The following is a 138533-nucleotide window of genomic DNA, read 5'->3' as shown; positions in this document are numbered from 1 at the left end:
CCAACGCAGGACTTGGTCTCAGGACCCTGGGATCCCGACCTGAGCCAAAGGCAAACACTTAACTGACGGAGCCACCCAGGCGTCACCGCTCAATGAACTTCATGTCATCTTTACTTAGGCTCCCCTACCCATTGTTAACATTTTGCCACATTTGCTTTATCTTTGTCTATTTCTTTATGTACATCTGTCCCAATCCTGCAAGTTCCAAACAAAACTGCCCCTTTATTCCTTAATACTTCCTCATGCGTTCCCCAAGATCAAGGGCAGTCTTTTACGTTACCCTAATATAATCATCAGTCAAGAAGTTAAAACCGTTACAACACTGTTGTCTAATCCCTGGTGCACACTCCAGCTTCACCAGTCATCCTATTACTGTTCCTCATGGCATTTCTTCCCAAGCTGGGACCCAAGTCAGGATTGTGCATTGCATTTCGTCATTCTGTGTTTCGCATCTCTATCACAGAGAGCTAGACTTCGCAGTAGCAAGATGATTCTTAGACCCTAGGATTCTCCTCTCAGTCCAGGGGTGTGCACTATACATCGTGTCTGGCCCCCTTTTACAACAAGAGGTTTTTTTTTTAAGATTTTATTTATTTATTTGACAGAGAGAGAAATCACAAGTAGGCAGAGAGGCAGGCAGAGAGAGAGGAGGAAGCAGGCTCCCTGCTGAGCAGAGAGTCCGATGATGTGGGGCTCGATACCAGGACCCTGAGATCATGACCTTAGCTGAAGGCAGAGGCTTAACCCACTGAGCCACCCAGGCACCCCTCAACAAGAGTTTTTTAAAAGAGGATTTCTTTTTTTTTTTAAGATTTTATTTATTTGACAGACAGAGATCACAAGTAGGCAGAGAGGCAGGTGGCGGGGAGGGTGGGGGGGAAGCAGGCTCCCTGCGGAGCAGAGAGCCCGACTTGGGGCTCAATTCCAGGACCCTGGGATCATGACCTGAGCCGAAGGCAGAGGCCTTAACCCACTGAGCTACCCAGGCGCCCCTAAAGAGGATTTCTTAAGTCTCTTTCTCCCCCAAGTCTAGAAAGACATAGACAGATATATGCACCCCTGAGCCTACTTTATGAATTCATTCACTCCATAAAAAATGTTTTTGAATGCATGCTATGTGCTATGTGAGAATACACAGCAGGGAACCCAGCAGATGTGATTTTTGTCCTCCATTTAGCGCAGAAGACAGACAATAAGCAAGTAAACAAGTGAAGGAACAGGATAACTTCACACAGCAATGGCTGCTATGAAGATAATAGATCAGGGGTTAGAGAAGGAATTTCTATCAAGGGCCAGAAAGTAAACATTTCCAGCTTTCCAGGACAGCCATTCTCTTGTGGCCACTCCTCTCTGCTGTTGTAGCTCAAAGGCAGCCTTGGAGAACACATAAATGAATGGGTGTGACTGTGTGCCAATAAAACTTTATTTACAAAAATAACAGCAGCTTATTTGAATCAAGGGCTGTAGTTTGCTGGGCCCATGGTAGCCCGTGAGTGGCTGGTAAGAGGGACACGGTATAGTTGGGAAAAGTCTCTCTGGGATGGGGCAACTTGGACTGAGTCCTGAATGGACAGAAGGACATGGCCAGGAGGAGAGGAAAACGGCAAGTGTCAGGCTGCAGGATGATTGACCGCAAAAGTCCTGGGTGGCGGTGTAGGGACTGAGGAGGCACAGGTCCCAATGGGTATGTGGGAGATGATCAAAGGCAGAGGGGACTGGTAGGAGATACAACCGGAGGGAGTTCTGGTCATTCATGCTGGGAGCAGACCACACAGGTAAACCTTTCTTCCTTTCTCTCTTTCTCCTTGAGCTTTTTCCTTTGTGCCAGGCTCCATTTTAAACCACCTACATGCCACGAATTCCTTGGAGCAACCCTGTAAAGTAGCTACAATTGTCCCCATTAAAAAAAAATCTTTACTTATTTATTTGAGAGAGAGAGAGAGCATGAGCAGGGGGAGAGGCAGAGGGGGAAGCAGGCTCTCCGTTGAGCAGGGAGCCCAATGCGGGGCTCGATCCCAGAACCCTGGGACCATGACCTGAGCCAAAGGCAGAGGCTTAACCGACTGAACCACCCAGGCACCCCTGTTGTCCTCATTTTACAGATTGGGAAACTGAGGCTCAGAGAGACTAAGTAGCCCAAGGCCACCGGAAAGCAAGCAGCAGAACCGGAATTTGAACACAGCTCTGTCTCTTGGCTCATTCCCCACTCTATCGTTGTCTTTTTTGGGGTACCTGCAGGAGAGCAGAGAATGCCTTCTCACCTGGGATTCCAAGATTCTCTTGCCGATTCCTCTAGGCTCCGGAGCAAATGTGAGAGGTACTGGTTTTAGAGACGTGGCAAGAGGCTGAAAGAGGGGGAGGGGCCTGCCCAGAAAGTGCACTGAGAAAGGGCTGGGATGGGGGCTCTGGCCCATGAACTCCAAGATCAAAGCTCTTGTCAACTGTCCACTTTCTTCTCTTTCCCTTTCCAGAGTTCCTTCATGAGTATACAAGTTTGTCCATCATTCTCCCCTACCACACACACCCCTTTCTAAAATCTTTTTAAGAGTTGTTTTTTTTTTAAGCCAAGGATGTTGAGGTTAACTGATGCGCAGTAACAGTCATATTTTCCGATGTACAGTTCTATAAATTTGGACAAAGGCACAGTCATGGATCCAATGCCGTAATCAAGATACAGAACAGTTCCATCACCCCCAAAAGTCCTCTCGTGCCCCCTGTATCATCTATCCCCTTCCCACTCCCCTAGTCCCTGGTCTCCATCATTACAGTTTCGCCTTTTCCAGAATGGCATTCACATGGCATTACACGGTGTGCCGCTTTCTGCGTCTGGCTTCTTTCATTCGGCATAATGCTTCAGACAGTCATCTGTGTTGTTGTGTGTATCAGGAATTAGCTCCTTTTTATTACTGAGTAGCATTCCATTATGTGAATGGACTACACTTTGTTTATCCACTCACGGTGCGGGGACATTGGGTTCAGGAACATCTCTTGGAGATTACAAATAAAGCTGCTATAAACATTCACGCATGGGTGTTTGTGCAGAGAGTACATTCTCATTTCTCTGGGGTAGAGACTGAGGAGTGGGTTGGCTGGGTCACATAGTGAGGGGTATATTTGACTTTAGAAGAAGCCCCCGGACTTATTTTCCAGAGGGGCCTTGTGACTGCATTCCCGGGAGGGGTGGATGAGATGTTCGGGTCGGTCGGTGTCTTCACCAGCACGGGGCATTGTCAGCTTGCGTTCCAGGCGCCCACTAAGTGCGTTGTGTCTTCTCCCCGTTTTAATACAGAAAATGGCATTCTAGACACATTTTATAAAATGTGTTATTCTTCATTTATTAGTATATGTCGGAGAACAAGACATAATCCTCAACAAAAAGTCTAGTTGGATGGGGCGCCTGGGTGGCTCAGTGGATTAAGCCTCTGCCTTCGGCTCAGGTCATGATCTCAGGGTCCTGGGATCGAGTCCTGCATCGGGCTCTCTGCTCTGCAGGGAGCCTTCTTCCCCCTCTCTCTCTGCCTGCTTCTCTGCCTACTTGAGATCTGTGTCAAAGAAATAAATAAAATCTAAAAAAAAAACAAAAAACAAAAAACCAAAAGTCTAGTTGGAGAGACAGTCCCTGTCTATTATAACTCAGATTGAACAAAGTTGTAAGGGAGGAGCTTCTGGGCCCTGGGGGAGCCCAGGGATATCACCTGCTCCAGTCCGGGTTGAGGAAGGAGGGGGTAAATCAAGGATGGCTCCCTGGAGGAGGTGCCGCTGTCTAAGCTGGACCACGGCTGAGGAGGCGTGAGCTGGGTGCAGTTGCAGGGAGTGTATTCCTGACAGGAGGAACGGCACCGGCAAAGGCCAGGAGCAGACTCTGGACTTAGTACTTTTGGACCCAGGACGACGGAGCTGCCGAGTCCTTCATCCTGCCTCTCCTGCCTGCCCTTGGGCCCGACTGATCCATTTAAACAGGGGTGGTGACCTTCCCTAAACACTGCCACCTCAGGAGGCTCCATTCTGCGTTCCAGAATAATCATAGCTGCCATTTTTTTCATCACTTGCTGCGTCCGCACTAATTTGGGCTCTGCCCTCGCCATCTCGCTGGGAATCTCAGCTTCACAGAGGGTCCCCTTTGTTCCATTTTCTCCCCTCTGGGTCCCCGGGGATCTGCAGCGTTTGCCTATGTCCTAGGAGAAAGGCAGGTGCAGGGGGGGTGGGGGCAGAAATGAATGAATCTCTTTAGAAAATGTCCCCCCTGAGACTCCCGTTGGGAACAGTAGCTAATTATCTCCTGGGATAATAAACCAGCAGTGAGCACTAATTAATAGCTCATCATGGTAGAAAAAAATGTTTAAGAAGAAGGGTCTGGGATGATTCTTCCTCTCTGTCCTCTGCCTTACACACACACACACACACACACACACACACACATGCACACAGCCCCTTCCTCAGCCGTTACTATAGAGACCTCTCTCATGAGCATTTACAAATCGAGACTGCACAGATGGCGGCCTCAGCAGGCCTGTTGTTCTCTCATCTAAGGACAATTTCTGGAGCCCTGAGGATTAAGGAAACAGGGCTACTCTGGACAACATCTGCCTGGGGCCCCGAAACCTGACCCTCCAGCCCAGGCAGGGGGAGATTAATGGAGGCATTTACCCAGAAGGAGCAGAACACACAAACAGGACCACACACACACACACACACACACACACACACACACACGCGTGCGCACGGATCGCCCCCCCCCAACCTGGGCTTCCAGGGAATCCCTAATGAAGGTCTCAGTCCCCAACCCCCTGAATGAGCACCGCGGGCACTTTTAGCACTTCTGACTCTGTGAGAGGAAAGAGTCTTGCAGTGTGCGTCCTGTCACTATTACAACGTATTAACTGGTGTTTCCTGAGCATCTATTTTGTGCCAAGCCCCACACATTTTATATGTCGTGAGTGCATTCCGAAGCTGTCCGTGTATAATCATCAGGACGATGCGGGGGCTCTTTTATTTGCGCTGTATGCTAAGCATTTTATATATCATGTAAGGGCAAGAATTTGGCCCATTTTAATGCCCTTGGACTTCCCAATGTGTAGAATGGTTGGTCACTGAGCTTTTGAAAACACTGAATGAGTGATCTTCGTTGCTTTTCACGCCCACCCTGGAGTATGTTAGCTGAATCCCATTTTTCGGATGTGGAAGCTGAGGCTCAGAGAGGGGGAGAAACTCCCACCAAGGACGCCCAGCAAGGAGGGGCAGAGAAGGGGTCTGAAAGGAGGTCTTCCTGCTACAGAGCCCCCATCCCTCCTGTTGATGAGGCCCAGAGAGGGAAAGCAACTTTGTCCAGCTCACAAAGCATGTCAGGGATCCAGCCAGGACTAGAATCCTGGCCGACCCCTGTCCTGTGTTTCTCTTTGGTCCTCTCTCTCTCTCTCTTTTTAAAGATTTTATTTATTTATTTGGCAGAGAGATCATGAGTGGGCAGAGAGGTAGGCAGAGGGAGAAGGGGGAGAAGGGAAGAGGGGGAGAAGGGAAGAAGGGAGAAGGGAAGAGGGGCAGAGGGTTAGGGGGAGAGGGGGAAGCAGGCTTCCCTGTGGAGCAGAGAGCCCGATGTGGGAGATGTGGGACTCGAACCCAGGACCCTGAGATCATGACCTGAGCCAAAGGCAGAGGCTTAACCCACTGAGCCACCCAGGCGGCCCCTCTGGTCCTCTCTTATTCCCTTGCAGCTTTACCACCAAGAACAATGGCCAGCAAAAATCTGGGTCCCCATAGATATTTGCGGATGATGCTGTGAATGTTAGGTTCAGGCCTTCCAGAATCTTCCAAAACCCTTCTCAGGTTGTGATCTGTTTCACTGTCACATCCCTCCAGGACACGGAGGGCAAAGAAGTGGGGAGAGCTGCCATTTGACACTAAAGTCCTCACTTATAGTCACATTCTGTGGTTAGTGTCTGTGCCCTGGGTGAGCCCAGCCCCCAGACTCTGAAACGTGGCTCTCAAGTGCAGAGTCAAGGAGGAAAGCCAACTCCCTACGGCCCTTGTTTCTGCTCCAGCACTAAGTCCTGGAAGCATCTGGAAAGAACAGCAGAACAGTGGGTTCTCCTTTCTCAGTTTTCAGAGGTGCTTCAGAAACTGATATTGACAAAATTTTCGGTACAACCGTCCCCGCAACCGTCCTTCCTCTGACTCTCCATCCTGGGGGGGGGGCGGGGGGAATGGGAACAGAATTCCCGGCAGCCACAGTGAAGAGGGGAGCACGTCCGTAGGTGAGGCAGAGAATAAGATGTGTGTGTCAGGAAAGTCCCTCCCAGGCTGTGCCATTTGTGCAGAGACAGGAAAGGTGAGAAAGAGCCAAGCAGCAGGAACAGACTTTCAGGCCAAGGGAACAGCAGGTGCAAAGGCCCAGAGGTACAAAGCAGCCCTGGAGAAACTGAAAGCAGGCCAGATGTACCCTCCTCTCCACTGAGATCCTGGGCCACTTCCTGGGGCCAATGATACAGCTGGTCCTTGGAGCCTGCATTCTCCATAATGAGGATGAGGACACAGGAGGTTCAGCCCACAGTAGGTGCTCAATTAATGCTTATTGCTGAAAGGAAAATGGACAGAGCAAGGAACCAGAGGGGATTTAAGGGATCTGTCAGTCCAGGAATCAAAAACTCAAATGCCTGCCGAAGCCTTTTACATGACTCCCAAAACAAAAACATTGCATCAGGAAACAGACTCCAGTGGAGGCCAATTCAGCGTGAGGTCTCTTACCCAATCCCTTTATATTATCTATGGGGAAAAAACATAAAACCTGAATTCAGAGCCATTAAACGACCCTTGGAAGTTCTCAGAGCTCCTAACTGAGAGCTGGACTGTGATCAGGATTAGCTTCTGTTTCCTGAATGCCTGGCATATGCTTCACATGCATTCTGTCAGTAAATACTGCAGCACTCCCTCCCCAATTTTCTTTTTTTTTTTAACTGATGAGAAATCAGAGACTCGGAGCGGTTATGGGACTCAGTCTAGAGCCACAGTGGTAAGTGGCAGAGACAGGATTCGAACCCCGGCTGCTCAGACCTAAGTCTTTATACAGTCCCTTCAAAAGCTGAACTTCCCGTATTTTTGTACCAGAGGAAACCGACACTCAAAGGAATGGGTCTGTGTGTGTGTGTGTGTGTGTGTGTGTGTGTGTAGTTCAATAGGAGCAACAATTTTGAGACCCCAAATCTTAGGAGTCAAAGCCACTGATCTGACTCGCGTCCCCAAACCCAGATTTATCCAAACTGGACGACAGGGTTCCCCACCCCCACAGCAAGCGCTCCACCCCTCCTCCCCTGGACGACGTGTACACAGTAGGCGCTTAATAAGCGCTTTGACGGCGGTCACCCACGCAGCCGGCGAGAAGGCTGGGTGGAGAGAGGGTCCTGCTTCCCCGCCCTCTGTGCTCGGCAAGTCGGGGCCGCCCAGCCCCCAGCCCCAGCCCCCAGCCCCAACCCCCGCGCACCGCGGAGTTCTCCCTCCGCAATTACGGTAATTAGCTCCGCGCAGCCAGCCGGGGAGGGAGGCGGGAGGGAGGCGGACTTTGGCCCGGGCTGACCTGCTTCCGCTCGGGCTCCCGGATTGGTCCGTGCCGGGCACGTGACGCGCGGCGAGAACTAGTTGCCGGGCATCCCGGTGTTGCCGGGGCAACGCCGGCCGCCTGTGCTCTCCGCCGAGTGCCGCGGAGAAGTGGCTGCGGCGAGGGTCTCGAGCCTCGGCGGGAGGCGAGGGAGGGGGGGATCGGGGAGCGAGGCTGGCTGCCTCCCTCCCCCAGCTCCTCTCAGCCCAGGCGCCCTAGACTCCCACGGACGTGACATCCACGTGGGTGGTCACAGCCGGAATGGGGCGGGGAGGGGGCAAGCACGCAGCCAACAGGGACAGGACCCCGGCCAGCGACCCCCCTCCCCCCGCCCCAACCCCACGGTGAGCAGACAGGGTGTGCAGACAGAACCCAGACGCCCAGAGCTGGCATTTAACAAACAGTTACTGCAAACCCACCAGGCTCACAGCCTGTGTTCGCGGGGGGGGGGGACCCCGGGGGGGACCCCCACCCCCAGACAAGAAATGAGACAGTTCCCGTTCCCAGTCATCATCCTCATCACAGAAGCCCTCGCACCTGACCGCCCCCACGAGCAGGGGCTCTGCTCAGCCCCTTACCGGCATGTCCCGCTCTTGACCCTCCTGTACTGACCCCATTTTACAGGTGAGGAAACCAAGCTCACGCATGGGCCCAGAAACTGAGGTATGGCTCAGCTGGGTCCCTGTCTCACAGCTCTGGGCTGTGGGGAAGATGTTAGCCAGGGCTGAGGTTCGACTGGGGAAGGCACCGCTTCCAAACACCCACGGTTGTTAGCAGGACTCAGGTTTTGGAGGACCCTTGGCAAGAGGCTGCCCTCAGCTCTTTGCCACGTGGATCTCCCCAACACGCTGGGTTGCTTCATTAGAGCAAGCAACCCTGGGGGACAATAGGGTGTGAGCGAGACGGAAGTCACCATCTTCCGTGTTTCAGTGTAAGTCAGAACTTCTCTCCTTCCTAAGGCTGGTGATGTCGCTTTACAAGTATATCCTGCCTTCGGTTTGTTCACCATTCGTGGGCACTTGTGACGTTTCCACCTTTTGGGTATTGTGCGCTGGGCTCTGTGAACAAGGAAGGGCAGCCGTTGGCTCTGTTCCATTTGCCAGAAACAAGTCACTCCTAATGCACAAGACAGTGGCTCGGGGGCGAGGGCCTACTCTAGGTCTGGGAGTATCAAGGAAGGATTTTTCTGAAGAAGGGAGTAACATTTAGGCCCAGCTGATGAAGGATGAGAACGAGCCAGCGATCTGATGACAATTTGTGGAAGGTAACCCTGGGGCAGAGAGCAAACGCCTGACAGTAGGAGTGAGCTTGTGTTTGGGGTCCCGGGATTCCCAATGTGGCCACGTGGGAGGAGGAAGCAAACTGGAGAGGGAGTGGGGGCTCCCTGGCTGATGGCCGTGGCTGGTGGAGGCTGCCATCTGTCCAGAAGTGTGACCGTTTTCCAACTGTTCCAGAAGATGTTACAGGTGCAGAGTTGTTTATGGTGGGAGAAACATAACACAAGGTTTGCGGTCTTGATCATCCTAAGTGTATAGTTCAGTAATGTGGACTGTACTCACATTGTTGGGAAACAGATCTCCAGAACTCTCCATACCCCCAAACTGAGACTCTGTCCCCATGAAGCATGGACTCCCTCCACCCCAATCTGACTCCCACCGTCTACTTCCTGCCTCTGTAGATGGGACCCTAGCAAGGTCCCAAGTGCGATCCTACAGAATTTGTCCTTGCGTGTCTGGCTATGCTCACTGATCGCAGTGTCCCCCAGGTTCATCCATACCGTAGCAGGTGTCAGGATGTCCTTCCTTCTTAAGGTGGGACACTAGCTTTGCCTGCTGAGTTTGGAAGTCTGGATGGACAAGGAGCGGTTGCAGACTCGGGACAGTGTCATGGAATGAGAATTGTAGGTTCACAACAAAGTTTCAGGGTCATGGGGAAGGATAGCAAGAGGATGATGGGGTGAAAATTCAGAGGAAAGCTGGTAGGAAGGCTCGCTGGGGTGGTAGGATATTGTGATTCCAATAAGATGGATAAAAACAAAGATTTAGATACGGGTGTATTTGGTCTACCTCCTGGTTCCTGGCACCTAGCTCCTAAAACCCTTGGAATTTCCTAAGTGATAAGAGCAAGAAAGGTTATCCAATGGCCGGTAATTTAGTCAATCGTGCCTACATGATGCAGTCTCCATAAAAATTCCCTAAAGCGTGGGGCTTGGAGAAGTGTGTTAGTGAGCACACAGAGGCACTGGGAGGGCGTGGAATGCCCGGACCCTTCCCCAGATCCCGCTCTGTGCGTCTCTTCCATCTGACTCTTGCTGGGTGTATCCTTTTGTAATAAATGGTAGTCTAGTAAGTTCACTGTTTTTCCTGAACTCTGTGAGTCTTTCTGGCAAATTACCTAACCTGTAGCAGGTCTGTCAGGAGCGCCAGTGACAACCTGCACTTTGGAGGGGAGTCTGAAAGGGGGCAGTCTTGTGGGACGGAGCCCCTAGTTGTGGGATGTGACACCGTCTCCAGGTAAATGGTGTTTGAATCTAGTTAAATTGCAGGACAACCAGCTGGTGTCTGAGACTTTCTTCATGTAGGGAAAAAACCCCACGGCTTGGTGTCAGTGAAGTTGACCACGTTCCTTTCCTGCTCAGCCTTCTAAGGCTCCCTATTAGCGCTCAGGTTAAAGTCTGTGCCTTAGTTTGCTCATCTGCAGAATGGGGCGACTAATAGCATCAGCCTCCTTGGGACACAGTGGGAATAAAACAGGGCAGGGAAGGCGCTCACGCAGTGCCCGGCACAGAGTTTGCGCTCAAGAAATGATAGTGACCATGACTGTAATTATCTTTACGACAATTATCATCTTAAGCACGCTTTTGTAAGCCTTTACATATCCTCGTTACATGCTCCCCAAAGATTCGGGTGTGCTCTTCCTCTGGTCAAAAACTCCCCTTTGTGCCTCGGATACTTAATTTCTTCTTCTGTACCTGGCGCCTGGTGACAGGACCCACCTGACAGCTTTATGTTAAAAACAAACAAACAAACCAAACCCCAAACCCATGTGTGAAATGTTTAACCAATGCTGGGGACACAGAAAGTGTCCAGAAAAATCTTGGTTAATATTATATCCTTCTTTTTAAACTTTTAATTTTGAGCTAATTATAGATGTCATATGCACTGTTAAGAAATAACCCACGACCCAGGTTCCCCCAATGATAACACCTTGCGAAACCACAGGGTAATGGCAGGTCCAGAATACCAACCTTGAACGTTTCTGTCAAGTTCCTCCCTGCCCGCCCCCTCAGCCCCTGGCAACCACGAGTCCTTCCTCCATTTCCACAACGTCCCAATCTGGGGTCTGAGCAGAATCATACATTGTGTTGGGTGTTCCCGTCTGGACCTGCTGTCTTTACTTTCCATTATATTCGAAAAGAGCAGAGAAGTTGTTTTGTGGATGGTTTTGGTTTGGATTTGTCCAATGGTCTCTCCAATTCCTTTTATTCTTTCAGTAAGCATTTATTGAACACCTGCTGTATGCCAGGCACTGATGTCACGCAGCACACAGGACCTCCTCGCTGTGTAATAAAACCATCGAGTGGATGAGTAGTAGTGACGCTTGAAATTTCCAGCCCTTCCTGCCCAAACATCTGGTTCTACCATTCCCCTGCTCTGTGACCTTGCGTTGGACATTTTCCATTTCTGGGCTTCCTTTTCCTCCCATGGAAGTGCGGCCGATGCTTGTCTTCATCCCTCATGGGGGTTCTGAGAAGCCAGTGGGCTAGCATCATGGCGAGACTGGTAAATGCTGAATGCACACTAACCAAAGTCAACTCTTGGGATTTTTATTACTCTGTGTGTCAAGTTCAGGGTCTCTCCATCTTGGAAGGGCTGATATTCAGGACCTGATTGTTCTCTAGGAGGGGGTCTCCCTATGCATTGTAAGATGTTGAACAGCATCTCCAACCCCCATCCACTCGATCCCAGGAGCTCCTTCTCCTAAGTTATGAGAACTGCAAGTGTCTGGAGACCACCGAGTGTCCCCTGGGTGGGGTGGGGGGAGAGAATCACCCATGGGTGAGGATCACTGATCCATGATACGTGATTAAAGAATGCCGAAGATTTGAGCAATGCACAGTTACATAAAACCCTCCACATTGGCACAGCTAAGGGCTGAGGGGGGCTGATGAGTCTAACGTCACTTTCTGAGCATCTTGGATCTTAGTGTCTCTGATTGCCCAGGGTAAGATTTCCCAAGCTGTGGTCAGACACTTCCCTGGCTGCCCAGCCTGCCTGGGCCCCCAGAGCACCAGCCCATCCCCCAGCTCATCTGCTGGATGTCTGCGGGTCTGGGTCTGCCATGAGAACAGGGGCTCAGGTTTCCGCTCCAGGCAGCTGCCGGGAGGCCCAAGGCAGGTGAAGGGCTTAGGCGTGAGGTTCTGCTGTTGAAGATGGAGCCCGATAATCCTCGGCTGCCCTTGTCTCTTGCAGAGTGTCCCAGCTCAACTGTGACAGCCGGCTCAGGGACCCGAGAGACAGGGAGAGTCTGTGTAGGTGTGAGGTCACGTAAGGTTGTGTCCCTTGTGTCTGGAGACATTTTGGTGGGGGGAGGGTGAAGGCCAGAGATGCCGCTAAACATCTTACATTGCACAGGGTGGGGGGTGGGGGGGTGGCCCACAAGCAGGACTCCTCTGGCCACAAACGCCAATAGGGTGAAGTTGGAGGGGGGCCTTGGTCTGTGTCCATGGAAAGGGGTCAGAGCCAGGTCTGCACGCACATCCCGCCTTCAGCCAAGACAAGGACACACAACCACTGGCCACAGCATTCTCTTCATCGTTTCAAAAATAATTTTATGGGTCGTCATTTCCCTCATGCAATGAGTGCACGTTCTCTGCAGAGAATTTAAAAACTAGGGAAAAACAACAAAGAAAATAAAAGTCACCCACGACCACCCCACGAGAGGGAGTTGCTGCCAGCAATTTCTAACATCCTCCCCTCCTTGTCCGTGATATATCCGTTCTCCTTCGTGTGCTTACAAGAACGGAATCATCCAGCACATTATCGCCCTTCATAGAGGGAAAACGTCTTTTCATGACTTGAAATCCTCTCCTCGGCTCTGTTTCCCGATTCAGCTCTCTCACGGTTTGAGCAACGAGTGCCGGTTGCTGGACATCTAGGTCGTTCAGTTCGGGGGCAAAGCAACTTTGTCACCGAGTTCTTTCTACAAGTTCACTTTGCGTTCTTTAACGGTGAGTTGTCAGAGGTAAAAATGCCGTATCAGCAGACATGATCATTTTATTTTTTATCTTTTGTCCAATCTATTCAATATTTATTTGAGTGAAAGAGTGAGCCAGAGAGAGCACAAGCTGGGGGAGGGGCAAAGGGAGAGGATGCAGGAGGCTCCCCGCTGAGCAGGGACCCCCCACCCTCCCATGCAGGACTTGATGCCAGGAGCCTGGGATCATGACCTGAGCTTTAACCCAATGAGCCACCCAGGCGTCCAAATATGCTCATTTTAAAATATTATTTAAATGACAGCTTATCTATCACTGACAGCTGCAAGGCAGTCGATAACCTCATTATTAAGCTCAGTGATATTTGTGAATAAAGGTAAAGAGAGACATGAGGAGGAAAAGTAAATATTTCAGTTAGTCCCACCACCCAGTGGAATCTCTCTTGACAGTTTGGAGCACACCCTGTCAGAGCCTTTTCTTTATGGATGCAGACCCATGTTCATGAGCTTCACTTCTGCAAAAGATGAGCTCACTCTGTTCTTAACCATAAACCTCCCCCCTTTAAAATGAGTAAGACCATCTCCGCCCCTTCTTTTTTTCCTGTTCTAATCACACCAGAAGCCTGGCCCACACTGACTCATTTTTCTGTTGGTGGCATGACCTGATGGTTAGAAATATCTTTATTCATTTGCTCCTTCAGCAAACATTTATTGAGCACCTGTTGTGTGCCAGACATTGTTCCAAATGAGCAATGAACAAGATAGACAAACATCCCTGTCCTCACGGGGTTCATGGTCTGTAAAGGGAGATATAAGCACTAAACAAGGAAGCATCTTAACACAGGGAGTTGGAAAAAAGTATAGGGGGACACGAGTGAGCACTTAACAGGTGAAGAGGGCAGGTGTCCCCAACGAGGTGATGTCTGAGCTGAGGCTGAAGAATACACTGGCACATCCAAGAGAAACAGTGAGGAGATTAGCACCAGAGGTGCACACAGCATGTGCAAAGGCCCTGGGGTGCAAGGAATGTGGCCCATACCGGGTGCAACCAGGCCTGTGTGGAGCAAAGTGAGTGAGAAGGATCCTGGCTGGAAATGTCACTGGGAGAATCCTGATTTGGTCCACAGCTGAGACTCAGCTAGGCGTGGGGAAGTGGGACTTGGGATGGAAACAGAAGAAGCATTAAGGGGACTCCCAGGATTCTGGCCTGTGAGGCAGGACAGATAGTGGTGAGATTTCAGGAGGGCTGGGTTTATAGGGGATGGAGAGTGAGGTCAGGTTTGGATACATGGAGCCATCTCTTAGTGGAGAGGGTGCTGAGGAGGGATCAAGAGACCAGGTGGGAAGTGGCTGAGAGGCTGGGCTAAAGGAAAAACACGAGAGTATCAGAAGTACCGCAGAGCGCAGAGCGACAGGCAGGGTGAGGGGCAGGGGCAGCCTGACAACCTGCTTTGGGGCCTGCGAAAGCAGCCCCAAGTCCAACCCCCCACCCCCACCCCAGGCACCGGATCCCTTCCTCCAACACCAGAATAAGAGTACAGCATGAATAGGACCCTGTAAGGGTGACCCTTTTGGGCCGCAGTACAGCTTTATTTCTCTTCCCTTCCAGAACTTTCACTGTATTTCTATACCTATTCAATTCAAAGCCAAAAAACTTATAGCAAGGCAGCAAAAGTTTTCTTCAAACACTGAGAGAGAGACAGAGAGACAGAGAGAAAGGGAGGGGAGGGAAGGGGAGGGAAGGACAGTGGAGGGGAGAGTCAGAGAGAGAGAAAGGCCAGGGGAGGGACAGAGCAACTGGCAAATGAAAGCAACGTCCTCCTGAAACCATGGTGACCAGTAGGATGGGGGGGCACCGATGATATTAATCATAACTCACTGTGTGGATTTTTCCAGCACGGGTTAGTGTACGCGCGAGGCTGCGTGCGTGTGTGCGTGTGTGCATGGTATGGCCGTGCGTGTGCATATACGTGGGGGTGTCTGAATGTGTGTGTAAGTGACTGCATGCATGGACTGCAGGCCTGTGTGTGTGTGTGTGTGTGCGATGCACGGATATCAGCACCTGCGTGTGACTTGTATGGACGTGTTCAAAGCTGGGTGTGGACACACGATGAGTCCCATGTATGTTTAAGGGCCCCTTTCCAGACACGTGTGTGAGTAGCGGTGTGCACCCGTTCATCCGCCTCACAGGATATGACTGTGCACGCTTGTGTGTGCCTTTGAACCTGCTCGTACATACGGGCACGCAATGCTGAGTGGGAGTGACTCATGGGCTCGGACGCAAGGGTATCTTCATGGGTGCGTGAGTGGGTCACGTGTGTGCAACTCCAGAAGCGTATATACAACGCACTTAGGTGTGTGCGCATGAGGGGAGCATAAAGTAAAAATGGGAAGATGAAAGCCCGTAGTGTGGTTGACGGTTGTTGTAGCGATGTGAATCTCCTGATTTTGAGAATGTGCTACAGTTATGCAATGACGCTGCCAGGGGGGAAGCTGGGGGGAGGGCACAAGGGACAGCTGTGCTATTTTTGCAACTTCCTGTGGAGCCGATAATTATTTAAAAAGTGAAAGGTAAAAAAAAATCTGGGGATGAGAAGCACGAATTTCACATGTTTGTGTCTCCTCCAAACAAGTAGGAGCAAAAGGGACAAAATGTAAGCAGACAACCTATGATTTTTTTTAAAGTGTGATTTTAACTGAGAAAATGTGGAGGACCCAAGTCTCCCAGGTGGAGAAGGGAGGTCCAGGTGCTGTGTGTGTGTGTGTGTGTGTGTGTGTGTGTGTGTGTGTGTTCCGGAGTGGGGGGTGGGGGGGTGAGAAGTTCAGATCCTGAGACCCAGGCAGGTGCAGCGGTGTTATGAGGCATGTGGCTGTCTGGTGACCCAGGAGGACCTGGAGGGGACTGGGAACGTGTACAGAGTAAGCCCAGGACCAGCTGCGGTGAACGGTGAATGCGTGGGACTTCACAGGTGAAGACGAGGAAATTTAATCAAGGTGGAGTGAAAAAGTCAGAGGCATCAAATCCCTTTGGGGTATGGGAGAGTGAGGGGCAGAGCAGCTAATCCCCCTGGGTATCAGGTTGTCTGACCACCTGCCTCGGTGGGGGTTCTCTCCAAACCCTAGGGTCCCAAGCTTACAGGGGGCAGAGGGAGGGAGGGAGGCAGAGACGCAGAGGTGCGGAGGGAAGAGGCAGGGAGGGAGAGAGACAGAGCCAGGCAGAACAGAGAGAGACAAAGAGACAGAGACAGAAGGAAAGAGAAAGAGAGATGGAGAGAGATAGAGAGGGAGACAGAGACAGAAGGAAAGAGAATGAGCGACAGAGAAAGAGAGAAACAGTTTAAGCATCTTCAGCCTCTATGAAGCCTGTGTCTGCTTGCTTAAAAGGACTGGTCAATTGGTCCATTCAAAGGCATTCTTTCAATAAGCCAGTAATGTATCAGTTACCTACTGCTGTGTAACAAGCCACCTCCAAAACTTAAGGACTTAAACAACAACTTATTATTTGTCATGATTCTGTGGTTTGGGTGGGTGATTCGTGCCTGGGCTCATTCATGCATGGGCATTCGAAGGGCAGCTGAGCTGGGCTGGAAGGTCTAAGCTGTTCACACCCACTTGTCTGGGGTCTTGTGTGGAGGCTGATGGGCTGGGACCTCCTTCGGTCCTTCTACTTGCTGCCCTGCTGTGGCCAGAAGGCTAGAAACTACAGTTCCCAGAATCCCTTGCAGCTGAGCTCTGGACACAGTCAAGTTCTGTTGATGGAATATAGTCATGCAATATTCTCTGCAGAGGCTGTGTTTCTGCCACGTCCATAATATATTTCTTGCTGAGCGTAGTGATACGGTAAGAACAGAGGTGTGAGGGCCCAGGTACCATTTTTTTTTTGGGCAACAAAAGGAAGGGCAGAGGAATCATTTTTGCTGCTTTTGTGGTAGGCCGTGGTTGACCAGTGAAACCTGTGTGAGATGGGTTTTCTGTCACTTGCAACCCACAGAATCTTAGCCAGTGTGGTGGTGTGGTAAGGAAGGTGAGGTCTGTGTGGATGGCTGCTTTACACAGAATGAAGCAAAGAGTTTAGTTTAAAGAAAATGATGCCCATAACATCAGGTTCCCAGCTTGACCAAAGCAAAACACAGTAATTCTGGAGCCACATGAGACAGATGAGCTGGAATGGGCCTCAACAAACAAACAAACAAACAACAAAACAAAACAACAAAAAAATTACTTTTGAATCACAGTGAGGTAAACGGAGTCCATCAGGGACAGAGGGCTTGCCCACACAAGGATGCCAGATGATACTCTTTTCCTGCTAGTGCCTGGGGGGAGGGGAAAGGTGTGGGAGGGAAAGGGAGAACATTTCTCTATGTGCAGGATTGCTACTAGAATAGGAATAAAAAATGAGTCATCGGCAAAAATGGTTGAGAGGCAGAGCTTTAAAATATCTCTGGTCTGGGAAGAGCCAGCTCTGAGAAAGGACGGAGAGATGGACAGACATCAGGGAGATTGTGTCACGGACAATGCTTTTTTCCAGCCCTCAACTCGGTCTCTGAATTCCTGAATGAAGAGCACACAGGGGCTGGTGTTGTCAAGGTCATGGGGCACACAAATTAACTCTACTGTTCTAGTTGTAGACATATGAATAGTTTTGCTGTGTCATACTGGATCAGGTTGTGTGAAATCTCTGGTTATGTCTCTGGTGGAAACAATGAGATCTCAGAAACCGAGGGCTCTATCCGTTAGGGGAGGCTAAGGTTGCATGCAGTAACAAACATCCCCCAAATTTTAGTGGCTCAAAACCCCAAGATGCATCTCTTGCTTGTGCTGGTCCCTTGTTGGGGTTTGGCTGAGGACTATAGGTGTATCTCTCCTACATGTACAGGTTGATGGAGTCAGCAGGATCTCCAATTTACTTGCTGGTCACTGTAGCTAAGGAAAGAGACAATGTGACAAGTTGTCTCTTGGCTGTGAAAGTTTCCACCTGCAGGAGTACATGTCACTTCAGCTCACATTTGATTGGTCAGAGCAAATCTCAGGGCCCCTGTCTGTCTTCATGGGGAGCAGGAAAGTGTTAAGTCAGCCAGGAGAAGAACTGGAATCTTCGGTGGTTAACTTAGGGGATGGGGGAAGGGGGAGGTTCTCTAGAAATGAGACTCACACCGAAGGAAAACAAAATACTAGAACATTAGTCAAGGCAAACTATACCTACTGCTAGTGGGCATAGAGAATGTCTCCCATTAGATCCAACAGGAAAGTCCCAGGGAAGTATCTGATTGGTTCAGCCTGGATCACCTGCCCATCCCTGAGTCCATCCCTGTGGCCGACTGGATGGAATGCTATGATTGGCCAGACTGGATCACATGTCCCACCCTGTGGTCCTGAGAAGGAGGAGCATCGTAAATAACAGCCCCCCAACCTGAAACCAGATGCCCCTAAAAAAAATAATAATAACATTCCAGTGAAGCCTTGACATGCTACTGATTATAGAGCAGACCTTGCTCTCATTGATGTTCAAAAAAATGCGTGACTCAGAATCAATGCAATGTGGTATTATCCTCCCCATTTTACAGGTGAGAAAACTGAGGCACAGAAAGGGTAAGTTGCTCTCCTAGAGTCACGTAGCCAGGAGGCAGATGAGCCAAGATTTGAGTCCAGGCAGCGCAGTCTGGAGCCCCTGAGTCAGCCCCGTGCTCAAAGTTCTCTTGGCCCATGGCCTATACACCAGTGTCTTCCACATCTCAGAACACAGGTATCTTTTTACAGCTTTCCTGTGGCTGCATGGCTCGGAAAGTTTTCAATATTCCCAGAGCTTGTTTTAACATTATCAAGTGTGCTTCCCTTGACATTGAAGTGGTTTTCATTTGGAGAGTCCTTAGGGGCTCCGGCATGGTCCAACAACCACAGACATTTCTTGGTCCTTTTTTTTTTTTTTTTTTTTTTTCCTGGAGGCTTCTCTGAGTTTGAGGCATTATGGTATAGTGTTTAAATGCACTCGATTTAGGGCCACATTGCCTAGGATCAAATCTCTCCCTCTGCTGCTTCAGGGTTGTGGGTTCTTGGAAAATATACATACCTAAGTTTCTGTGTTTGGTTTTGTCACATATCCAATGGCACTGTTGTGAGGATTCAATTAATTAAATCACATCAGATCTTAGAATAGATAGCGATGATCATATTTGAGCCCCTGGATCCAGCCATGTCTGAAGCTCATGAGATTAAACCTGCACTTCCCACTTCCACAAACCAGCAAGGCCCCTTTATTACATATCTTTTTCAAGGCAGCTTGAGTTGAGTTCCTTTCCCCTGTAACCAAAAAATCCCTAAAGAATGCAAGTATCCATCTGCGGACCCCTGGAGAGCTGGCTCAAAATGAAGAGGGGCGGGGGGCCCTGGGTGGCGCAGTCTTTTAAGTGTGCTCGGCTCAGGTCATGATCTCAGGGTCCTAAGATCGTGCCCTGCATTGGACTCCACGCTCAGCCGGGAGCCTGCTGATTATTTCTGTCTCCTCCTCTGCTCTCTCCCAGCTCACATGTTCTCTCTCTCTCTCAAATAAATAAATAGATAAATATTTTTTTTTAAATGAGGGGACCCTGGAAAATGAGCATGTCTTTGCTGTGTTGTGGATGCTGGTGAGCCCATGCCTCAGAGGAGGGAGCGCAAATCCAGCTCAGTGGGTGTGGAGCTGACCTCCAACATGAGCACAATGACCCCCACCTCTTGGTGTTTACACCTCAGGTAGGCTTCTCCCTCCCAGTTTCAGGGTCGGTCTGTGTGACCCGTAGATGTGGTGACATGGTGGTGGTAATTGTCATTTTCGAGACTGGGTTATAAAAGCCAGAGTCTTGGGGGCCCCGGCTGGCTCAGTCGGCAGAGCACACAACTCTTGATCTCGGGGTTGTAGGTTTGAGCCCCATGTTGGGTGTAGAGATCACTGAAAAATAAGATCTTGGGGGCGCCTGGGTGGCTCAGTGGGTTAAAGCTTCTGCCTTCAGCTCAGGTCGTGATCCCAGGGTCCTGGATGGAGCCCCCCGCATCGGGCTCTCTGCTCAGCGGGGAGCCTGCTTCCTCCTCTCTCTCTGCCTGCCTCTCTGCCTGCTTGTGATCTCTGGCTGTCAAATCAATCAATAAAATCTTAAAAAAAAATCTTGGAAAAACATATGAAAGATAGTGTCTTCCACCTTGTTTGGGGTGTGTGTGTGTGTGTGTGTGTGTGCGCGCGCGCGCGCACATGCTGTTGTCTCCATGTCTCTCCATTTCTCCCTTTCTCTGTCTTATCTCTTTATCTCTCTTGGTCCTCCCTGGCTCTGTGCCTGTCCCACTTATGGTCTCTTCTTCGTCTACCATATTCTCCTTTCTGTCTCATTCCCCTTCCCCTCCTTGCTGGACTTCCGGTCTGTCTCAGTCTCTCCATCTTTGTCTTTCTGTGTCTCTATCTTTCTGTGTCTCTCAGTCTCTCTTCCCCCAGCTGACCCTGTGTGCATCTCTGCAGCTCTCCCTCCTGGCTCCCTGCCCCCCCCCCCAAGTTTAAGTGCAGAAGGAAGGGAAGCAGCCCAGTGGGCTTGGGACACCCCCTCCTTGGTTGCCAGGCACTGGGGCTGGGAGGGGCTGAGAGCTCATTACCCTAATGGTGTCTTCGGAGGGTGCCAGGCAGCCCAGGAAATGGGCCACTTAAGCCTATTGGAGCTGATGGCAGCCTGCGACCACTTCTCCCCACTGCTTTCCTTGCAGAGCTGGGAGTGGGAAGAGAGGAGGGAGAAGGAGAGAGGGGAGTGGAGGAGGATGGGAGAAAGGGGAGGGAGTGAGGAGGAGCAGGAGGAGGAGGAGGGGGCGGGTAAAGTGGGAGGGGGATCCGTCTCCCTTGCAGGCCTGGAATGTCCTGGGAAAATGCACTGGGTTGTTTGGGAGGGGCCAGGAGACTGGACTGGACCCCGCGAGTGGGGCCCCCTTGCACACACACTTGCACACCTCAGAGAGCACCACCCCCACATTCCCACTCAGAGTCACCCCAGAGCTACACGTACCCGTGGGCACAGGCACCCTTCTGCTGCTCAGGTGGTTCCTGGGACGTCCCCCCAGGTTCCTGGGACACGGGTGAGCCCTCAGAGCCACAAAAGGCCGGCAGAAGGCCTCAGACACAGTCACAGCAGGAAGAGTGCCCAAGGCCAAGTATCAAGGTCTTCGCACAGGATTGCCCAGCGATGCAGCGGCACAAGCTCAGCCAAGCACACACCTGCAGTCACAGAGTCCACACTCACGTCCACACAGACGTGCATACACGGACAGCCACAGACGCGCACACACACACTAGCTCACAGACGCATATGCACACGTACTCACACCCAAGCCCAGAAGGAGACACGTGTGCGGGCGTATGTCCGCACACACACTCCCTCGGTCACAGGCATGTGCACACGCAGACACACGTATTTACACAGACACGGGTTTATGCACTTACGGCCCCATGCACGCTCACAGGACACGCGCACACAGACAACAGCGCTGGCACACGTGTCCACACACGTGCTCAGACACACCGCAAGTGCACATGGGGGTGCACTCCAGGGCACAGGCTCACAGATCCACATGTCCACACTCATGCACACGTGGGCACACCTAGTCACGTGCACACGCACATCATCACAAATCTCTCCAACACGGCCTCGCACCAGGAGATAGGCACAGAGTCTTCACACACTCTCACACACACACACACACACACTGCGCGGGCACAAGTGATCCCGCCACACCATGGTGCAAGCAAACTGTATTTTCCCCTGCACAACACCGGGACACAGGGGGAACTACCAGGGCAAGCTCCCCCCAAATGAATCAACCGTCCCCTGCACCCTCACAGACTGCAAAAATGCCCCCCGGATGGGGCCACCACGTACTGACAAGTGTGGGTTGTGAGTTCACGCTCACACACACTCACACCCACAGTCGGGGGCCACCTGTCACGGGGACGCACACAGACTCACAGTCACAAACACGCAGGCACGTGCAGAAACGGATGCGACCACCTCCAACGACACACACAGCAACACCGGGCCACAGAGCCGGCCCCTGGCGGGAAAGCAAACCCCGCCCGGCCTCGTCTGCCGAATTGTCCCTGGAGAAGCTGGCGACCTGGCTTTTTAACGTGAGACCCTGTAAATGAAAGCAAGACGAAGGTGTGCAGTCCATCCCAGCGGAGCTACTGGTCTAGACCACAGCCTCCGACTTGCAGTGGGAGCCCGGTCATGCCACTAATAGTTGGACGTGGCTTCTCCAAGCCTCCACCTTCTTTTCTGGAAAATTCAGTCAAAACAGTCCTCATCTCAAGGGCCTATTTTGAGGACTGCTGTAGGAGGCCCGCTCAGCCAGGGAACAGTGGGAGGGCGTCCTGTTCTCTCCATCTCCCCCTGTCTGCCTGCTGCTGTCTGTCTCTGTCCCTGGATTTCTCTGTCCTCTGCTGTGGTCTTACACCATCTCCACGTTTCTGTCTCTGTCTGTCTCTCTCTCTCTCTCACACACACACACACACACACACACACACACTAGTGCCCTGGGGGCCCAGCCAGAAGGAGACAGGGAGGCCACTTGCCTGAGCTAGAATCTGACCAAAGCTTTGATTTTTAGAAGACTCGGTAGCAGAGTGTGTACGCTTGCATGTGGCTAGGCGTGTTTGCGTGTGCACGTGGGGGCCTGCGTGTGCCTGACTTTGCTTGTGCACCCTTGCCCGTGTCCAGTGTGGCCCATGAGCTAACATGTGGGGGCGTGTCTGTGTGTGTGCACGAGGTGGATGTTTAGGGGATCGGTGGGGTTGAGGCTGGTCTGGGGGAGGGGTCTGCCCTCTAGACCAGTCTCTGCCTCCCCAGAGACATTCCCCATCTCCCTGTTTTTCTCCAAGGCCCCGGGGGACTTCCTTCTGCACTGAGCTGGGATACAAGCCCCTCCATCCACCCACCCAGGAGCCTTGCCACCTCCGTCCTGTCACCAGGGTGACACCAACCTGGTTATGACTTGTCTTGTTCTGTGACTCTGGCTAAGATGCTGAGCCTGCTTCCTCGTCTGGGAAGTGGGGATAACGGCTCCTGGCCAGGCAGGGTGATTGGGAGCTCTACAAGAGTGAACAAAAAGAATAACTCAAAGAAGAAAGAGTTTAAAAATCCAATGATTGGAATAGACGTATCCCCAAGGAAAGGCACGGACCGTCAATACACGGTCGGCACCTGCTCCGGAGAATGGAAACGCACACATGCGGGTTCACGGCGGCATGATCTGGTCACCTGGGGACACTTGCTGGGGACCCTAGAATCCCTGTAAACACAGTCACAGAAGCAATGCATGTTCATTAGCAAAGATTTGGAACACAGAGGGGAGAGATTAGCCATAAGGTCATCGTATTCTCTTCCTTGTTTAAAGCGCTTATTAAGGAGCACGAGCCCCTCCGTCCATCCTTGCCAGGAACTTTCTAGACATCCGGTCTCAGCGAACAGTGTGGGGGACACTTTCTGAGAATTCAGCCTGGACCTCCCTCTCTGTCTCTCCCTCCTTCCTGCCCGTCCCTCCTCCAGACTTGCTTTACTAAGTTTACAAAGCTGTACTAAAAGTCATTTCATTGATTTTTCAACAACCTATCTCCCACATCGCTCCAGATCTGAGCCTGTAAATCTACCACTCTTTCTTTTTATCTTTTTATTTTTATTTTTTTTAAGATTTTATTTATTTATTTGACAGACAGAGATCACAAGTAGGCAGAGAGGCAGGCAGAGAGAGAGAGAGGAGGAAGCAGGTTCCCCGCTGAGCAGAGAGCCCAATGGGGGGCTGGATCTCAGGACTCTGGGATCATGACCTGAGCCAAGGCAGAGGCTTTAACCCACTGAGCCACCCAGGCACCCCCCACTCTTTCTTTTTAAAAATAGGATCTATTTTTGCATAAGTCATTCAGGCATATGGAGCCAAATTCCAAAGAGACAAAAGAGTTTATGTTGAAAAGTCTCTCCCTGGTCATCCAGATGCCTCTCCCAGTGGGACCACTGTTACTAGTTTCTTTTATTTTCTGAGATGTTAGTCTTACTGGGGGCAAATATACATATGCAAATATATACTTTGGCGTGCGCGTGTGTGTGTTATGTGATACTTACAGATGCCACTTACTATGTATTATACTATATATACTACATATATACATATATACTGTATATATATATAACTATATAGTTATATATTATATATAAAAATTCCTTGTTACAGATTATATACTATATATGTATATAGTATATATACAAATAATGTATATAACATAATATATATGTATATAGTATATAATCTGTAACAAAGAATTTTCTATAAAATGTATAACGCACCTACACATAGAAAAATGTACGGAGACGTACCATGTGTGACAAGGCTTAAAGCTCTGTCCCCTGTTTGCCCAAGTTCACAGACTAGCGCTTTTTCTTTTCTCTTAGAAAAAAAAAACATTTAAAAAAAAGTTACTTATTTATTTGAGAGAGAGAGAGACAGTGCAGGGAGGGCCAGAGGGAGAGAGCAGACTCTGCTAAGCTCTATGCCCAACATGGGGCTCGAACTCACGACCCCAAGACCACAAGTCACATGCTCTGCTGACAGAGACCCCCAGGCACCCCTAGAAAGATATATTCCTACTCCTCATATCCTTTTTGGACGTATGTGTTTGTGTAATACCCTTTTCTTCCCCCACTTTTATTGAGATATAATTAACACATAACATTGTATTAATATAAATATATATTTCATAAATATATTTTATAAATAAATAGAAATATATTTTATAAATAGAAATATATTTTATAAAATATTATATATAGCATCATATTAATAGAAAGTGTACAATCTAAGACTCTGTATATATTGCAACATGATAACCACAGTAACTGTAGCTAACAGCCTCCCCTCACATAGTTACAAAGTTTCCCCCTTTGTGATGAGAACTTTTAATGTCGACCCTCTTAGCTGGTTTCAAAACATGATACAGTATCGCCATCCTTTTACAGAAAAGGTAACATGCTCTGTGCCTGCTCTATGCCTCTGTGAGGTCTGTGCCCTTCTTTTTCTTTGTTTCTTTGTTTGTTTAAGCATTTTATTTATTTATGTGACACAGAGAGAGGGCACAAGGGGGAGCTGCAGGCAGAGAGAGAGGGAGAAGCAGGCTCCCCGCTGAGTAGGGAGCCTGATGGATGCGGGGCTCTATCCCATGACCTGAGCAAAGGCAGATGCCTAACCAACTGAGCCATCTAAGTGTCCTGCTTTTTTTTTTTTTTTTTAACTTAGCATTCCATCTTGGAGATTTTTTCCAGACCCATTCAGTAAGAACCTCCAGCTCCCTATTTCAGAGATCCTACATTTCTTTCCCCTGGCATTCTAGAATACAGATGTGTCATTGATTGAGCCAGTTTCCTATTAGGGAACATTTTGGTGGCTTTTGAATGATGCCCTAAGGACATCCTGGGTACCACAGCTGCACACGAGCGTGGGAGAATTCTGCAGCGCGCGTGTTTCAAAACACACTGTATTGGCCAGAGGGAGGGTGGGAATGGAGAGTTCGAGTTTCATGGGGACAGAGTTTTGTTTGGGAGGATGAAGAAGATCCGGTGATGGGTTCTGGGGATGGTTACCTGACTGCGCGAAGTTTATGGCTATGGCGAGAAATACATTTTACATGTATTTTACCAAAATTTTATAAAAAGTAAATGGGTGTTGCGTGGGTGGCTCAGTGGGTTAAGCCTTTGCCTTCAGCTCAGGTCATGATCTCGGGGTCCTGGGATCGAGCCCCGCATCGGGCTCTCTGCTCGGTGGGGATCCTGCTTTCCCCTGCCTCTCTGCCTACTTGTGACCTCTGTCTGTCAAATAAATAAAATCTTTAAAAAAAAAGCAAATGTGTTTTTAAATATAGTATATTAAAACAAAATCCAAGGCATATGACAGCCAACAGACTAGGAGAGGACTGCCCTTGGAGAGAAAGTCTGTTAGGGTTTCTGAAAGGCGGGGGCTCGCCATACCACACAGGGCCACCCAACTGGGAAGCAGCAGGACAGTCAGGGGATGTGGGGGTCTGTCCTAGACTGTCCTCAATTCAGACATGTCTGAGATGTGGCATCAAGAGGAGCAGAGGCTTGATGTTGGTTTCCACAGTAAGAAGAGGGTAAGGCAGGGTTAGCATGTTTAGGACGGGCTAGTTGGGATAACTTCAGCAGGTTCCAGGACAGAACAGCTGTTCCTAGTGGTCTGGTACCTGGTCCAAGGGGACTGGGCAAGAGACAGTGACCCTGGGTGTGAGAGCCCCGCAGAGGAGGTGCTGGGAGCGTGGGCTCTGGATTGGCTGTTTTTTTTTTTTAATTTAATTTATTTATTTGACAGAGAGAGACACAGCGAGAGAAGGAACACAAGCAGGGGCAGTGGGAGAGGGAGAAGCAGGCTTCCTGCTGAGCAGGGAGCCCAAAGCCGGGTTTGATTCCAGGACTCTGGGATCGCGACCTGAGCCAAGGGCAGACGCTTAAGGAATGAGCCCCCCAGGCACCGTGGGTTTGTCTTTGAAAAGCCTACTCAGGGCAGGTCGTTTACTGTCTCTGGGAACAGGCTGGCCCTGGAACAAGAAGGGGCCGATCTCCAGGGTCAGCAAGGCTCCAGATGTCGGAGCATCGGAAGTTAAAAGGCATGGTTAATACAGTGTTCCTGTATACTGTACAGTGTTCCTGTATTCCCCTGTATACCCCCCCTACAGGGGACCTCTGGGTCTAATCCTTCTTTGGCCACTCCAAGGTCTTTCTCAAGTGCTAATCAAGTCACTGGAGGTTGCATGTCAGGCCTGGAGAACATCTTTTAAGAACCAACTGTTTCTAGGCAGAATTTAAAACCAGCCACTGCCTTGACCTCAAGGGCCTCTAGGGGAGTCAGGCCTTTTGCTGAGAGGAGACCAGCAACTACTATTGTATCTCCCGTTCAGGTTCTGAAACTTAACCACGAAGAAAAAGGCCAACTGCTTTGGGTGCAATATTTCTGGTGACTCCTTACAGCCAGGCCAGTCTTTGCCGTGGCTGTTTTTTTGGTCTATCTATTTAAAATCATCGCTTTTCTTTTCCATTTTATTTTTTTTAAAGATTTTATTTATTTATTTGACAGAAATCACAAGTAGGCAGAGAGCAGGAGAAGCAGGCTCCCCGCTGAGCAGAGAGCCCAATGCGGAGCTCAATCCCAGGACCCTGAGACCATGACCTGAGCTGAAGGCAGAGGCTTAGCTTAAACTTCTGAGCCACCCAGGTGCTCCTTCTTTTCCATTTTAAAAACTTGTGGCAAGGGTGCTTGGGTGGCTCAGTTGATTAAGTGACTACGTTAGCTCAGGTCATGATCCCAGAGTCCTGGGATGGAGTCCCACATCGGGCTCCCAGCTCAGAGGCAGAGTCTGCTTCTCCCTCTGACCTTACCCCTCTCATTCTCCCTCTCTCAAATAAATAAACAAAATCTTAAAAAGAAAAAAAGTGTGGCAAAATACATATAACAAAAAATTAACTATTTTAATCATTTTTTAAAAAGATTTTATTTTTTTATTTGACAGAGAGAGACACAGAGAGAGAGGGAGCACAAGCAGGGGGAGTCGGAGAGGGAGAAGCAGGCTTCCTGCTGAGCAGGAATTCCGATGTAGGCTCGATCCCAGGACTTTGGGATGATGACCCCAGCCAAAGGCAGCAGCTTAACCAACTGAGCCACCCAGGCGTCCCCATTTTGATCATTTTTAAGTGCACAGCTCAGCGGCACGAAGCACACTCACACCATCCTGCATCCACCCCCACCCGCCGTCTCCAGAACTTTCCATCTCCCCACACCCTAGGAAGCACCGAATCCTCACCCCTGCCCCAGTCCTGGCTCCCACCATCTCCTCTCTGCCTGTGTGGACGGGACTCCTCTGGGGACCTCCTGGGAGTGGGGTTCTGCGGGATTCTCTACAAATGGAATTTTATTGTATGCACTTTTTTGTCTGTCTTAGAGGCTCAGCGTAACTATGAGAGTCAGCCACGCCATCGCGTGGCTGTACAGTGGGTTCCTTTCTACCGGTTAGTAGTACTCTGTTGTGTGGACATACCACAGCTGATCCAGTCACCTGGGGTAACAGCTGGGTCGTTTCTAGTTGTGTGTGTGTGTGTGTGTGTGCGCGTGCGTGCGCAGTATTATGACACTAACCACCCCCCGATAACTGCAAATCCCACAAGCTAAGGGCACATTCTCGGACTAGACTGTCCTCAATCCAGACACGTCTGAGAGTCGGCCTCAAGAGGTTTGTTGTTATTGTTTAAGGTTTTATTTGAGAGAGAGAGAGAGAACAAGCAGGGGGAGGAGCAGAGGGAGAGGGAGAAACCGACTCCTTGTTGAGCAGGGACCCCGATACGGGGCTCGAGCCCAGCATCCTGGGATCATGACCTGAGCTGAAGGCAGACCTCTAACCCACTGAGCCACCCAGGCGCCCCGACATCCAGCGTTTCTATGGGTGTTTCATGTCATCCATGTGATGGATGCAGTCGTTGGCCATGACAGTGTGCTCAGTCTGCAACACCCCCAACTGTCCCCCAGATCAGGCTGACATCTTACCGAAGGGTCAGTGCTTCCTGCAGGAGCAGCCCCCCCCCCGCCCCGTGGCCCAGCCCTGGGGTGAAAACCAGACTCTCCTGTCACTGGGGAGACATCTGGGTTTTAGAGGTTATGTCTCAGGGACCTGGGACAAAGCCCACATACATAATTATGTAGCAGTTGATGCTAAACAAAGCTGCTATGAACGTTCATGCAAAATAAGCCTTTACATGAACACACATTCCCTTTTCTCTGAGGCAAGCACGTAGGAGTAGAATGGCGGGACCATAAGGTTTTTTATTTTTTTTTTTAATCTTTTAAATTTTTTTATTTATTTGACAGACAGAGATCACAAGTAGGCAGAGAGGCAGACAAAGAGAGAGGGGGAAACAGGCTCCCTGCAGGGAGCCTGATGCGGGGCTCGATCCCAGGACTCTGGGATCACGACTTGAGCTGAAGGCAGAGGCTTAACCCGCTGAGCCACCCAGGCACCCCGGTCATAAGGTTTTATAATCAATGGATTATGGGAGTTTTCAAACACACACAAAGGGAAGAAAAGCAGAACAGTGAGTCCCCAACCCCCTATCCCCAAGGCCCTGTTTTGTGGCCCATTCCAGATGCGACATCTCAGTCAGAAATATTTCAGTAGTCTCCAAAAATAAGGACTCTTCTTAAAAAGCATAATGCCAACATCATAACTACTCTAAAAAAAAAAAACCAAAAACCCAACCTAGCAATAATCATTTAAGAGCGTGAATAAGCCATCAGGGCTCATCAAGGTCTTTACCCAACTGGTTTGTTCAAACAGCCATACTGGTGCCCAAATACCTTTTTCTTTTCTTTCTTTTTTCTTTTTTTAATCTAAAAGGGCGTTCCCCGAAAGTTACCAGTGGGGAGTGAAATGATGAGTGGCTGCTATTTTCTTCCGTTTATCGATGATAACGATGATAGCTAAAATGTATGTTGAAGACGTCAAATGATCGGGGCCTGGGGGGCTCAGTCGGTTAAGCACCTGCCTTTCGTTCAGGTCATGACCCTGGGATCCTCTGGATCCAGTCCCGCTTCCGGCTGTCCGCTCAGCGGGGACGTCTGGTTCTCCTTCAGCCTGACGCTCCTCCTGCTCGTCCTCTCTTGCTCTCTCTCTGACAAATAAGTAAATAAAATCTTCTTAAAAAAACGTCAAATGACGTCCAGCTGCTTCACCAGCCGAACAGTGGTGTCCTCAGTGCGAAGTGCTTTCTGTGGTTTGTCTTACTGAGTCTGTATGTAGCCACTGTAACAGAGCACCCGAACTCAGGGGGTTAAAGTCAGAGGAATGTCTTCCCTCGCATACAGGATGACCTCATCTTAACTAATGACATCGGCAAAGACCCTAGTCCCAAACCAGGTCACACGTGGGGGGTTCCCTGAACACGCTGAACCCACGACATGAGGATCCCTTTTTAATTTAATTTTATTTTTTTTGACAGAGATCACAAGTAGGCAGAGAGGTAGGCAGAGAGAGAGAGAGAGGAGGAAGCAGGCTCCCCCGCCAAGCAGAGAGCCCGATGCGGGGCTCGATCCCAGGACCCTGGGATCATGACCCGAGCGAAAGGCAGAGGCTTTAACCCACTGAGCCACCCAGGCGCCCCGAGGATCCCTTTTTAGACTCACAAAGGCAGGCCTCTTCCCTGCCTCCCCAGAGGGGGACTTTTCTGGTGTTTATTTTTGATTGAGACATCGTTCGCACATGGTGAAGCAGACCAGCCTTCTGTGTTCAGTTCGGTGAGTTTCACACATACGTGCAGACCATGTAACACCATCCAGCTGCTTGCACGGAACATTCTGGGCTCCCCAGAGAGCTCCACGGACGTCTTTCCAATGATAAATCTGCCTCTGTCCTCTCTCACCTAAAATCTTGTCATGAGTCCCATCGTGGAGAAAATCAAACCTGTAAAATCGTGGCGACAGGCCCAGCAGGCAACGTGGGGTGAGGCTCACTGTGCCCCAGGTCCCAATCTGGCCCCGGGAGTTTGCTTCTGTTGACTCCTTTTCCCTCCAGCAGTCCTTTGGAAACAGATACTCTTTTATACCCATTTTATAGGTGGGTAAAATAAGGCATGCAGCATGAAAGTCACTTGAAACCAAATTCAGCCAGCTGACTTGGAAGGCACGTAGCATGGCTCCAGAATGTGCTTGCTTGCTTGCTTGCTTTCTTTCTTTTTTTTTTTAAGATTTTATTTATTTATTTGACAGACAGAGATCACAAGTAGGCAGAGAGGCAGGCAGAGAGAGAGGAGGAAGCAGGCTCCCCGCCAAGCAGAGAGCCCGATGCGGGACTCGATCCCAGGACCCTGGGACCATGACCAGAGCCAAAACAGAGGCTTTAACCCACTGAGCCACCCAGGCACCCCCAGAATGCGCTCTTTTAAGCCCTGTGGCCACTCCACAGCTCAGGCACGTCTCAGGCCTCCCCTGCTCAGCATTCCCATCTCTTGGCTCAGGTCCTACCAGCCAGCTTGTTTCTGCCTCAGGGCCTTTGTACCTGCTTCTCCCTCCTCCAGCATGTTCACAGGGCTGCCTTCTTGTTACACAGGCATCAGCTCTCAACTTTTCCCCAAATCTGTCTAGGTCTCATTATTGAGTCTCTGGGTCTCCCTCGCCACCAATGCTGTGGGCAAAAGTGTGTGTGTGTGTGTGTGTGTGTGTGTGTGTGTGTGTGTGTGCAGAGGGCAGCTCCTGTGAGTGGACACACACACATGCTCACACAAGCTGTGCTCCCCACCTCCGTGCACCAGATCCCCAGGTGTACCAACCCACAGCTGACGGCTCAGAGTGGTCCCAAACTGTGGTCCTCATCCCATGTCATCCAGGAAATGTTGACTGTGGACCCACAAACCGCATGCTCTGGTGCTGAGAAGGGGGGATGGATGGGAACTCTTTCCTGCCCTCCCCCCCCAAATCCCAGAAACCTGGCTGGGTAAGAATCATGCAGCCATCAAGCCAGGCCCCCATTGAGGACTCCAGGCCCAAGTCCAAGGGATGGGGGGGGCTAAGAGGTCTCAAGAGGGGGTGAGGGGACCCCGCAGGTGAAAGAGGGAGGGGAAAGAAAGAGGGGAGTCTGAGTATAGCTCAGAGAAGAGAAGAGGCCAAAGGAAAGGAGGTCTCAGAGGTGGGGCTCAGGGAGGGGAGGAAGCTCCAAAAGGGGCTGGGGGAGTCAGAGAAGGGAGAAGGAGGGAAGCGCACTTGGGCGTTGGGGAATCCCCAGCCTAGGGTCTGCAGCACTCCCGGAAAGCTTCCCGGAGGCATGGCTTTCCTCAGGGAGGGTCCTTCTCACTCCCCACCTCCCTGCCTGGAGGCGTGGACCCCAGAGGAGGAGCTGACCAAGGGACAGACCAGCTGACTCTTGTTGATCAAGGAGATCCAGCCATCTGTTCAGAACTCTGGGTGGCCACAGGGCACGGGGTAAGGGGGTGCCTCCCAGCTGACCCTCACACTTTTTATCCCTAAGGGACCCTGTCACCCTCTGGGTCTCCTTGGCTTCTCTGTCTTCCTAATCAGGAGTTGGTGGGAGCCGGCGGGGGTGGGGGGTGGGGGGGTGGGGTGGGGTGGGGTGGGGGGAGACACAAGGACAGAACTTTGTCCCTTCTGTGTTTTGGGGCCTCCAGATGCCCCCATCGTGTGTCTCTGCACACAGGTCTCTCTCTCTCTCCATGTGCTCCCCAGCCACGCTCAGTGGGGGTCTCCTCCCCCTCTTCCTCCTGGGTCTCCCATTAGGTACCCCCCCCCCCGCCGGCTTTAATTGGCTTTCGTGGAGCTGAATTCATTGGAGCTCTGAATTCATTGGAGCCAGCCCAGGTGCGCAGCAACCCTGCCTCCCTGCCTGGCTAGCTGGGGAGGCTCCTTTATTGAGAGGGGCCCCCTGCAGCCCTCGGCCCCCTTCCTGCTGCCGCGGGCTCACTCTGGAGACAATGCCCGGAGGAGCCTGCTGTCCTTAAGGGCGGGCTACTGTCATTTGGTCTAATTCAGCCAGGAGACAGGGACTAGAGCCAATAAACAGACCCTGACCCTGCTTTGTCTTAGCCTCCTCCAACCCTGCTTCCTCACTCCCCCTCCATGGAGCCGGGGGCTGCTCTGGCGGTCACCACCACCCGCCCCCCGCCAGCAGAGGGCACAAAAGAGCAGAAAGACCCGCGAGCCTGTTTTGCCATTGAGGAAGAGGTTATGTAACCCAGAACGGCAGGATCTGGTGTCCCCCCCACCCCCCCCCCCCCGCCCCGTGTCCCCTGCTCAAACTGACCCCTCCCCGTGCCCCGAGATACGCACCAGTACCATCCCGCCCTCTGGTCGCCCTGCCTGCCTCTCCCACTCTTGTCTCTTCACTCTGCCCCAAATTCAAGGTCAAGTTTGTTTTGTTTTTTTTAAAGATTTTATTTATTTATTTATTTGACAGCGAGAGAGAGAGAGAGAGAGAGAGAGAGAGAGAGAGAGAGATCACAGGTAGGCAGAGAGGCAGGCAGAGAGAGAGAGAGAGGGAAGCAGGCTCCCTGCCGAGCAGAGAGCCCGATGTGGGACTCGATCCCAGGACCCTGAGATCATGACCTGAGCCGAAGGCAGCGGCTTAACCCACTGAGCCACCCAGGCGCCCCCAAGGTCAAGTTTTGTGGTGGGGTTTGGGGATGTATTCCAGGTGGGTCCGGGTCCTGCTGACAGAGCTGGCCGGCGCTGCAAGGGGGACCTGAAGGAAAGAACACACGGGGCTCCCTGATTTGCAGAGCTGTGCATTGGGCCGTTGTCAAGGGACCAACGTCAAGGGACCAACAAGAGGGTTGTCACAGGTGTGGGGCGGAACGGAGGGAGCAGAGAGAGCAAAGGCTTTATTTCCTCAAAAGGAGGGAAATCTCTAGAAGGGAGTTCATTCATTCATAGAATTAATGTCTTTCCTGAGCACCACATGCTGTGACCCCTGTTACTCAGATGAGAGAACCAAGGTCAGGTCAGGACCTGTCTTGCCTAATGTGGCAAGTGGCCGCAGACCAGCCGGGCTTGTTGGCTCATCGGTGCTCTTTTTTTGTTATGGACCCTCCGGGAGTGAGCTGGGCGACGAGTAGACCTGGTGCACGGAGAGCATACAGTGGAGCCCGGGCCAAATAAAAATGGCCACGGACACTCTGGATTGAACATCTACGATGTGCCAAGCCCCACGGTTTGCCCTTCGTTTATGTCGTCCCTCCCTCCCTCCCACCTCCCGTTACCCTCCAGGAGATAGAGCTTTTCTCATCCCCATTTCACAGATGAGGAAGTTGAGGCTCAGGGAGGGAAAGCTACCTGTCCAGAGTCACACGGTGAGGCTCAGTTTACCAGGCTCCTCAAGAGAGAATGAACGAGAAACCCAGTCTTGGGGAAATTCTAGCAGATTTGCAGGGATGGGATGTGGAGAGACAGACGTGGGGACTGAGAAGCTTTCTCAAGCCTCTCCATCACTACCGCTCTGACCTCCTACCTCTCCCCACATTTAGCCTTCAGACTGCACTGGTTTCATCGTACAGAGCCAAGAACATCCGGGAACAATGCAGTGGCCTCGAGATGCAGGGAGGTGAGGGGCAGCGATGGAAGGAATGAGGCAGGGAGGAAAGTCTCACCCTCGGGAGTCCGCCAGCCTCTCCATTCAGCAGCCCCTGCCAACCACACAGGGCTTCTGCCTCTCTGCCTACCATCCCTGTATCCCCACCGCAGAAATAACAAGCCTGCTTTGTCGTCATTTCTTGACTGGTTTCTATATTTACGGGTACTGGGTTCACAGTCCAGAAGGTGAGTTCTGGAATGAGAATGCCAGGGTTAAAATCCCTCCACTCCCTGCTGGCCAACCGTGACTCATCTCTTTGGGCCTCAGTTTCTCTACCTGTCAAATGGGATCGGTAGTCCCCCCTCGCAGTGCTGTGGGAGGATGGCAGCCATTGGAAGAGTGCCCAGTGCCCAGTAGGTTATTACCTATAGTGATGGTGTGCGAGATGGAATTTGAGGGGCCCCCATAGGTGGCAGGAATTGTGATGGGTTGCAGACAAAAGGCATCATTTCATAAACCGATGAAAATTGCAACTGTGAAATGGAGTGGAAATTCCCAGCTACTGCAAAGCTCCTGGGGGAGTCAAAGCAGCACCAAGGGGGGGAGGTCTTGAGAATAAACAGGATTACTGCCGTTCCGACACTGAAGAAACAAATAATTTAAAGTGTTTGTCAATAGCAAAAACTCCTCTTATTGAAACAGTGCAATGGCAGGGGCTGCTGTCGGGGTGAGGCGAGGGAGGTTGTTTATGAACGGCTCCTTAAGTCACTCAGACGGCTGAGCCTTACTCTCCCCATCCGTGAAATGGGCATACTGAGAATCTCGACTCCCACCGGGTCAGTTCTGATAAAGGAGTGACTGAAACACCTAGTTCGGGACCCGGCCCCTTAACCATCATTATTTAATTAACCTGCTAACTATCATTATTTCTTTACTAATCTTTCGTCGCCAAAGTGCCAGCTCACAGACGGGTTGACTTTCTCACAAATGCCTCAGTAGGTCTTTTAAACAACTCGAAGGAAATAGTCTATAGTCTTAGCATTTTTAACGGGTTTTTGTTATGAAGTTAACACTTGGTTTATCAGTAATTCGACAGGACCGAAGAGTGTAAGAGAAACTTTTCTCCCACCCCTTTGGAAGGGTCCGGCGGCATTTATTTTAAGTCAACTCGGTTCCCTTGAACTTCACTTCTGCGCAAGCTGATCTGGTCCGGGGACGGTCCGAAGCCAGGAACAGCCAGACGCATGTGGTATGTTAGTCCCTTTGAACTGTAATGCCTCAGAGGAGGGCTCTTTCCACGAGCTCAGTCACCTGGCTCTTTCCCTAGCGCTGCCAAATTGTGTGCTGGGGAGCATTCTTTATCTAAATGTGTTGTTTAAAAAAAAAAAAAAAAGAGGATATTGTTCGAAAGCCATTATTCTATTGCCCTACATGCTTTTCTGTATGTTGAAATAGAAACTCAACTTGAATAAAAGTGTGTGAGGGGAAAGTTGGTCCCCAGCACCCCCCCACCCCCCCAACACCCCTACTCCCAGCCCCCGTGCTCCCCCAAAGGCCACAGCCAGCCGTTCTGGTGGCATTTTACAGATTCCGTCTGGGGATATTCTGTGCATACGCCTGGACGTGTTTCTATCTGTATCCTTTTCGGGCGGTGATCTCTGTACGTGGCAGGTTAGGACACACAACCCCCCAGACTGCCCAGCTCAGAAGACAGAGCGCCTCCTCGTTCATTTCATGGCTCCCCCAAACTGTGGGGGCACATTCGGGCCGTCTCTGTTCTTTTGCCTGGAAACCCACCAGACCGCTCTGTCTTAATATACGCACAACCCTGACGAGGCTCAGGGCAGATCTTCTAATGGCTGGTTCAGATTCGACAGGCTTTTCTTTTCAGGTATCTGATCACCTTGAACTTCATCTTTGTAGAAGGTGGCCTAGCCTCACCACGGGGCTTCTGGATCTTGACTCATTATTATAAGCTGTGTGACCTTGGGCCAGTTCCTTAACCTCTCTGTGCCCGTTTCCTCCACATTAAAAGGGCGATGGTGCTGCTGAGGGTGCCCGTGGCTGCGGTGGCTGGGCGGTGTAAATGAGTTTAAAGGGTGACATTTCCTTAGGATGTTTCCTGGTATCTATTTCTGTTACTTCGTGCGTGTTACTCTCAGACATCCAGAGGGATCTGACGCCAGCCTTTGCAACAGACATTTCCCAGACTGGAAATACTGAATCCTCTCGGCTTCCTTTCTTTATTTTCTCCTTACAGTTCCTCTCTCCAACATCTGGAATGGGTAAAAGCCTGGTAGGACAGGCCAGCAATCCTGCCTGCCATGGTGACCTGCTTGGGGACAGGGACACTCCAGCAAATGCCGGGGTGTGTGTTGGGGGAGCGGAGTGTCTGACTTGGAGATGCTGAGGTCTGGGGCTCAGAGTGGGGCTGGAAGGGAGGGTGGTTAGGGCAGCGGGAGGGGCGGTGTTGGGAGGCAGGGGACGCTGGATGATGCCTGGCGGTCGTGTTGCTGCTGACACCTGGTGGAAAGAAGGAAGTAGCGTCCTTTTCAGCCTGGGCTCTCTGGCCTCTCTGACCCTGCTGGCAAACCCAGGCTGAGAGGAGGGGCGACGGGATGTCACCCAACACATCGGTTGCCCCATGTGGGTTTGAATGATCCAAGAAATCATTTTAAAGTTTGTGTTTGTTTGTGTTTTGTTTGGTTTTGTCTTGGCAGATGAATGAGCTCTCAGACCTTGATGGGGCTCACGGGGGAGATGACATGTTTTCTGAGCTACTCCCCCTCCACCACGAAGCCCACCTGTATTACTTCATTCCCATTCCCAGGTCTTCTCTACTCTGGCCAACCCTCATGTGTTCATAATTTTGAGAAACGTCTACTGACCCCACAGTGACACATACATAACAAAATAGATTCAAACAAACCAACAAGCAAGCAAAGCCCGCAAAACCTGGTGGAGTTCATATTCCAGTGGAGGAGACAGAAGACAGACAGGCAAACAAATCCACAAATGGGATTTTTTTCAGGGACGAATAAGCCACTGAAAGAACACGATTAAGTGACGGACACTCGATTTGTGGATGCCGAGTTGGGGGGAACCCAGGGAAGTTTCCTCCAAGGAGGGAACATTGAAATCAAGAATTGAAGGAGGGGAGGTAGTGAGCCCTGAAAATGCCTGTGCCAGAGGGCACAGCTTGTGCAAAGGTCCTGGGGCAGGGCCCTGCCTGGCAGTTGGAGGGACCAGTGAGGAGGCCTGTGTGGCTGGAGCAGGCTGGACGAAGGGGAAAGAAGTGAGGGCAGCGAGGGGACCAGCACAGGTCTTCCTGCAGGGGCTGTGTGGGCCTCAGGGACGATTTCCACTTTTACCCCAGGAAGGTGGGAGCCCTGGTGGGCTGTGGGCAGAGGAGGCCAGGACCTGACTCGGGTGCTCACGGGCACTCACAGGTGGCCACCATGCGGAGGATGGACTGTGAGGGTGAGGCCTTGAGCCAGGGCACAGGGCAGAAGGGACGGGTACAGGATAATGGTGATGGGGTGGACCAGGGAGATGGCCACCCAGGGGAAGAAGTGATCAGATTTTGGGTGTGGTTTAAAAGCAGCGCTAACTGGATTTGTTGAGTGATTGGATATGGTGGGGAAGCAAGGAGGCCGGGGCAGCTCCCAGGTTGTGCTGAGCATCTGGAAAGAAGGAGACCACCCGTCCTCAGCTCAGTCGGGGAATGGAGGAAGGAGCAACGTCTTAGATTGGTGCCGGCAAGTTCCATGTCTGGTGAGGGCCTCTTCCTGGGCAATGACCACTGTCCTCTCCCCGTGGGCTCACAGGGCAGAGGGGGCAGAGAGCCCTCTGGGGCCTCTCTCATGAGGGCAGTCACGCCATTCATGGGGACTCTATCCCCATGACCTAACCCCCTCCCCAAGGCCCCACCTCCCCAATACCATCACCTTGGGAGGTGGGTTTCAACATATGGATTGGGGGGGGCACCATGTTCAGTCCATAGCAAGCAGGTTCTGGAAAAGCAGGGAGTTCAGTTTGGACCAAGCTAAGTTTGGGACAGCCTGCATGGAGACACTGAGGGTCAGCCGGACCCCAGTCTGGAGCTCAGGGGAGGCCCTGGGGGGAGTCAGGGCTGTGGGTGTCCACCAGACACAGATGGGGTCTGAACTCTGAAAGAGGATGAGATGGCCTGGGAGGGGTGCGGGTGTGGAGGGAAGAGGGCCAAGGGCCCAGCCTGGGCAACGAGGGAGGGAAGGGGAGGCAAAGGAGGCATCTGGAGGGGAGGATTGGAAGCTGTGGGCAGAGCAGCATAAGGAAGTTCTAAGTTTCCCTCAAATTAGCCCCCTCATCACCACCCCCAGGGCAGCTGGGACAGCAGCGCTGCCCCATTCGCATAGTAGTTGGTCAGTAAATCATTATTGAATGAATGAATGAATGAATGAACGAATGGACTACAATACTGCCATCAAAAAGGATGTTAGGGACTGATGTCCAATAAGGAGAGGAGAATAATGACCTCTGCAAAGGTCATATCTTAATCCCCAGAACCTGTGACTAGGCTCCCCCACACGGCAAGAGACCTTTTGCAAACACAGAAAGGATCTCAAGACGGGAGCTTATTTTGCATATGTGGGGGGGCTTCATGGAGTCACATACAAGAGAGAGGCCAGAAGGTCCAAATCAAAGAAGGAGGGGCGCCAACAGAAACAGGATTGGGGCGATCAGGGCTCCGGAGGCTGGGAAAGGCAGGCTAAGCCATTGTCCCTGGAGCCTCCTGCCGCCAGCCCTGCCCACATCCGGGTTCTAGTCCTTCCAGATCAAGGTTTAGACTCCTGTTTCCAGAACCGTATGTAATAAGCTTGTGGGTTTTTGCAGCCACTGTCTGTGGTCTTAAGTCACAGCAGCAGCAGGAAAAGTCTTTGTGCTCTGTGGCCAGGAGAGTGCTTGCCCTACCCGGCTCCGAGGCATCCGGAAAAACGTGTGCCTTCTCAGTACATGTCTTACGTAACTTCCAATGGTTCATCTTTCCCCAGAAGTAAATGTTGGAAATGTGATCGACCTGTTTGTTCTATTAAACGCAGAAAAGTGGCATGATGAAAAGTTCTTCATGTTTTGAATCATAAAGCACCTACTTTTAAGTTTCAATATTTCCCAGAAGATGCTTTTGGGGGGCAAGGGGGAATCGCCTTTCAAAAATGCACTAAAACAGGTATGGGGGCACACGTTCTTGCACTAGCCTCGGACCCCAGTACGACTTCTTGGCAAGGCACTGCCGAAACCTGTCTCCAGTTCTGGTTTTGATATGTTGTTCGTTACGGAGTTATGCAGCCACCAACAGGATCTTGGTCTCGTGCATTCAAATATCATTTACCTTGATTCTTGAGGTTTTTTTGGCTGAAGCTGAAGGCACTGTCTCGCTCCCCGCTCTCTAATCCCGGTCTTGGGGTGGAGGGCTGGGGGCAGATTATACAGCAATGTGACCCTAAATTCTTGCCTCTATCCTCCGGTCCTTCTCCTAGCTTAAACAAAACAAAACAAAACAAAAACCAGAAACAGAAACAAAACAAAAACAAAAAACAAAGCTGGTCTGAGATGCGGACAAGCCAGCGCTGCGTTCTGCGCGGAGCTCCGAAGGCATCTCGGGCAGACCCAGCGCGCACCGCCCCATCCGAGGGCCCGGGGCTCCGGAAGAGCCGGAATCCTCCAAACCGCGCGCTCTATTAAGGCCCCCGGGGCCTCCTCTCCTGTAGGTTTCCGTAGTGTAGCGGTTATCACGTTCGCCTCACACGCGAAAGGTCCCCGGTTCGATCCCGGGCGGGAACACATTTGAGTTTTCCGTCGCTGTAGCATCGAAAAGTGGCGCCGATTATTGCTGTCCCGTGGATTTTAGATTTCTCCTGTCGTTTTAAAGGTTACTTCAGGGTAATTGAAAAAGAAGCTCCAATTGGACGCTTTTAGTAGCAAAATTTAAATAAGTTACGGTAAGAAAGTACAAAATTCAACCCTTTCGCATGCGTTGGCCGGGAATCGAACCCGGGTCAACTGCTTGGAAGGCAGCTATGCTCACCACTATACCACCAACGCGCCGGCGGGTCCCTTTTTTTCCAGAGAGCATTAGTAGAAGTATTATGGTTCTGGCTGGATGATACCAAATTTCATGGGGGTGTCCCTCTTCAGCGTCCCTCCCCGCGCCGGAAGATGCCGCCCCAGGGAAATTCCAAGCCTCTGGCCGCAGGAGCCGAACAGGCGCGTTTCCCCCTAGCGCCGCGGGCCCCTTGGTACCGCCCGGGCGCTGGCCAATCGTAGGCCGCCGCCTGGGCAGCTCAACTTCCGGGTCAAAGGGGCCCGAGCCGCCGGCTCCCCCGTGTCCGCCGCCGCTGCTGTCCCCCGCGCCCGCCACTTCCGGGGCCGCAGTCCCGGGCATGGAGCCTCTAGTGTGAGGCCCCTCCGGCCCCGGGACGCCCTGCCCAGCCCGGCCGCCACTCCGCGCCGGCCCCGAGCCCGGTGAGCAGCGCCCGCGCGCCCCGTCCGGCCTCGGCCGCGACCCCGAAACCAGCCATCGACCGGCCCCACCTCAGCCCTGACCGTGGACCCGCCATTGACCCGCCTCTCGGGTGCCCTCCGCCCCGGCCTCCCCGCACCCCGGCCCTGCCGCGGACCCGACTCCCCGTTCCAACAGCCCCCGCCTCGGTTTCCCCTCAGCCCGGGCCTTCGTCAGCCCTTCTTCCCCTCCCACCGGCTGCGGTCCCTTCCGGGAGTGGCCGCACCCGCCGCGCTCTCCTTGCCCGCAGGTTCTGGAGGTCCCCTCCCCGTGCAAACACACGTTCCCTGGAAGGGAGCGGAGGCCGCCTCCGGGACCTGCTTCCTGCCCGCACCGCCGCACCCCGCCCCAGCGCTTGGCCTCCCGCAGCCCACACCCCGACAGGGGCCAGCCCCTTCTCTCAGCCTCCCTCCCGGCCGGGTCCCGCCGCCCACCGTCTTCCCACGCAGCTTTAGACCAGCCTTGACACTTCCCCATCCTTGCTGCAGCGGAACCGTCAGAAGTGCCCCGTTCCCCTTGCCCCCCGACCGCTGGCGTTCTCCTGCCCGCCCCGCCATGAGGGAGTCCCTTGTCTCGGTGGCAAGAACCAACGCGCTTTCCAGGAGCTGGGACTGAAGCCCTGGAGGTGTGCGCTGCGGTGTAGTCCCTGGCCGATTCCCGGGAAAATGGGGCCAGGTGGGAGGTCTCTTCTCCGGACTGCAGCTCAGGGCATGCAGATGGCAGTGCGGGGCCCTGAGGCATCTCTAGAACCTGTTCAGGTAGAGAGGATTGGGCCGGCAGGTCAGGACTCCCGCCTGCAGGGAGAGCGGGTTGAGAGCCAGTCCCTCCATGAACCTGCTGCGTTAATGACTGGTTGGTTCTGCCCAGGTCTGAGTCCCACGCCTGCAGCTGAAATGGAGGCTTTCTGGACCCTCTAGAAGGTCAGTTGTGCTGGGGCGGGGTGACTGTGATGGCTGGTGTGTGGGCTGGTGGGATTCATTTTCGTGCTCCAGGATACAGAAGGCTGCAGGAAGTGGTTTTCTACAACCCTGAGGTCATTGCCCTCCCAGGCGGTTGGCTGGGACCCAGGCCAGTGGCTGTGGTTTTGTGGTCCCTTGCTGGAGACTTTTCTTTGCATTCAGCATCTCCCTCCAGCGGCTGCCCAGGAAGAACCCCCTGGAAGATTGTGGGAGAATCAGGGGAATGCTGACCGCAGCCAGATCAGGCGGAGGTGTGGCTGTGTCCCCCCCAAACCTAACCCAGGGCCTGCTGCGGGGATCTTGGCTCTAAAAGGAGCTTTGGTCCAATTCTCCCCGTGTTGGGATTTTCAGCGACCTGTTTCGTTGACAGGATTAGCTGACATCTAGATTCTGCCACATCTAGGATTTTACTTGAGCACTTAATTCTAACAGCAGCACTTGGCCTAGGTAATGTCTTCAGTAGCTGGGGAAATTGAGACACAATTTAACCAAGAGGCTAAACTTAACCTAAATTAACTGAGAGGTTAAGCAGCTTCTCAAGGTCACAGAGACCAGAAGTTGTAGAGCCAGGCTTTGAACCCCGATCTCTGACAACAGCGACCCCTCTTTTCACCACAGGACTGCGAGTGAGACCAGTGCTGCTTAAGGTGACATTTGGCTTCATCTGTCCCCTCCAGTCTCTGTCCCGCGGCCATGTGCTGCTTTCTTCTTGAAGCATCAGGGCACCTGCCTACGGGAGGCCTGGCTCCTCCTCCAGAAGGAGTTTGGTTGCTGACCAAACCAGGGCTCCCTTTGACTTCAGACAGCATTCAGGGGAGGACAGGGACTCAATAATTTGGCCAAAAATGCTTCGTGTGTGCCAGGCATGGTTCTGGGCTCAGGGAAATAGAGGAGACAGGACAGACGTAGGATTGCCCCCCACCCCCCACCCCGGAGCTGACATCCCAGCGAAGAGTGCTCACTCTCCCGGAGCCGGGGTTCAGCCTCAGCACCCACAGCCGTCTTTGCAGTGGGGAGTGGAAGTGAGTGTCCGGTATGCCCTGTGATGCTTACCCTCCCTGGCAGCAAGCTAGTACCGTGCCTCCTGGTCGTGACGCCTGGAAATGGCTCCTGGGAGCAGAACTGGCCCTGTTTGTGACCCACTGGGTTAGGGGAATCAGTTGACCCCCGAGAGACTCTGTATTCCGTAGTCATTTGACTTACTGAGGCCCTAGGGTGTTGCACCACTGAGATCCGTGAACTAAGTGGGAGGGAGCGAGGAGGTGACCTACAGGTGCCGCGGTCGTAACATCTGACCCATCAGAGGTTTATGCTAGTGCCTGGTGACGGCCTGAGGATCTTACTCAACTTTCCCTCCAAATAAATAGTGCAGAGTCCTCCTCCTTGGCACACTGAGCGCCAGGAGCACCTGCAGTTGTGACAACGACAGATGTCACCGGGGGAGGGGCAGAGCCATCCCCTCGAGAACCGCTGTCCCAGACTCAGTGTGTCAGTGCTCTACAGAAGGACCAGGTGTTGTGTGTGTGTGTTGGGTTAGCGACTTTATTTATTTTTTTAAAAGATTTTATTTATTTATTTGACAGAGATCATAAGTAGGCAGAGAGGCAGGCACAGAGAGAGAGGAGGAAGCAGGCTCCGCGCCGAGCAGAGAGCCCAAAGCGGGGCTTGATCCTGGGACCCTGAGATCATGACCTGAGCTGGAGGCAGAGGCTTAACCCACTGAGCCACCCAGGCGCCCCATGGGTTAGCGACTTTAGATCGGGTGCCAGGAAAGACCTCGGAGGGGGTGCGACTGAGGCGTGGAGGACAGGAGGGGCAGGTCATCCAGAAAGCAGGGGAGGGCACCGCAGGCAGCAGGACTGGCAAGGGCAAAGGCTCTAAGGTGAGAAAGGGTCCGAGTACGTAGGGAGAGCGAGGCCAGCGTGACTGGAGACTGTGGTCAAGGGCAAAGGAAGGAGCTGAGGTCCGGAAGGCCATCAGAGAGTGACCACAGTGGGGAACTAGGGATGAGTCGGTTTCTGGTGAGCACCAAGGATGCTGTCCCTGGCGTCATTTGAAACTGGCCTCTTCTCAGGGACTTCACCGCCTTAGGAGGACTGCACCTGCGTAGCAGAAAAGATTCTGGTTTCTGGCAAATGCCAGGCACCCTCTCGAATTTCTGGGCAGGGCTTCATCAGAATGCCCTTGGCGTTGGGTGTCCCCGGAGAAATGGGCAGGGGAGGAGGGCGGAGCGTGTGCATCCCCAGACTGCCTGGAGTTACAGTTCTGGGGTCTCTCTTCCCGCAGGCTCCCCCACCCTCCTGAGGTCAGCTGGGTGGTTGATGCGGAAGGTTAAGAAGCTCCGCCTGGACCACGAGAACACAGAAGGTTGGAGAAGGTAAGGGGTGTGGCCTCGGAAGCCCTGATCTGTGGGCACGTTTCCGAGGGTCCCACATTTCTGACGATATCATAGGTCTGGGAAGATACCTGCCATGCCCCGGCACCGCCTTCCTCTCTGCGTTTCCCCAAGCCTCTGGCCGTTTTGCTTGAGGAGGCGGTGTGGGCTGCTGTAGGGTTTCTCAGCCGGTCGCCGCTGTCACAGGGCCCAAGTCATTCTCTGCAGGGAGTTGAGCAGCACCTCTGGGCCCGCCCCCCTCGATGTCAGCAGCACCCCAGACATTGCCTGGTGCCCCCTTTGGCAGGACCAGCCCCAGCTGAGAACCACTGGCCTGGTGGTTAGGATGTGGGTTTGGGGTCCAACAGACGTGGGGTCCCTTCTGCTTCCTTGTGGGGGTGACGTTGGGCAGGTCATTTGACCTGAGCCTACTTTGCAGCCTCCCAAATGCGGCATGACCCCTGAGCTCGGTTGTCGAGGTTGCAGTGAAAAGTAAGCATAATTGGACCCATGAGGCTCGGGCACTTGGTGAATCCCGTGCCTGGGGCCTTGCGTGAGAGGAAGACCATAGTAAGTCCCCCCGGAGCGGGCCTGCCTCACTCTCGGTTTCTGCCCCTCCTGGGTTCATTTCCTTTTAGCACATACAAGCCATGAGGCAGAAAGGGAATTCGAGAGGTTCTGGAAGATAGGGGTGATGCTGAGTACAGCGATTCGTTCCCCAGACGCAGGCTCCCAGCGTCCAGTGGGTAGTAGACACGTCAGGAGGTCAGTTAGCGATGGAGACCCGAGGAGGCAGGTCCCCAGCAGGTACAGGCTGGGCTGCACGCAGAGTCTGTGTACGGCTGGTTGTGACTGCGGAGGGCCGACGGGGTGCCCGGGGCAACCCTGGTAGGGCAGAGGGTGGCCTGCTGTTTCCGGGGAACCCCCACCTGCGGGGGCTAAGCGCATGTCCCCAGGGCTGCGTGGGCATTTCCTCCCTGGAGCTAGGTAGGCCCCCGCCCCTCCCCTCCCCGGCGCCCGCCTTCCTTCCTGTCGCATCACTGTGGTCGGCTGAGTGCTCCCAGCACGGAGAGCGCGCAGTTCCTTCTTGCTTTCTGACTGCTTCCCTGGTCTCAGGCCCCGCCTGGGTCTCCGGTGGCTGCCCTAGGGCCAGGCTGGGGGTGGGGGGTGCGGTCCTGGCTCTTGGAGTGCCCGCTTAGGGCTGATAGGTCTCCGAACTCCCCTGGGGCCTTGACCGTCCCCGCCCCAGAGCTCCCAGGCTGCGTGCTGGTGGCCCCGCAGAAGGAAACGAGGTGGACCCGGCCCAAGTGGCTTGGAATCCACTTCCATTTCCCCAGCTGTGTAAACTCTGGAGTGGAGAAGCCCGGCACAGGCTGGCCTAGGAAGGGCGGCATTTACTTAACCTCTTCCTCGTTCCCCCACCTCCTCTGCAGTCTCTCTCTCTCTCCTGGGGAGGAGGGAGGTGAGTGGAGGACCTGGGTGCAGCACCAAGCCTTGGCCTGTCTGGGAGCTCAGGCCGCCTGGCCGCAGCGAGAATATTCCTAGAAGTTTCTCCCGATGTTTCATTTCATTTCTCATCTCCTGGACCATGTTTTTGCTCCTTGGGCTCTCTGCAGTGATCGGAGGCAAGATCTTTTTTTTTATTGTTCTTCGCTGTGGAGATTAGCCATGTGATTGTGTGAGTGCCCTGCCAGGCCCTTAGCTTCTGGGGTCCCCTTTGGGAGGCCTGGAGGTTGTGATCTGTTTCTCTGCTGTGAGCAAGGCTTGGATCATGGCAGCAGTTTCGGGGGTTGGGCGGGGGGCTGAGCCGCTTAGAGGAGCCCCTGGCCCAGTTTCCTGGGCTTGCTGCCAGTAGCGCTCAGGGCCGTGTGGGTTCCGGAGTGCTCAGCCCGCCCGGGCCCCGCCTGGCACTCCCCGCGCCCCGCGCCACCCTAGCCCCACATTTGATCCTCGGGGAGGCTCCTGTCTTCCCTGGCTCTCCTTATTTGACCCGAGGGCCCTGAAAGCTCCAGTGACCTGTGATCTGTGTCTTCAAAGCCGCTGTAGGAAGTACTGGACTGAGTGTGCTTTTCTGTGGCTGGGGGGCAAGAAGCCTGGCCTTGCTCTGCTCCCCCCCACCCCAGCCCTGGCTGGGTCACGGAGGATGGAGCGAGGGAGGCATTTCTGCCTCTCCTCTGATACAGGGTCGGGCTGGAAAGGGGACTCTGAAAATCGGCCCACGGAGGCCATGCTCCGAAGTGTCTCTCTCCTCCTCCCTCTCGTGGTAGCAGACAGGGGTCTTTCTCCTGTGATGGTGACTCTGCACCGGGGTTGGGGGTGGTGGTGGACTCTTCCTGGCAGGCGGCGAGGCCTTCTGGGAACTGGAGGGCACCCGTGTGAAGGGGGGGGGCACAGCTCTGCCTGGTGCTTCTCTAAAGCCCTTGACCTGTGCTGTCCCTGCCCGGGGGCTGGCGGTAGCCACTCCCACTTCCGGCCAGGGAACCCCAAACTCTGCCTGCCAAGCAAAGCCGCTAATCCTGGAACACGAGGAGACCCAGCATCCAGCAAGGCTTTCGACCGTTCTGTGCCCACGGAGGAAAGGGAGGCCGCCCTGCTCACTTCGGCCTCACTGGAGACCCAGCTCTTCCAGAACCGGGTCACCGGCTGTGTTTAGATTTCCCTAAGACAAATATTTGCCTGGCCAGGCCAGTCCGGTCAAGAAATGCGCTCAGCAGCAAGGGTGGGAGAAGGGAGGGAGGGCGCCTTGGCCCCAGCTGCTCAGGGAGCTGGAGGAGAGAGGGGCAGGGCATCCATCCCCTGTTTCCCTGAACCCCTCCAGTGGGGCACGAGAGTTTGCCGTGCCCGACCCCCAGTGGGATGGCGCGGGTGACAAGCTTTACCGGTCAGTTCTCTATGCTCAGTCCTCTGCACGTGAGGGTTTCCCAGCAGGCTTAATGTAAGAGAGTCCTTCCACGGCCCTCTCTGGAATGCCTTCTGGGAGCCGGGCCCTCGTGTGGACTTTGGGGACACTCCTGTGAATGGGACAAGAGATCAACGACCAACCATTATGACAGATGCCCTGAGGGCAAGGGCAACAGAGTTGGCGTGCGGTGTGTGAAAGACTATTGGAGAGACCAGCTTTGGCACAGATGGTCTTCAGAGGTTTCTGAGGACCCGAGAGTTGTTTTTACCCTGAGATCTGATTAGTAGTTAGTCAAGCAAAGAGAGGAGAGAAGTGTTTTGCGCAGAAGTGGCACATGCAAAGGCCCTGGGGTAGGAAGGAGTCTACCCTGTTTGAGGAGTGGAGGCGAGGCTGTTTTTGGCTGGAGGACTAATAAAGGGGGTTGAGGTTTGAGAGGCTGGCAGGGGTCAGAGGGCAGAGAGCCTTGAAGCCTGTGACAAGGACTGGTTTTTACCCAAGGGGCCGTGGTAAAACCAAGGAAGAACTTTAGGCGATGGGAGCAGATTTGCATTGAATGTGTTGGGTCTGTTACAATCAGGTGATGGCGTTTGTGGTCACTGGAAAGAGACAGAATAATTTGGGACATATGTAGGGGGGCCTGGGCAAGTGGTACACGGGTGGGGTTTGTCTTGGGTGAGTGGCCAGGAGTGTCTGATGAGGGGGCAGCTCGTAAGTGAAACTTGCGTATCATCCTCTTCGCACCCTGTCCCCTCCTGCTTCTAGCTTCTCGCTGAATTCCGAGGGGACAGAGAGGATGGCCACCGGGGCACCGGCGTCCGAGCGGGGTGACGCGGTCGAGATGGAGGACCCGGCGTCCCGCTTCCAGGTGCAGAAGCACTCGTGGGACGGGCTCCGGAACATCATCCACGGCAGCCGCAAGAACTCGGGCCTCATCGTCAACAAGGCCCCGCATGACTTCCAGTTCGTGCAGAAGACGGACGAGTCGAGCCCGCACTCCCACCGCCTCTACTACCTGGGTGAGCCTCCGTTGGCGGTGACGGCCGGTGCGGGGTGCCCCGCGGGGCGGGTGTGCGGGGGGCGGAGCCGGGGCTGGCCCGCGGCAGAAGCAGTGCTGCGGTCAGGCCCTGGATGTGGCTCTGAGCCCCTGAGGTTGTCTCCGGTTCCAGGCGGCCGGGCCGGGCCGGTGAACGACTCCCAGCAGTGGAGTCACCGGCCAGTCCAGCGCGCACTCGCCGTGGGCCGGGGTGCTAAGAGGGGCCCTGAGGCTCAAAGAAGGTGCCATGGTTGTGTACTGTGCATGCCGCGAGCTAACAACAGGGGAGGGCTGGCCACGCGGTTGCCGTCCGGCCCTATAGACTGGCCCAAGCACACAGACTGCTAGTGACACCCTCGTCGGGCGTGCGCCCCGGCCGTGGCCTTTCGCACGCCTCCTGTGATCATTGGCGGGTTTGTGTTCCCCGCCGGCTGGGTAAGAGCTTCAGGGCACCGGGGAGGTGTCGCTCCGGCCTGGCTCCCGGCAGGGTTTGGGTGGGGGTGGCACACGGTGGTGAATGCAGGCTGTCCTCCGCCCGGGGCCGACCCCGGCTGAGGGCGCCGGCAGTGACCGCCGTGGGTGCCGCCCGGCTCTCCCCTTCCCGGAGTGGATGCAGCCCCTCTCCGTAGGGAGGCATGTGGAGGCCACACGGTGGTCCGGCGGGCATGGAGTTTGGAACGGAGGGATCTGGAGCAGGGCTCAGCGAGTGATGGCTGTCTGGGTGTTGTGCGGCCCCAGAGTCGTGTGTTGCAGGAAGGGGCTTGCGGCTCCGGCCTGGGAGCTGCCGACAGGGTGGGCTTCACGAGTCGCCACCTGAGGGGGCGTGGCTCCCGGGTCACACACAGCCAGGTCTCGTGGGCTGCAGTGGCTGCTGCTTCTGTGCTGAGACCGGGAGCCCAAAATCAGTTTGTCGGGGCCCAAATCAAGGTGTCTAGAAGGCCACACTGTGCTCCCTACAGGGGCTTTGGGGGAGAATCGGTTCCTTTCCTCTTCTGAGCTCTGGAGGCTCCCGCGCTCCTTGGCCCGCGGCTGCACTGCTGTTGTCTTGGCCGCCGGGCTCTGAAAACCCCCCAGCTCCCTTCTGGGGACTCGTGACCCCGTGTCAGGTCCAGCTGGGTCGTCCAGGCCTCTCTCCCCAGCTCGGACCCTCCGCTTCATCCCATCTGCAGGGTCCCTCTCGCCGCAGGACGTAACGTAGTCACAGGCTCTGGCGATGAGGACCAGAGCACTCGGGGGCCGTTGTCGAGCCAACCGCAGAGCTGCTGAAAGGGACAGAAACCCTCTGAGCTAGTTCGAGCCACGGGGGGCACCTCATAGGAAGGACACGGGGGGTGCCAGGGAGCCCCCACCCTGGGCCTCGTGTCCCGGCCCTGAGAACCTTGGAGCTGCGTTGGGCCCGGGCGTCTGCTTGGCACGTGCTCCTCTCCACACCCCCCCCCTTGCTGCCTGCTTGCCTCCTGCAGGGCTGTAGCCACCGGCAGAGACGGATGAGCTCCCTCCAAACGTCGGGGGGAGGGAACCGGATGGGTTCAGCGTAGAGCAGACTGTCTGCAGTCCATGTGTGTGTTGGGGGGGTTTGGGGTGAGTGGGTCCCTGCGGACTGCGGGAGGCCTGCCGCATTGGGTGCAGGCAGTTCGAGACGAGGGCTGTGGGGTGGCTGAGACCCCAGAACCTTCCTAGGACATCTCAGAGCCATCCTGCCTCTTTCAGGTGACATTGGTCACCCTTGAGCTGCTCCGTCCATGTTTCTCGGTACATTCAGGGTGTCCTGAGACGCGCGGCCTGCCCCCTGTGCTGCCCCTGGCAGCCCCTGCCTTCTCAGCAGGCACCGGCTCGCCGTTCTGTGCGGAGCCAGCCGGCCCGGGCTCTGGGAAGGCTCTTCCAGACGTGTGCGATGAAGTCCAACGCTAAGGAAATGAACAGAGAAGGACTTCTGTCGCCAGGAAGATGGGGTGGTGGTGGCTCCCCTGCTCCACGCGGGTCGGCTAGTCCCCCTGCCAATGGTGTCTCGTGTAGGACAGAGGACTCAGGGACAGTTCGGGGAGTCCCTGAGAAGAAAGAGAGGCCTCTCGTGTCCTTGTGACCTAGAGGAGAGCCCGGGCGCAGCGTGAGTCACGTGTCCATCAGGCTGGTTCCCAAGGCCACGGTGCACGGTGACGGAAATGGTGCTTGTGTGGCCCTGGGCCACCCGCCACCCCAGTGGATGTTGGGGGCCGGGGCCTTGTCGGGCAGGGCCAGCAGAAGTCCGACCCGAGGCTTGTACATGCGGCGTCACCGTTACGACACACGGAATGTGCTGGCGTGTGCCATTTGGTGCCGTCACTTATTAAGCCACCGGGCAGAGGCCGTGGCTCCGATGTCCTTGGCAAGGCCGCACTATTGGCTTCCTGTTTGGACAGCTCTGGCTCTTCCCGAGAGCCCCGGGGGCAGGGGATGTCCAGAGCTCCTGCTGCCGGTTGCCGACTGCCAGCTGCTGCCTCCCAGCCTTGCACGCTGCTCCGGGACCACTCTCTCTCATGAGGTCTGATTCACGGGACCTAAAGCTCACTCTTAAAAGCGGACCACTCAGTGGTTTCTCGTACCGTCACCACTGCCTAATTCCAGAACATTCCATCACCCCAGAAAGAGCTTCGGGACCCGTGAGGCATCGCTCCCCTCCGCCTGCCCGTCTCCTGCAACCATGAGTCTACGTCCTGTCTGCCCGGAGTTGCCTGTTCTGGGCGATGCACACAAACAGGGTCACGCAGCGCGTGATTCTCGTCCCCACTAGTCATGCGAACCGGAGAGGGAAGGACGCCTCGTGGGCGGCCTGGACGGGTGGCGTCACGCACCTGCGCCTCCAGCTGGGGATGGGGGAAGGGGACCATCCAGTGTCCGGCCTCCCTCGATGGGGGATCGTGAGCGTTGCCCACCCACACGTCTGTGTAACCTCTGCATCTTCCCTGAATCGGTTTGCAAAGGAAATTGTATTGGTCTCGTGTTTCCCTTCAATGCTTCTTTCTCCGATTGTACTACACGTGCCAGTTGTGTCCAGAGTGGAGACGCTGCCCGTCGAGCTCACCGTCACGGGAGCTGACGTCATCGGTCAGGCTCTGGCCCTGGGGGCACCGAGCTTGGGGTCTCCCCGGCCCCCACTCAGAGGCGCGAGAGCGTGGGCGAGATGGCGGTCCTGAAGAGAGGCTGGCCTCACGTGGCCTTCCTCCCGGAGAGGCTCGGGACCTGCTCTCTCAGTCTGCTGTTCGCCGTGAACGACAGCCCTCCGTCCTCCGTCATCTCCCTCGAGTCGACGACGCTACCAGCTGGGAGATGGGCCTTCTTTTATTTGCCACTAAGGATACAACAGCGCTGTGTCAACAAGACACACCTGAGAGAGGGAGGACCGCGCGAGACAGGGCCACTTACTGCCAAAGTAGGCCCAGGCCTCTCCCGAGTGACACGTCTCGGGCACCGTGCGATGGCGTCGTTCCCTGCTCGCTGCATTCGTGCAGAATCTTTGCTAGGCAGCTCCTGTCCTCCTGTCCGAGGTCGGGTCAGGTCCATGGGTGGTGTCTGGGGACATCTGTGGTTTTCCCCACCGAGGTGCTCCCGACGAGGAGCGGGTGGGGCTGGAGGGACTGCTCGGCACCCCCCGGAGAGCGCCCCAGCCCGCGGCCGTAGAGAGAGACACTGGTCAGACGCACGTTTCCCAGCTCCCCGGTGCGCGCGTGCTGTCCCTCTAACCTGCGCCGGCTCTCGGCCCCCGCAAAAGCCTTTCACAGAGGAGGACACCCCAGCGCAGCCTCGCCCTTGAGAGCCGGGGTCCCCGGGCCTCGCTCCTGTTCTCTTGCACACTGCTGCCTCAGTAACTCCGCACGGGGTCCTCGTGCAAGCGTCTCAGAGGCAGAAGACCCGTTACTGTCACGAACATACTTGCACCCGGGGTCGGAAGGGCCGCAGGGAGGGCTGTGCCGCCGGGACGCGCTGGAGGAGGAGGTCGAAGTGGAACCAGCCAGGCCCAGCCATGGGGAACCAGGGCCCTGGCCCAAGACCCTCTTCTTGTCCTGGGCAAGGTGCCCCATTCTGGTTTTTCTCCCCCACCCCCTCCCCAAGGGATGCCTTACGGCAGCCGAGAGAACTCGCTCCTCTACTCAGAGATTCCCAGGAAGGTCCGGAAAGAGGCCCTGCTGCTCCTGTCCTGGAAGCAGATGCTGGATCACTTCCAGGTGAGCCGCCCTGGGCCCCGCCAGTTTCCACGGGCCTTGTTGGGGGCAGTCTACCTGCCTGATGGCGGGGGCAGACTCCTCCCGGCACGCCGCACGCCCAGAGCGGGCGCTCCCATAAGAGCTCTTACCAGAAGCATCTCTTCCTTTTCCAGGCCTCACCAGAGACTGGAGGTCCTTTAACTGGGCTAATAATTAACGTCATCCGCAGTCGGCTGGCTTGGGGGGGTGGGGAGATGGCTGGGGAGTGCCACGGGCGGCTTTGTGTCCCGGGAGGTTGACTTCTTTCTGGTTGGGAAAGCAGCATGATGGCCCGGGGTGGTGCGCGGGCAGAGGCGCAGTGTGGATTTCTCTGCGCCCGTATGACAGCTCTCACTTGTGCTGTCCCTGGTCCGCCCCAGGCTGACCAAGCATGGGGTTCGTTGTGCTCCAGCTTCTGCTTTTCTGAGATGCGTTTCTGGGCGTCAGCGTTCCTCGCGCCTCCCCATCGTGTTCAGAATTCTCAGGGAGGCTGCGTGGTGTCTGCAGTAGTCTACCTCCCTAGGCCCCCCAGGCTTAGGTGTATGGGGGGGCAGGTGGTCCTGGATTTGCCCTGCTGCCCACATGGAGAGAGCAGGAACGGGTGCCGGTGGGTGGGTTCACCGCAAGTTCTGGCTGGACAGGAGGTGATGTGGGCAGGAGGGAGTGGGTCTGTGGGCTTGGCACTGGGAACCAGGAAACAGTACCCTTGGGTGGCCCTCCGTGCCAGTGGGGAGGGGAGAGCTCTGTCTGTCTTGGAGAGGCTCTGGGGACAGACGTAGGTGGAGGAATCCTAGAGATGGGCCCAGAGAGGAGGAAGTCTCCCGTGCGCCCAGAAGTCAGTCTGCCTCGTTACCCCAAGCCTGCCGAGTATCCTCATGGCCTCCAGGTTTGGGCCCTCTGTGGCGTGAACCGCAGGCAGATTGGCAGACTCCTCCCAGGAACGCCCAGGCTGGAGGATCTACGGCCAGGATGCTGGGGTCCCTGGCTGACGCAGCGCTGTCCCTGTGTGTCCCCAGGCCACGCCCCACCACGGGGTGTACTCTCGCGAGGAGGAGCTCCTCCGGGAGCGGAAGCGCCTGGGGGTCTTCGGCATCACCTCTTACGACTTCCACAGCGAGAGCGGCCTCTTCCTCTTCCAGGCCAGCAACAGCCTCTTCCACTGCCGGGACGGGGGCAAGAACGGCTTCATGGTGAGCCCTGGCCACTGGCCGCGGGTGGAGTCGGGGGGGCTGGGCAACCTCCGGTTCCCCTGAGCCGGGCCTCTGTGTCCCCAGGTGTCCCCCATGAAGCCCCTGGAAATCAAGACCCAATGCACCGGGCCCCGGATGGACCCCAAGATCTGCCCTGCCGACCCCGCCTTCTTCTCCTTCATCAACAGCAATGACCTGTGGGTGGCCAACATCGAGACAGGCGAGGAGCGGCGACTGACCTTCTGCCACAGAGGTGAGGCCAGGAGGGGGAGGGGGGCGCGCTCCTGGCCAGGGTGGGGGAGGTGGCGGGGACCCAGAGCACCCATGTGGATGGCCGTCACGGCCCCCAGCACAGCTCCTAGAGCGGCCCCCGTTCCCATCCATCATCCCCGTGCCCCAAGCAGCATGGACCCTGCCGGCCCAGTTTGCCCTCCTGTGTGGTCCTGCTGCGGCCTGCTCTGGCCCCACGGGAAGGCCACCAGCTTGGCTTATGGCTTCCTCTGCAGCAGTCGGTCCCAGTGGCCTGTGGCCCCCACCAGGCACTTATTCTGCCTCTCTGCTCACGCGGGCCCTCCCATTTAACTCCGCCCGGTCGGCTCGGACCTCACATGCTTCCTGGATTATCCCCTCACCCCCTGCTCCCCAGGAGTGACCTCATCCTCCAGCACACGTGTGGGACTCTGTGCTGGCTGTGGCCTCCAGTCACATGCCCCCGTCCTACCCCCACAGCCCCAGCACCCTCTCTCTAAACCAAAGCTGCTCAGCCCAGGCAGCTTGGACACTGGCCACGTCCAGAGACGACGTTAGCTGTCCCGGCTGATTGAGGACGCTTCTAGAATGGAACGGGTGGGTGCTGGGATGCAGGTCAACCCCTCAGTGCGCCTGACGCCCTCACCTGTAGGATGTTCCGGCCCCAAATGTCCACAGTGCTTGGGGGCAAAGGCCTGCTCTGCCCTATGTTCCTTACCCCATCCGGCTCCCTCCCCATCCAGGCTCGCCCAGCGTCCTCGATGACCCCAGGTCTGCAGGCGTGGCCACCTTTGTCATCCAGGAAGAATTCGACCGGTTCACTGGCTACTGGTGGTGCCCTGCGGCCTCCTGGGAGGGTAGGCACCTACTTCCCTGTCCGCCTGCTTGTCTGTGCTCTGTTCTTGTCGCCTAAAGCAAACCTCACTGCCTTCCTAGCAGTGTTCGCGTCCCAGGCCATTTGCACTGCTCTGATCGGACCCCACGGCCCCAAGTGGTTCATCACCTTGGGATAGGATTTGACATTTGAATTTGGGGGGCATTGCAGTCTGCACACGGGGGACTAGCATGACAGTAACTGTCCCTGGGGCGTGGATGGGCCACCGTAGGTTTAAATTAGTTCTACATGGACAGACTCTTCAGTTGTTTCGAGGTTTTGGTTTTCCTTTTGCTTTGTGTTCTAAACAGTGGCACAGCGAGCATCTTGGTATATTTCTCCTGACCTTCTGGGAGGTTCTCAGTGGTTCTTAACCGGGCACAGTGCTGCTCCCAGGAGACACTGGGTGGCGCCTGGGGACGTTTGTCATTGTCCTGCCCGGGGGCTGCGGGTTTCGAGTCGAGAGGGACTGGGGCTGCTGCTCAGCGTCCTGCAGTGGCCAGGTCGGCCCTGCCCACCGAGACTGATCCGGCCCCCAAGGTCAGCTGCGCCGAGGGTCCCAAATCCTGCCAGTGAGAGAGCTGAGCCCAAGCTGCACGCGGCTTTAGTCTTGATGGGTTTTGCCAGCAGCTTCTGGAGGAAGCCAGATCACGGGTCCTAGCGTCTCTCTTTCTCTGTCCACACACTGTGGGGCTGTCTCGCTACTGCTATTCAGTCCAGCAAGACCCGTCTTCGGAGGGTGGGGGACCTGCTTCTGGGAGGTGCGCCAGTAGCGTCAGACCCGGGTGTGCTGCTGGTTGCCTTCTCCGTGGCCTTGGAGCCTCAGGGAGGTTCAGCGGGGCGCGGGGCCGTGACAGAGCCCTGTCCGCCACACTCTGCTGCCCTGGGTTCAGCTCACCTCATTCTTACGCTGACTGAAAAGGAAGACTTCACAGTCCTAAGCGTCAGTAGAAGCAAGACACTGAATCCCATGTTGGAGAGCAGCCACCACCACGCAAATTGAAGTCGGCTCCCAGGAAAAGGAGGGGTCGCTGGCATCAGAGAGGCACCAGAGGTGCGCAGAGACCGCAGGGAGCCGGGCGGGCTTGCCGCTAACGGGGCCAACGCCGGGCCCTCTCCTTCTGCCTGGCCCGCGGTCGTCACGCGCCCCTGTGGCCCGTGCCTCGGGAACAAGGGCCCTGCGCTTGGTCATTCAGCCCATGACTCCCTGCGGGCCAGAAGCCTGGTACCGCTTTCTTCTGGGCAGTAAGACGTGGCACCGGCCAAGGGCAGGCTGTCTCCCTCATGCTCCTGTCACCAGGGCCTTCTGGGCCACTGTGGCGTGTTGAGCAGCGTCCCTGGCCTCTACGACGTGTCACTCGAGTTCAACGTCCTGCAACAACCACACAGGACAGTCCCTAGCTGAGATCCACTGGCCTCGGTGGTCTCACAGGTCCTCTCTGCTCTGCTGGCAGAGCTCAAAAATGCCTTTAAGGGAGTCCCCCAAATGCTGTAGCCATCAGCCCCCCCGCCCCGGGATGTCCCTCTGCCAGACCCCACAGCCACGGTCACCGCTGTTCTCTCTTCCTTGGAGGAACAGGGCTTTTCTTGGGCCACAGCAACACAAGAGTGCCTGAGTTTGAGGGCCAGGAATCCTCCCTGCGGAGCGGACAAAGAAGTCCTGGGCGCTGGCTTTGAGCGGCCCCCAAACCACGGGGCCTCAGGCCAGCCCTGCAGCCCGTCCGGGGCTCCGCTGGGTGGGGCCAGGCTGCTGGTTCTGGAGGCAGCGCTGGTCCATCTGTCGGGAGTTGTAGATGAGGGTACTGGAAACTATAGACGGGGTCCCTCCCTGTGACGTCAGCACCCAGGCCCACATTCCAGTCTGAGCTGTCACCACCCGGTGATTCATGCGCTTCTTGTCATGGTTTTTATCCTAAGCCTTCTGGAGCCGTGCCCCATGTCGGAGCAAAGCCCCACGGACGGGCTAGCTCAGCAGCAGCCTTTATTGTCGCCGTCCTGGAGGTGGGGGCCAGGGGTCAGGGCATGGGCAGGGCCGGCTACTCCCGAGGCCGCCCTGCTTGGCGAGCACACGGCTGTCTTCTCCCCGCGTCCCTACATGCTCGTCCCTCTGCGTGTCTGTGGCCTCATCCCTTGTTACGAGGTCGCCAGTCCCATTGGTTCAGGGCCATCCTGATGACCTCGTCTTAACTTGGTCGCTTCTCTAAAGCCCTGTCCCCCAGTCCAGCCCCATTCTGAGGTTCTGGGGGCTCCCCGTGCAGGACTTCAGTGCAGACGAGGTTCAGCCCGTAAGACCCCCATAGGGCCACCTCCCATGACACTGTGTGCTGGTACCGCTCCCTTGTCATCCCCCTTGTCAGGGCCAGGAAACGGGCCCCTGGATGAGACGTGACAGGGGTCATGGTCTAGTAAGCTGGGGACCCGGGGTCCTAGCCCTAAGCCTTATGGTCTCGATCCAGGCCCTGCCATCGTGGAGCTGAGTGGCCCGAGGGTGGAGGAGAAGGGCGGGGGGCGGCAGCCACGGTGCGGGGTACCCCCAGCAGCCTCTGCTACCCCGTCCCAGGTTCAGACGGCTGCAAGACGCTCCGGATCCTGTACGAGGAGGTTGATGAGTCGGAGGTGGAGGTCATTCACGTGCCTTCACCCGCACTAGAAGAAAGGAAGACGGACTCCTACCGATACCCCAGGACAGGTGAGGGCGCAGGGCAGCGGTCTGAGCCTCGCAGAGGAGGCATTCCCCGGCCGGGATGCCCCACGGGACCCAGAGAAGCAGGCAGGGGTCGAGAACAATGGCAGGGCCAGGGCTGTGATGGATGGTACCCGCTCTGCCCCGGGGCTCAGGAGACCGGGCGGGGGGGGGGGGGGGCGGGAGTGGCGCAGGCCCCATCCAAAGTCATGTCAGACCCTTGTCATATCGTGAGAACACAGACTCAAGTCTGCTCCGTTTTTCAAGAGACCAAAAATCCCGATTTCTCCAGGAAACAGCCTACCCTTAAACATTCTTTGAATTCTTTAAAAATACTTAAGTGATCTGCACACATCACACACTCCGGCCAGGTTCTGGTCGGTTTTGACCTCCCCGGAAGCATGTGGCGAGCACTTGTTACGTGTCGTGCTCGATAGAGCCTTCCAGTGGCGTCTGCAACCCCTGCTGCAAGTGAGAGACGGCAGCTTCCCCGTGCCCCCTCTCACCGCGGGGCTGGCGGGAGAGCGGACACTCAGATGCCCCCGGCTAGGCGCTGGGGCCGTGCAGGCCAGATTTGGGACTGGCGGCAGAAGCAGCTGGAGCCTGGCCCCAGCGCTCCTCTGGAAAGTGCCGTTTGGTCATCCCAACCAGTCAGTCACCTGCCTCCCGACAGCTCGTGGGGGACAGGCCTCATTTCTGTGTCGTTGATGGTTCTGTTGCAGTTGTGTCCTGTCTCGGCCACCACCTGTCAAGCTCTCCGAGGCAGGGAGGCGTGCTCCTTATGTCCCTGTCCCCGCACGACCTGCCTTCCCCACCCCTGCACATGTTCTTTTTCTTTTCCTTTTTATTTTTTTTTGACACAGAGAGAGAGATCACAAGTAGGCAGAGAGGCAGGCAGAGAGAGGAGGAAGCAGGCTCCCCGCTGAGCAGAGAGCCCGATGTGGGGCTCGATCCCAGGACCCTGAGATCATGACCCGAGCCGAAGGCAGCGGCTTAACCCACTGACCCCCCCCCGGCGCCCCAGGCTCATGTTCTTAAGTGGGAAAGACAGTTGTCACAGCACTGTCGGGAACAAGGTCCAGGTCCAAAGTCAGGGGGGCCTGCCCGAGGGACTTTGTGCCTGGATGAGAGGGATGACTCACGCACCCACGTAGGGACCTTTGGACACCCGGTCCCTTTTTGCCCCTCCCTTCCACATGGGCTTTGTGGCCTTGGCCTTGCTGGGGCACCGCCCTGCACCTGCACCCCAGACGCCTGCTCTGAGCCCTCGTGGGCGACGCCTGGTGGACTCACCTCCCTCTCATTTCTGCAGGCAGCAAGAATCCCAAGATCGCCTTGAAGCTGGCCGAGTTTCAGACTGATGGCCGGGGCAAGGTGAGAGTGGCCAGGGTGCCCAGGAGAAGCTTCTGGGTCGAGGAGAGGAGGGGCTGAGGGAAGTGTTGGAGCTGGGTGGACAGTTGGGTAGCATCAGCAAGGCCACGACTTCTTTCCGAGGGCAGGGACTCTCCGTGGCCACTGAACCCGACAGAGCACTGCCTGAGCCTCGGTCTCAGGAGCGGTGAGCCCGGCCTCCCCCATTTCCACACGAGGTGGCCGTGCTGATGAGCTCCTTTGAGCAGAAGGTCCCGTGAGGGTTTCCAGAACAGAGAGCTCCGTTGGGTGGTCATCTGGGGGACTCTCTCTCTGACCCGGCCACTCCCCCTTCCACCCCCCAGCACTTGGGCAGATCCTCACGTAGAACTCGATGGAACCTTTCAGTGCTCTGTGCGCTTCTCTCTGTCACCTGGGGTCAGGACAAGTGTCTGCATCACCCAGGGAGCACTTGGTCAGGACCCCACAGCCTGGAGGGCAGGAGAGTCCATGATCGTGAAGGATGCGGGGCCTGGAAAGGGAAATATCCCCACGCCAGAGTTTAGAGCATGCAGACAAGCTGAGGACACTCTTGCACATTTTTGTCAGAATGACTTCTGTTTTGTTTTTTTTTTTTTAAAGATTTTATTTATTTATTTGACAGAGATCACAAGTAGGCAGAGAGGCAGGGAAAGAGAGAGGGGGAAGCAGGATTCCCACTGAGCAGAGAGCCCGAAGCGGGGCTCGATCCCAGGACCCTGGGATAATGACCTGAGCCGAAGACAGACGCTTAACCCACTGAGCCCCCCAGGCGCCCCGTCAGAATGACTTCTCGTTTGAGGTTTCAGAACAAACCGGAAGATACACTTATTTTCATGATTTGGTTTTGAAATGATGTGGCCCTAACCCAACCCTTCCTCTGCTCTTCCCCCGAATGTTCTGGCAGACGGGACACACCTGACACCAGCTGGCTTGGTGCAGCCTCTCCCAGCTCTTGCAGGGGGTGCCTGGCCCGGCAGGCGAGCCGGGTCCTGAGGTGGGCGTGGCTGGTGCCCGCTGGGGACCAGGCGCTGGGAGGATGCCGGGGCAGGGGCCACGCTGAGGCCCTGCCTGCCTTTCTCTCCTAGGCCCTCTGGAGGCCATGCCCCCCACCCCCAACCCCGCGCCTCCAGGAAGCTGCAGCGTCTGCAGGTCCCTGTCACCCAGGGCTGCCCGGCTCTGCGGTCACAGTCCAGACCAGAACCCCTTTGGTTCCAGCCTACTGGCTGTCCGTAACTGAGTACCACGTCCTGGGGGCTTAAACAACAAAAGTGTATGGTCTCCCAGCTCTGGAGGCTGAGAGTCTGATAGGGTGATGTGGGCAGGGCTGGCCCTTCCCTAGGTGGTGAGGGAGAGGCTGTTCCCAGCGTCTCTGCTTGCCTTGTGGACGGCCGCCTTCTCCCTGCAGGAGCCATCGCTGCCTGTGCGGCCCCGGAGCCCACACCTCCCCCATATAGAACAGAGACCACCCCTTTTCTGGGATTAGGGCCACCCTGTTCCGGTACCACTTAGACCGATGACCGCGGCGACCACCCTCTTTCGGAATCCGGCCCCATTCGGAGGCGCCAGGAGTCAGGACTCCGACACGGGTTCGGGGGACACCGTGTCTGCTCCGGAAGCGCCCGCCTCTGTCTGGGCAGCGTGTGGGCAGGTCAGAGTGTGACCCGACTCTGCTTGCCCTTTTAGATCGTGGCCGCGCAGGAGAAGGAGCTGGTGCAGCCGTTCAGCACGCTCTTCCCCAAGGTGGAGTACATCGCCAGGGCCGGGTGGACCCGGGACGGCAAGTAGTGAGTGTCGCCGGCAGGACACGGAGGGCTCTCCCTGTCGCTCACGTGGTGACCGTCCTGCCACAGCGAGGACACGCCTCTCTGAACAGGGCCGTAGACCGCTGCCCGCGGGCCCCATCCGGCCCCGTGCCTGGTTTTGTTCGGCGCATGAGCCGAGAACAGCTTTCGTGCTTCTGAATGAACGGGGTAAAAAAAAAAAATACTGAAGGCAGAGAGCATTTCATCGCACATGAAAGGGATACGAAAGGCACGTTTCAGTGCCCATAAATCAGGTTTTCTGGGCGCACGGCCACACTCCTTTGTGTACGGATCGTCTACAGTGGCTTTCATGCTCAGTCGGCGGGACTGGCCATTGCCCGAGAAAGCGCGTGGCCCAGAGAGTGGGGCTGTCTGCCCGCGGGCCCTTTGCTAGACATAGTGCCCTCCTCCGGCCGCACGCGCAGCTCAGAGCCTGGCCGGAGGCTGGGCGCTGTTGGCAGGCTGCAGGCTCTCGTGGGTGCACACGTCCCCGTGGCGTCCCTCGCCGGCGTGGTCTCTGTTGCTGTCTCTTCACGCCGGGTCCAGGTTTCCCACCCGCGGGACTAACGGGCCGCCGTTGCAAACCTGTCCATTTACAGTTGGAAAGAGCACAGAAAATGGTTTTTCGAAGTTCTGTTCCAAAGCAGCCTTTTTTTTTTTTTTAAATCTTATTTATTTATTTGACAGAGAGAGAGAGAGTGATCACAAGTAGGCAGAGAGGCAGGCAGAGAGAGTGGGGGAAGCAGGCTTCCTGCTGAGCAGAGAGCCCGACGTGGGGCTCGATCCCAGAACCCTGAGATCATGACCTGAGCTGAAGGCAGAGGCTTAACCCACCGAGCCACCCAGGCGCCCCTTTTTTTTTTTTTTTTTAAAGATTTTATTTATTTGACAGACAGATCACAAGCAGGCAGAGAGGCAGGCAGAGAGAGGAGGAAGCAGGCTCCCCGCTGAGCAGAGAGCCCAATGCGGGGCTCCATCCCAGGACCCTGAGGTCATGACCTGAGCGGAAGGCAGTGGCTTAACCCACTGAGCCCCCAGGCGCCCCTACCAAAGCAGCTGTTCTGAGCATAGAACATAATGACAAAGGAGCTCCAAACCGGATTTTTTAAACGATCTACACCGGCGCGGGGCTGGAACTCCTGACCCCGAGATCGAGAGCCGCCCTCTCCACCGGCCGAGCCAGCCAGCTGCCTGAACCCCAACCAACAGGATTTTTTTTAAGTTGCCGTTCGCTTCCATCTCAGGTTCTTAAGGATTCACATTATTCAACAGAATAAACAATTTATTTCCCCCAAAGAGAAAGAACGAAAGAACATTGTTTGTTCGGAGCAAAATGGGAAGTAAAGAGCCATGTATGTGGCAGAAATTGGCAGACGTTTTCGATCCAATTTTAGTATATGTGCTGCCGAAGCGAGCACGGCAGACGTTTTCGAAATGCTGCTCTAAGGTCTGATGACACACGGCATGTTTCCAGAACACTGGGGTTATAGAGCCCCGTCACCCCAGGGCCCCCCTGGCGGCATGTGCTGGCCAGGAAACCTTTGCATGCTACGGGCTCACTAGGTCAAGGGCGCAGTATGTTAGCAAAGGAGGAACGGCTCTGGGCCCACCTAAATTTGGGGAGGGAGGCGTCTGTCACCCAGCTTCCCCCTGCTGGGCCCTGAGGCCTTCACCGTCTCTCCTCCTTGCTCTCTCAGTGCCTGGGCTATGTTCCTGGATCGGCCCCAGCAGCGGCTTCAGCTCGTCCTGCTGCCCCCGGCCCTGTTCATCCCCGTCACCGAGAATGCGGAGGAGCGGTCGGCCTTCGCCAGAGCAGTGCCCAGGCACGTCCAGCCGCACGTCGTGTATGAGGAGGTCACCGATGTGTGGATCAATGTAAGGGCGGGGAGCTGCCGGGTGTGCGCCCCGCCCGGGCCCCAGATCCCCGGTGGGGCAGGGCTGGGGCAGACGCGGGTCCCCGGGGGGCCGGGTTTGTCCTCCACACGAGACCAGCCAACTCTCAGAGCCCCACCTTCTCATGCCTCTTCTCTCCCCTTCCCGGACAGGTTCATGACATCTTCTATCCCTTCCCCCAGTCAGAGGGAGAGGATGAGCTGTGCTTCATCCGTGCCAACGAGTGCAAGACTGGCTTCTGCCACTTGTACAAGGTCACCGCCATCTTAAAGCCCAGCGGCTACGACTGGAGTGAGCCTCTCAGCCCTGGGGAAGGTGAGCAAAGCCCGACTAACACCACCGCTCACCCAGGCAGCCGTCTGTGGCTCAGGGCACTGCTTACTCACTGACCCCACCCTGTGACCAGTCCCATGAGGGAGGGGCAGTATGAGGAAAAAGCCCGCCTTTCCCGAGCATCCCTCACAGCCTGGCGAGGTTATTAGAGGCAGCCGTTCATTTAGTCAGTGTTATCTGTGCCGTACCTGCTACGCACCAGGCCCATCTCGCACCAGGGGTTAGCGCACCACTGCCACGGATCAAATCCGGCCCACCATTTACTTTTGTAAATAAAGTTTTATCGGCACATGGTCACGCTCATTCTTTTACAGAGTGTCTGTGGCTGATTTCATGCTGCGGTGACAGAGTTGAGTAGTGTGACAGCAGTGTGCCCTCGAGCTTGCAAAGCTGAGAATACGGGCTGTCTGGCCCTTGATAGGGAATGTGGCCAAGCCCTGCTCTAGGTGCCAGGGGTGTGATTACACAGAGAGAAAGGAAAATCCCTGCTCTTACGGAGCTCTTTAGTGGAAGACGTGGGCAAGAGTCCAAAAACAATGGAGAGTAATGAGCGTGGTGGCAGACGCAGCAGGACAGGCGGCTGGAGAGTGAGGGGCTTGCTTTCTAGGATGGGAGGTCAGGGGGCATCTGTGGATAGTGCGTTATGGAGCAGAGACCTGGAACAGGTGGCAGAGACAACCCCACAGATCATTCCAGGTTGAGGGCACAGCCTGTGCAAGGGTCCTGGGGCAGTAGCTGCCTGATGTGTTGGAAGAGCAGAGAAGAGACCGTTGTGGCTGGAGCAGAGGGAGCGAGGGGGAGAGACAGAGGAGGGAAGGGCAGAGAGGGGACAGGGCGGCTGGTGTGGGGTGTCGGGGGCCTCAGGGAGGACTTGGGCTTTTATCATTGATCTTATATCAGTTTAAAGCCATTCCTAGTGTTGCTGTGTGGGGTACAGCTGAGGGGCAAGGAGAGGTCACAGGGATGGGTCATGGCAGCAGGCTGGACTGACCCAGGTGGATTTGATACTGGATGAACTTTGACCTCCGAGTCACCGCGGTGTGGTGGTGGATGGGATGGAGAGACAGAGAAGGAGGAAAGACACAGGTGCCTGGCGGGATTTTGGAGAGTCAGTGTGAGACAGGAAGACCTGGGAGGGACAGTTTTAGGAGGGAAACGTCTAGTTGGGGTTTGGATATGTTCTCGTGGCAGTGCCCAGAGTGGCCGTGCTGCGCGGGCAGGTCCACATGCCCCAAGTTCCGGGGAGCAGAACGCATGTGCAGTGGGCGTGTGGACATCCTCACACAGACGGTGTCTCGGCCCTGGGACAGGACGGAGCACCAAAAGGCTGGGTCTGGGCGGGGAAGCAGTGTGGGCTCGAGCCAGCCCAGGGCCCCTCAGGCTCTCCCCCACGAGCACTACGGATCCTGGGTCAGCTTGTCCTCAGTGGGGGCGTCCCGGGCTCTGAGCAGTGCTGCCTGACCCCCACCCACTCAGTGCCAGGAGCACCCAGGATCATGACAGCCCCAGATGTCCCCAGGCATCGCCCTGTGTCCCCCAGGGCCAGATCGCCCCGGGGAGCCCACGGTTGAGAGGCGGCCCGCCAGCAAGCCCGAGGCAGTGCCGCACGGGGCTCGGAGAGCGCTAGGTCTCGGGAGCCGAGCCAGGGGCAGGAACAGGGAGGCCACAAGCTGATGGGGGTCGAGTAAGACAGGGACAGAAGAGCAACTGCTCTCTCAGGGTGTTACCTCCGCTGTCACCTGGGGTGTACTGCAGCCAGCACAGGCTGGCTAGGCCATCTCCAAGGCGGCTTTTTCGGTGGCTCTCCGGTATTGTGCTTTTCCGTTTGTCTGTCTGACTTGGCCGGACCACCTCATCTTACCTCTGGAGGCCTCAAGGGGCACATCCTTGTCACAGCCTCTGGTCGCCGCGGGGTGGAGCTCGTGGCAGGTGCCCCTCCGGCCTCTGTGGTGGGTGCCCCAGGTTTCCCACCTGCCCTCCCCGCTTGCACTTCCCGGCATGTGGCTCAGTCCCACTAGGTGCCAACTGGATGGCCGAGAAGGCGAGACCTTGGTCCCTTTGGACCAAAAGGCATGAGTTCGTTAGAGGTGCCATGGGTGGGCCTGCGGGAGGAGGAGGAGGGTCAGGAGCCTGGAGGACCGGCAAGACGCGGGAACAGCACCGGCAGGAGCGGTGTGTCTGGACTGCACGGGGTGTCCTTTGTGGCAGAGGACCCCTTGAGAGAGAGAGAGAGAGAGAGGGCCGAGTGGGCATGGTCGGCAGCCCTTCCACAGAAAGCTGCTGGCTTGCACCCGGAGGGCCGAGTGACTATGGCCACAAGGGGGGAGCACCCCGGGTCCTCCCAGCGGGGCAGGAGGACGGCGCAGAAGCAGGGCTCTTAACGGTAGTCCCGTGCGGCTTTGCTGCCCCTGCCCCTTCTGTAAGCGCCACTGAGAACGGCCCCGGTAAGATGTGAATGAGCGCCCTCCCCAGCAGCACCCGCTAGAGCTGGACCGATACAGAGAAGATGAGCGGGGCCTCTGTGCCAGGGCGACACGCAAACTGGCGAAGCTTTCCAGATTAAAAAGCAAAAGATCTGGACGAGTGACCAGTCGGCTGTGTCCAGCCTCCATGGGAGTGAGGGACACAGGAGGAGCCTTTCTCCCTCCCAGACCCCAGCTGTCCAGAACGAAACAGCCATCGCTTGTAAACTGTCTCAATAAATTGGAGTGCGGGCCAGCAGGCTTCCCGTAATTATTTACCTGGCGGAAATTCAAAAGTGAGATCTGCCCCCCAAAATCCAAAAAGTACGTCATAAGAACTCAGCCGAGACTTTGCTCAGCCAAAGTGGTTTTTTTTTTATTTGTTTGTTTTTAAAGATTTTTTTTAATTCGTTAGAGAAAGAGCGCGTGCACAAGCGGGGAGCAGCAGAGGGAGAAGCAGACTCCCAGAGGGAGAAGCAGGGAGCCGGATGGGGGACCCGATCCCAGGACCCTGAGATCATGACCTGAGCTGAAGGCAGACGCTCAACCCACTGAGCCACCCCGGCGCCCCTCAGCCATTGTGGTTTTAACCAAATCTGGTTCTCCACGGTCCAGACCTGTGCTGAGAGGTCACAGGTCGCAAGCCCAGAAGTTGATGGTTTGGCCTCTGCGGGGTTCTAAAACCCGTGCTTCCAATACGAACACAGCTGTCTGGTTTTCCCTGGGAGATGCTGGAACCTGCACACAGCCTCCGTGGCGGGTCCCTGCTCTGTCCCGTGGCTGGGGCTCAGCCAGCTCACTCTCGTCTCCCACCTGGCCCGGCTTGCACGGGGCTCTGAGACAAGTTCGCTCAAGTGGAATTTGGGCTCAGGGCCTTTGAGTCCCCTTCACGCCTGCCTGGGGCCCCCTTCACCTCTTCCTTTCCTTACTTCCAGATGAATTTAAATGCCCCATCAAGGAGGAGATCGCGCTGACTAGCGGTGAATGGGAGGTTTTGGCAAGGCACGGCTCCAAGGTACCAGAATCTCTTTGCAACCCTCCCCGTCTGCCCCGCACGCACGCTTGTACGCGCACGAGTGCATAGACACATGCGTATGCTCGCTCCAGCTTCCCTGCAGACCTGTGTGCCTGTGGCTTCTCTCCCTCCTGGCTGCGCCTGCCTCCTGCTCTGCTCCACTCAGCTCCGTCCACTGCTCCGGCACGCCCAGGGCCACAGGGCTCTGGCCAGCTGGAGACAAGCCCAGTCCGGGATGTGGGGGCCGCTCTGTGCACCTGCTGCATTCCCGTAGCCTTCTCCTGCTCCATGAAATCACCTCTCCCTGGGAGAGCACTTGACGAGACACTCTGCCTACCGTGGGATTGTCCTGCAGCATCCAGCATCCAGTGGGCCCTGCCCCAGTGTCTGTCCCTGGGAGGTTTGGGGACAAAGATGCAGCTGCAGAGAAGTGGTGTACCTTCCACTCGCCCAAGTGAACGAGCATAAAAACGCGGCAAGACTTGCCTCTGAGGAGAGCTTCTTCACCAGGGTCCAATTCTACAAAATTCCAAATTTTACGGCGTGAGCTCTTAATCAGACTTCTCGGATCCCTACCTCACACCAGCATAAATGTTTCCTGGACCAAAGACAGACACGAGAGACGTTAGCATGCGTCCGGACGTGTGTGCGTCCCGGAGCTGCTCATGCAGGGGAAATAGGGGTCAGTACACACTTGAGTGAGCCCACGAGGAGGGACAGCGGTAGGTCCAGGTGGCACACCCTGACGCGGACCAGAAGCAAGGGGTCAGATCTCATGCTCACCTCCCGTAGGTGGCGATCATGCTCACCTCCCGTATGTGAGGCGAGTTGGAGGTTAGGGTACCAGAAGGCTGAAGGTTGCCTCCTCGTTCGCTCTGCTCTGGTGGATTCTTGCTCAGAGGTGTCCCTGCGCCCCCGGTCCCTCCCCCTCAGGACTGCTCACATCGAGGCGTCCTGGGCACTGAGAGCCTCCCCGGCCCCATTCATCCCAGCTGTGACAGCCACAGGTGTCCCCAGAGGTTGCTACATGTCCCCAGGAGAGGAGAGGGCAGGACTGCCCTGATGAGGACCCTGCTTTAAAGAAACCCAAAGCCCCCAGCATCGCGTCTGGCAGCCCTGCCGGCCGGAATTTTCCCCTTTTGCCGCCCTGTATGCCTTGCAGGCCCTCGCATGCCTGGGTTTTTACCCAGACAGTTTAAAAAAAAAAAGCTACGCAGCTTTTTATTTTGATTTTGATTGTTAGCTGACATCTCACGGACACCACAGCAGCAGCACGTTCGAGGTTACAAAGGGAAGGACTGGCCTCTCACGTCCCCTCCAGAGGCTGTGCGCACCAGCAGAGCGCGGGTCCGAGCTGTCTGCGCTATTCGGGGGCCTTGGGGGTGACGGAGATCCAGGCGCCTGGGGAGCGCCTCCTTCCGTGTGTGCATCTTCTCCCGTGGTCCTGGTGACAAAACTGGCTGGTGACTGCACGTGGCTGGGGGTTTTCCAGCGACATGCTCTGTTTCTAGAAAACCCGCATTTATTTGAAAAGGACGGCAGCAAAGGATACGTCAGTGTCTGTTGTACAAACTGGACCGTTCTGAGTAACCCAACATTAGGGGTCCCCTAACTCCCCACCCCACCCCCTCAGGCTCCCGAAGCCTCATCCCCTCGGAGGTGGCCAACCGTGGTGAAAACCCCAGCAGAGTGTTTCTGTGTGCACACGTGTCCACGAGACATTGGGGTTTTTTGTTCTTTAAAGACTTACTTAAGCCATCTCTGCACCCAGCATGGGCTCGAACCCACAACCCCGAGATCGAGAATGGCCCATTGCTCCAGCTAAGCCCGCCGCGCGCCCCTCCACAGGACATTATTTTAGAGGATTTGGAGGAGTTGGGGTGTTTTTGTTTTCTTCAAGAAAATATGGTTTTATGGGCTGCAGAGAAGTGTGTCGTCATTTTGAAACCCATTTGTCATTTTGGACATTCAAGTCATCGTCCTTTTTGAACATTAAGAACACAGCATGTCTGTCCTCCCACTTGAAGTCGCCCCCCAGGCGGAGCCCCCAGGGGCAGGTCCCCGGAGCAGAGTCGCTGCCTCAGAGAACACACCTTTAAGTGTTTGCCCCCCGTGTTGCCGGGCTGGCCCTAGAGCATCCCCAGAGCAGAATTCCTTCCCGCTCTCCCCAGGCCTCATCACCTAAACACCACACCCAGGTTCACCCAGGAAGCAGGTGCCGCTTCTTAGCCCGGAGTGCCTGGGTCAGAGGGGTGGGCTGACCCCCGGGGACCAGGGCTCCAGGGATAGATGGGCCCTCGGGCACAGGCCCAGCCCCTCTCTCAGCCTCTGCCCCAGGCACTGTGCCCTCTGCTCCGCCCTCGCAGCTCTGGGCATGCCCAGAAGGGGCTGTCTGGGGTCGGGGTTCCAGTTTCAAGTCTACGTGGGGTCGCATGGTTCGCCCCTTTCCCTCCAGGCCCGAGAGGCGCTTCTCTCCCAGCTCGCTCCTCTCCGGCCGGTGTGCTGCAGCCCGCTGGGGAGAGAACAAACGTCCCAGCCACAGAACTCGGGGTCCTCCCTGTGGGGGGCAGGAGAAGGGCCCGCATCCCTCCCCCAGCCACCGCAGGGGCAAAGGCACGGGAAGTCCGAGGCCCGGCCTGGGGCTGCTTCACGAGGAGCCCCTGTGCCCCCACAGATCTGGGTCAACGAGGAGACGAAGCTGGTGTACTTCCAAGGTACGAAGGACACGCCCCTGGAGCACCACCTGTACGTGGTCAGCTACGAGACGGCGGGCGAGATCGTGCGCCTCACCGCTCCCGGCTTCTCCCACAGCTGCTCCATGAGCCAGGTGGGCCCTCCCTCGATGTGCCTGAGGGCACCACTCTGGCACGCACCCTTCGCCTGTCAGAACGTTCTAGAATACCAGGCAGTGATCGTGCCCAGGTCTGCTTCCGGTCCAGGTGCTATAGAACCAGCACCATGAGCAGGCTCTGGCGTCAGAAGGGTCTGGGTATGAGCCTGGGTCTGTCAGTTACCACTGGGGTGGGGGTGTTGGGGTCCCTGACCAGGGGACAGATTCCTCTGGGCCTCAGTTGGCATATCTGTGAAATGGGGCCGATGGTACTAGCGCCCAGCTCCCGTGAGGAAGAGTTTCGAAGTTTAAAGGAGTGAGCGCACAGGGCAAAGACAGTGAATAGGCTGGTGGCTGACGGGGGCGGGGGAGCCAAAGCGGCCGGGGAGGTCGGGAAGGACGCGCGTGTTGCGGTGCTCAGCGCCCCGTCCTGCCCGCAGAACTTCGACATGTTCGTCAGCCACTACAGCAGCGTGGGCACCCCGCCCTGCGTGCACGTCTATAAACTCAGCGGCCCCGACGACGACCCTCTGCACAAGCAGCCCCACTTCTGGGCCAGCATGATGGAGGCGGCCAGTGAGTAGCCCCCACATCCCTGGGGACCCTGGCCACGGCTCCCCGTACCCGCCATCCCTGGGAGCCTCCGCTTGCCTGTCTGTAAAATGGAATGCAGCCCTGTGAGGTGACCCTGGCGAGGGAGGGCTGTTCTGGCAGCTTCGAGGCAGCGAGGGGCCCAGGGGCCCTGAGAGCTCATCACTGGCCATTACCAGTGACCCCGCCTGCCCCGTGCACCCTGCCACTTGGGCCAGTCTCTAGTTTCCGCACTGCGGTTAACATCGCACAGAGCGACCAGTTGCCAGACCTGGGGGTCCCCGCGTGGGGCATCCTCATCCCCTCGGGCTGCTGTCTCCAAGGAGCTGGGGGTCAGGCACGAGCGCAGCCTTGGGGGACAGGAGGCAACTTAGCCATTTGCCTAGGAGCTTAAGGGGTGGCCCGGACTCTGCTTAGGTGACCCCAGATTGTTTGCTGGCTGCAGAACTGTAGTCATTCTCCCTCAAATGTGTCCCTTCTCTATGAAACGGTCCCACGGCAGGCAATCTGTAGGATGAAAACAACACTCTGGACAGCACCTAGCCCATGGGGATCACACACTAAAAGGGACACCGTTCCCTGACCCCAGATTTGCCACTGGCTAGATTACTAGAACACTGTAGGAAATAAGGATCGCCGGCGTTTGTGGGGTGTTTTGTGGGCTGGAAGGCGTCTTGTTAGGTCATCACCCTCCGGGACCCAGTGAGAAGTCTCCAGCCAGTAGGTCACTCAGTCTGACTCTCCCCACGTTACCGCAGAATGCGACAGTGCAGGAAACCTGGGCCGGGTGTTGGGCCGGTGTTAGAGATGAAACTGAGGGAAGGATGTGTCTTATTACCAAGACACCCAGCACAGCAAGAGGGACAACAGTGGGAAGTCCCGCGTCCTGGTGCCCAGCCCTGACATGAGGTACCACGTCCGGAAATTGCCAGGCTTGCCATGTTTGTAGCTCCCCTCCATGAGAAGTGGGCGAACACGGCCTGTGCACCAAGCCCAGCCACTCCTGGGCATTTAGGGACTATCCGTAGCCACACTAAGGCTGTGACACCAAGCCATGTAGTTAAGCCACAGAGACAGAAGTCCTCATCGTCTGAGCCTTTACAGAAAGCACTTGCTGCCTTCCAGCCTCCATGACCACTGACGTATTTTTTTTAGTTGACTTTCTCTATTTACCTAAATAAACTTTCAAGGTCATCGTAAAGAAGGACAGTTGCCTCACTGTCATGGTTGGAAAACCAGGGTCGCATGGCGGCACTGCAGGGGACAGTCAGAGCAGACAATAGCACTGGTCTTCACTCAGACCGCAGAGGCGTGGCCACCCCCACAGATCAGATCAGCAAGTGTCCTGGGGGACCACAGCCTGCCACGCGCACACTCGTGGGGCCAGAGTCCTTTGGGGCCCTCGGATTCTGATTTAAACCATCAGGAAGCCCAGAAGACGGGGCGCCTCCCATCCCCCGCCACAGCCAAGGGCCGGGCCGCAGAGTGTGGGTTTCTGCCATCTGTGCCTCCCTGGTGCCCGCCGGCCCGCGAAGCCACAGCCGCTCTGTCTCCGCAGGCTGCCCCCCGGATTACGTGCCCCCAGAAATCTTCCATTTCCACACGCGGTCAGACGTGCGGCTCTACGGCATGATCTACAAGCCCCACGCCGTGCAGCCTGGGAAGAAGCACCCCACGGTCCTCTTCGTGTATGGAGGCCCCCAGGTTGGTGTCAGCCTGCTGCCCACACCCCTCCTCCTTCATGCGAGGACTCAGGTGCCAGCCAGGTCAGAAGGAGGGTTCGTGTGAGGGGGCCGCAGCCCCCCTGACCGCCCAGGGTCCTTGGGGGCCCTTGTTCCCCTGCCTCTGGGTGTCTGTACACCCCACCTTCTCATGTAAGTCCCTTCCCCTTTCACCTGCTGGTGCTCCCTTGACCCTCTGGGAACCCCCCGAGTCCCCAGGTGTCCATCTGGCCCACCTGCCCAGCTGTGACCCACTGTCACCCGTGGTCACATACTTGGGGACAGAGGTGACCATGGGCCCTGCGCCCTGCTCTCTGAGAAGGGGATGAGACAGGTCTAGGCAGGCAGACTGGCATTTGGGTCCGTGTGAGATGGCAGTTGCTCATCTGGGGGTGTTCTGTCCCCCAGGGAACATTTGGGGATCCCCAGGAACACGTGTAGTCATCAGAGCTATGGTGGGGGCCTGGGACGGTCAGTGCCCCGCAGTAGCCGACACGGTCCCCCCCTAGGCCAGGGACCCGTAAGGCAGCAAACATCAGTAGCGCCAAAGTGAGGGACTGTTTTACGTCAAGTTAGTCCGAGAACAGCACCGGGGTTTGTCTGTTTGGAGAAAACTGCGGATAGAGAGGGGGCAGAACGGGGCTGCAAAAATCAGGGACTGAGCCCAGGGAAGGGCTGGGGAGGGAGCCCGTCTCAAGCGCAGGCTTGGTGGAGGGGGCCCCCGCCTGGGCTTCTACTCCCCCATAACTAGAAGCCTTCCAGGGCCGTCCACAGCCTTCACAGCAAAGCGCGCCAGCCCCGATGAGGCTGTGAGGCCCCGGCCCCGGGCCCGTCCCCTCTGGCCCATGCAGCCCTTCCTGCCTGGCACGTCATACTGGAGTCCTCGCCACTCACCCTAAAGCTCCACGTCCCCTCCCCGCTCTCCCCTCACAGGTGCAGCTGGTGAATAACTCCTTCAAAGGAATCAAGTATTTGCGGCTCAACACGCTGGCGTCCCTGGGCTACGCTGTGGTTGTGATCGACGGCAGGGGCTCGTGTCAGCGAGGGCTTCGGTTCGAAGGGGCCCTGAAAAACCAAATGGTAACATGTCTTCACAGTTCTCGGGGCCTTCCCTGTGTGGTGAGGGGAGCCCTGGGGCCCCGGGGGCAGCTCTGGAACACCTTCTCGGGGCAGTCCCAGCCAGGATGCCAGGATTAGTAGGGAAGCCTTTTGGAACCAAGGAGAATGTCCACTCTGATGCTGTGCTTTGAGCCGCACCCCACGGGGAGACAGAGATCCACCCGTCCCAGTGCCTGAGGCCCAGATGAGCCAAACATATCAGTGTAGGCCCCGTCAGCAGGAAGTCCCAATGGCTGGACCAGCCGGGGACTGGTGGCTATAGAAGTGGTGGTGATGACGGTGGTGATGGTGATGACGGTGATGATGACGGTGATGATGGTGATGACGGTGATGGTGATGACGGTGATGATGGTGATGACGGTGATGGTGATGACGGTGATGATGGTGATGACGGTGATGGTGATGACGGTGATGATGGTGATGACGGTGATGATGATGACGGTGATGGTGATGATGGTGGTGACGGTGATGACGGTGATGACGGTGACGGTGATGGTGGTGATGGAGATGACGGTGATGACGGTGATGATGATGATGATGATGGAGATGGTGGTGGGGAGGATGGCGATGGTGGTGGAGGTGATGAGAAGGCGGTGGTGATGATGGGAATGGTGGTGCGGAAAACGGGGACAGTAGTGTTGATGGGAACGATGGTGATGGCGGTGAGGATGGAGATGGTGGCGGTGATGGTGGCGGAGGTGCGGAGGATGGAGCCGATGGTGCTCACAGGGGGATACTGGTGATCGCGATGGAGATAGAGGTGATGCGGGAATGATGGCGGTGAGGACGGAGACGGTGGTGGTGGTGGGAACGGCGGTGGCGGCGGCGGTGAGGACGGAGACGGTGGTGGAGGGTGGTGACGGCGGTGAGGCGGTCGTGGTGATGAGGAAGACGACGGCGATGACTGCCGCCGTCCACCGAGCCTTACTTAGCATGGTCGAGGCCTCAGCGCAGGACGCTCACCACCTCATTTCCTCCTCGCGCCCACTGCAAAGTGGTCCTGTTCGCGTTGACGTCCTAGTTTTGGGATGAGGAAACTGAGGCCCAGAAGGGGAGACGGGACTGTCTCCGGGTCAGCCAGGAGGTGGCAGGGCAGGACAGAAGCTGGGCCCATCTGACCCTCACCCCGCCCCCCCCCCCCCCCCCCCCCCCCCGAGAGCGGGCTGGAACAGGGTCTGGAGAAAGGAGTAGCTTCTGGAGCTGCTGGTCCACACGGGACAGAGGTGGGACAGCAGGGCACACACACGGAAGGAGGCCTCTGAGAGGTGCCCGGCCTCGTCCTCCAGGGCCAGGTGGAGATCGAGGACCAGGTGGAGGGCCTGCAGTTTGTGGCGGAGAAGTACGGCTTCATCGACCTGAGCCGAGTTGCCATCCACGGGTGGTCGTACGGAGGCTTCCTCTCGCTCATGGGGCTGATCCATAAGCCCCAAGTGTTCAAGGTGGGTCCCGCCCCGTCCCCCTCCTGGTTGCGGGCACCCGCCTGTGCCCCCTCGGAGCCCGCCCCCCCGGAGAGGCGTCTCGGCAGGGGCCTTGCCACGTGGCTGTTTCTCCCCGCAGCAGCCCCATGGGGCCGAGCCCCCCTCCTCATTGCCCGCCACTGCTGACCCCAGGATGGCGTCCGGCTGCACAAAACCCCGCCAGCAGCTCTCTGTGGGAGGCTGAGCCCGGGACCCCGGCCTCGGATGGGCAGAGGTGGGGCACGGTGTGAAGAGCGTCGGGGGAGGGGCCCAGGCCGGCGGCACTGTCCGGGCACCGCGGGGCGGCGATGAGGAGGAGGAGGCAGGAAGGCAGTGGGACCAGGGAGGGGCCGATCCCGGCCTGAACGCACTCGTTCAGCTCACCTGCCCTCCCTCGACAACGCACGATCCGCGGGGGACGCACGGTCTGAGGGCCCCTCCCCGCCAGCCCCCCCGTGTGCATGCCCGCTCCTTACGTCCTTCGGGGGAGGCCCCGGGACCGCCAGCAGGCGAGCGAGGGCTCCTGAAACCTGACCCATGTGTGTGTGTCTCTCTCTCCTCTCCTGTCCTCTCCCTCTGCTTCTCTCTCTGTCTCTGTCTCCCTGACCCCGCTCTGTCCACTGTGGCCCTCAGGTGGCCATCGCGGGTGCCCCGGTCACGGTGTGGATGGCCTACGACACGGGCTACACTGAGCGCTACATGGATGTCCCGGAGAACAACCAGCTGGGCTACGAGGCGGGTTCTGTAGCTCTGCACGTGGAGAAGCTGCCCAACGAGTAAGGCCCCCACTGCCCCAGCCTTGCGGGCGCCAACGCCCCCATTGCTCCTGCTACCCCTCCCTGGCCCCTGCCATTGCTAGGGCAGGCCGGCCGCGGCGCCTCCCGCATCGGCGCTGTTCTCTGGCGGGCCCTAGGCCTCCCTCTCTGCGGCCACCTCACACCCCCTTGAGCCCTCCCCATGTCACTGCTGCTCACGGAAGCAGGCCGGCACCCAGGGTGCCCTGGGAGGGAGGAGGCCCGGGCCTGCCCTCAGAATGACGGAAAGAAGGCTCTAGAGTCCTGCTGCTTTGCACGCGCAGGCCTCCCTCACTCCCCAAGCACGGGGCGAGCTGTGGGGCGGTCGCCTGGTCCTGAACCAGATCGGCCTGTTTTGTGGACTTGGACATGCAGTGGCTCGGGACACGGGTGCCCACGGTTGTAACATCCGGGCCCGTGGGACCGGCTAAGGCATATACCATGTGATGCTTCGCCATCGGCCTCTTTCTCTGAAGGGAAGCGTGGTGTTGCCGCCGTCTGGTGCGACTCCGTCTGGTCAACCACTTCCCTGGGCCCCTGCTTCCATGCTGGGCTCTCCGTGCAGGCCGGCCCCGCCTGGGCCCCCCTCCCCCTCTCCTGGTGAGGCCGATCTCCGTGGGCTGGAGTGCGGCCCGGGCTCTCTGGGGACGCCTGGGGACAGCCGAGCTCGAAAACCCAGTGCTCTGGGCCTGTGCCGTCCGGTCCGGGAGCCAGGAGCCCCCCATGCGGCCCCCGAATGTCAGTTCCCGTGGGTTCAGAGCCACTGACAGAGTAACTCCAACGGGACAGACGTGGACTGTCTGGTTGGCAGGGGTCAGGGGAGACCGCTAATGGCGGGGGGCTCTGCTGGAGCTGGATAGACCTGCTGCTCCCCAACATCGTGAATCCACCAAATGCCCCGGAAGCGTTCAGTTTGACATGAGGGAGTTTGATGTTTTGTAGATTTCACCTCAATAAATTATGTTTAAAAATCAAACTTGTAGGGGCGCCTGGCTGGCTCAGTTGTTAAGTGTCCGACTCTTGATTTCAGCTCAGGTCACGATCGCCAGGCTCGTGAGGTCTCGGAGAGCCCGCTCAAGGCTCTCTTGCCCTCTCCTTCCGTCCCTCCCCTTCCTCACTGGAAAAAAAAAAAAAAAAGAATCTAATTTTTTAAAATGACAGGCTCTTGGCCACTCCTGCCACATTTTAAGTGCTCAGTAGCTGCATGTGGTGATGATGGTGGTTGGGAAGGGCAGGTCTAGAACATTCCATCGCCCTGCAGTGCTGTGGGGCAGCACTGTTCTAGAAGCTTCCCTGTGCCGCTCCGCTCCTTGCCTGGAAGGAAGTGGGGGGTCTTCAGCCCTGCTTGTCGGACGCCCAGCTTTGAGGCTTTCAGTTCTGCCCATGGCGCATTGCCGATCTGCCGCCCTGCCTGCCGCTAGGGCTGGGCCGAGCAGAGGGTCCCGCCTCAGGCCCTCACCCAGCCTTGTCTTCCAGGCCCAACCGCTTGCTCATCCTGCACGGCTTCCTGGATGAGAACGTGCACTTTTTCCACACAAACTTCCTCGTCTCCCAGCTGATCCGGGCCGGAAAACCTTACCAGCTCCAGGTAGGTGTCGCCTCCCCAGGAGCCCGCCGGGCGGGGGGGGTACCTGTGGCTGCGCTGGTTCCCAAGGCAGGGCTCCCCACTCCATGTCCCCAGGTGCAGTCAGCGATCATGTACTGGTCACTGGTGGTGCCTTAACGCTGGGCACACTGAGGGGACAGGCCAGCGCCTGGCCCCCACCCAGCTCAGCCTGGTGGAGGAAGGTCAGTGTTACAGAAAGTATCACACCCACACCATTTTACCTTAACCTGAGAAATCTGCCTGGAAGGAACGGTACAGGGCGCTGAGAGCATCTCAGGGTCACTGGGATCAGAGAGGAGCTCCCCGAGGAGGTGACCTTGAAGGACGCTGGAGAGTAGGGGGTACCCAGCTCAGCCCGGGTATGGGAGGCGGGGGGTGGGGGGGGCGGTTCAACACCAGGCACGACAAAGTGTCGGAGGCCTCTCCTGGGACTGGAGACCAGGGCGGATGGAGTAAGCAGAACGGAGTTGGGGGCCAAGGCAGGGGCGAGGGCCAGGGCACCGCCTGGGGGGGGGAGGGGCAGGGTATTGGGCAAGGGGCGGGGCTTCCACCATGGGGGGCAGGTCTTGTCAGTGAGACATGGGACCTTAGGCTTGGAAAAGGGCAGGGGTTGGAGGTGAGGGGCGGGGCTTCTGCCATAGCAGGGTGGGGCTTGTCGGTGAGACATGGGACCTTGGTGATGAGCCAGTCTTGGAAGAGGGCAGGGGTTGGAGGGCCCACCTCCCTTGTAGCCCTCTCCAGACAGAGGTCCATGAGACCCACTAGGATGTGAGCCATATTCAGTCGTCCTAGCAGGAAAGGGGCCGGCCAAGCAGGAGAGGTGAGAGGGACAGATTTTATCACATGCTGCCATGGCCAGTGTGTCTGCCTCTCAGAAGCCTCCCACACTGCCCTCGGGAATGCCATGTCCCGTTGGACAGATGGAGAAACTGGGGGTTCTCTTGGGAGAGCGTTTAGCACGGAGGGTGGAACAGGAGTCCTGTGCCCCTGCCTCCCTATGAGGAGTTGGAGGTGAGATGAGACACTCCACTGGGGGCTGGAGCAGGGCAGTGGGTGAGGGCGGTTGGGCAGACCCCGCCTTTGGTTTCAGGTACCCTGGAACAGACGGACTGGGAGGCTGGTGGTCCCAGGTCCTCCTTGTTCTCATATCACACTTGTTGTAGACCAGGCCCTGGCCTGAGGGCTGAGAGCACAGCAGCAAACCACACAGAGCCTCTCCCCGTCCTCACGGCCAAAAGGAGGAAGAAGTAACCAGGCAGCCAGACCCAGCGTGGTGTGAAGGGTCTGTCCCAGGCAGTGCGGGTGCCTGAGTGCGGGGGGGCGTGAAGCCTGGGAGGCTGCCAGGCAGCAGGAGACAGACTGGCAAGTCCTTGCAGAGGTCTGAGCTGGGGACAGTATGATTAGGCTTGTACTTCATTTAGGGATGGATTAAAGAAGGCAAGGGAGGAGGAGGAGACACCTCTGGGTCCTTGGATGTATTCCAGAGTTGCAAACTGGAACAGTGGCTGTGGGCCTGGAGGGGAAGGAATGGTTTAGTTCACAAACCCATCTTGCTGGCAGGGAGAGGTGAGGAACGAGCTCCCTGGCCCTGGTACCAGCCAGTCCCACCCAGCTTGAGATGAGGGTCAGGTACTTTGGGAGCGTGTGGAGCAGGTTTCAAGCCTGTCCCACGGGCCCCCAGGGTCTACCTGAGACCTGGTAGGGTGCCAGAGTCCTCGTTTCATGGTCAGAGGCAAGATCTAATAAGCTCCTCTCACCGTCACCCACCATCACTGAGCCTGGACTTTGGCTCAGCCAGGTCTCAGGGACTGGGTGATTCCTTGGGGGTGGCCCTTGGCATCAAGTCCTGGGCTCCCCTCTGGGGATAATGCGCCCTCAGGTGGTGAGGGAGGACCTAGGAAACAACTGACAGAGCCTGGGGCGGAAGGCCTGCCGTGGGAGGCAGGGCACGGCAGGTGGAGTCCTCTCTCAGCCTTTGGGTCCAATGCAGGTGGCTCCAATGAGCAGCACCAAGGGTCCATCCCCCCCCCCCCCCCCCCGCTGCCATACCCCGCTGAGATGGGTTCACTGTACCTCCCCAGGTCCCAGGACAGCTCTTAGCCTGGAGGCAGAGAGGTGGGCTCCCGGATGCACCATTCCTAATATGCCTGGGCTCTGTGTTCGGGAGACTAGCTTGGCAGCCCTGGAAAAGCCTAGAGAGGTCCACAGTCTTCATCCGGGTTTTCCAGGCTGGTGGCTGTGGTCAGGGAGGTCGTCACTTGCCCAGAGTGCACAGCAAGCGAGTTGGGGGAAGGGGGAGCAAAGGCGGTGTGGAACCCAGTCCCTCAGTCCAGGGTGCCTGCTGTTTCCACAGCCCCTCCCCCCAGGGGCCGCCCTGAGCTGGGGACTGGGGAGCAGGGGCAGGATGCCTGGCAACAATCGCCTGGGGCAGGGTACCTTTGTGTCACCAGCCCCGCCTTCTCTGTCCACCCAGATCTACCCCAACGAGAGACACAGCATTCGCTGCCCTGAGTCCGGCGAGCACTACGAAGTCACACTGCTGCACTTTCTACAGGAACACCTCTGAGCCCTCGCCGCGGGCCGCACATTCAGAGCACAATGGCTTTGCCGCTGCCGCAGCCGGGGTGCCGGCGGGAAGGCCCCAGTGGCCCCTGCAGCCCCGCCCCCCCGGCTGCGGCGCCCCCTCCCACCGCCCCCGCTGGACAGCCCCCCAAACCCAGCCTCTGCCTTCGCTGCCCCTATGCCTTTTCTCCTTTTTGTAACGCTCCTGGGTTTTTTGCCTGCTGCTTCTCGGTTGCCAGGACGGAGAGACGAGCCCCACATCCAAGAGGCACTTCCTCAGGCCATCCCCATCCCCTCTACGTTGTCCGGGAGCTGGAGCATCAACTCCACCCGGAACCCCCGGGGGGCGGGGACCCCGAGGACACCGGGCGGGGCCGGGCCTCCTCCCCGCCCCGCAGCGGCCTGCACGGAAGCATGCGTTCGCCTTTCCTTCCAGACCCGCCCCCGTCCGAGTGTGTTTTGTTTGGGGGGACGTTTTTCATGATTATTTAAAAGACAAAGCAAAGGGGGCCTAAACCTACAATGGAGTCCGCCGCCGGCCGGCCGCAGAGTTCCAGCCAGCCAGCCAGCACCTGTGGGGGGCGGGGGGCGACCCTTCTTCCAAGTGCGGCGGGGGGCGGTGCGCAGCGGGCCGCGAGCCTCCCGCCCGCCCCTGAGCGTTCAGCCGGCTCTGAAGCGCCCGGCCTGCGCGCTCCCGGGGCTCGGCCTTGGCAGTGGACCCCTCCCCGCCTCAGGGTTATCCTTACTCCTGCCTCTTCCTGCCTGCCAAGCGTTTTGCCGGGGGGCGGGCGAAAAGAAAAACAGGAAAGAAGCAAAAACAAACAAAAAACCCACCGGAAACGAACCACCTCTACATATTATGGAAAGAAAATATTTTTGTCGATTCTTATTCTTTTATAATTATGCGTGTAAGAAGTGGACTCAGTAAATGATTCCAGATGGACGCGCCGACGCCTGCCTGAGGTTCCTTCCAAGCCTGGGGCTGGGCTGGTGGTTCCTCCCACCGGTGGGGTCCTGGGAGGCGCCAGGGCTGGGAGATGGCCCGCCCCTCATCAGAGGGTCCCAGGGAGGACCGTTCTGGGATGCAGCTCCTGTGTGTCCCCCGAGGGACTCAGCCCGGGATGTCCTGGGCGGCCTTTCCAGCCCACAGGCTTCCTCAGATAACAGCTCCAGCCAAGGTGCATAGCCTTCTGGCCCGTTACTAGGCCCTGGGTGCCTTCACTTAAATTCCTAGTATCTGAACAGAGGCTTGACTCCATGGTTCCTGGCTCAGGAGGGCAGGCCATTCCCCTCTTCCCGTCTGTCCCAGCAGCCGAGAGCTAGGGAGAGCTGAGGCAGGCTGCACGCTGGTCCCAACAGCAGGATGGCCTCACCTGGCACCTTCACCCTCTCCGGACTTGGGGAAGTCCCGCTTTTGTTTTTAATAGCTTAACAAGTTAAACTGTAGCACAAAAGGATACACAGAGAAAAGACGCTTTCCCTCCAGAGAGGTGATCACCTCCCAGTCTCTATTTTTAACACCTGAATTCTCTTCCTCCCTCTGAATGTGCCAGAATTTATTTTGCCAGGCACCTGTTAACTGATAATCAGTTATTCTGGGCTTTTCTGTTTAAATCAGTATAAATCAGGGGTCAGTGGACTTACTGTGCAAAAGGCCAGAGAGTAAATATGTTAGGCCTTGTGGGCCTGACAGCCTGGGGTACAACTGCTCAACTCTGCCCTCCTAGTTCAAAAGCAGCCTCCAATGATATGTAGATGAGTGTTTGGCTGGGTGCCAATAAAACTTTATTTACAAAACCAGGCAGCTGGTCAGATCTAACCCACAGGCTATAATTGATCAAGCCCCAGTATAAGTGATATTGTAACAAATAGTCTTGCACATATTTTGGGCATATGTTTGGGTTTATAGGGTAAATTCCTAGAATTATCAAAAGGCATACTCGTTTTTAGTTCGACAGAGTACTGCCAGATTGCCTTCCAAAGAGAACACCTCAATGTAAACCGCTCCAAGAAGGGTGAAGTGTGCCTGTTTCCCCACTCCTTCGCCAGGACTACCTGCTATCAGATATTTTTATCTTCACCGATCTTAGGGGTGAAACATGGTATCTCGCTGTAGTCTGAACTCACGTTTCTTTTATGTGTGGGGATGGTTTCATGTTTTAAGACACTTGTTGACTAGCAATCATTGCTATAGATCAATAGGTCATTTGATCTGTTGGCCTCATTGATTTGTGGAGACTCTTTACATATGAAGGAAATCAGTCCCTTGTCATCCATATCGGAAACTGAACAATGTTGTCAATCTCAATGTGTTTTACGGGTAGGGAGCTCAGCCAATGAAATGTTTAAAATCCCAGTCTTGAGAATAAGATGCCTTTCGCTTAAACCTCTGTGCAACAAAGTGGAGGAGGGGACTGGTCACAGATCACAGAAGGACAGAAGCCTGTGGCAAAGGGCACTGGGCTTGCTCCAGGAGCGTTGGCAGCTGGAAACCTGCACTTGTCTCCAAGCAGGAACTCTTCCTGAGAACCTTCTACTCCTGCCTCACTCAGTCGGAACTCAGATTGCCGTGAAACAACACCTGTTGGCCTAGCTTCAGTCATTCACATTCCTACCCGACAAGGAGGCCTGGAAGAGGAAGTGGGGTTCCAACAGGAAGGAGGGTGGATAATGGGCAGCTACAAAAGGACAAGTGTCCGTTAGCAGAAGGTCAAGGTCTCAGAGGTGGCAGGTAGAGACATTTGATTCTTCCAGACTGTTTTGTGGGCCACTTTTCTCCTCCACAGGTGCGGGAATCTGATCCGTCAGTGGGGGGGGGGGGGTCCCCAGCACTGTTTGACGATGCCTATGCATAGGCTTTCCTGTTGGAAAAGCTCATCTCTTCCCTAATTGGCAAGAACCCATATGCGATGGAAATAAAAGCCTGTGTCGTATTGGATGCAGAGACTTCCCAGTTTGGCATTTGTCTGCCAACATGTTTGTGGTATTTCAGCACAAACAAACAAAAACTGTGGAACATGTAGGAGGTTGAAAAGATAGTAAAGAGTCCCATGGACGCTTCACGCAGCTTACATCTTACCCAAGCACAGTGCATTGTCAATATCAGGAAAGCAACATGAGTGCAGTGTGATTAACTAGACTCCATACCTTATATGGATTTTACGAGCATTTACATGTGCTCGCTGGTGACTGTGTGTCTGTTCCTTTTTGTCACCTGTATAGATTCCTGTAACCAACACCACAGTCATTATATGGAACCGTTTATTCTCAAGAAAGGAGTTCCTCTGTGCAATCTCGTTACATCCACACCTATCCTGCTTATGGTTTCCTGAACACAGAGAGAGAGAGATGTCCATGGATATTTGTGTCCCCGAATGGTTTCCTTAAGGACTGCTAGATTTCATGTCATGATTAAAAAGCAGGGTCTTTGGAATAATGGTTTGTGTTTTTTGTTTGCTGTTGTTTTTTTTTTTTTTTTACTTTTAATGTGATTTTTTTTCCTTTGAGGCAAAAAGGAAAAACAAAAGAGGTTTGGGCTCAGTCTTTCTGAAAAGAAAACATGTACACACAGCCCTCCCTAACCTCAGTGGGAGACTCAAACAGCTCACAACTGAAATATCTTGTTAGCAACAGCTCTTGGCCACTAACTGAATCCTTCAGAGTGAGGGACTGAAGGTCAAACACAGCAGGTGAGGTAATGGGAAAGACATCGACAGGACCATGCTGTGTGAAACACAGAATAAGACTGTCATCCAGTTTATGGAGCCAGTTTCTAATGGGTCCAGAGCAGGCAGTTGCAAGGAGAAAGAAATTTCTTAATGTGAGCAAATAGGCCAATTTACGACAGGCGGCCCATACCAGAAGGACATCAGTATTGGAATTAGGGTTGTCTGAGGAGCCGTTAGCCTGCTGGAGGACCCTCCTGACCTTCCTGAAACTGACCTTCATTCTGCGTCTGAGGGAGTTAAAGGGATGTGAGAAAGGTTTTTTTTTTTTTTTAAAGATTTTATTTATTTATTTGACGGAGAGAGAGATCACAAGCAGGCAGAGAGGCAGGCAGAGAGAGAGGAGGAAGCAGGCTCCCTGTGGAGCAGAGAGCCCGATGCGGGGCTCGATCCCAGGACCCTGAGATCATGACCTGAGCCGAAGGGAGCGGCTTAATCCACTGAGCCACCCAGGCGCCCCGAGAAAGGTTTTTTGATAGAGCCAAGCTTAGGGGTTCCCTCTGCCATTTTCTTTCTGGATTCTGTCATTTCAAGTCAAGAAGGACTAGGAAAACAAGCTTAATTCTGGATACTCCTGGCCTCGTTGTTCTTGTTTTCTTGAAAATTTAAGAAATTTGTGACAAAAAAGGTATGTGTCTGGGCAAGGGGGAAGCTTGTATTAAGAATTCTTACTTGTAGAAATTTCACCTGCATTTCCTCAGCTAATTTTCCTGACAACCCCCAATGTACGGATTATTTTCTTTTTAGCTTATTTTGAAACAATTTTAGGCTCACAGAAAAGCTGCAGGAATAGTGCGGAGCTCCTGGAGACCCTTCACCCAGCCTCCCCTAATGTTCACATCACCACATAACCATGGTGCAATCAGGTTAAGGGAGCCAGGAAATTAGCATCAATACAATCCTATTATCTACGACACAGAGGCCATTTTTCTGGTCCAGGATTGTTGCTGACTGAACACGTCCCTCCAAAATATGTATGTTGAAAGCGAACACCCAAGGTGATGGCGTGGAGAGGTGGGGCCTTTGGGAGGGGGTTAGCTCATGAGGGTGGACCCCCACGAATGGGATGAGTGCCTTCATGAGAGAGGCTCCAGAGGGCTTCCCGCCCCTTCCGCCCCCTGAGGACTGTGGGCATAGGAGCATAGGGATGCCCATAAACACCATGCCTGCTAGATACCTCGCCTTGATCTTGAACTCCCAGCCTCCAGAACTATGAGAAATTACACGTGTGTTTTTTCATAAACCTCCCGGTCTGCCGTACAACAGATTGAACTCAGACAAGGACCCCATCCAGGATCCCATACTGTGTTTCGTTGTCTTGGTCTCTTCACTCTGTGATGGTGCCTCAAGCGTTGTCTTTCATGATGTTTGTGAAGAGTACTGCCCTGTTATCTTGCGGGATGTCCCTCAGCTTGGGATCCTGTAGGATATTTGCTTATAATTAGATTGAAGTCATGCACTTGGGGCAGGAAGTCTAGAGGTGCAGCTGAAATGTCTTTTCAGTTGTCGTTGAAGTCTCATTGGTGACATTGGGCTAAAGATGGTGTCTTCATTATAAAATGACTATTTTTCCATTTATAACTAATTAAGCGTCTTGGGGGGAAATACTTTGAGCCTATAGAAATATCCTGTTTCTCATCATATTTTCCCCCACCAATGGTTAGATCTGCTAACCTTAAAAAATAAAACTGCCAGTTATTTTACCAGTAAAAATAGGTTTATTCAGTAATAGTAAGGAATTGCAACCCAGGACAAGCAAGCTACAGCAAAAACCGGAGGCAAATCTGCAGAACAAAGGAAACGACTACTCTTATGGAAGAAAGAGGAAGTCGGGAGGGCTATTATAATCAAAAAGTCCACTGCTCTCAGGGCCAGATGTGGGGACTTCTCATTGGCTGGGCTGGCTGGGTCTGGGCTGTGGCTGTCTATCATTGGCTGGGATGTGGCCGTCCCTCACTGGCTGGGCTGTGGCCGTCTCTTATTGGCTGTACTGTCACTATCTCTCATTGACTAGGCTGTGGCTGTCTTTCATTGGCTGGGCTCTGGCTGTGTCTCATTAGCTGGGTGGTGATTATCTCTCGTTGGCTGCCTCTGATTGGCTGGGCTGTTGCCAGGGCAGGGGAAAATTTCCTTCCTCCTGCTAAGGCCGTGAGGTAGTGGTTAACATACTATGGACTTGCAAGGGGCTGGCCTTCCTGTTGGGTCTGTAACTGACTCATAGGGTGCAGAGCTTTCCCTGCCGGCCTCTCCACTCCATCCTAAACGAGGGTTCCTCTAACTTTCAGATCCACCCAGGGATCTTGGCTGCAACAACTGAGGTCATCGTCCATTTCCCTCATTCCCGACGGAACTTACGACGGTTACTAACTGGAAGAGCTGTGGGCTCACTCACAGGGTTGGGAACTTCATCACCTGGTTGGTCTCCAGGACCACCCACCCCAGGGACTCCTCCCGGAAGTCCAAGCCCCGCCCCAACATGGCAGCCCCGGCCCGGGAGGAGGCGGGGCGCGCCAGGTCACGTGGCTGCGACGCCGCCGACGTGGCCTCGAGCGGATGCCCCACGTGTCCCTCGCGGCGTCCCGTCGCCGCCCCAGCCCCGCGGACCCGATCCCAAGATGGCGGCGCCCAGCGAAAGGAGGAACGGCGGAGGCGCGAGCTTGTGGGCTGCGTTGCTGCTGGCGGCCGCGGCGTTGAGGCCGGCGGAGGCGGTGTCCGAGCCCACGACGGTAGCGTTTGACGTGCGACCCGGCGGCGTCGTGCATTCCTTTTCCCAGAACGTGGGTCCGGGGGTACGTACCGCTGCCGCCCCGGGGGCTTGAGCGGTGGCGCCGGTGGGGGCGGGTCCTGAGAAGGGGACGCGGACGTTCGGGGGGCGGAGACTGAGCTGGGAAGGGGGTCTCGGGGGCGCGGTCGCCACTGAGGTGCGACTGAGTTTACCGGAGCCGGGAGTCCTGGAGTGCGGGGACTCGGAGGGGTCGTTCGCCCCCAGACTCTGCAGAAAGTCAGCCCCGCTGCAGCTCTGACGAGGGCGGAAGTAGACAGACGTTGCTCTTTTTCTGCATTGCACGAGGCCTTCCTTCTCTTTCAGTGAGGGGTGAGGCAAGACCTCGCCCGGGGGTCTGCAAGCCTGGGTCTGGCCCAGCCCTCCCCGCAGCTTGTTGGAGAAGTCTTTCCCCTCCCACCTTCGCGTTCCCTGTCTGTAAGGGATGTCCATAGGTGGTGTTTATTGAGCACTTCCTTATAGCCAGATACCGCCAAGTGCTTGATTTGCTAGGACCGTTTCACAGTTGAGGGAAACAGGCTCAGAGGAGCTTTCCCTTGTCTGAGGCCCACAGCAGGGCAGAGATGGGTTCTCTGGGGTCCATAACCTGCTTCCAAAGTCCATGTGCCTAGATGGGTGAGTGCTTGGAGGGTGTAGGACCTCCCCCTTCTCCTCTTCCTGTTCTTCATCCCCCAGAAGCCACCTGAGTTGTTTGTCCTGACTCAGGAGCGCACGAACAGGGGGGCTGGCAGGGGACTTCTGCCTGGGTAGACACTGGGAGGTCTTGCGGGGCGGGCCTCCTGGGACGTCAGCCGGGAATCTTGCGCTGCCTCCTTCCACTTAATGCAGATGCTCAAAAGACGGATCGTCTTGACTTTGGATCTCAGAAGGGCATCCTGAGACCCTGCATCATAAGCACTAAGGATCACCTCCTAACAAGCTTTTTTCCACCTTCCATTCTCCAGGACAAATACACTTGTGCGTTCACCTATGCTTCTCAAGGAGGGACCAACGAGGTGAGTTGTTCAAAATTCCACGCAGTTTCGTATGGCAGTATCCACTGTGGCGGAGAGATGCTCTCCGGGGAGCAGTGGGGTTGGGTCGTACCTTAATTAACTTACACACATTGAACTATTCTCATCTCACCAATAAAAGGTAATGCTCAAGGTAACAAGTGATGGCAGATTCCCTCTGTAATTCCAGAGTGAACAAATGTCTGGGTGGAAAGAGGCCTGTGAGATACGGACGTGCCGCGCCCATGAGCCTCTCTTAGGAGTATTTTATTTGCCTTCTGTGCTGCGTGACAAATCACGACAAACTTAGCAGCTTAAAACAACAGCCATTTATTATCTCACAATTTTGGAGGTCAGAAGCTGCGGTCAGCTCAGCTCTCAGCTGGGTGCTTCATAAAGCCCAAATCAAGTTGTCAACCGGCGGGGGTCTCATCTATAGGCTCCTTCGAGCTGTCTGTAGAATTCAGTTCCTTGCCGTGTAGGACTGAGGTCCCCGTTTCTTGGCGACTGTTTTCTCCAGCAGCTGGTGGCAAGAAATAATAAGAAAGATCGAAAGCATAAGAAGAAAGTGACTCACCATTGCTGGCTGTGAGGGGAGTGCAGGACCAGGAGGGCAGGTGGCCCCTAGGAGCTGAGGGCAGCCCCTGGCAGGTGGCGTGACTTCAGTTTTACCACTGCAGGAACTGAATTCTTTTACCACTGCAGGAACTGAATTCCATCATAAGCACGTGAGTTTGAAGAGGACTCTGGACCTCAGTCAGGGGTACAGTCTGCTGACACCTTGAGTCCAGTCTGGAGAGACTCTGAGCAGAGGGCCCGCCGTGGCCAGCCTTTGCCTTGGGGACTGGGAGCTGAGCAGTGGGGAGTGCAGTTAAGCTGTTAAATTTGTGGTCATTTATCACGCAGGGTAGTGACTTGAGTAACCCCCCACCCCAAAGATGCATTCACATCCCAATTCCTGGAACCTGTGGACGTAACTTTACTTAGAAAAAAATATTTGCACAGTAAGTTCAGGATTTTGCAATGAAGAGATCACCCTGGGTTACACAGGGGGCCTAGATCCAGCGGCAGCTCCTCTTACAAGAGACACTCGGGAGATTTGGTAGAAGAGGAGAAGACACACAGGAAAAGGCCGTGCGAAGACGGAGGCAGAGATGGAGGGGCACAGCCAGAAGCCAAGGGACACCTGGAGCCACCAGAAACCGGAAGAGGCAGGAAGGATCCTGCCCCAGAGCCCTCAGGGGGAGCCTGGGGACACCTTGATTTGAACTTCTGGCCTCCGGAACCGGCAGAGAAGAAATGGTAGTGGTTGTAAGGTGGCGAGGTTGGGCTGCAGCAGTGGCCACAGCCACGGACTAGCAGTGCCGCGCTGTCAGAGGCGCCCCGAGAATAAAGTGTCGGTGTGGAGTGCTGTCCGCATACCGCTGCTTGGTCTTCCCGGGCCGGAGAGCGCAGGTGTTTGGGAAGACACAGACTTTCTGCTCAACGTTGTTAGAAAGAATAAAAAATGAAAAGGAAGAATTCATCATCACTATAAAAATCAGTAAAAACCATCTTCCCGGGGCGCCTGGGTGGCTCAGTGGGTTGGGCCTCCGCTTTCGGCTCAGGTCATGATCCCAGGGTCCTGGGATCGAGCCCCACATCGGGCTCTCTGCTCAGCAGAGAGCCTGCTTCCTCCTCTCTCTCTCTGCCTACTTGTAATTTCTGTCATTCAAGTAAATGAATAAAATCTTTAAAAAAAAAAAAAACTTCCCCCTTTTTTTTTTTTTTTTTGGGGGGGGAGATTGTCCATTTCTCAGACAGCACGAACGGGGTTGAGAGGCAGAAGGAGAAGCCGGTTCCCCCTTGAGCAGGGAGCCCGATGCGGGGCTCAGTCCCAGGACCCTGGGATCATGACCTGATCTGAAGGCAGACGCTTAACTGACTGAGCCACCCAGGCGCCCCCGATCTTTTTGTCCCTAATTGCGCTTTCCACCCCAGCAACCACACTTTAGGAAGTACTCTCGTTCCAGAACAGTGTGCGGCACTGTGCCACCTGGCAGTGCAGAGTCGTAGAGATGGGGGCTGCTTGGGAGCCGCTCTTGTGCCTGTCACTCCCGGCAGGCCGGTTCTCAGCCCCCCTCTCCTTCCCCTCGGGACAGCACGTTGAAATGGGCAGGAGCAGCTCTGTCCCCCCACAGTACCACTAACGTCTGGGATTCGGGGCCAGGTCGCTCTCTGAAGGAGCTTTCCCAGGCACCGGGGCCTCGAGCAGCCTCCCCAGCCCCACCCAGTCAGGGCCAGGAGCACCCCAGCCCTCAGTCCTGACTTCCAAAAGCATCTCCAGACATTGCCCAGTGTTCCGTGAAGGACAGAATTCTCCCTCGTTGGAAACCACTGGGCAAGAACGACTTCTGGTACTCTGGATAGGACTTGTTTGTAAGTAAATGGTTCCCGGTGACGTTATTTTAACAAAATGCAACGAACAAGCAGTGACCCCCGGCCACCAGGCTTCCTGCAATGGTCCGCCCATTCCTGCCTCACTTCCAGGACTCACTGCTTCTCCAGATGGTCCTCTCCACTGTGGGATGAAGCCAAGTGGTGGAATGTTCCTCCTAATCATGAGCCAAAGCCCGTCAGTCCGGCCGACCCCGACCCCGGCACCCGGAACCAGTCCCACCGTGCCCTCTTCCCGTGGCAGCCTTTGGATGTGTGTGGATAACTGATTCACGGGACCATGAACCGAGCAGCAGCTCGCCTGTGGCGTCTGTGCAGTGCTAAGCCACGCGCACATCTCATTTCTTCCTCTCCACCACCCCAGGGGCCGCGGTGCTCTGGCATTACCCTGTTTCACACTCGAGGACACGGAGGCCCAGGCTCTCCCAGCTGGGAAGTGACCGAGGTCCCTGGGGAACAGACCCCTATCCACTGCTCTGTGCTCCTGACCGAGGGTCACCCGCAGCTTGGAAGAGAGCAAGCTCGTGCCCCCCACCCCGCCTCCTCCTCCGACTGAACTTAAACTCTCAGAGGTGGACAGCCCGCTGCCGTGTCGGGTGAGGGAGCCAAGTTCACGCACGCTGGCTGGGCCCGCCACAGACCGGAGCCCTGCCCTGGAGTCGCGGTTGGCTCACACACTGTACTTCAGCAGTCAGCTGGAATTGGTTTTGGAAGACGAAGTACCTCCTGCAGGAAATCACCTCTACGCAGAGCCGACGTGTCGTGGCTCGGACTTGGCCCAGCCGCAGCCCTCTAGAGCGGTGACGGGACCACAGGGAGCCCAGCGCCTGGGCAGGTGATGCTGCGTGAGCCGGAGGGGTGACTCTTTGGTGGCTGTCCTGCAGCTACCTCCCAAGTGAATGGCGGCCGGATTCTCGGCGAAGGTGCGGGGATAGTTAGATGTTCTATAGTCCGCCGGACACCGCGGAGATGCCCCTCGGAGCAGCCGGAACGGAAATCCAAGAGGCCCCGGGGGTGTTCCTGCAGAGGCCTCATCAGAGAGAGGAAGCCCCAGCGTCTGGTTGGCGCCCGGGAGGACCCATGGCCGGGCTGGGGGTGTGCCGGGGCGCCGGGTGCACGGAGCGCGGAGCCGGGGCCTCTGAGGGAGCACAGCCCGCGCCGGCTCCTTCGGTGATGGTTGGCTTCGGCAGAGGGTCACCTGGGAGGCCAGGGCTGTGCTGGCAGGTGACAGTAGGCACAGGATCTTTCAGTGCCCGCCGGGAGGCGGGGCAGCCGGGGAGCTTGGCTGAGTTCGGTGGGGATGCAAACAGGCTGTTTCTTACAAAGTTAGACGTGTGTTCACCGTAAAAGTGAGCTGTCTGCCCACTAGGAATGAAAACTCACCCACGCAAAAACCTGTACATGACCCTTCACAGCAGCAGGGTTCACGGTGGCCTGCAGGCGAGAACAACTGTGGTGTCCGTCAGTGGGTGAACGGAGGCACATAGGCTGTTCACCATGCATGGGAGCGTCACTGCTGTGAACGGGCGCCTGGGGACAGACCCTGAGCCCACATGTGTGACGCGTCCAGAACAGGCCCATCCACAGACGGGAAGGGGGCTCAGGTGGGCAGGGAAGAGATAGAGCTTCTTTCTGGGGTGATGGAATGTTCTGGAACTAGATCGTGGGGATGGTTGCAGATCTCTGCATATGCTAGAAAACACAGAATCGTTCGCCATACGAGAGTGAATTGTGTAGCGTGTCTATATTTCTCAGTCGAGCTGTTGAGTAAAGGACCCGTGGACACGGCCGGTGGTGTGGAAGGCTCTCCAGTGTCCCAGGCTAAGCGAAACCATGACAGACTGTGCACTGCCTGGTTCCAGTCTGGGGACGGCCTTGCAAAGGCACAGCTCTGAGATGGGGTCAGCAGTTACCAGGAATTTGCAGGTTAACTGCAGAGGGAAGGGGCTGGGGACCCAGGGACACAGACCTGGTCTGTATCTTCATTAGATGGGGGATACGGCGCTAGAAGCATGTCGGAGCTTCTAGAACTGTCACCAAAAGGGGTGCATTTCTCCATGTGTCGTCTATATCTTAATAAAAACTAATCACAACCGCCAATTATGTGTCATCTGTCGTACCCGGCCACTCCTGTGCGGAGCTCCCCAAGGGCTCAGGCTGTGCCCAGAACACACACTCGCAGGAATGACTTCGTGCCCAAACCCGAGCCTCACCATCTGCGCACCGCGCCCTGCAGCCACGAGACTGCGGTGAAGCTCGCAGAACCGGGAGGCGGCTCAGAGGGATGTCGACCCTCTTGCTAAGAAACTCTTGGTTTTGGGGCGCCTGGGTGGCTCAGTGGATTAAGCCGCTGCCTTCGGCTCAGGTCATGATCTCAGGGTCCTGGGATCGAGCCCCGCATCGGGCTCTCTGCTCTGCAGGGAGCCTGCTTCCTCCTCTCTCTCTGTCTGCCTCTCTGCCTACTTGTGATCTCTCTCTCTGTCAAATAAATAAATGAAATCTTTAAAAAAAAAAAAAAAAAAAAAGAAACTCTTGGTTTTAAGTTTGTTTGCATTTGTAATTTTTTTTTTTTTAAAGATTTTATTTATTTATTTGACACAGAGAGATCACAAGTAGGCAGAGAGGCAGACAGAGAGAGTGAGAGGGAAGCAGGCTCCCTGCTGAGCAGAGAGCCCGATGTGGGACTCGATCCCAGGACTCTGAGATCATGACCCGAGCCGAAAGCAGCAGCTTAAACCACTGAGCCACCCAGGCGCCCGCATTTGTAATTTTTTGAACAGTGTTTCAACATTTGCCTCATCTTCAAGAGCTTTTTCAGAGTCGTGGAAAACCTCTCAGATCTATTTCATTGCATAAAACCATTTCCAGGTGCTCACAGGCCTTCGAGCCATGGACAGGTGTTTTTAGATAGGGAGGGAGAAAAATCTCCGGGTCCGTAGGTGTGGCCCGCAGCCGTCCCTTTGTCGAGCCAGAGTCCCTGGTTCCCGTTTCCCTGCTGCGGGCACACAGCATCTGGGGGACCATTTATTTCCGTCGCGATGAACCTAAAAATGGCCTTGTTTTTGTTCATGAGGAAACTCTGATGTTGAAGCAGGAGGACCAGTATCTTAGTACTCGGGGCAGGGGTCTGCAAACTCACATTTTACTAGCAAAACATACAGTCGCCTTAGGCACTCCAAGCCCACAGGGACTGTCTGTGTCCACCCACCAGGTTTGCAGGCGCCATGAAAATTAGAAGAGGCTGGTAGTGGTGTGTTCGGGAGTCATTTAAAAGTTTTAATCTGCAGGGGCGCTGGGGTTGCTCAGTCGGCTGAGTGTCTGACTCTTAATCTTTCTTGATTTTTTTAAAAAAGCTAACACTTTCACACCCTTCCAATAGAAAAACACATAGAAAGCTTTCTGGTGCCTTCCATCACCAGGTCCCACCTGTGTCCTCTCTGTAACCGTGAGCGCTGCGGTCTCGTGTCTGCTTGGAGGACCTGGTCCTGATCCAGCAAGTATGGATATAGGGTCTCCTTTTATTTTAGGGTTTGTTTTTTTCGAAAGGCTTTATTTTTCAGAGCTGTTTTAGATTCACAGCAAAAGTGAGCACAAGGCACACCCCCGGGTGTTTCCCCCACTCCCCAGCGGCCTCCCTGGTCATTGACGGCCGCCACTGAGAATGGGACGCTTGTGACCGTTGCCGAGCCCATGCGGCCGGTAGCTGACAGTCGGGCTCAGTCTCAGTGCTGCATCTCCTGTGGGTGTAGACAGGCGCCTGAGGACATGTTCCCACCCCTGTGGGCTGGCCCGGAGGCATCTGCCCGCCCCGAGCCAGGCGGCAGCCGGGAGGCCCAGGGAAGGTTGGCTGCCTTTGCAGGAGTGGAGGGCGTCCTGGGCTGACCTGTGTCTTCCGTCTCTCCCCAGAAGTGGCAGATGAGCCTGGGGACCAGCGAGGACAACCAGCACTTCACCTGCACCATCTGGAGGTGAGCCCAGGGTCCCTGGGGGAGCGGGAGTGTCTCCCCTGCAGGAGGTGCTTCTCTGGGGCTGCCGAGGGTGGGTGCCTGCGTGACTCCAGGCGCAGGAACCATCACCCCTGCGGGGCGTGGACTGGGGGCGATGGTCACCCACGTGCAGGCAGGAGGGGCGGGGTGACGCTGCTGGGGAGGGCTCCCCAGGGAAGCTCATGGACACGGGGACCCACAGGGGGTGGGGAGGCCGGGGGCCAGGCTTCCCCACACTGCCCCCCTCCGTCTCCCCGCCCTGTACTATGGCATGAGTGAACGGTGGCCCCGAGAAAGGACAGAGGGAATGGGGTGCTCAGCCCTGTGGGGGCGGGTGCTGGATAGGCGTCACATCCTGGCCCTGCTCCCCAGGTCTCTGTGGCCTGGATCTGGTTCTGCGAGAGTCGCTTGTAGGGCTCGTGTAGTGCACGCATTCCGGGGGACTCACAGCCCTCCAAGCCCTGGTCCTGCCCTCTGGGGGTCGGCCGAGGGGCACAGATCACGTGGAGGGCCATGGCAGGACACCCGTGTTCGAGTCCTGCTTGCAGGTAGTACCCCACAGTCCCCTGCCTGCTGCTGTCTGAAGCAGGGGCATTGCTGGGGACGGTCTCACCTACTCTGTGGACCGGCCCCTGTTGGCAGCAGGCAGAGGGGCCCCAGGGGCCATCCTGATGATGGCGTGTGGGCACCAGCTCCGAGCCACAGAGGCCTGTGGCTACGCTGGGCCCCGGCGGCTGCCCACTTGGCGAGAGGTCCTGCTGAACGGGCTGTTGTCCCAGCTCACACGTCGGCTGAGCAGGCTGCAGGAGGCTCCCTGGACCTCCCCTGCCTTCCTGCTGACGCGCCCCCAGCAGGACTCTCCTGCCCTCACCCCACTGCCCCTCCACCCCATCCGTGTCCGCGGCCACATGGGGCTCTTGACCCCGCACACCACCCCGCCCCGCACACCATCCCCCTTGCAGCTCCTCTCCGCTCTGGCCATGCTGACCTGGTGGTTCTGTAAATGCTCCCGTTTGCACCCGCCGGGACCCCTGCCCTCTGCTTGCTCCCTCCTCTGCCCAGTTAACTCCTGCCCTTCTCGGCGCCCGGGATGGCGCCATGCCCTGGTTCCTGGTACAGTACCTGGAATGGCTTTGGCGCCCAAAGAAAAAGCGCTCGTTCTGTCGTAAAACAGCTCAGACCCAGAAGGAGAACCAGACTTGTCAGTAAATGAGCCAAAAGAGTGTTCTAGTAAACAGCAAAGAGATGATGTTGAGGAGGCTGGGGCTGACCCCCTTGCCTGCGCTTCCTTCGCAGGCCCCAGGGCAAGTCCTATTTATACTTCACACAGTTCAGGGCAGAGGTGCGGGGCGCCGAGATCGAGTACGGCATGGCCTACGTGAGTACCGCGCGGGGGAGCGGGGGGGGGGGGGGAGCCGGCGGGGCAGTGCGGGGACAGGCACGGGCCCCTCCCTCGACATGGGACACCACGCAGACTCCGGGCCGGGACGTGCCAGGGACCGGGCGCGGGGCCCAGAGTGGGACCCCGCTGACCCCCTAGAGACCCGTGGCGGGAACCAGACACCTGGCCTCCCTCTCCTACCACCCGACAGTCCCCCCTTCCCGCCATCTCCCGCCAGTGCCCCCTGCTGGCGAGGCCCACGGAAAGCCAGAGGGGAGGGGCCAGGGACCCTCTGGGGACAGAAAGGGCAGGAGCGGCCTGAGGCACGGGCAGCCTGCTCGCTGGTGTGGGGAGGGCCTGGTGTGCCGCGGCTCCCGTGGCTTGTGGTTCGTGGCCCACCCAGAGGGGTTGCTCCTAGCTGTCCCACCGCGGACCGCTGCTCCTGCGCCCCCGAGCTCCCATCGGACTGGGAAACTCACTGAGCCCGTGGAAAGAGACACCGGTCTGATTTGTGCAGTTGCATTCAGGAGACTGTCCTGCTTCTGTCCTTCGCCTCTGTTCACCGGAGGGGAAAGTACCTTCCTCGGATTGCAGCAAAGGCACGAAGTTTGAAGCTGGTTGACTATCTCTTAAGCGGATTAACCGCTGCCCCTGCGGGCTTCTCTCACGTGCTTAAGAGAGCGGTGCCCGTGGTGCCACAGTGAGAGCGTGGCTTTAGCCGGCGCTGCCCTCGGGAGCAGGAGGAGCAGGCCAAACCGCCTTCCTTCCCGATGAGGACGTTTCTGCTTGTTCTTTCAGTCGAAAGCTGCATTTGAGCGAGAAAGCGACGTCCCCCTGAAAAGCGAGGAATTTGAAGTGACCAAGACGGCAGGTATGTAAGATGGTTTGTGGAAATGAAGCCCGGGTTCAGGCACATAAGGGGGGGGGCAGCACCCCCATCAGAGGGGCGGGTGACGGCCCAGCGTCTGCATGCTGTTTCTGTAAAGGGCTTCGCGGAGGCGACAGCCGAGACCACTCAACCCGGGTGAGCAGAGCCGTGAGCCACAGGGCACCGAACGGGCACGGCTGTGTCCTAATAAAACTCGATTTTAAGAACATGGAAATGTGAATTACATATCACAAAATACCATTTTCCTTTGATTTCGGCGGATGCTATGTAAACGTAAAAATCAGCCTTAGCTCATTGGGACAGGGCAAGCCCTACTTCGAGCATGAAAATCTGCTGGGCCCTTTGGGGACATTCGGTGGGATTGCTGCCCAGGAGGGGACCCCGGCGACATCCACACAGCCTGTCCCGGGTTCTGTGACTGCTTCGATGCCTGGGCAGCGGGGTTAGGAACCCCTAAGGTCTGCGGGGGGGGGGGGCCTGGGTGTCCTGAGCTGTGTTCAGCCTTCAGGGGCAGATGCTGAGCAGAAAGAAGGCTGGGGAGCTCCAGAGTTGGGGCTCTGTGCGTGAGAACAAGGGGGGTGAGCAGTGATGATGGACATGGGAGTAGAACCATGTCGTAGGGAGCCCTGAGTGTCCTGACGGACACCAGAGGTGAGGAGAAGGATCCTTACAGTTGTGGGGATCACCGGCATGGGAGTGGCGGGGGGTGCAGTGAGCGGGGCTTTTGGGAGGAGGGGCCGTGGGTCTGGAAGGAGCCCTGCCCCACCTGCAGGTCCTGGAGGGTGTGGGGGCAGTTCGGGTAGAGGTCCAGGACAGGAGATGGGGCAGCCAGCAGAACCTTGACCTCTGCGTGCACAGCCGAAGGGCAGGGCTGAGCCATTGGGGACAAGCCGGTGGAGGCCACAGTCCAGGTCCTGCTTGAAAGACACCGTTGGGCCTCAGACAAGTTCCCAGTGCCAGCGGGAGGTGGCGCAGCCCGCCCCCGACCCCCATCCGTCCTCGCTGTGGCAGAAATGACCATGGCTCTTCCCACCCTGAATGTTCCTGAGGTCTCCTGCCCTCAGGACTAGCCCAACAGCCTCTCCTTTCTTTGGTTCCTCACCCATAAGACTTTCAGGGCCGGGGGCCTTTCCATGTCGAGTTCACTTCCAGGGGCTGTGCCCCTACCCCGCCCAGGACGCAAAGCCTCTGGAGTGGTGGGGCCCAACCACGTGCTTCTCTTGCAGTGTCCCACAGGCCCGGGGCGTTCAAGGCCGAGCTGTCCAAGCTGGTGATTGTGGCCAAGGCATCCCGCAGTGAGCTGTGACCAGGAGCCCCATCGGGGGGCGGCTTGTCCTCGTTTCTGCTGAAGGAGCTGGGCTCTGGGAGAGCTGGCGCATTACCTGTTTTCATGGGGGCTGTTGGTTGATGTCCTCTGAACATGGAGCGGGGGTCTGGGACCCACTGCCCGTCTTTCTTATCAAAAAAGGCACTGGGGGGCGTGAAGGGGGCCTCCCCGGGGCATCGCGGCTTTCCTGAAGCCAGTGCGGGTCTCCCTGTGGACCAGGCCGGGCTCTGGATCACTCCCAGGGGCAGCGATTTTGCTGTCCCGAGCCAGCTCTTTGCTTACAGTTTCCCCAGGGGACCTTCTTCCAGGCTAGCTGGGGAGAAATGAAATGTTCTTTCATATTTAAATAAATAAGATGGTTGAAAAGCAGCCACGGTGGCAGCTGGTACCGGTGCCGGCCTGTCTGGGTGCTTGGGGCCGGGGCCCGGAGGCAGCAGCAGGGTCTGGTCACCCGCACGCCCTGCAGGAGACGGCGACCTGTGTCACCGCAGGCACCTGGAATCTCCAGGCACGATTCCTCTGGAGGCACAAACGCGCGGGGTCCCAAGGCGGTTGGCTGTGAACCTGGATCTCCCTGAGCTCATGGGGCAGGCCCAGCCACACCCCGCAGGTCGCCCCCTGTGGGGGGGCAGGGAGTGCCGGGGACAGACCTCTCCTGCACCTGGCTGCTCGGCTTTCTCTTTCTGAAGCCGGATTGCAGGTCGCAACTTAAAACAGCAGCAACCACAAACACCCACGGGCAAACAGATAAAACCCCGAAATGCCCAGCCACTCGGAAGGTCCTGCTCTCCGACAGCAGCGGGGCCTGGAGCCTGACCCCAGCTTGCCCTTCAGCCTGCCCTGCGACCCGGCCTTCTCACAAGCGGACGGACGGGAAAGAAGCCGTGGGCTGTGAATCGGAACCCTTGCTCATCGCAATCACCGCGTGGGATCGACAGAGGACCCCCCCACTCCCCTTTCACTCGCCTGGCCGCTGCCTTCATGCCAGCACGAGGACCTGGGCACGGCCCTGACCCCACTTGCCAGAGAAGCAGGTGTGAGGGTTCCTGCCCCAGATCGTACACCTGTGGGAAGCGGAGTGGGACTCTGCCCCGTAGACGCGCACGGGAGCGTGAAGGACAGCGGTTCTCACAGCACGCGGCAGCGGCAGCGGCAGGGACCCCCGCAGCCCCGGAGATACTGGGGAGGAAGGACGCCCCCATCCCTCGCTGTCCAGCTCAAGGGCACACACGTCCACAGGGGGTTCGCCCCACTCAAGAACGGATGCGCTTTGAGGTCTGGCAGGTGTGGGGACCTCAGGGAGGGTCCGGAGCCTTTGCTGCTCCGGTTTTGGGGTTCAGTGGATGAAAAACCCAAGGGTGTGGCGCCACAGCACCCCGGAGATGGCAGGCTGCCCGGGGCCGCCTACGGAAATAAGGCAGCAGGAAACTGGCGGGAGTGACATGGTCCCTGGGGTCCCTGCAGGTCCTGTGCGCCTGACCCCGGAGGAGAGACGGATGCGTCCATGGTCAGCCTGGAATCACTGACCGCTTCCGAATCCCGGGGGCTCGTCAAGGATGCAGAGCCGGTGGCTCCTGTGTCCTGGGACATGGCAGGCCATCCGGATGCAAACTAGTCGTCCTCGCCCTCACCAGCCATTTGCGGGCATCTTTCTAGATCTTTCTGCTAAACTCAAAAGGGAACCCACCCGGGCCCCGGGGTCTTTGTTCACTGACGTGGAGCTAAGCCAAACCCTCCCTTGTTTGGGCACGCCAGAGCTGAGCTCTGCAGGCCCTGCCGTCCTCCCTCCCGGCCCTGGGGAGCGGACCTTGAACCTCTCAGTGAGGACCGCAGGTGTGTGACGTTACACGCGAGCTCGGTTTGAAAGGCAGGAGCCCTGGGAGGGCCAGAGAAAGCTGTTAGCACCAACGACTTACTCGCCAGTCCCACATAATGCAAACAGATGGGTGCTTTTATTGAAACAGTTCTGTCGTGCTCTTTGGTTTTTCTAAATTAAATCTCAATTTTATGAAGAGTCAGGACAGGCTGGACAGCCCCGTGGGGCACCAGTCACAAAGCGGTGTGCACATGGACGCATTCAGGGTGCAAAGCCCGGGACAGAGGCTTGCTTTCCGCTGGGGCTTCTCGGGTGCTCGGGACACACGTTTGGTCTTGAACGGAAGATGGGAGGACTGGTTTGCCTTAGTGGGGTGGGGCGGGGGTGGGAACAGCTGGCCCCCGGGCGGGAGAACCTTGGCTTTCTCAGGGGAGCAGACACCCAGCCAGAGAACGGCTGTCGCGCACCTGGAGCACTAGTGCCCTGTTCGCCCGGGCAGGGGGCCAGGGGGAGGTGAAAGGGTGTGGTGGGGACTGTGGCGGGCGGAGGGGCGAGGTCGACGCAGCAGCACCGGCCGCCAGTGCAGGCTCGGGCAAGTGCCCGGGAAAAATCCCGCATCTTGATGGTTACGTGCACTTTCCTTGACTAATGACGGTTGGGGCCCACCACAACGGTCTTCTCAGGTGTGCAGGCCTCCCGTTTGAAAACTTCGCCCCACAGACTTTGTCCCCCTCCCCTGCCCCGCAGGGGCCCCGAACAACCTCCCAGCCCTGCCACGGTGCACCTGCTGCCCGCTAGGACGCAGCTACACTCCCACGTCCCCCCACCCCCCATCCATCTGCACCCTGAGCGGAGCATCACTGCATCCTCTGGGCGTCACCAAAGCCAAAATCCGTTGAGCGTTGCCTTCTGAGGTCTGGTCACAGCTGCCGCTAGTCTGCCAAACGTGAGACAATCGTCTTCAAATGGGCACGCGTCACAGATGGCTTTACCCTGGAGCCCCGAGTCGGGGGCACGCTCTGTCCCCTTCCACGTGGCAGTCTGGGCTGCGATTCCAGCCCCGTCAAGGCATCCTCGCTGACCACAGCCCCCCGCCCCCCAACGGTCTCCTGGGCTCCTGGCGCTCCTGGGGCTGCGGAACCGAGTGCCCCCGGCCCAGCAGTGGCAGCAACAGAAAGGTGTTCCCCCTTGTTCTGGAGGCCAGAAGCCTGCAGTCCGGGTGTCCGCTGGGCCGTTCCAGGCGGCTCCCCCAGCTTCAAAAGTTCCCCTTCCTACAAGGACCGGGGGTCCAGCCAGATACCAGTGTGACGTCATCTTAACTAATGATATCTGCAATGACCCTATTCCCCAAGAAGCTCCCATTCAAAGGTCCTGGGGGCTACAACTTCAAAAAATCTGGGGAGACGCAACTCACCCCCTAACACTCCCTTTTTCCTGGTTCCCCACGACCCTTCACGTCATTAAGTGGCAAGTGCCAACTTCTGGGGCCTCTGGTGGCTGGAGGGGTGGCGCGGGTCAGGTCAGGCAGGCCTGGGCAGGCAGCAGTCTTGGGGCGCCCCGGGGAGGCTGCAGGCTGAGCTCTTCTCCGGAGACGGGGTGGATGGGGAGGTCACAAGAGTCCTTAAAGCCACTGCCTCCCACAGATGGGCATCCTCTCCAAGGGGACGGTTTGGCCAGAACTGGATGGGAGAAAGGAGGCTCTGGCGTCGTCCCGCCCCGCCCCCACAGGAAACCCAGCCCCGAGGTCGTAGGTCATATGCTGCCCTCGTCCAGCATCCTGGTGAGGCCCTCGCAGATGCGGCGCAGGTGCGAGCGGTAGGGCTCGGCGGGGCCGTAGAGCGCCGCCAGGAAGTCGCAGTCGGCCAGGTGGCCGAAGACGTGGTTGATGCGGCCGTGGGACTTGGCGGTCAGGTGCGCGCCCACGGCCTGGTGCAGCAGGTCCCGGCACTCGCGCAGGGCGGCGGCCAGCACGCGCCGGTCGAAGGTGAAGTCCACCTGGTGGAAGCTGACGGCGGTCATGGCCGCGCAGCGCGCCCTCTGGCGGAAGCGCTGCAGCAGCGCCAGCTCCTCGCCGCCCAGCCGGCCGCCGCGCAGCAGCACGCCCAGCTTCACCGCCACCTTGACCAGGTTCTTGAGCACCTTCTGGGCCTCCTTGCGGCTGCGCGTGAACTCCTTGGTGGCGCGGTACAGCTCGTCCAGCACCTCGCTGCTCGTGTCGTCGATGAACACGGCCACCGTGGCCTTGGACGCCATCTTGCTCAGGAGCTTCTTCTGGGCCTGCAGGGCCAGGCTCTTGGTGCTGAAGGCGTCCATTGGCCCTGCCGGGAGGAGAGGCACACGGCGTCAGTGCCCACGGCCCCCGGCCCTGCCAGGACCTTCCCGGCAGGCCCCTTGTGTTGGCTGCCACGGCATGCTAGTCTGTGGAATGGGCGCAGGCCGGCGGCCCAGCCGCAGGGAGCCCCACCCACAGGAGCCTGCGGTTTGGCGCACCAGCCGGAAGCACCGTGGGCGCCGGGGCTGGGTGCGGGGTGGAGGCATGTCAGGGACACGTGGCCCGTCCCACCCTCAGGAGCTACAAGATGCTATGGCGGGGGCACCCCCGAGAGGCAGGGGTGCAGGCAGGGCTCCTGGAGGGAGGGACAGGTGAGAAGGTGGGCAGAGGGGCCGGCAGACTTCACACTCTGCGGCCCAGAGGAGCTACAGCACAGAGCACAGAGCAGGGCAGGGTACCCACACAGAAAAGCCCTTGAAAACAAGCACACTGAAAAGATGGGGACCCAGAGGACCCTAAAGGATCTAAGGGAATTCGTTTCTAAAAAGAGAAAGAGGGGCACCTGGGTGGCTCTGTTGGTTAGGTGTCTGCCTTTGGCTTGGGTCATGATCCCAGAGTCCTGGGATCGAGCCCCCGCATATGGCTCCCTGCTCTTTGGGGAGTCTGCCACTCCCCCTGCTTGTGCTCTCTCTCTCAAATAAATAAAATCTAAAAATAAAGAAAGGAAGGAAGGACGAGAGGGAGGGAGGAGGAGGAAGGAAGGGTAAAGTCAAAAGAGTGAATGCATAATGGTGAAATCTGGACAGGACGTGCTCCAGTCCACCAGACCTACCATATCCTCCCTGTGGGCTGAGGAGAGGCTCAAGGTGAGTTATCACAGGCCGATTCCATCCCCTCCCCCCAGTCCAGCTTGTCATTCCCCACCTTATCCTGCAGTTCAGTAGGATGGGGGTCCCAGGCCCCAAGCCCTGGGCTGTTTAGGGTGGAGGAGCCCAGTTACTACCAATTCCCCAGCCCTACTGTCCTGGTGCGTTTACAGCAGACAGCCCTGAAGCCCTCCTCCAGCGAGGAATGAGTCAGGTGGACAGCAGCCTGGGCTCTGGGGCCCGGGGGTGAGGGCCACGTGTGAGGTTTCTAGAAACACATTGTTCCAGTGACACCTCCGATCTGGACACACTGACTTGAGACCACTTCCGCCCAGGAAAGGGCCGGGACAGTGGCCAAGAGGAACGGCAGGCCAGCTCTCAGGGCACAGTGACCAGGCCTCTGACCGCAATCTCTGTCTGTTCCTCACACCTGTCCCCATGGCTGACTTCCAGATGTCCTGAACTCTGAAGCAGCCCTCCAACCACCTCCTTCTGGTTGGGGCCAGAGTTCTTCCCAACCTGCACGTCTGGGCGTGGCCCTTTCCTTCCGAGGACCAGCCACCAGCAGCTCCATGTCTCCCGGAACCGGGCCGCACACCTCATTTGGGTGCCGTACCCTCCCCTGGCTCCCGGGGCCCTGCCTTCTTGAAGTTTCATCCCTCAGCTCCGCTTGGAAGCCATCCCCGAACAACCACACTGACGGTGAGGCGCCTCCTCTGGGCCACGCAGTGCCCCAGGCATCCGGCACTCCCCCAACACTGCCCTGCCCCCCCGCCGGCCTTCACTCCGCGGCGGGCCAGCCTCACCCTCACCCACAGGGGAGGTGGCGGCGGGGGGTGGGGGGTGGGCTGCTTCCTTACCCGCTGTGTCTTTGGAGACTCCAGAAAAATGAAGGAGGCGAGCCCGAGACCCGCCCCCAGCCCTCACCAGTGTCCCGGGCCCTGATAGAAATGCGCCCCCCACCCCCCGGCCCCAGGAGGCCAGACCTGGGAGGCTGCGGGGGTGCCTGCTCAGCCCCCAGAGCCCCCACAAAGCCCGTCTTTGTGCAAGCTCACACCCCGAGAGAAGTCCTGCCCCCTCGCCTGCCCTCAGAGGTCAGGGTGGGCACAGGGAATGGCAGGACTGCCTTCCCTGCCCCCCGCAGCGTCCCCAGCGTGGGGGGTTACGCAGGCCGGGGCCAGAGCAGGGGGGCTGCACACTCAGCACCACGTGGCAGGCCCTGAGCCCACAGCATGTGCCCGTTTCATCATTTCCACCAGGCAGTAGGCGGGTTGCCAGTTTGCTGAAGAAATTACACAGGCTCAGAGAGGCTGAGCCACTTTCTCGAGGCCACACAGCAATAGCGCAACTGACCGCCTCTGCAGGCCCACTCTTTTCCACCTTCCCCACCTGGTGCCTGCAGATCACCTCGAGTTTTCAAGGGCCAGGAGCTGTTTCACTGACAAATCTAGCCCCACTATTTAGGACCTGCTCCCAGATCTGACCGTATGGTCAAGCAACATAACTGCCTTGTGCCTCAGTTTCCCCATCTGTAAAATGGGAAAGATTGAAGTAACCCTGTCCTAGGGCAGAAGCTTGTGGCCAACCCCAATGCCCCCCAGGCGGTGAACTTCCCCTGGGCCAGGGGCTGGATGCCACTGGCTGGAATTCTGCCATTCAGCTCCCTGAAGGCGTAGCCCCACTTATCTGTGAGATTCTCTGGGACAAGGACAGCAGCAGCTTCAGGCTGCCCAAGGAGTACCTGTGCCTCCCAGATGCCCCCCCCACTGGTTTCTCTAGAATGTTCTATTCCATTCCCTGCACCAGACCACTCCTCTCCCTATTACTCATCCTGTAAACTGCTCAGCCAAGTCTCAGTGTCAAGAGTCATTCCTCCTGGAAGCCACCCATGGCGCCCCAGGCATGCTCCCATTTTGGTTTTGCACACCTTGATTTCACGGTTTGTCTCCCTGGCCTGACAGCGCAGCCAGGGGCCAGGGCTCCCTTGTTCACACGGTGCCTCCCGTGCTCAGCCCAGGGCCTGGTACACAGCAGGCACCCCATAAGTGTTCACTGAGTGCATGAGGGAAAGGACGTCCACAAACATCAGAAATGAGAAGGAACCCCTAAGGCCTTGGGTTCATCCCCAGCTTACTGATGGACAGAGAGGGAAAGGACTTTCCCTGAGTCCAGGGAGGAGGCCCAGGCACCTGGAACCCAGGCCTTGCTGCCTATCTCGGTCACTGTGTGACCCTCGGGGGCGGGGTGGAGGGGCTCTGTCCCTCTCTGGTCCAATGTGCACGTGCTGATTGAGCCTGTTGGTTCTGGAGGGGAGTTGGGCCCCGATCAGGACCTTCCTCCTAAGCCCAGAAGGAAAAGGGGGTGGGTGGAGGCAGCTGCTGTCTCCATTCGGGCCTCCGCACTCCTAACCCCTCCAGCCAGCCCCCAGACCTGCTCACACCTGGGCCAGCCCAGCTGCGTGACCCTTCCTCCTCCCCGACCCATTGTTCTGCCAGAAACCCCCGATCCAAGCAGGCAGACAAGGAGATGACTACAATCCCAGAGGAGCAGACCATGGACGAAAATAAACCCCGGCCTGCCTTCCTTCCTGCACACGCCCCCAGGTCTGCGGGCGGGCAAGCCAGGAGGCGGCCAGGCTGAGCCATTTCGGCCCTTCTGGGGCAACGCCTTCCCAGGAACTGCCGAGGAGCTCCGGGGCCAGATGGTCAGTGTCCCTGGTCCGGCCACCAAGGGCCTGAGAATCCCATTATCGTCAAAGCTAAACAAGCCTGCTAAAGGACGGAGGGCTCGGCTGAACACTCGTTCAGGCGCCAGCGAGCATTTAGGGAGCACCAACTGGGTGCCAGGCACTGGGGATATCGGGACGACCAAATGAGATCCCGTCCTTGCCTTCTGGGGGACTCCAGCTTTTAAGATGCAGTCCACCTTATTACAAAATAATTCAGGTCTCCCGTTTCCCTGAAATGGAATCTGTAGACACCACTGTCTACCTACACCGGCCAGCTTCAAAACAAAATAGGGGGCGCCTGCCTGGCTCAGTCAGTTAAGCATCTACCTTCAGCTCAGGGTCCTGGGATCAAGCCCTGCACTGGGCTCCTTTCTCAGCGGGAGCCTGCTTCTCCTCCTCCCTCTGCCCCTCCCCGAAACTCATGCATACCCTTTCTCTCTCTCTCTCAAAAATAAAAAAAATCTTTAAAAAATTAAATCTTTAAAAACAAACTGTTATAAAGGTGGTATTCTTTTTTTTTTTTAAGATTTATTTATTTATCTGACAGACAGAGATCACACATAGGCAGAGAGGCAGGCAGAAGGGAAAGCAGGTTCCCCGCCGAGCAGAGAGCCCAATGTGGGGCTCGATCCCAGGACCCTGAGATCATGACCTGAGCCGGAGGCAGAGGCTTAACCTGCTGAGCCACCCAGGCGCCCCTAAAGGTGGTATTCTGAGTCAGACTGATCGGGGAAGGGGTCTGGGACATCCATCTGGGTCTGTACAAATGTAAAAAGCCGTCAAGCTTGATGGTCATAAAACTCTGTGATTTTGCTAACACGCAGCAAACTGTACACTTTCCAGGGATGGATTATGGCATGTGAATTTATATCTCAATAAAAAAAATCTAGTCTTACTCTAAAGAAGAAACATCAATGGCCAACCAGCAGCTGGAAAGTTGCTCAACCTCACTGGCCGCTAGGGAGATGCCTGTCAAAATCCTCACAGCTCCCCTCCCCACTCCCCCCCCCGGCCGGTGGAGGGGCTGTGACTACAGCAACAAGCTGTCATGAGAAATTGAGGCTGGGGGCAATGAGAAATGGGGCAGCTGCTGTGAAAACCCACATTTTGGCCGTTCCTCAAACACAGCCTTACCAAGCGACCCAGCAATTCCGCTCCTAGGTAGCTCCCCAAAGGCAATGAGAACATACGAAACATGCAAGCTTGCACGTGCCCATGCACGGCAGCATGATTCCTACAGCCAAACAGTGGGGACAATCACATGTCCCTCAATGGGTGAAGGGACACACACAGCATGTGCACCCCCTACGTGCATGTCCCACAGCCACAAGCAGGAGCGAGACGCCCACATGTGCAGCCCTGGGGATGGATCCCGAACTCACGACACGCAGGGAGGCAACCAGACATAGAGGGCCACACGGGGTGTGAGTCCATGCCTGTGACACGCCCAGAACAGGCTCCTCCATGGACAGGAAGGGGGCTTGTGGGGACCTGGAGCTGGAGGCAGACAATGGTCAGTGGGTGGGGGTGTGTGTGACTATTGATGGGGATGGGGTTTCTTTTTGGGGAGAGGGAATGTTCTGGAAGTTGAGCACTTTAAAGTGGTGAATTTTATGGTATGTGGGTTATACCTCATCAAACCGAACACTTACTATATATATTAAGTGTATATATTTTAGGGACACCTGGGTGGCTCAGTCGGTTAAGCAGCTGCCTTCGGCTCGGATCATGATCCCAAAATCCTGGGATCGAGTCCCACATTGGGCTCCTTGCTTGGCGGGAAGCCTGCTTCTCCCTCTGCCTCTGCCTTTGCCTGCCACTCTGCCTGTGCTCCCTCTGACACATAAATAAATAAAATCTTAAAAAAAAACCCACAAAAACCAAGTGTATGTATTTTATAGCTCTCTGCCCCTTACTATGTATGTTTTATGCCTCATATTTAAAATGTTAAATAAATTTAACATTTGAAAAACCAGGATTTTGGGGGTGCCTGGGTGGCTCAGTCATTGGGCTCCTGCCTCCGGTTCAGGTCATGATCCTGGGGTCCTAGGATCGAGTCCCCCATCGGGCTCTCTACTCTGCAGGAAGCCTGCCTCTCCCTCTCCTACTCCGTCTGCTTGTGCTCTCTCTCTCGCTCTCTCTCTCTCTCTCTCTCTGTCAAATCAATAAATAAAATCTTAAAAAATAAAAAAAATAAAAAGCCATAATTAAAAAGAAAAGAAAAATCAGGATTTGGCCCATACTGTAGTACAAACAGAAATAAAAGGGTCACACGAGTTAAGGTTTGTAAATTGCTTCTGCCTGGCTGGGCGCATAGTAGGCACCTAATAACACAGGGCTGCCCAACAAGAATTCCCCACCTTTGAAGCTCAGGCCCCCCATGCTCGAGGACAGAGCGCGTCTCTCGGAGATCTGCCTATGGGGCATGGCAGTGAACTTGAATCTACAGATTCCTATCGAAAAGAGCCCCACCTTTCCCTAAATTTACCCAGGAGCTGCAATTTGGGAACAGTCACTGAGTATTAAAACCTTGCAAAAGCCCACTTAACGGTCTGTTTCCAGCAGAACATGAGGAAGCTATGAGCGTCAGGGAGCTACTCAAGGCACATGGCTGGATGCCTCGTGTCCCTGCTCCCTGCCCCCCAAAGCCAGAACATCCTGTTAGCACCACAAGCAAAAAGAAAGCCCTCCAAATTTCCAAAATAGTCCCTTAAGAGGAGTGTCTCCTTCCTTGCTGGAAGGAGGAGACACCAGTAACCAGTGAACACAAACACAAACGGGAAAATTTCAGGGAGAGATAAGAGCCAAGGAGGACAGGGAAGTGACGGCCAGGGACAGCAGGTGACCTTGGCCAGGATGGTCAGGAAGGCCTCTCTGCGGTGGAGCTGCCAGAGCTGGGAATGAAAAGACAAGGTCTGGCGGAAAGGTGAGGCCGGCAGAGGAAACAGCTGGTGCAAAGGCCCTGGGGCAGGACTGTGCCTGTTGGGTTAGAGGAGCAGCGAGGATAGTGAAGGCCACTGTCTGGGTCCTCCCACGGCCCTGATATCTCCCCACAGGGACCCCAGACAGTCCCCATGACCTTGGGGGCAGCTTTCCCATCTATGAAATGGGTGTCCTGGTACAGAGTCCTTGGTCCACATTCTTCCCCAGAACTGTGGAGTCCAGCCCATACCTCTTCTGCCAACCCCAGGCAAAGGCCTTCCGGACTCGGAACTTTGTCCTGTTCCCCAGTTTGGACACTCCAGCTCCCAAACACTCTGCAAACTGGCCATGGACCCTGATCCTGAACCTCTGGGCTGCTCTAACATCGCTTACCTGGCAAAGGCAAAGACGGGAGGCGGGACTGTCCCTGAGCCTCCCCTGAGAGGTGAAGGACACACACCAGGGAATGGCGTCCTCCCAGTGGACCCTGTTCCCTCCAGTCCCTTCAGTTTCCAAACCCAGGCCAGTGTCTATCCCGTTACAGCCACAAGCCCCTCCGTCCGTCTCTCCATTGCGCAGTGGGCTCCAGCCTCACCCACCCCCTCACTGCACACCCCCTCACTGCACACTCCCCAGGGGTGGGGAGCAGGGGGCGTTCTCAGCATAAGGGTCCCCCTGCTCAGAGAGGCTTTCCCTGACACTCCAAATCATTCACTCCTGGTCTCTACCTCACCCCGCTGACTTGTGACAGTTCATTGTACAGGCCTGTAGACTCATGACCCAAGGTTCCTATGCTAGGCTCGAGGCCATGAAGGTGGGTAATGCGCCTGTCTTAGTCCTGGCGGGGTCCCCAGTGCCCAGCCCTGGGTAAGCAATGGATTGTCATCAGAGGATTGTTGAATGACTAACTGACTAATGAATGCAAATCGAATCACAGGTGATACAGGCAGGAAATGAGGTTGGACAGCTGCCCGGGCCCTGTTCGTTGGGAGGCCCTGGAGGTTGGGAGTGGGGAGACTCCTCCCGGCCCTCCCCCATCCCACTGGGACTGAGCACACTGCAACCCCGGGTTGAGTCCCACGGCCAAATCGATTCTCGCAAAATGCTCTCCGTAAGTTTCACCAAACTGGGATCGATCGCTGGGCTTTCAGATGTGGTTGACAAACATGTGCAGTTCTGGGCATGGGATGTCACCTGACATTCTCCTTTTTGGGAACAAGCCAGACAAACATGAAACAAGGGGAATGAGAACTGCGTTCATCAGCAACGAGAGCAACAGTCCGTGCAGAACCAGATGGCAGGTGACCCTGGGGCCGGAGAGCGTCTCCTCAAGTCTCTTGTGCTTTTCACAAGGAAACCACTGTGGACCCGACACACTGTTGAGTTCAATTCTTATCACTGGCTTCTCTTCATCACTTTCTTGAGTTCTGCCAGGACCTGGCAAACCACGGCCCACTGCTCCTTTTTGTAAATAAAGTTTTATTGGCACATGGCCGCGGCCATTACTTCCATACCGTCTAGGGCCGTTTCCGCACCCTAACAGCAGCCTTGGGTAGATGGGACAGAGACCCGTATGGCTTACAGAGCTGAAAATATTTATTCTCGGGCCTTCATAGAAAAAGTTTGCCAGCCCCTGGTCTAGACCATCAACAGGACAATAAAGCAAACCCCGATGTGTAGTAGTTGCCAATTTCCACGGTGTACGTGCTCCCCCCCGGGATGTCAGCAAAGGTGGAACTGGGAAGAGCTGCTCACCATTTCCACCAACCACATCCGAGAGGCGAAAATCCCTCAAGAGTACAGATCATAGCAAAATACAGTAGAATAATTAGGAAGTTATGATTTTTGGCTATTTATGACATTTGCTTTGTTATGACTTTTATCAACCTATGATTCACACACCATAAAACACGTCCTTTTAAAATGTACAACTCAGTGGTTTTTATATATATGCACAGAATTGTGCAACTATTGCCATTATCTAGTTCCAGAACATTCCGCCACCCCAAAAAGCAACCTGCCCCCATCAGCAGTCCACTCCCCAGCCCCCAGCCCCCACAAATCCCCTTCCCATCCGTGGAGGAGCCTGGTCTGGACGTGTCACACGCGTGGACTTCTGTCCAGTTCCCTCCCTGCATGTCGTGGGCTCGGGGTCCGTCTGCGGGGCCGCGCGTGTCAACGCTTCCCTCCTTTTTATTGCCAAATAATATTCTCTACCCTCGTTTTATTTATTTTTTTAAAAAGATTTTATTTATTTATTTATTTGACAGACAGAGACAGGTAGGCAGAGAGGCAGGCAGAGAGAGAGGAGGAAGCAGACTCCCTGCTGAGCAGAGAGCCTGATGTGGGGCTTGATCCCAGGACCCTGGGATCACGACCTGAGCTGAAGGCAGAGGCTTTAACCCACTGAGCCATCCAGGTGCCCTATACCCTCGTTTTAAATACAATGTAAGTTCATAGTCTGTCATTTTTAATAATGGCTGTGTTTAACAACCCAGCCATAAAAAAACCTGATGAGGGGCGCCTGGGTGGCTCAGTGGGTTAAAGCCTCTGCCTTCGGCTCAGGTCATGATCCCAGGGTCCTGGGATCGAGCCCCGCATCAGGCTCTCTGCTCTGCAGGGAGCCTGCTTTCTCCTCTCTCTCTGCCTGCCTCTCTGCCTACTTGTGATCTCTCTCTCTGTCAAATAAATAAATAAAATCTTTAAAAAAAAACAAAACAGGGGCACCTGGGTGGCTCAGTGGGTTAAAGCCTCTGCCTTCAGCTCAGGTCATGATCCCAGGGTACTGGGATCGAGCCCCGCATCGGGCTCTCTGCTTAGCTGGGAGCCTGCTTCCTCCTCTCTCTCTGCCTGCCACTCTGCCTACTTGTAATCTCTATCTGTCAAATAAATAAATCTTTAAAAAAAAAAACAAAAAAAAAAAAAACAAACCTGATGAGACAGCAAGGGGCTCTCATGAGCTGGGCTGGGCCGGTGACAGCAGGCCCTGGGGCCACGGGGAGCCCATCCCTGCCACATGAATTCTTCATGTCCCACACAAAGGGCATCAATAATTGATGGACCAGCTCGGCAGGGCGGGGCTGGCCTCTCCATCTCACCTCTCCGAGCCCTGGCTGCGGTGGCCCGGGAGGGCCTCCGTGCACAGCAGCAAATGCCCCCACTGTCCTTGTGCCTGCCTGAGACCCGCTGCCGACACCAGGGCCCCCGCGGGGTCAGGCTGTTACCAGCCTCCGCTCGGAACTCAAAGTCGGCGCCCAATTTGGATACAGCAAAAGGAAGAGAGCAATCTGCTTGTCTGAGGACCTTGGGGCCCTCAGTGGATCTCAAACAGGTTCTCCAGAGCCCCGGTGGGGCCCCCCCAAGGATGAGTCGGGTCTGGCCACCTGCCGGGCGGCAGGGGGAGCGGGGACACTGCCAGCGATGGTCAGACTCCACTGAAGCAGAGCTTGGGCACCAAGCGGGAAGGACAGGGGAGCACAGCCCACCCCTTACAGAAAAGACCAGGCCAGGCTGGGGCTCAGGCCCAGCTTCACAGCAAGCGGAGGAGGCCCGCATGGACCAGTGTGTCTGCAGCCCCTAGGGGAGTCCCAGCTCCACCCACCTCTCCCCTCTCCACTGCTGGAGTCCTAGTTCCCTGAATCCTGGGCCCTCCTCCCGGCTCAAGCTCTCACATCTCCCCATCCGTCCTCCCCAAAGAGGCCACCAGAGGGCGCCGGTGACCACCGGAGTCAGGACCCATTTCCTCTGCCCACAGCCCTCCGCAGCTCCCCTTTCGGAGGTAAAAGCCCAAATTCTTCCCATTGTCCCCAAGACCATGAGCTCATCCCCATCCCCTCCCTCTCTTCCCCTCACTCACTCTGTTCCAGTCACATGGGTCTCCTCACTGTTCCTCCAAAACTCCAGGCCCAGGCCTGCCCCAGGGCCTTTGCATGGGCTCTGTCCTCTAACTGGAATGCCCTTCCTCTCAGGTCTCCACGTGGCTGTTTTTTTTTTTTTTCTTGTCATTCAGGCCTCAGCTCAAATGTCACCTTCTCAGGGATCCCTCCCAGATCCCCCATTTAAGCTAACGTTCACATCCCTCTGTCTCTCCATCGTGTTCACGCAGTTACAGTGAAGCGGAATGATATTTCTGGATGATCACGTATGCTTCCCAAGTCCGATCTGTGAGCCAAGTGAGGGAGGACACCAACTTGGTCAGTGCCAGGTCAGTGGGCGCCCTGTACCAGGCTTCGGCTCACAGCAGGGGCTCAGAATCTGTTGAGTGAATAAATGACCTCCCAGCTCCAGAGGAGTCTAGGATCTGAGAGCTCATCCAAAGGCCCCACAGTCCAGCCAGGGAAACTGAGGCCCAGAGAGAGACAGAGATAACCCAAGGTCACATAGGAGTGCTGCGTAACCTCCCCTGGAGTGGGGGCTCTCCCAGGTAAATGCTCCCCAACTTCCACTACCCCAGTGGACAGACGTGGAATCCGAGGTCTGGAGAACAGTCTTAGGTGATCCCAAGGACCGAGACAGAGGAACTTCCGGGAAAGCTCGGTGGGGGGGGATCCCAGAGAGTTATCTGGTGGTGGAGGGGTTGGAGTGAGGGCTTCCCAGGGGAGGTGCACATGCTGTGTAAGTGGCCCAGCCCTGCGCATCTCTAGGGAAGCCCCCACCCCTACATCTCTAATACCTGGGGCTGTGGACCCCCACCTCTAAGTCTCTTACACCAGGGGCCATCGACAGCCCCGTCCCCCAGTCTCTAACACCTGGGGCCATGGACCCGGCCCCCTCTATGTCTTTAACACCTGGGGTCGTGGCCCCGCCCCCTCTATGTCTCTAACATCTGGGACTGTGGACTCCCTCCCCTTCTACATCTCTGACACCTGGGGCCATGGACCCCCACCTCTACATCTCTAATCCTGGGGGTTGTGGACAGCCCCCAATTTCTAACACCTGGGGCTATGGACAACCCCCCGTCTCTAACACAGGGGGCCCATGGACAATCACCTCCGTCTCTAACACCTGGGATTGTGGACTGCCCCCCTCCCCCACGTCTCTAACACCTGGGACTGTACCTGGACGAGCCTCAGCCATTATTCAGCATCTGACTCTGGGCGGGGACATTTCGGCCACAACAGCTGGAGCTTTGTCCTCAGGCACCGTCTCCTGGCCCCATTTGACAGACAGGGACACTGAAGCCTCTTAAACCCACCATATCAGATCACCAAGCAACCAAAAGGCCCCTGTCCTACCCAGGCCTCAGATGAGGGAACAGGTTCAGAGAGCATCTGAGCTGCCCAAGGCCATGCAGCAGGAGGGGACACCATAAGGCTCCCAATCTGCACCTGTCTGACTCATCTATTCAGTTAGGGACCTCCCACCCTCATCAGAGAAGGGTTCAAGCCCCCCACTAGCAGCCCCCCACTAGCAGCCCCCCAGTGGTCTGGGCACTCACCTACTACCAGCATCCCGGGCCACCAGGCCTGCCAAGTGGGAGAAGCACAGCCCAGGTGTTTGTGCGGCTGGGGCGACAACTCTTTGTTCTGGTTTCCATAGGTACCGCGTCCCAGGGCCGGCCCGCTCTGCTCCTCCCAGCCGCCCAGCCCTCGCCTGGCAGTCTCTTGGCCCAGCCCATCTAGGCAACTTGTTATGTTTTAAAGTCGGTGCCTGTGGACCTGGCAGAGCGGTTGAAGGAACAGCCCACGCAGAGGCCCCGGGGCAGGACCGTGTCTGGAATTTGGAGGAACGTTGAGGTTGGTCTGGCTGGAGCAGAGTGAGTGAAGGGGAGAGAGGGAGGACCAGAAGGAGACATGCAAGGCCCACATCCCTACATTGAACCTGGAAGCAGCCCTCTTCCCCAGGGATTTTGGTCCCTTCCCATTCTACAGACAGGAAACTGAGGCTCAGAGAATCCAATCGCTTGTGCTGGGTAGCATGGTGAGTGGCAGAACAGGAGCCTATCGGTCTGATTCCAGGGTCTGAATCCACAACCACTAGGCTGAACTGCCCGCACTTCTCCGTGGGCCTCCCCAGGGCATCAAGCCCCGCCAGCTGGCCGCAGATATGCTCCGGAAGCAATCTTGGAGGCCCGTTTACAGCTGGGGCTGTCCCTCCTCCAGGAGAGCCCCCCAGGATAGAGGAGGCGGTGATGCTTGCAGATCTAGGTCAGGCCACCTGCCAATTACCTCGGCAGCTACAGTCCCAGTTCACAGCTGACAAAACTGAGGCCAAGGCTTCAGGCCACTGGGAAGCTCCCAGGTGGCCAGTCTGGGTGGGCCTGGCCATGGCTCTTCCGGCTGCCTGGACTAGCCAGAAGCCACACACATTCCCATCACCGCGCCTTTGGCCAGGCTGCCCACTACCTGAAATGCCCTCCCGACTTTGGAATCTGGGAATCCGGCCCTAGCACCTGGCACCCTGCACGGCGAAAGGGGCAGAGTCCACCAGCGTCCCCACGGGGGTGTGGGGACGCTGGTCCCAGAGCGCAGCCCCACGCTTGGGAGGGCAGTTCAGACCCAATCTGTCTTCCCCTAACCCATACAGCAGGGGAGTGACGGGGACCCAGGGGGGAAGCGAGAAACAGAGGGAAACTCAGGCAGGGATACCGAAAGGCAGGGGGTAGGCAGGGAGTGCAAGGGCACGGGGGCGAGAGAGACAGGGCGTCCAGGTGGCCCCCGAGGTGCGCCGAGGTGGGGAGGCGCCCCGGCATCGCTCCCTCACCTGCTCTCCGGGGTCTGTCCGTCGGTCCGACCGTTGGGGCTTCGTACAGCCGCCTCTGAGGGGCCGTTGGGGCTGCGGCGGGACTCGCGCGGGAGGACTGAGAAGGGACTGGACGGGGCGGGCCGGGAAGCTCGGTCACGCCCTCCCGTCGCCCCGCCCACCGCGGCGGCCCCGCCCCGCTCCGTCCCCGCCCTCGCGACAAGGCCCGCGACGGGGGGCGGGGCGAGGGTGTGGAATCAGCCAATGGCAGTGCGGGCGGCGTACGAAGAGGCCAATGAAAGCAACTTATCAGGGATGGGGCGGTGTCTGGGGCGGGGCCAAACGGCTCGCGGGGGATTCCTCCGGAACCGTGTAACTGGCCGGATGCGGTGTTGAGGGGCGGGCGAGGGGGGTGGTTTGCCAAAGAAAGGAGAGGAAGGAGATCCAGAGTCAAAAACAGAGAGAGACCCGGTGGGGAGGGGGCGGGGAGAAAGAGAGCCCGAAAGGAAAACAGACCAACTCGGCCCAGGCAAGCCCCTTCCTCCCTCGGGGACTCACTTTACCCACCTGCGTGTTAGAAACTGGGGCCGAAGCACGTTTCTTAAAGCACAGCCCCTAGGAACCCTTTATATCAGAATCACCTGAGAGCCCCTTAAAAAATGCAGAGTCCTGCAGCCCTCGATGGGCTGAGCTGACGCCAGATTGAAGATAAATCTCCCTGAGCTCAGGTAAATCCTCAGGTGAGGTTTGAGGTGGTCGCTGGCCAGACAGACCCTGGACACCGCCCCCCGGGGGACGCCCAGATCCAGCCTCGATTTCCGTGGGAATGAGCCGGCAGAACACGCAGGAGCCTCCTGGCCGCCAGCGGGTGAGGTGGCTGGGCCAGCTGAGGCCCCCCCAGGAGGATGCAGCTGTGAGTCCTGGGAACTGGGCCCAGGAGCGGCTCCCAGCTCCCCTGCTGCTCGGTTTCCTCCCTGCAGCCCAGCTCTAGGTCCCAGTTTTAGCTGGGGCCCAGGGAGGCCAGAGGGGACCAGACAAGTGTTTGTGGCCTTCCTCCTGTGTGCACTTGGGACACCCACAGCCCCAGCACAGGGTTCTGCTCCTGAGGCAAAGAGAAACGAAGTGTCCCTTTATCCCATTTCGGAGAGGGAAACTGAGGCCCAGAGAGGGGCAGTGACTTGGCTGAGGACACCCAAACATGGGTGGCAGGGCCAGGATTCAAACCCATGAGTACTGGTCCCACATCCTCTTGCCCTCAGCCAAGTCCTGCCCTCTCCTTAGTCCAGGACGGCTATCCTCTGCGTGATTGCCATCCAGGTCCCGCATTCTGGCTTTGGGGGGCATCCTGGACCCTGCGGGGTGTTGAGCAGTATATCTGGCCCCACACCTACTGGATGCCAGGAGCCCCCCACCCTCCTCCTGGTCCCAACAATGTCTCCCTCTCCCTCTGCTGCTCCCCCTGGCTGTGCTCTCACTCTCTCTGATAGATGAATAAAATCTAAAAAAAAAAAAAAGTCTCTAATCATTACCAAGTGTCCCCTAGGGGCAGAATCAGCCCTTTGAGACCCACTGTTAGAGATCCATCTCTTCATGCCTCCACCCCAAACTTCGAGCAACCCTTCTTCGGGTCAGGGTAACTAACGAGGCCCAAGAGGCAGGGGGAACTGTATTTAGCATCTCCCAAACCACAGCAAACTGTTTCCATGAGTGCAGGGTGGGCGTGGGTGGAGTGTGACCTAAGTGGGTTCAAAACCAGCTTTTTCCTGATCTCCCCGCCTGTGTTCACCTCTCTGAGCATCAGTCGTCCCTATCTTTGACATGGGAACAGGAAGGCCTACAGGTCCGCAGAGAGGACAAAAAGTGCCCACAGGGATGCGAAGACATTGGACCAGTTGTGCATTGTCCGTGGGATCCTAAGAAGGTGCAGCCCTGTGGAGAAGTTTGGTGGGTCCGGAAGGGAAATTACCACGTGACCCTGCAATTCCACTCCTCGGTATCGACCTGGAGAGGTTGAAAGCGGGGACTTGGACGGATATTTGCACAATGTCTGTAACAGCATTACCCACAGCAGCCGAAAGCAGGGGACAACGTGAATGTCCATCAGCAGAGGAACAGACAAACAAAACGTGATCCATCCACACACTGGAATATAATCCAGCCACAAAAGGAAGGAAGTTCTGATTCATGCCACCTGGACGAACCTTGCAAACATGAGCTTAAGTCACCAGTCGTAAGAGGACAAGTATTGTCTGATTCCACTTTCTTGAGGGACCTAGAAAAGGGGACTCTGTAGAGACAGAACGTGGGAAAGAGGTGACCAGGGGTCCGGGGAGAGGAGAATGGTTAGTCAGTGTTTAATGCAGGCAGCATTGTATTGAGAATGATGGTGAGGATGTTTGCAACAATGTTAGTGTGTTCAATACCCCCTGACTTGTCCACTGAAAGATGATTATAATGGTACACCACTGCCTTCGGCTTGGGTCATAATCCCAGAGTCCCAGGATCGAGTCCCGCATCCGGCTCCCAGCTCCGCGGGGAGTCTGCTTCTCCCTCTGACCTTCTCCCCTCTCGTGCTCTCTCTCTCTTTCTCTCTCAAATAAATAAATAAAATCTTTTTAAAAATGATTATATTGGTAAACATTATGGTATATGTTTATCACAGTTTGAGAAAATGAATAATGTAATATACCCAAGTCGCCAAATTGTGTTTTATTTTTTTTTAACGATTTTCTTTATTTGACAGAGAAAAAGATCACAAGTAGGCAGAGAGGCAGGCAGAGAGAGAGAGAAGCAGGCTCCCCGCTGAGCAGAGCCCAATGTGGGGCTCCAGGACCCTGAGATCATGACCTGAGCGGAAGGCAGAAGCTTAACCCACTGAGCCCCCCAGGCACCCTGAATTGTATGTTTTAAATGGGTGAATTGTGTGGTATATGAATTACACGTGTTTTTCATAAAGCTGGGTTTATTTTATTTTATTTTTAATTTTTAAAAAAACGGGCTCCATGCCCAGTGCAGAGCCCAGTGTGGGCAAACTCAGGACCTTGAAATCAAGACCTGAGCTGAGACCGAGAGTCCGATGCTTAACCAACTGAGCCACCCATGTGCCCCTTTAAATTTTTAAAAAAGATTTTATTTTTAGGTAATCTCTATATCCCAAGTGGGACTGAAACTCACAACCCTGAGATCAGGAGTTGCACGCTCTACCCGCTGAGCCAGCCAGGGGCACCTAAAGCTATTTTTGTTTTTCCCAAGTGCCTCACAGCACACCTGGTAATAACATTATTAGAGCTGGGTTTTATTGATCACTTTAAAAAAAATTATTTGACAGAGAGAGAGACACACACACACACACACACACGGCGGCAAGAGAGGGAACACAAGCAGGGGGAGTGGGAGAGGGAGAAACAGGCTTTCTGCTGAGCCAGGAGACCAATGTGGGGTTCGATCCCAGGACCCTGGGCTCATGACCTGATCAGAAGGCAGATGCTTAATGACTGAGCCACCCAGGCGCCCCTGTTGAGCGCTGTTCATAGATTACGTCACAAAAACCTCAAATCCAGCCTGTGATACAAGAGTCCCATTTCGCAGATGGTGAAATTGAGGCTCCGAGGAAGCAAGTGACCTGCCCCAGGCCGTGGCAGAAGTGGGATCAGAACCTGCGGCAGTCTGAACTTTCTGTAATATGTACAGCTTCTCTGGGTGGCCGCAACAGCCCTGAGGTCTCCCCAGCCGGACGGGGGGCTGTGCCAGTAAAGAGTAGACCAGGGGTTCTATCTGGGGTCAGGGACTCCACTCAGAATTGAGGCTCGGCCGGGGATAAAGGGCTACATCCAGGGCTGGGGGCTCAGCCGGGACCGCGGGCGCTCAGCGGGTGTCGGAGCTCGGCCTGGAGCTGCGGGCTCCGGAGGGAGTCGGGGCTCAGCGGGGATGGGGCGCTCGGTCGCCGGTCCCGGAGCGGGGTCCCGGCTGCGCAGATTCCGGCCGTGCCCGCCAGGGGGCGTGTTCCGCGCGCAGCTCGGGCCGCCCAACCGTCCCTTTCCCGGGAACGCGTGGCCGGAGCGCGCGACATCCGCGTGCAGGCGCACGGTCCCCAGGTCCAAGTCTCCCTAGACGCAGCCAGCATCACCTGCACCCCGAGACCAGGCCTCACGCCCCGCTGGGCTGTGTGACCCAGAACAAGCGACCCGCTTCTCTGGGCCTCGGTCTCGCGTCTGCGCCATGGGACCGCGGTGGCGGGGCGTGGGAGATGAGTGGGGGGGAGCCTGCGCTCCTAGAACCTCCCGGAGGCCTTCCTTGCCCCCCTGGCGGCTTCGGCACCGACCCCAGGCGCCTTGGGAGACCGGACGCGGGGGCCAGCAGCCCCGCCCCCCACGCCCCAAGCCCAGGCTACCCCGACCTGCGGCGATCCATCCGCGCTCCCAGCCCCGCAAGGTCTAGGAGGGCAGGGCACGGGGGGTGGGGGGCGGGGGCGACCCGTTTCGCACCCGCACCCGCACCCGCACCGCGGCCCAGGCCTGGGGGTCTCAGGGACCCTTCCCGAGGGCACTTAGCGGCGGGGGCGGGGGGCTGCCTTCCTCCCGGGTCTCGGGCTCAGCCTAGGCGCGGGGTCACAGCGCCCGCTCGCCCGAGGCAGAAGGAAGGCGGGCTGGAGGCTGCCGCAGGAACCCCAGCCCTCTGCCCGCGCCGCCCCCTCGCCAGCAGCCGAGCGGAGGAGCGCCTGGGCCGCCAGATCTGCGAGTGGCAGCCGCCGGCGCGTGGGAGGCGCGCGGGTGCGGAGAGCAGCGGCGGGTGCCGGCAGGAGCGTGCGGTCCCGAAGCGGGTGGCCTGAGCCGCCGCTGCCTCTGCGGGGCGTGAGCTCCTCCGTCATTCCCGGCGGGAGTCACCTGCAGCCCTCGGGGCCTCGGGAGCTTCATCTGGAAGATGGGTGCAGTCGCAGCGCAACTCAGGGGACACCGCGTGGCTGCTCCGCGGAGCCCCCCACCACGCGTGCACACCCCGGCCGCCTCCGCCAGAGGCCAGGCAGCAGCGGCAGGGCTGGGATGGGGAGCACGCAGACAGCTGGCGGAGCCCATACTGGTCACCTGACGCCACTGGGGATGGGGGAGGCTGAGACTTTTAAGGAAGAGCGGGAGTTCGCCACGGGGGAGAGGTGGGAAGGAGCGCCCTTTTTAGCCTCAGCTTGCAGACGGCGGGCAAATCGCAGGTCCTCTCCGAGCCTCTGTTTCCTCGTCTGTAAGTCAGACCCACGGTATCCATCTTCTGGGGGCAGTTGCAGAGATTGGCAGAGAGGTGCACGAAAGTGTTTAACCCGCGGGTCGCGCCCAGCGTGAGGACAGCAACTATTATTTGGGGGAGGGGTTTAGCTCTGGCCCAGAGCTGCCAGGCTGCCAGAAGGAGGCATAAGGACATTGTGGAAAAGACAGACGTGTTGATGGAGGGAAGGCTCTCCAGAAAGGGAAGTCTCCTGAGCAAGGGTACTGAGGTCGGGAAGTTTTGGAGGCAAAGTGTGTGTGTCCTGATCAGACCACAGGGACCCTCGGGACATCAAAGTCTGGGATAAAATCCGGGACTTCATCCTGAGAGCAGTGGGGAGGCTTGGAGGGTGTTAGAGTCCGAGAGAGATTCAGGTATTGGGAAATTCATCTAGTAGCCAGCGTGGAGCGGACAGCAGTGGGCAAACCTGAGCTGAGAGGCCAGGAAGGAGGGGCTGTAGGGAAAGAGGGGGTACCCTGTGATGCCCTGCCCCAACTGTACCCCATAGCGTGGAACAGGAAGTGTTGGGCGTTCTGAGAAGGGTAGACAGCAGGCGGAGCCGGGGTGTGGACGACCTGGCTGAGTAGCCTTTCCCTGGGAGGGGTAGTGGGGTCGTGAATGCAGGTGGCATTTCCCTGGGGTCGTGGGGGTTCATTGGGAAGATAGGGAAGCCAGCAGTTTGGGGAGATGGCCAGAGTTGAGGACAAGTTACGGGCAAAGAAGGGTCAAGGTCAGAGCTGGTGTTGGGCCAGATTCTTCTGTGACTTCCCCACCTCCCTCCTCAGCGAACCCACAGCCTTGTCTCTGCAGGCAGGTCCCCTCAGGCCACCTGCTTCCCTACAGGGCTGCGTCACCACCCTCTCCCCCACCAAAGGAGCTGCCCTCCCCTGGGCCTAGACTGACCCCGCTCAGGGAGAGGCTGGGAAACTCCCAAGGTCCCAGCCCCTTGCTCAGATCAGCATCTGCTCCAAAATCCGCAGCGGTTCCAACAGGCTCCCCCAGACCCGCGCCTGACCTCCCCTCCCCCCAACACCGACCAAGTGTTCTCCCAGGTTCTCAAGGAGGAACTGGCTCACCTTCGGCTCCTCCGTACCCTCCGCCCGCAGAACCCACCTCGCCCTCCTCAACCTGGTGGCAAGACGGCTCCGTGAAGGACCGGGTTCCGCTCCCCAGCCGCACACACCAGAACCATTTCAGGCTTGGGCTGAGGGACTCTGTCTGTCTGTCCGTCTGTTCTTTCTCTCCACCGGCTGGGGCTATCGAGGTCCCTTCCACGCTGAATTGTGCGGAATCAGGGGACTGGCTGGTTCCACCCATGCGGACTGTTTCTGTACCCTATAGAAAGTCACCAGGTGGGGCGCCTGGGTGGGTGGGGCGCCTGGGTGGCTCAGTGGGTTAAAGCCTCTGCCTTTGGCTCAGGTCATGATCCCAGGGTCCTGGGATCGAGCCCCGCATCGGGCTCTTTGCTTGGCAGGGAGTCTGCTTCCTCCTCCTCTCTCTCTCTGCCTGCCTCTCTGCCTACTTGTGATCTCTGTCTGTCAAATAAATAAAATCTTATAAAAAAAAAGTCAGCAGGTGTCCATGGGAACCCCGAAAGAGAAGCTGGACCTCCCGGCTCTCCCACCCTGGGCACCTTTGGGGGCCTTCATGCATCCCACATGGGTTTACTGAGCACATGCTTGGTCCCACCAGGGAGCAAAATGGGCAAAATTCACCACCTTCATGGTGGGGACATGAAACAGGACAGCTGCAATCATTTACAAATTATAATGATGCATCATATAATCAGTATGATTGAATGTAACGATCATATAATCATTACGATTATAATGATCCCAAAGGCAGTGAGGGCTCGGGCCACGCAAGGTCCCGTGCTGGGGTTTTAGTGTTAAATGGGAGAAATCCCCATGAGCTCTGGAATTTTAGTTCAAGATCGTGCCCGGGGTTGGTTTCTTAATCTGGACAAATGTACTGTGGTTGTGTAAGGGTCTAACATTAGGGGAGGCTGGGTGAAGAGCAGAGAGCTCTTTGTGCCGCCTGTGTGACTTTTCCATAAATCTAAAATTATGCCAAAAGAGAGAGGAAAAAGACAAAGAATGAGGAACGGCAAGGGCTTTTGACAGGGAGAGCCGACGTGGGAAGGGATGAGGAGACAGGTGTTGAGGGAAGGCAGCATTAAAGCTGAGATTCATCAGATGTGTGGGTTCAACAAGGGGGAGTGAAGCAGGAGAGTTCTGGGCGGGGCGGGGGGATGTGCAAAGGTCCTGCGGTGAAGTAGAACAGTGTGCGCAAGGATGCAATGGAAAGAAAGATGATGTGGCCAGAGCCCTTGTCATGGCAGGTGGGGGGCATCTGCAGCCTCCTCATGCCTAGCATCCCCCCTGGGGGACAGTGGCCTGCTTGAAGGTGGGAGTGGGAGGCACCAGAAGGGGATAGAAAACTCGCTCTCGATGCTCAGGGAAAGGGTGCTATTCTATCCCCACCGCTGTTCTTGGCAGTGTCCCTTTATCTAAACCTTTTTAATGCCAGGCGCTCCTAAATGTCTCTACTGTGGGGCGTACACGAGGCTGGATGTGGCCTGTGTGTCCCCTTGGGATGTACGGGGCGGCTGGCTTGCGTGGACCCATCGTGTCTGTGCTGTGCTTCCCAGCTGGCTCCCACACCTGGCTGTTGATGGGGGTTGGGGGCTCAACCCTTTGCCACAGGGGCCTCCCCATGGGCCACTTGAGTGTCCTTCCAACATGATGGCTGGCCTGCCCCAGAATGGGCCGGGAGTGGGAGAGAGCGCCAGAGCGCAAGGAGAAAGGCGTGTGCCCGGCTGTCTCCATCTCAGTAGTCACACGATGTCACTTCCGCCACGTTCTGTTTGTTAGAAGTGAGTCACTCCGTCCAGCCCACATGCCAGAAGACGGGAATTAGACTTCACTTTTTGGAAGGAGGCATGTCGCAAGACGTGTGGGCATATTTTAAAACCACTGCAACCTCCCAGATGAACTATTTGCAACCAAAAGCTTGCCTCAAGTTCTGCTTAGCTCCAGGAGGAGCTGGGAAAGCTAGCCAGGAAGGGAAGGCGGCCAGTAGGTGGGGTGTCGCGGGCAGGGCACCTGTCGCCGAAGGCACCTGTGGTTCAGTCTTGCTGAAGACCTCGAGGAGACAGTGTGGGCTACACCCCAGCATTGCTCCAGTCCAAGCGCAAGAGCAAGGGAGCTGGGGTGTTCCTCCAACTCTCTCGCAGATTGGCGGGGGGCTGCTCCCAGGCACGTGGGCTCCAGGCACAGAGAGAGCCCCGATGCAGAGCACTGGGAGTGTTTGCAAGAGCCACGGAGATAGGGGCCCCTGGGAGCACCTGTTTCCCTGTGACTCAGTGTGAGCCCAGGGGAGCCAGCCTGTGACTTTATGGAATTACAGGAAAGGAGTCCGGAGATGGGCAACACCAGGGGGGATCTGCCAAGGGCCAGTTGGACAGGTGGGTCCCCTCGACCCAGAAGCCTACACAGGGCAGCAGCAGAGCTGAGTCATAGACTGAGAGTAAGTTCTGAGACTCTTTGATCAAGCTGTGCCTGAAGCCCCCAGACTTTCTAGCTTCGGGTACTTGTGAGTCCAGCAAAGACATCTCCTCCATAAGCCCTTCACAACAGGTGTGCAGGGGTTATGTGTGTGGAAGGCAGGGGCTATGCGTCAAGAAAGAAGTTCCATAACCTCACAGACCTCCAGAATAAAAACCTAAAAGGCGGTCCCTATCCCTTTGAGTGCCCAGCTTTGTGCTGGGAGATCAGAGACCCAGAGCGGCCTCATCCTCCAGAGCTGGGCCTCAAGTCTTGGGGAAACAGAGCTCTACACAGATGCTCCCAGCAAAGGGAGGTTCCAGAGCTCAGGATGCAGAAGGGAGAAGGAGTTTACCTGTGAGGGTCCCAGTACGCTGCTACATGGAAGAGGGGCATTGGGTTTTGATGGCTGAATAGGAGTTTTCCGGGAGACAGTAGTTTGGCAACAAGAAGGAGAGTGTTTCAGAAAGAAGGAATAGCACAGGCGAAGGCTTAGAGGTATGAAAACAGCGATTAGCTCATACTAACTGAGTTGGTTGGAGCTGGTGGGCAGGCAAGAGATGGAGTTTGGGTTGGAGGATCCACAGGGATTATGAAAATCAGGACCCGAGTCCCAATCCCAACACACAAGGCAGGCCACACAGGAGTTTTAGTGGATGTCGAACCCTCCTACGAGTCCATAATCACGTATTCCGTCAGTAAGACTTGACTAGATGGGTTCAAATCCTGGCTCTGCCAGTTGCCTGCTGTGTTCCTCTAGACAAATGACTTGCAGTCTTTGAGCCCAACTTTGTCATCTGGAAAATGAGCACCCACTGTGTGCTGGGGGCTGTGCCGGCCGGGGGTGCAGCTGAGGACAGTCCCCGCCCTCGGCAAGCTCACAGCCTAGAATCTGGGACTGCTGTCGTGAGCCAGGCCGTTCAGGAAGTGTTTCTTCTGTAATCTGCCCAGTGACCCTGGACAATCGCATTGGGCGCTCTCCTCCAGGGAGTGGTGCGTTCCAGAACCCCGTCACCCAGAGGAGCGTTTTGCGCTCCCCTTCAGACCTTTGTCCTGGCTGAGCCTGCCTCCAGCCACTCTTCCTCACCTCCTGGCTCTTCCCCACTTCCTCCCTACCCCCCTTCCCTCCCCTTCCTTTCCCTTCCTGGAGAACCATTTACTCCCCAGGAGTCATCTGAGAAGGTAGCTTCTCCCTCATCTACTGCCCCCCAGGCTGAATCAGGGCCTCCTCTGGGGTTCTCAGAGCCCCTGGTGCCCGTCATCAAATCCATGATCGGCCTGTATTCTAGAAACCCCATGATGCGTCCATCTCCTCCACTGGCCTGGGAGGCCCCGGGATTGGTTCTACCTTCCTCTCACTAAATATTCGTTAAGCACCTTAAGGAGACTTGTTTCCCCACTTTGTGGCTGAGAAAATGGAGCCCAGAAAAGACTTCTCCAGAGTCACAGAGCAAGTGAGAGTCTGAGCCAGAATTCAGACCCACACCTGTCGGACTTCCTGTCCAGCTCAGCGGGTTCCTTCCCCCTGGGGGGCCGCTCCTGCTGTCCTCTCTGACCATCTTTCCCTCTCATAGCTTGGTCTGGGCAGCCTCTCTGGAGTCCTCACTATTTCCCTGAGATCCTCCCCCCAACAGCTGCCTGCAAAAAACCCCAAAGGGTCAAGGCAGTCTGGGAGGGCTTCCTGTAGGAGGGAGCTCCTGGGCTGCGAGGTGTGCTGGGGATTGCACCTGTCAGACTGGGACATGTGACCTTGCCATTGCTCACTCATCCTCACGGCTCCTGGAGGAACAGGGCACAGGTGGGAAAACTATTTCTATCACCATCCTCACACCCACCCCTCTAAGTGACTTTGCTGGGCCCTGAGCTGGGGGTGCGGCTGACCTCATCCTCCCACCTCGAGGAGGGTGTGTGTGAGCAGAGCACTGACACCATAAAATAATAACTCAGCAGCCCAGCACCCAGCCAGAATCTGGGGCAATAAGCACCTTCTGCATATTATCTCAGAGTCCCAGTCAGGGCCCCTGGAGGAAGGCCTTGTTAAGGTCCTTCTTTACCAGATAAGAAAACTGAGGCCACAGAGAGGGAATTCCCTTGCCTGGGGACACACAGCAAATGAGAGACAGAGCTGGACTGGTCTCCCTTCAACCACTGTCCTCCCCTTCAGTGCATTCTCCTGGTGGCCACCAGAGGACACTCTGAGCACCCAAGTCAGGTCCCGCCCTCTTCTGCCCGAGGCACTCCAGAGCTCCCACCTTCCTAGGGGTAAAAGCCTAAGTCCTTCCCCATAGTCCCCAAGGCCCTGCGCATTGTGCTGCTTCCCCTCCTTAACTTCCCCTCCCTCTCTCCCCCTCGCTCACTCTGCTCCAGCCACACGGGTCTCCTCACTGTTCCTCCATCAGGACAGGCAGGTTCTGCCCCAGGGCCTTTGCATGAGCTGTGCCGTCCGCCTGGGAGGCAGTTTCCCAGAAAGCATCAATAGAGCATCATCTTCTCATTAGCCGAGGGTGAGGAGGTTGGGGAGACTCCTGTCCACAGACTAGGAAGAGGGTAGAGAGGACAGAATACTTCCTGGTCTCCATCTCTCCTCCCCTCCTGGAGAATGAGCTTCAGCCCACCTGTGGGGAGGGGATGGTGGTCATGGGAAGTCCTTCCCTTTCCAGGGCACCAGTTTCCCCATCTGTAAAATGGACAGGCCCCATTTCCCAGACCGGTGCCAATGGTTTCTTCCATCTCACAGTTCCCTACATCCATGACGGTTTAATTGGTACTTTCCCTGAAACCCATTCACCCATTTAGAACATCAATACATGTACTGGTTTCTAAAACCCTCTTTTCTTTCTTTCTTTCTTTCTTTTTTTTAGTCATAGAGGTGAAAGAAAAATCAGCCTCCTGATCACAGACAGGAGCTGGTTAGAGCAGGCAGCAGCACCACGGTCCCGTGGCACGTGGCTGGGCTGGGCTGGGCTGGGCTGGCAGGTGCAAGATGCCCCCACCCCCGCCCAGACCCAGCTGAGACTGGAGAAAGACGGAGATGACATTTAAGTGGAGTCTTTGCAGATGGACTTCGAGGTTATTTCATACCCTGCCGAGCACCCCCGGAAGTCACGCTGCGTGTGACAAGGGCCCTGCGGGACTCTGGGCAAGGCTGGCTGCGAGATTCTAGGCCCGGGAGCCGAGACGTCACCGTCTCAGGCAGACGCTCCCTGCCAGCCAACACCAGACACTCTGCCTCCCTGATCATGTTTCCTGCCCATGTCTCCCACTAGACTTTGGGCTCCGTGAAGGCCAGAGAGATGGTCTGCCTTGTTCCCTGCTGGGTCCCCGGCACCTTGAGCGGCTTGGCATACAGGAGGTGCTCCGTAAGTGTTTGCAGCGTGAATAGAGGCATCCATGTCTGCCTCTTCTTGTAGTGGCAGGACAACGGTCCCCCGGCCCGAATGATGCCCCTATGTAATCCCCAGAGCCCGTGCATGTGTCACCTGGCGATGGCCAAAAGGACTCTGCAGATGGGATGGAATTAAGAGTCCTGAGATGGGCAGGTGGTCCTGGGATAGTCGGGGAGCTCGCTGCCATCACGAAGGTTGGAACAAGAGGGATGACAGTGGAGACAGAGGACCCCACCGACGCAGTCTGAGAAAGACTTGACCAGCCTTTGTTGGCTTTGAAGGTGGAGAAGAAGGCCATCAGCCAAGGAATGCTGGAAACTTCTAGAAGCTGGAAAGAGCCAGGAAGTGGGTTCTCACCTGGAGACTGATGTTAGCTTAGGGGTGTGCAGGATGGAGTCCGTGGGATGAAGAAGTCTCAGGACCCCAGAGAGCCACATCTGAGCCTGATGTCCACTTAGCAGTGTCTGCTCCATGCCCCCTGTGTACCTGCACTGTTCTGGGCGCCGGGGATGCAGCAGGGCAGAAAACCGACCAAAGTCCCTGTCCTCATGGAACCGCCGTTCCGGTGGGGGAAGGCACATAATAAACCATCTAATAAAGAACATAATACAATGACAGGTGATAAGTTCCCTGACCGAACAGGAAACAGGTTAGCACAGGGACGGAGTGTTCATGGAAGGCATCCCTGAGGAGGCGACATTCCAGCAGGGAGGTGAAGGAGCTGAGTAGAGTCATGTGGATCTCTGCAGGAAGGGTGGACAGAACAACAGTATGTGCAAAGGCCCTGAGGCATGAACTCTGGTGAGTTGCTATTTGGGGGACAGATGGAGATGGTGGGAGGGGGGCATTTGGTGCTTACTGAGTGCACACAGCCAATGCCCCAGAGAATCCATCTTTAGTCATCGTCCTTAGGGAAATACTTTGCCAAGCACCTAGAGGGATGTGTAAAGGCTGTTCTCGGCAGCACTGTTTGGACTGTTGACACCAGGAATTAACCTAAAAGCCCATCAAGAGGAGAACGGGAAACTAAGAAGGCACGTTCACATGCTGCAACAAGGTAGACTAATCAACGATGAATTAATTAGATCTATACAGTGATAACGCCTGACCTTCCCTGAGCACCTACTATGGGCCAGGCGCCATGCTAAGCATTTTAGACGTGACGACGTAGAACATCTCTCAGAAAGCCACTCGAAACTGCAGGGAGGATTAATGTCTGTGTTTTCTGCCTGCAGCAGCTTGAAAATAGGTCCCTGAATTCCTCACACTTTCTTCAAGACACAGAACCTAATTCCCCTCTCCTTGAGGGCAGGCTGGGCTTGGTGGCTTGCTTTAATGGACACAGCAAGGCAGAAGTGACAGTGAGTGTCTCCCAAGGCTAGGCCACAATGGCACCGCGCTCTCTTGTTCTCCGACCCCCAGACGGGAGGGGGGCGGAGCCAGCCACCAGGTGATGAAGAGGCCCCGCCCACGAACAGACATTTGGGCGGACCACTCTGGAAGCACCCCCCCCCGCCCCGCCCGCCCGCCAGTCTGCAAGGGATTTGCTGTTCGTTTATTTTGTTTTTTTTAAAGATTTTATTTTTAAGTCATTTCGGGGCACCTGGGTGGCTCAGTGGGCTAAGATCTGCCTTAGGTTTAGGTCATGATCTCAGGGTCCTGGGGGCTCTTTGCTCAGCGGGGAGCCTGCTTCCCCCTCTGCCTGCGTCTCTGCCCACTTGTGATCACAAAACAATCCTATTCACTGTTCACGGCTGTGCGTGTGAGAGCGCACACACGTGAGCGTATGGGACTGTGTAAAAGGAAGGGGGGCTCAAAGGAGACCCCCTCCTTAGTTCGGATGTCTTGTTTGCTTCTTACAAGATGAAAAGGACCCGTGGCAAAGAAGACAAGTGTTAACCCTTCTTTGCCAGCCCTGACTGGAAGATACACAGGTGTTTGCTAAATTCATCTTTGCACCTTTTTACTTTTTTCAAACATTAAAAATAAATGGAGGATTTATACGGGTGGGGCAGAAGTGGGAGGATGTTTTGGGCAGAGGCCCAGGTTGCGCAAAGACCTTGGCAGCAGCAGTGGGCACAGCCCTGTGGGGCATGAGGAAGCCTGGAAACTTCTACCCTGGGGTGGGACATTGGGACCAGCCCCCAGCTGCAGACGCAGTAATTCAGAATCTCCCACATTGTAGGGGGTGGGCAGGGTGGAAGGTGGTGTTGGGAGTGAAAAGCTCCCCAGCTGATTCTAATATATACGCGGGGTTGGGAATCATCGGGTACACGGTCTAGTGCAGTAGCCACTTAAAAAACACGTTTGCTGAGTGGCAAATGAATTATCTGGGGAGGGTGACCGAGATGTTGAAAGGGATGGGCAGGCAACGTCCAGTTCCTGTAATTGTACTTAATGACTTGACCTCATGAGCCTAAGAGGATTCCAGGAGTTGGCAAATGTATACAGAAAATGTACGAGGATGGTATTGAAAGTGAGTGGGCCGCTTTCTGAGCTGAGGTGGTCAGGGAGGGATTCCCGGAGAAGGTGATGCTGGACCTGGGACTGAAGGGTGAGAGCCAGCCCTAGCGACTCGGGGCGAAGTCGTGCCAGGCAGAGGGGACAGCAAAAGCAAACCCCACAGAGGTGACGAATACACAAACAGGCAGTTCCAGAGCGGGGTGACCAGGGTCGGGCTTCAGGGAGGAGGCCCCTGGGGTCCAAGTGTGAATTTTCCAGACTCAGCCCTGGCGCTCCTCAGCCAGAAAGCACCTCTCACCCAGCACCCTGGGAGATGCCGCACCTGAATGGAGGCGTTTATTCTGCGCCGAGGGGAGCGGCAGTGAACGTGATACCCTGCATCCATCCGATTTTAAATTTAGCCCAGTGCACTTGGGACTCAGTTTGGGGAAAAACAAGAAGTTATAAAAATACAATTCCATTCCCTTTCACGGTGGCAGAGGGAGTGGGGCAGGACGATCTGGGCGTAGCTGGAGGGTGAAGCAGATGTTAAATTTGGGGTGGATGCATTGGGCTCTCTGCTTGGCAGGGAGCCTGCTTCCTCCTCTCTCTCTCTCTCTCTCTGCCTGCCTCTCTCCCTACTTGTGATCTCTCTCTGTCAAATAAATAAAATCTTTAAAAAAAAAAAATTTGGGGTGGAATCACGGAGTCAGGGCTGCTGGGACAGGGGCTTTCTGGGGTCCCAGACCCGGGTTCCCACCTGCTCTAGTCTTCCTCTCACCCCAACAGCTCAGCCCCCACACAGCCCTGCTCAGAGTGGCCAATCCAAATCCCAGGCTCATCCCATCCCACAACCGCCTGCGACCCAAGCCCAAACTCCCCCCTCTCTGAGCCTCAGACAGCCGCTTCCCCGCCTGTCCCCACCCGTAAGCCTCTGCCTCCGTCTTTCCGTCCGCCTCTTTCCCACTCCTTCTAGAAACAGACGCCCAGGAGGAAATCCTTCCTGTTGTCTTAGTCATCTCTGGCTGCGTAAGAAATGACCCCACAGTGAGAGGCTTTAAGCACCACACATTCCTCCTACTCATGGTTTCTGCAGGTCCACAACCCAGGCGTGGCTTAGCTGACTGTCCTGCTTCAGAGTCTCACAAGGCCACATTTCAGGAGAAATCGGGTTGCGGTCTCATCGGAAGGCACAACGGGGGCAGGCTCAGCTTCAAGCCGGCCCAGTGCACGTTGGCAACATACAGTTTCTTGCCAGGTGGAATTCTCCATCAGGGCAAGCAGGTAAGAAGAACCAAGGAGAGAGAGAGGCAGGGAGAGGTATGGTGGGAGAGGGCAGAGGGAAAGAGGAAGGAAGGGAGGAGAAGGGAGAGGAAAGGAGGGAGGTAAGGAGAGAGAGGGAGAGGGAGGAAGTGAGGGAAGGAAGGAGGGAGAGGGAAAGAGGGAGGGAAGGGGGAGAGGGAAGGAGGGAGGAAGGCAGAGGGGGAGAGGGAAGGAGAGAAAGAGCGAAACAGAAGTTACACTCTTACGTAAACTATTTCATTTCAGAAGTAACTTTCCATCACTTTTGCTGTATTTCATTGGTTGGAAATGAGTCATCGGCCCCCTGGCACCAGTCAGAGGAGATTACACAAGGGTGTGATAAAGCAGGAGGCGGGGTCCTTGGAGGGTCATTCTAGCACTGGAGCTTATTAAGGAAATCACTTTATGCTCATGCCATGGAGTGTTACACAACTGTTACAAGTGATAGAGGAGCTTTGATTTAAGAGATTATCCTGTAAAAATGCGTGTGTGTGTGTGTGTGTGTGTGTGTGTGTGTAAATAAACATCCCTCATCACCCAGAAAGAGTCCTGTCTCAGCCTTTGCATAAACTCTGCCCTCTGCCTAGAACGCTCTTGCTCCGTATCTCTGCATGGCTCCCTGCTTCATCTCCTCCAGGTCCGTGTTCAAACATCACCTCCTCAGAGAGGCCCTCCCTGACCACTCTCTGTCTAAAATAAAAATTCCCCTCGCTGACCCCCACCGTGCTTTGTCTTGTCTGCAGCACAGCTCACCACTTGACCTTGCTAACCCTCCCTCTCCCCATCTGCAATGTCAGTTCCACGAGGACAGACACTTTTGTCTGTTTTGTTCACTCGGGTGTTTTCATCCCCTGGCACACAGTAGGTGCTCAGTAATGATAACGGGACAAATGAGTTCACACACACACACGCACACATACACACACTCACACTCTTTGATTAATGTCAGCCCCTCCCAGCAGAATCCTGGGAGCCCACCCCACCCCAGATCCTGGGACAGCAGTGGTCTTGGTCCTGGCTGCTGGCTTCAGCCTCGTTGCTAGGCAACCCAGTGCTCTTGACTTTCCCAGCCCCCACAGTCCACACTCCCTTCTGGGGTGGAACAGATCAGCTCATCCCATCTGCCTGCACCCAGCCTATGCACCCCCAATCACCCTTCCTGGGAATGTCCCGTCCACAGTGGTCCCCATGACCCCATCTTTCACACACTCTAGTCACCTTCCCTGGATAGGCTTGTTTGTCACCCGGTGAGGTGGCACCTTGCTGTCCCCATACAGATGAGAAAGCTGAAGCGGCGGGGGTCATACAGCAAGCAGGGCCACTAGGACTAGCACCTGAGGCTGCAGGGCATTTCAGGCCAGTTGCTGTGTGACCTTGGGGAGGCTCCCTTCCCTCTCTGGTCCCTCCACCCCCACTCCCCCAGAAAAGGAGAAGGTGAGGCCACAGGATACATTTCAATTCCGCCCCCCAGCTCTAAGTTGAGTACCTGGGGAGGCGGGGAGCAGATGGAGGGCCCCGGAAATAGAGGGGGCCCCACCTCAGTAGAGAAGGGGAATGTGGAGCTCAGAGATGGGCAGTGCTGGGAAAGGGTGCCCAGCACCTCTGAGATCCCTGCTAACAAAGACTAAAATAGAATGTCATGGGAGAGAGGAGAGAGGAGAGTTAGCGAGAGAGGAAGAGGGTGCTTCTGGAAGAAGGTCAGACAATCCCCAACCCACAACCAGTGAGAGAAGGGTAGGTGGGCCCACAGTGGAGTGGGGGAGGGCAGAGGGGGGGAAGAAGGGGCAGGGAGAGGGACAAGGAAGAAGAAGGTGAGGGAGGGTTGGGGAGCAGTGAATGAAGCAGGTGCTGCTCCATGGGAAGGACAGAGAGGAGAGAGAGGCAGACACAGAGAGACACCGAGGTTCAGGGACACGCACAGATAAGGGGAGCTGGAGAGAGACGCGCAGATCCGGGAGACCCCTGGTCTGCCTTAGAGACTCAGTGACGTGCACATCACATGCGTTTGGTTTGCTGTTCTGTGTTCTCTCAGAACTTATTCTGGGTGCCCAGGCAGGTCCTTGAGCCCAGGAGGTTCCCCCTTAGATGACTCTCCAGCCCTGGAGGCCAGGCTGGGGTGGAAGGAAGCTGGAGATGCTTGGGGAGCGTTGTCTAGAGGGGAACGGGAGAGGAGGCTCCGATTTGGGTGGGAGGGTTAAGCCGGCACAGGATAGGGACCCGGAGCAGAGGCACTAAAGTGTGGATAGGTGACCAATCACTAGGAAGAAAAGATAGGAGAAGAGCATTCCAGGCAGAGGGAACACCCTGTGCAAAGGTCCTGGGGCAGCACTAGGCCTGGGGTGTTGGAGGAACAGCATGGAGGCCCATGTGGCTGGAGGAGAGTGAGTGAGGGGGGCGAGAAGAAGGAGGGGAGAACAGGGAGGGGACAAGGGCAGGTCCTGCAGGGCCCTAGAGGCCACGGGGGAAGGGGGACTTGAGCTTTTATCCCCAGGGAGGTGGGAGCTCTGGAGGGCTATGAGCAGAGGAGGAATGGATCTGACTTAGATTTTAAATTGATCATTCCAGGGGCTCTTGGGTGGCTCTGTTGTTGAGCAACTGCCTTCGGCTCAGGTCATGATCCCAGGGTCCTGGGATCAAGCCCCGCATTGGGCTTCCTTCCCAGCAGAAAGCCTGCTTCTCCCTCTCCCACTCCCCCTGTTTGTGTTCCCTCTCTCGCTGTCTCCCTCTCTCTTTTTCAAATAAATAAATAAAGAAATAAATAATCTTAAAAAATTAAATAGGTTAATCATTCTGAATGTTTTCATGAAGAAAAACACACACCTCAGATAAAAAAGTCAAAACATTAACTCTATTCCTTACCTGAGGTGGTCTTTATGGGATATTATTGTCTGGACTTGGTTAAAAACATATATATAAATCTCCAAATACAAATCAAGTAATAAATGAGCAGTGACAAGTTGAACCTGATCCGTCGCCAACTCCAACACTGGGGCTGGACCTGCTGACTTTGGGACAGCCAGGCCTCCCACTGGCCTGCACATCTGACCCTTTTCTGGGCCTGGGGGACCCCGCTGCTGAGCCTTCACCTTGAGCCTCTCTGGCAGGGAGACTGGCTTCTCCCCTGAACTCGAGTATGAATGCCTCAGCGCTGAAGGCCTAATTGTGCATGAAATCCAATCGAATTATCAGGCCCCGATGAGCAATTCCCAAGATTATTTAGCTCAGTGAAGTAAATAATGACATTAGCATTCTCCTTCAGCTCCTGAAGCCCCTCATCACAGTCCTACACTCTAGTTGCCTGCAGTCTCTTGCCTGGCTGGCGGGAACAAAGAAGACAGCGGAGGGGGCTCAAAACCCAGATGTCAGCGCCGGAGGGACACATAATGCTTTCCCATGGATGGAGAAATTGAGGCCCGAATCAGGACATGTCTGAAGTCACACAGAGAGTTAGGGCCTCTGGAATCCATCTCCACTTCTTCTGCCATCCCTCCAGGCAGTGATGGCCCACGTGGGCCCCCCACTCTCCTCTCCATCCCTGGGGGAGTCCTGGTGGGAATCAAGAGTGGCATGGAGAATGGAGGCAGGTGCGTGTGGGGGGGGTGCACAAACCCAAGATCTTGTCTTGTTGGCAGATGCAAAAAGACATTGATCAACTTTCTGCTCTGATAAGCTAAGTATGAAGCTTGAAAGGTATAAGGATGACTGTCCAAAGGACAGGAAGAGCATGAATAATTTCCAAAACACTTGAAGGAATATGAAACGAAATAAAGAAAATCCAGCGAATTCAACAGAAGGTTGGAGAGGAGATAAAAAGGAAGCAACAGGAAAAGGTCACATTGAACAGAAAACACAGCTGAAGGAGGTGATGAAAATACATCCACCTATGTCTGTAAATGCAATAAATGTAAGTGGATTAAACTTAACACTTGAAAGGCACAGACTCTCAGATTGCACACGTAGGAACAGCAATAAACAAAATCCATCTCATGTGTTTTTGAAGACATCCACATAAAACAGAATGCTACGTCATCGACAAGTAAATTGCAGAGAAAAAGGAAAGAGATGGATGGGAATCTATAGAATAAAAGGGACTTAAAGACAAACTAACCAGTTGTGTGTGTGAACCTTATTTGGATTCTGCTTTAAACTGTAGGGGGAAAACTGTCCCATTTCTTACATAATGGGAAATTCAAAGACTGATGGGATATTTGATGCTTTTATGGAAGTATTGTTAAATTGTTAACCAAGTGTCCTTATCTTTTAGAGATGCGAACTGATCTGCATATGGAAAAATTATATGGTGGCTAGAATTTTCATCAAAATAATACCGAAAGAAGTAAAAGAGGATCAGTCATGAATTGATAAATTTGGCATCGATTGTGGGTAACTGGGGATTCTTGTAGTATTTTCTCTACTTTTGTATATGTTTGAAATTTTCCATAATAAAATGTTAAAAAAATGATGCAAATAAGCTTAAAACTCAAAGGATAGGAGAAGATTTTCAAGGCAAATGTGAACCTCCCCAAAAGACTTCAGAACAATGAATCAGATACCCCTGCATGAGTGGACCCTTACCAACATGTCTGCTATAGTCCCTTCTTCCGTTCTTACAAAAACTCTTTTCTCTGGTTCTCACCCCATGCCCTTGGTACATGCTGTGCCCCCTCCCTGCACCATGTTCTCTCTGCTCTGGGCAGCTTTCCCTGATCCCCATACTGGGTCAGGTGCCTTGCCTGCGTCCCCAAAATACCTGGGGGTCCCCCCATCATGACCCTCATCATCCTAACTTATAAACGCCTGGTGTTAAGTCCATCACTCCTACAGGACTGGAAGCCCACCCCACGGAGACAGGGCCACCAGACAGTCTCAGCCACTGCAGTGAACCCAGAACTCCCATCACAGGGCCTGGCACATAGTAGGTACTCAGTTCCTGTTTTCTGGGACAATGGACCTGTACCCCTCAACATCCCTCCCTATCTGTAGACCTTGGATCCCACCCTGCACCGCCATCAAATGGGGTGAAACCCTCCCGCACAGGCTCTGGGTGAGGTATTGGAGAGAAGCAGGGAAAATGTCCGGGAGTTTGCAAACAGTAAGAGTATCATAAATGTGGCCTCCCCCTCTCAGTTCACGCCTGGGTGGGACAGACATCCCCCATCTAATCCCCCCAGAGGGGCTCGTTCCTCCTGCAGAAGCACCATGTCCACAAGCATCCCCTGTCCCTCTGCCTCCAGGTCCCCGTTAGGGCTCCTGGTACCCAGGTTTATGTAGAAAAGAACCAGAGATCAAACTCTCCCCATGCTTAGATCTCTTTGCCTTGGGCCCTTGCAACAATGAAGAATTGGACATTTTCTCCTTTTCCAGAGAAGGTTTGGAAAGATCAAGGTCCAGTAACCTACTCCCTAGGACCAGTCCCTGTGCCCAGCAGGCCCCGTACACAGCAGGCGCTCCATAATCGCTTGCCAAATGAGTGGACACTTACTGAGTACCTACTGTGTACCACACAGTACTCTGGCCACAGGAGACGCTGCGAGATCCAAGATGGGCAGAGTTCCTGCCCTCCTGGGGCTGACAGCTCACAGGGGGACACAGACAAAAATCCAGTACATGTTCGTTGCCCCCTACCTGGAACCGCAGAACGAGGTCTTATCTGGAAGTAGGCTCCTTGCAGGCATAATCCGTGTAATCCCTAGAGGAGGACCCCGAGACAGAGTCATCCCGGACTTAGGGCGGGCCCCATGTCCCAGGAGTGGGGTCTTTGTCCGAGAAAGGAAAGGAAGATTCAGACACACAGAGGTTCGGCCGCAGGACAAGGGCAGACACTGGGGCTGCGCAGCAACAAGCCAAGGACCCCCAAGGTTTGCCTCAAAGTTCCAGCTTCAAACAAGGCACAGGGAGTGTTTTCAAGGTCTGTGGCCGGAAGTCTGGCAAAGGTCTCCCCAGGTGAAAGCCCAGGTGCGGGCGGGTCTGATCCCCTGGAGGCTCCAGGGAGGCATCCTGTCTAGGCAGGCGTCTTCCAGATTCTGAAGGCCAGCGGTCCTGGGCTGGTGCCCTTCCTCCCCCTTCCTCCGCCTTCCCAGCCAGCGACCCATGGGGCCTTTCTCGCATTCCTTTGCTTCCCTTTTATAAGAAACCCTGCGATTACACTGGGCTCCCGTGGATAATCCAAGATAATCTCTTCATTTTAACCTCCACTGATTTGCAGCCTTAATTCTACCTGCAGCTTAGGCTCCTTTTGCGGTGGAAGGTAAGATGTATTCACAGGTCCCCTGGGATCGGGACACGGACATCTCCCGAGGAGCATTAGCTTGTTGTCCGAGGCTGGTTACACAGCTCAAGACAACCAGAACGCGTGGAATAACTCCTAACCATGCCACAGCATTCTCTCTCCTTCCCCCTTCAGGACTCACTTCTATGCATCCTTCAGATCTCACTTTGTGGATCACCTCCTCCGGGAAGCCTACCCTGATGTCTGATGACCCCCTCTGGTTCCCACGGCTGCCCTTGAATTCCTTCATTCCCATCGCAGCTGTTAACACCCTGTGCGGGTCCCCTGGTGTCCTGTCACTCCCATTGGACTGCCAGGCCCCTGGGAGGGCAGAGCGGTGTGTCTTGTCCCTGCTGTGCCCTTGCCCCCAGCCCAGACCCCGGGGCCTGGGCCCAGCCTGGTTCAGCCCAGGGGCTGCAGCCCGCAGCAGCTCTTCCAGCCTCCTCATTAAAGGAAGCCTTTTACTTAGGCCGTGCTGCCAATTCTAATTGATTGCCTGCATCCCCCGGGGAACTCGGGTTCTCTAGGTCGGCAGCTGGGCGGGGGGGCCAGCCCTCGGCAGGTGGGAGGGGGCCCCCTGCTCTAGGAGAGGGGAAAAAAAGGTCTGAGGGCTGGACCTTGTTCCTACCTGCTCTCCCCTCTCCAGCCCCCGGGACTGGGGCCCCCACTGACCTGCAGACCCAGGGGCTTCATCCCCGGTCTGTGTGAGCCCCGTGTGTGTCTGATCTTCATACACTCGGTTACACCAAGAGCACACAGAGATGCACACGGACGCGTGCACATGCTGAGAGCCCCCCCCAGCCCACAAGATCCAAGCAGAGAGGGAGCGTAGGGTGGGATTGGTGGCTCCATCAGGAGAGCACACGACTTCCGATCTCAGGGTGGAGAGTTCGAGCCCCACGTCGGGTGTAGAGATGACTTAAAAATAAAATCTTAAAAATGTATATATATTTACAAAATGCTTAACACAGAGCCTGGCGCATACTCAGTGTTCTAGAATGCTGATTATTTATGCAGTTGGCAAGTCCTGATTGAGCACCGACTGCATGCCAGGCCCAGCAGTTACAGCACACACCTGTCCTAGCCAAGCTGACCCCTGGATGGGGGCGGGGCGGGGAGTAAAGCCTAATAAAGAAGTCAACGTTGGAGCGTGCTGGAATGACGACACAGGTGGCGCCTGTGACCTGGAGCGGTAGCTTCTCTGGGGGTCTGATTATTTTCATCTCACAGATGGGGTAAACGAGGCTCTGAGACAAGAAAACAATGGGCTTGTTCAGGGCATGTCGCCCCAGGACCTTTGCACTGTTGCAAGTGTATTTGGGAGATTCTTTCAGTAACATCTGGCACAGCCTCAGTAAGTTCCCAGAGCCCCATATAGGCCTGGCATACAGCAGGCACTCAATAAATGTGCATTGGCAGAAAAGCACCAGCATTCAGACCCAAGTCTGGGATGTAACCCCTCCCAGACATAACCTGCAAACTGGTCACTGGGGGAACCCAGGCTGGGGGGGACTCCCAACTCCCCACCTTGGTTTGATCGGGGCCGTCCCTGCTTGAGCAGCTTCTAGAAGCTGGTTCCAGCTTTCATCCTCCCTGGAGAGCCTCATTACAGCTCCACTCCGCCCGAGAGGCAAGAATCTGCCGCCTCTGGGCTTTGCCACCAAGGCGTGAAAATAGAAACGACACCTCTGCGTGGACACCCTTGGGTCTAGGCCCCGGGCTCCGAGCCCCTGGTGCCTGCTGTTGCTTTTAGCCCTTCCTTTGTGGGCCGAGGGGAATGACAGACTTTGGAGCCGTTTGGGATTTGCCCAAAGCATCGGGAACTGGTAATAACCGTCATTAGGATAATGATTTTAATTATTATCTAATAAAAGTACATTTAGCAGTGTCCGTTTGGTGAGCGTTTCCACTGTTCAAGACACTTGGCGTCTCTCTAAAACCTTTTTGTTGATCCCACATTCCTCTCCAGTGACCATTCCACTTTTCTGCTCTTTATTGAGAAATTCTGAGTTGTCTGTCTAAACCAACCCACTTTCCCTCCTCTGTTCCCCAGCCTCCCTCCGAATCCGCCCCAGCGGGGCTGTCGGGACCCAATGGGAAGGTGGATCCTGGCAGGAGAACACACATTGGTGGCTGCCCTGGGCAGGTGGAGGGGACAGCTGGGTCCCTTCTCCCCACGGAGAAGCAGCCCTCGCCACACTGGCCTGGAGCCCACAGCCCCCCAGGACCCACACGAGTTGTGGCTCAGGGTCGGTGGGGGGCGGGTATAGAGGCTTTGTTCCCCACTCTCAAGGGATTATCCAGACAGGCTCAGAGTTGGGGGGTGGTCTTACCACCTCAGGGGCTCTGGGTGATCTCCACGGTTCAGGTGGAGGAGAGGGGGGTGCGCGGGGATGCCTCCGCACACAGTCGGACCAGTCCCAGCCATACCTAAACGCAGAGCTGGGGCTCCGACCCTAGGCCCTGTCCCAGAACCGGATCCCCAAAATGCTCCCGGGCCCGGTTTCCCCGGAGGCGCTGTGGGCTTCGCTGACGAACCCAGCGGTGAGGTTGTGGGGGACGCGGGGAACCGGGTGTGCCCAGCCCCCGTTGTGGGCTCTGAAGGCGAAGGAGGGATGGTAAAAGGTTTGGGGGGACAGCGCAGGCAGAAGGTTTCCCATGGCTGCGCCCACTAACCTCTCTCCAACCCCGGGTAGCGAGACCCGCCTGCTGCCTGTGACCCCCTTCCCCAGCTGTGGCCCCTCCCGGGGAACCTCGCAGCCTCTGAGCCCCGGCTCGAAGGGCCAGCATCGCTCGGGCTTTGCCAGCGTTGCCCAGAGACCGGTGGGCAGCCGGCGGGGTCCAGCTCCCCTGCGCGTAAGCCCCCTGCCCGCCCAGCGCCCAGCACCGGGAGCCGGGACAATGCGCAGGGCAGAGGAGAGCCCCGGCGGGCGGGGCCGGGGGCCTTGGGGGCCTGGGAACGCGGCTCGGGGTTGGTGTGCAGGGAGGGGGTCTTGAGAGCCGACGGGG

General features: G+C 56.2%; 4 protein-coding genes and 3 non-coding genes across 9 annotated transcripts; 4 read left to right on the top strand and 3 right to left on the bottom strand.

Annotated features, from left to right (window-relative positions):
* Positions 1-39673: 39673 nt before the first annotated feature.
* TRNAV-CAC lies at positions 39674-39746 on the top strand. Its single transcript has one exon. It is a non-coding gene; the product is annotated as a tRNA-Val (tRNA).
* A 189-nt stretch (positions 39747-39935) lies between these two features.
* On the bottom strand, positions 39936-40007 carry TRNAG-UCC. The gene has a single exon. It is a non-coding gene; the product is annotated as a tRNA-Gly (tRNA).
* A 256-nt stretch (positions 40008-40263) lies between these two features.
* DPP9 (dipeptidyl peptidase 9) lies at positions 40264-79468 on the top strand. 2 transcript variants are annotated; one of them, XM_045989977.1, is made up of 22 exons: positions 40264-40427; positions 41332-41384; positions 43710-43800; positions 47462-47715; positions 51822-51934; positions 52969-53142; positions 53227-53395; positions 54135-54248; positions 56826-56954; positions 58261-58322; positions 60024-60124; positions 61840-62017; positions 62188-62350; positions 65766-65845; positions 68520-68672; positions 69116-69251; positions 70825-70970; positions 71921-72067; positions 73393-73545; positions 74197-74339; positions 75834-75945; positions 78437-79468. In XM_045989977.1, the coding sequence occupies exons 3-22, from the start codon at positions 43745-43747 to the stop codon at positions 78527-78529; spliced, it is 2676 nt and encodes an 891-aa protein (XP_045845933.1). In that variant the 5' UTR covers positions 40264-40427; positions 41332-41384; positions 43710-43744; the 3' UTR covers positions 78530-79468. The 2 variants fall into 2 exon arrangements, with proteins under 2 accessions (XP_045845933.1, XP_045845934.1); XM_045989978.1 differs by lacking the exons at positions 75834-75945; positions 78437-79468 and adding an exon at positions 73664-73798 and having other exon boundaries at positions 74197-74333.
* LOC123933293 lies at positions 64828-64932 on the top strand. Its single transcript, XR_006816542.1, has one exon. It is a non-coding gene; the product is annotated as a U6 spliceosomal RNA (small nuclear RNA).
* A 5355-nt stretch (positions 79469-84823) lies between the features above and the next one.
* On the top strand, positions 84824-96412 carry MYDGF (myeloid derived growth factor). The gene is made up of 6 exons (XM_045991126.1): positions 84824-85039; positions 85977-86027; positions 92367-92428; positions 93743-93824; positions 94626-94698; positions 95943-96412. Exons 1-6 carry the CDS (start codon positions 84866-84868, stop codon positions 96020-96022), a joined length of 522 nt encoding a protein of 173 aa, XP_045847082.1. The 5' UTR covers positions 84824-84865; the 3' UTR covers positions 96023-96412.
* On the bottom strand, positions 92444-94618 carry LOC123932653 (collagen alpha-1(I) chain-like). Its single transcript, XM_045991124.1, has 2 exons — positions 94307-94618; positions 92444-93673 (listed from the first exon to the last, which is right to left on the bottom strand). Exon 2 carries the CDS (start codon positions 93544-93546, stop codon positions 92566-92568), a length of 981 nt encoding a protein of 326 aa, XP_045847080.1. The 5' UTR covers positions 93547-93673; positions 94307-94618; the 3' UTR covers positions 92444-92565.
* Positions 96413-97959: 1547 nt separating the features above from the next.
* TNFAIP8L1 (TNF alpha induced protein 8 like 1) lies at positions 97960-113475 on the bottom strand. Of its 2 annotated transcripts, none has more exons than XR_006816466.1 (2): positions 99274-100412; positions 97960-98796 (listed from the first exon to the last, which is right to left on the bottom strand). XR_006816466.1 is itself a non-coding variant. In XM_045991125.1 (2 exons), exon 2 carries the CDS (start codon positions 100170-100172, stop codon positions 99612-99614), a length of 561 nt encoding a protein of 186 aa, XP_045847081.1. In that variant the 5' UTR covers positions 100173-100177; positions 113350-113475; the 3' UTR covers positions 97960-99611. The 2 variants fall into 2 exon arrangements, 1 of the variants encoding a protein (XP_045847081.1); XM_045991125.1 differs by adding an exon at positions 113350-113475 and having other exon boundaries at positions 97960-100177.
* Positions 113476-138533: the final 25058 nt, after the last annotated feature.

This window comes from Meles meles, chromosome 20 (assembly GCF_922984935.1).
Source record: "Meles meles chromosome 20, mMelMel3.1 paternal haplotype, whole genome shotgun sequence".
Taxonomy (NCBI): Eukaryota; Metazoa; Chordata; class Mammalia; order Carnivora; family Mustelidae; genus Meles; species Meles meles.
The sequence above is the reverse complement of the archived record's forward strand: the minus strand, read 5'-3'. Positions and strand labels throughout refer to the sequence as shown.

What these genes read in the sequence shown, in the direction of transcription:
- DPP9 (XM_045989977.1), top strand. Translation starts at nt 43,745, where the DNA reads ATGCGGAAGGTTAAGAAGCTCCGCCTGGACCACGAGAACACAGAAGGT. An exon ending in AACACAGAAGGTTGGAGAAG is followed by an intron (nt 43,801 to 47,461) that starts GTAAGGGGTGTG and finishes TCCTGCTTCTAG; the next exon opens with CTTCTCGCTGAATTCCGAGG. An exon ending in CTACCGATACCCCAGGACAG is followed by an intron (nt 56,955 to 58,260) that starts GTGAGGGCGCAG and finishes TCATTTCTGCAG; the next exon opens with GCAGCAAGAATCCCAAGATC.
- MYDGF (XM_045991126.1), top strand. Translation starts at nt 84,866, where the DNA reads ATGGCGGCGCCCAGCGAAAGGAGGAACGGCGGAGGCGCGAGCTTGTGG. An exon ending in TCGAGTACGGCATGGCCTAC is followed by an intron (nt 93,825 to 94,625) that starts GTGAGTACCGCG and finishes TTGTTCTTTCAG; the next exon opens with TCGAAAGCTGCATTTGAGCG. An exon ending in TGAAGTGACCAAGACGGCAG is followed by an intron (nt 94,699 to 95,942) that starts GTATGTAAGATG and finishes CTTCTCTTGCAG; the next exon opens with TGTCCCACAGGCCCGGGGCG.
- LOC123932653 (XM_045991124.1), bottom strand. Translation starts at nt 93,546, where the DNA reads ATGGCGCCATCCCGGGCGCCGAGAAGGGCAGGAGTTAACTGGGCAGAG.
- TNFAIP8L1 (XM_045991125.1), bottom strand. Translation starts at nt 100,172, where the DNA reads ATGGACGCCTTCAGCACCAAGAGCCTGGCCCTGCAGGCCCAGAAGAAG.